At 37.2% G+C, this 116082-nt stretch overlaps 1 protein-coding gene across 1 annotated transcript; it reads right to left on the bottom strand.

Annotated features, from left to right (window-relative positions):
• Window positions 1-6544: 6544 nt before the first annotated feature.
• LOC107568293 (heparan sulfate glucosamine 3-O-sulfotransferase 4-like) lies at window positions 6545-102792 on the bottom strand. Its single transcript, XM_016254225.1, has 2 exons — window positions 101636-102792; window positions 6545-7428 (listed from the first exon to the last, which is right to left on the bottom strand). The coding sequence occupies exons 1-2, from the start codon at window positions 102280-102282 to the stop codon at window positions 6774-6776; spliced, it is 1302 nt and encodes a 433-aa protein (XP_016109711.1). The 5' UTR covers window positions 102283-102792; the 3' UTR covers window positions 6545-6773.
• Between the last annotated feature and the right edge of the window lie 13290 nt (window positions 102793-116082).

Raw genomic sequence — 116082 nt, forward strand, 5'->3', positions numbered from 1 at the left:
TGCCTCGGCAACAGCGGGACCGCTGCCAGCAGGATCGCGATCCTAGCCGCTCTCATCAAACGCAGCCAGGCGAGAGCGGAGCGTGCGCAGTGAGAGCTCACAGAGATGACAATCAGCTGCTCGAAAGCTGACCATGCATGCTCCGCTCCTAAACAAACGACACACAAATCGTGTGTATTCCCTGCCGTCAGATATCGTGGGCAGGGAGAAACACAGCGTTTGTAATGTCGTTCGCTCGCCATAGACTTTCTCATTGTTTTATATATATGAGTGCTTGTGCGGACAGACAACAGTAAATAGACAGACACATACACAGAGCGCTACTGAAGGGCAGAAGCTGGGTGCGCCCGGCCGGATGCGCTTTTAGTGACGTCTCGCTGCTCCATTGGACGGATTTGACACGTGCTTCAGAACGCGGTCACGCAAGGGCATTCCCAAAGCGAATCTCGACGCAGCTCGAGTTCCTGAAGGGGAACTTAGCATTACATCACTTGCTCATCAATGGATCCTCTACAGTGAATGGGTGCCATCAGATTGAGAGATCAAACAGCGGATAAAAACATCTGAATCAGGAGAGAAATATGCACAGATCAATCACCATTTACAAGCAAAAACAGTCCAAAAAACTTCTAAACTAATATGCTGCTAAATTTTGACTTGAGAGGACAACAGGAGATAGATTTTTTCACTGAAGGAAGTATGGATTATAGATTTGTATTTTGGCCATAATATATGGCAAAATATGTATAGTTGTAGATCCACATCCAGTGAAGCTGAGTTCCTCATTTTCACAAAAAAAAAAATAAAAAAAAATATATATATATATATAGCCAGCCTATATACATATTGTGAAAGGGTCTCCAAAGTCATGTTTATGGTTTTGTTAAGAGCTCTTCTATGGGATAAACCAGATAAGGATTTTAATGCTCATCATGTTATTACACTGCAAGGTAAATGCCACCAACCGGAAATTACCCAGTTGATTGTCCATGCTTTACCTGCCACAACAAATGATTTTTTCAGCTTGTGATAACAGGCCAACTGCAGTGGTTCTGATAGGAGTGAATGACTCCACCTGTAGTCTAGCAGAGATCAGTCTGTCTCAGAACCACACGCCATAAACCCCCCATAGGGACAGGCAATTGGAGGACAGCTTTGCATGTCTTTCATGCAACAGGTCTCTAGTAGGGTGTATCAAAGAGGTATTTCTCTGAAAACAGGCCCTGCGTACCTGAGGAGTTGAGCAGAAGAACCAGTTCAAATCAAAGGCTGAAATTAGGACTGGACATTTTCTAAAGTTTAATCCTTACAGAGTCTTTTTGGAAAGATGTTTGGGTTTAGGATGAAAGAAAGTACAATGTATTGTTAAATTATTTTCATTTGCTTATTATTTGTGTATATATTTTTTCCGAACCCCTAGCATCACATCTTCATAACTTGTAGTACTGTTAGAGACAGCACTGCCATCCATTCATGTGAATTAGCTTGATTGCTTATTTAAATTACGCCGATAGTGATTTTTAGAGAGTGTTCTATGCACATTTTTTTTTTTTCAAATTTCCTCACCTTTCCAACAAAAAAAAGACACTACTTGTAGTCAGGGCACTGATCAGGAAGTCTGTAATTTTAAGAGCTGTCTCAATTGCAAAATCCATCCAGTGCATTGGAAAGTTTGCTCCCTGAAAAATCCCACAATGAACTGATGCCCACTATGCTCCCTTATCGGAAATTAAGTCACAGTGCTAATACCTAAAATCACGCAGCTTGTTGAAAAGGTGTGCTCTTGATTTATTATTTTCACTTAAAGGGCTAAAAAAGAAGTGAAAGTCCTAATCCAAATCATATCTATAGACCATAATATCACTGGACTTGGGGTTACGCTCTATTGATTTGTGCCATTAAACAACCATGCAGAGCACATTAGCATTCTATTAAGTCTATATTAAATCTAATGTGAAAACATAAAAAAACATATATACAGTACATATGTAATGTAACATATATAATAAAACATATACAGTATAATAAAAACAATTAATAAATGAAAGCAATGCAAATGTATACTAGTGACTCATGTTATCAGAAGTTCACCTAGTGTTTTTGTTCACACAGTGGATATTTGACTCCTGCACTGGAGCTCTCCTGCTGTACGTTCATCAGAGACTGATTTAAATGTAAAACCTCAGGTTGAGCTCTGGATAACAGTGTCAAAAGAGGGTAGGATTTGTATTATCCCTCTTTTAAAATAGCAAAGGACACTAAAGAAACGTCTCTTGTGGAATGAAAGACTGTAACGTAATCGGAATTTAATTCCTTTCAAGTTTTGCCTCTTTTTTTCCCGCCTGGACTCTCAGAGGTTCTGGTTTCATTTCTCACTGCATTTCTGAGCCTTCAAAGCTCTTGTTTCTATCTTTTTGCTCACTGAGTCAGCAAAAGCATTGCCAGTACATAACAGCAGCACATCAGCTCTTTCACACACACACACACACAGGAGGCTGAGACCTCAGTGGCTCTCGTTCCACTTTTATTTTCCATTTGAAAAAGAATTCTTGCTGCATATGTACATTATACACTTCTGATATTTACATCATAGCAGATTTTTTTTCTAGATCAGTCTGCAAATACATCGAATATTCATGAAGCTGTACATTCCAAAATATTTGCAAGAAACGAACCGCTTCCGCAGCTTATTCAAACCTTGAATATTTTCGCACCAAATACTCAAATCTTAATTTTTATTTTCTTCACAGCGTCTTGATTGTAGTCTCATTCTGGTGAGTAATTATCCTTATGCAACTAAAGCAAAGGTTTATACCATATCCCAACCAGCAGATTTCCAGCAAAAAGCTAAATTGCTGTATGTTGCGACACAATTACCCAGTCATAATTTTTTTATGTTTAAAAGAGTGCTGCAGGAATTATGTATTTTTATAGGCCAGCCTGAAAGTCAGCACCACCCTGGAACCCTCAGCAAAAACCCAATAGGATTTTTCCATTGGCTTTTGGATTATTGCAGAAAATAAGCTCTGTGACCAACAAAGGTTTATGATTCTTACATGTTTTGTTCTTCATGATGTGTTAATTACAAAATATAAATACAATCATCAAAATTAACCATGTTGAAAAAAAAAATACTGGTTGGCTGGTCTTAGCTAGTTTAAGCTGGTCAAGCTATACACCACAGTCACATGATTCCAGTGCTACCACCATTAAACCTCAGACTCTTTCAGTCTTCATTGAAAAAAACATGTTCCCCGAAAAAACAAACAATGGAACTGTAAGTGAAAAATGCTAACTTGTTTCCAGGTTTTAGGACTCATTTTTGCAGCACTCAGTGTACAGTTTTGAGGAGCAGGAATTTGGACAAATTAAATGTCATTGTGGGCGGGGTTACTCAGCGTGACACCACAAAAAATAGAACTCATAACACCTACAAAATGTCTCTTGTTGTGAGAAAGCGAGCAGAAACCTTTAGCAGTTTATCGCATCATGCCTGGTTAGGACACAGTGTTTGGGAAACCATAATTTGACATTAGCGCTGCTTGGTTTGTGCAAATCTTAAAAAAAGAAAAAAATGAATGAAAGAGAAAGAAATTGCAACCAGTCGGTTCCCACCTCTCTTACTCCACAGATCCATTGTCGAGGGAAGAATGGAGATGTGTTACATGGAAAAGAGAAAGTTGAAATCAGAGCGCTTTTCAGCAAAGCACCAGGGAGATAGCTACACAGCTGAGGCTCAAAGCAGAACGGGTGACCTGGGTTATTGTGGTTCAGGCTTCAGTGTTCAGTCAGGGGGATATAAAAGGGCAGCACAGCCCTTACTCTGATTGAACCAATTGCTCTGTGTAACTATCTCTCAGGTCTGTCATTCCCCCTGGGCGAAAAACACACCAGCTCAGCACTGAGAACATACAACAAGCGCCGCACGGCCAGAGAGGTGTGCGGAGGGAGGGCCAGTACATGGCGAGGGATGTGTATTAAGACTGTGTTTATTGATTTATTGGCTGCATTGATTGTCGAAGTTGTTAAATAGCTCAGAGACACAGCAGACAGACTGGATGGAGGGGGAATTCGAAAACCATGTGAATGCGAAAGCAATGTTGAATGGGGCAATGACACCCTGTTAATTTCTTATCAAACAAGCCAGATTCATGTAAACCACATTTCTGTTTTTACAAAGAATACTGTGGAATACGTAAACTTGGAAAGTGACTCAAGTTCATTCTGGCCTGAATGTTTGTAATCAATTAACGACAGAAAAAAAATCAATTCTAAATGCGAGGCTAGTCAGATTTGATTTATCTCAGTTTTGTATCCTGAGGGTTTACTTTAAATGCCATAGCACAAATATAATTAATGTTTTCTTAAAATTATCCAATGGGCTGTTTCATTTTTAATCACTGCTTGCTATTCAAGTAATGCTCTTTTCAGCTGAGACTTGGAGTCATGTGGTTTAAATTATCAGAAAGCACAACACAGACTTAAATTGCCAAATAAATAAGTGGTATTATAGAGTAGTTTTAGGCATGAATAGGTCATGCAACTGTGCTTTGCGTAATATTTAAAAGACTTACACATTGCCAGATTAATACTGAAAAAAACATTTGGCGTGCACAATATATGCTCAGGATATAACAAAATCCACTATATTCTCAGCTAACAGAGTGTATTTATGAAATCAACATGGCTTTTTTTGGTAAAAAAAATAAAGCATTTAGCATCAAGATCAATGCAGTGATCCAGAAATATCATTTCCATTGGTTCTTTAACATGAACCTGAAATGTATCCATCAGGTGAGTTGCACATTGAAAAATCTCACTTCCTTTATGATTTTTACAGGCATCTCATTTATAATATCCCATTTTGACTATAAGGACAGAGGACTTTGTTACAGCAGATGTTTGGTAACTCCCTGCTGCTCCCTCTGTCAGCATTGCTGCTACACTCATTATCATGTTGCTGTATCACTATGCTAGCGACTGCTTAAAAAAAAAAACGTGGAGGGTTAACCCAGGAATGGAGCATATGTGCAACACTTTGGATTTTTCTGAAATAAGCTTTAAGTGTGATAATGACAGTTTTACTGGCTGTGATCAACTCACATAAGAGATGGGATCACTCTTGAGGTTGTGATTAACGATGTTGCACAGTGTCAGAAATTATATAACAAATACTAGATACTGCTAAATCACTCACATACCATATCCTTGAATCCACAATCGCACAATGAAAATAATTCTGCAGTTCCGGTACTGTGAAGTTATACATACTGTGTGTAACCTTGATACTGTAATGTATATACCATGATAATGAATGATTACCATATTAATAGTCCAAGATACCTCAAAGAAAACCATGGTAGTAGGTTGGTAGATGTCTAAAAGTCTGTTTTATTACCATGTATATATACTACACAACCATTCAAAAGTATGGGGTCAATGAGATCCCCCCCCCCCCCCCCCCCCCCAAGAAGTTAATGCTTTTTAATACTAATAAAAAATAACTTTTTTCCAACAATATGCATTAAATTGATTAAATGCAACAGTAAATGCTTTTATAAATTCACAAAAGGTTTATATTTCAAATAAATGCTTTTTTATTGATCAAAAAATCCTGAAAAAATGTATCATGGTTTATACACAAATATTAAGCAGCTCAACTTTTAACATTGATAATAATAAGAAATGTTTATTGAGCATCAAATCAGCATATTATAATGATTTCTGAAGGATCATGTGACACTGAAAACTGGAGTAATGATGCTGAAAATTTAGCTTTGTCATTAAAGGAATAAATTACCTTTTAAAATATACTCAAATATATTTGGAGTTATTTTAAACTATAATAATATTTCACGACATTACTGTTTTTACAAATAAATGCAGCCTCTGTGAAAATAAGAGACTTAATTCGAAAACATTAAAAAATCTTATCGACCCAAACTTTTGAACAGTAGTGTAAGTGCACATTTAATCAAAGTGAAGAATTTGAAAAAGTACTGCATGTAGTGCATTTCTTCAAGCTAATTTATTAAAGAGGTGAGGTCCAAAAGCCTGTTGCCTGAAAATAAATGCTTTACGATTTGAAAAATGTTAAATATATGTAGTACAACTGTCATTCTGATAATATATTGCATACTATAATATTAAATATATGATATAATAATTAAAAAATGCATATAGAAGTGTAAGCTTTTGGACCCAACTATCTGAATTTTTATTAGCCACAAAACAAAACTGTATGCATAAAATTAGGCAGAAATAACTGAAGCTTTCTCATGTTAGAGGATTACTGTATCGCTAACATCTGCATTTGACTGTAGTTGTTTCTAGTCTTCAGAATCCATAAATAACCTCGGTTATCAGACTCAATTGTACTGCACTCACTGCTGGTGTGTGAGAAATAGAGAGATAAATTCAAAAATAAAACCCTCAGGGTGACGGTGGGTAAGGACACTTAACTCATCGCATGCATCATCATAGAAGACATGATTCATATAGTGACTTTTTCTGAACAAAATGAATAAAATCCTCTTTTGACAAATATAAATATATTTATATTCGGGATAATATGTACAATGACATTTGCCATCATAAACACCATTGGTATTGGGGGTTGACAGAGCAGATTAGCACTCTTGCTATGGGTATACACACTTTCGCAAAGACAGCAACGATCGATTGGCGTGTTGAAGCACGGACCGAGAGAACGATGAGGGTTGAAGGGGGCGTTCGGCTATGAGAAGGCTGGTGGTGCAGAGAGCAGCAGCGGTTTAGTCCCGAGAGCCAGGCGAGTTGCCATCCTCCTCCAGTTCCCACTGAAAGTTTTGCCCTGTCATTTGGTAGAACATCATGTTAAAGGGCTTGTAGAATTTGTGCAGTCTGCGAATGACATCGGGGTCTATTTTGGGGTGAGTTCTGCCCTTGGACTTGCCAAGGCACCGTGGGGTACTGCTGTCCTCTGGCTTCTTCAAGCAAGGGAATCCCTTGGTTTTATTAAAATAGAAATGTTTGTCAGTAACAATACGCTTGAGTCCCAGGAAATCCTGCACCTTTGCCATCTCGCCGGCCGGATCAACAATAAGCCTCTCTCCGCTGACAAAGTGCATCTGTGAGAGCGGGAAATACTGCATCCAGCTCTCCAGGTGAAGCGCATAGATCCCTATTCGCAGGGCGCTCCACGACGCGTCGATCAGGCCCAGCGTTCGGTTCTTGAAGGCCAGCACTTCGAAAGTGGGAATCTCAGGCCTCTTGGAGAGCGTCTGAGTATAGTCCGAAATGGCTCTGGTCACTGGATTGCGGACGACTATGATTAGTTTAATGTCTCTCGCCATCGAGTGGATTCGCTTCGGAGCGCTGTTTGTCACGAAGTAGCTTGGCGTCTTCTCCATTGTGATCTGGCCCTCCAGAGTAGACGGCATCAGCTCCCTGCAAACACCAGAAGCAAGAGAAGCAAATTAGTGTGAAGCAGTTAACACGATGCACATGTCTTCATTATTAAACACAATACCTAAGGACATGGTACGTGCAAAATTGATTCAACTAGTAAGTGGTAAATTATTTGAAATCACACATGAAAATAACAGTTATTATCACTGGACATAATGTCGCAAGTAGAAGTGTTCAGCTAATTACAGCCACGGAGTAACATACAAGAGATAAAAGCCCAAAGATGAAACGTGTACGTGTATGAGTGCTTGTTGCTTAATTGACTCCATCTGTGTTACTCCTGGCACTGTTTTGGAACTTTAATAACGAGTTCACTGCATATCATTAATACTGCTGAGCCAGGGGTATTGTTTTATCATACATTACACTCTGTCCCAACAAGTACAAAGACTTTTTATAAAAATGTTTTAATGTGTTCATTTTGGTTGCAATTAGGTAACCTTGCAGTATAACATTCTAGATATCACACCTAAACAATAAATGTAAGAAAAAAAAAGAAAAAAGGGGAAAAAAAATAATTTTCTTTAACCTATTTTTTTAACAACAACAACAAACTGATAGCAAGCCAACATTTCTTGAGCATTTATTTAGGTATCATAATAACAATTTGGACATTTAAATGAAATGTTTAAAGAATGAATGATTCGAAAACAGTGAAAACATATTCTAGTTGATTATTATTGAATCTTAAAAATGTATATTAATAATAAATAAATTACAAACAGACTCAAATGCAAATCTCGTCCAGGTTTTGTGAGATAAAACACTTTTAACTTACAACAAATGATTTCAATAACTTCTAAAAAGTAATGTCATAACATTTAGATGCAAGGTTTTTTATTTGTGCTGGCATTATGCTAGTTATTCAGATTTAAAATAATCATATCAGAATCATATGTTATTGACGTGATTTTTGATATTTGATATTGCCCTTTGATTTGAACACATTTTTATGATATATGTACCAGGCTAGATGTGGTAATGATGTTTATAAAACATTGCTAATTAATGTGCTAACAACAACATATGTTGCTGTAGTATTGTTAAAATATGTATACATTACATTTAAAATCTGGACATCTGTCAAAGTACGTACAGAAAATAAAAACATTACCACAACTTTTTTACAGCTTAAAAAAGGCACCCTATGCCCTTTTTCCTCTTCTTGTTCTGATTTAACGTTCAGATGCCTCACTGAAAGAACAACATATTAATTATGGCATTTTCTGTGATGAGAGATGTATGTGCTTTGAGTGATATGTCTGAGTGATAACAGTCAACTGTTTGTCACCGTATGAAGTATTGCGTTCAACCTTTTATCACCAAGATTAAACTGGTAGATGAATCGGTGTGCTAGGCAAGAGTCATTCATAAATTAAGGAAATTAAATAAATATTTATCTCTGTTTTGGGCTTATATTGCAATCTGATCCATGCCTCAGGAGTGCAAAACCAATGAATATTTAGCAAGCTCTCTGCTCTATGATCTATTCATACTGATCTATTCAGTATGATCCCTCATTAAATCTCACAACAAGAATTTGACCTAAATTTATGATTACATAATTAATTTGCATTCAGTTCTACGTAATTGAGACACTATGGTACTCATCAGTACACACACAAAAAACTAAAAATCACAGACATCAAATTTAAATTCTATACATAACGTTCACTAAAATAGCCTATAAATTAAAAAATAAATAAATAATTACAAATATTACATTATAATATTGGCAGTGTTGGGGAAGCTACTTCTTTAAGAGGCTATTTAATAGGAAGATATTTATACATTTCTAAAACACAGAACTGATAATATAATCAGATAATATAGTTTATAATTTAATTAGACAATTTATAATTTAAAAGTATTTCCCTGGCTTAAAAATAATGAGTCTTTTTGAATTAATGAATCTAGATTAGGGTGACAGCATTACATTTCATCAGGTACTAACACTAAAAATGTTAATACATATTAGTTAAAAATATTTAATTATATAAAAAAAATCAAAGACTTGAACTTTGCACTAATGGCAATGTCAAGTTGTATCGCTACTTATTAAACTAAAAGCTACAGTAGTTTCACATTGTAAATTTAGTAGTCAACAACACTGGAAAAATAGTGGTAAAACTGCAAAAGACTTTGAAGAGAGACAAAGAAAATGCATGGTTTTAAACAAACACAGTTGGTGGAAATATAATCCTTTCTGTGGCTACATGGACTTAACCACCCAATGCCAAACATAAACTTTTATTAAAGGGGTCATATGATGCTATTTTAAATATCATTATTTTGTGTATTTGGTGTAACCGGATATGTTGACATGCTTTAATGTTCAAAAAACACAATAGCCTTTGTGCACAGCACAGCCAGGTTAAAAAAACTGTCGTCCATAAAATGCGTTGCACAAATTCGAACATCTGGGTTGTGCTGTTCTGTTGTAAATAAATCTTAACCAATGATTCCTAATTGCATCTACTTCCGGAAGGCCAAATAAAGTGCTTTTGCTTTCGCCTAGAAACACACAGCGTCTCACTGACATGGCTGCATCAACACAACTGCTGTTCCTGAAACCACGCCTTCTTTCTTTGCGTGAACATTTGGGCGGCATTATGCTAATATTTCCACATAGTGACGTAGACATGTGGGGGCGAGTTAGAACGAGGCATTTTAGGAGGGCGTGGTTGACTCTTAACTTTTATAAAGAATATCTCTTTGGATTTGAGACTTTAGTCTTTGCAACTTTACAGATCTTCTTTATGCACCAAGAGCTTGTAACACTCCAAAGAGAAAGGCAAACATTGAAATCGTATCATATGACCCCTTTAAACGATTTTGGTTGAATTAAAGTGTTACAGCATGAAGGTCTTACTTTAGGGCACAACAGTAAAAAAGCAGGTCTTTAGCTGAAGCCTGGCAAAATGTTCTGCACTATTTATAATGCAATTCTTGAAATGTTTGCTTTTTTGTTGTGTTTGACCTTTTCTAGCTTTTACCGGAGCAGACAATAAATAAATAAATCCTTGTTAACCTGCCAGAAACAAAAAAATCTGAGTTTAAATACCTGGTTGCACACACTTTCCCAGAACTACAGACACATTAAACAAATAATGGAAAAGTTCACCCAAAAATGAAAATTTGAAAAACTAAAATAAAACTGTACTCACCTTCAAGCCATCCAAGATGTAGAAAAGTTTGTTTCTTCATCGGATCAGATTTGGAGAAAATCTGTTCTGATGAAGAAACAAACTCGCCTACATCTCGGATGGCATGAGGGTGAGTACATTTTCAACAAATTTTCATTTATGGGTGAACTATTCCTTTAAAAACTTTACATACCTTCACATTGAACAACATCCCTTGTGCAATCACAAACATTTGTGTGAAGTCTAGGTAAATGAAGAACATGTGTTATTAAAAAGTAATTCATTCTTACTCTTTCTCGTTCCCTTGAAACTCTCTGTAACGACTCTTATTTCCGCTCAAATTGCCACCAACTGCTACTCATTATTATTACATTTACCATACTCAACAACAAGCAATGGGTAAGAACTCAAGTTATTCATGCTTATTTTGCTAACACCATATTATCTGATAGTTTAACAAGTAGGACACTGAAGAGGTCAGACCTCCAACCTCACGGCTGATGGGCTGGATTTACTGCTATGATATTACTCCAAAAATCATATTACTCTGGGGCATTACTGATAAAAACAGCAATAACCTTTGATAAAGGAGGTTCCACATTGTAAACATCATATGAAAGAAAATCAGCTGCTTTGTTACATTCATACAATTTACAATCTGTAATTCATCATCACCAGAATGACCTGGCTAAATCATATTTAACCAACAATATATTTCAAGGTTTTGAAAATTCTTTTATTTTCTACACAACAATCTGATCACCTATAATCATATATTATTGACTTCCTGGATAACCATCTGTCAGTGTGCTTGTAGGTGATGGGGAATTAAATTTGTTTTTGAAGGGACTGTAGATACTTATATCTGAAATGATATTTCAAAAGTGTGTTCTTTCATCCTGCATTCATGTTGCAAAACCTACTGGTATTAAAAAAAAGGTTGCCAACACAGCTGAAGGTTCAAAGTGCACAGTAATGTGCAGAGGCAGCACACATTCTCACAATAGATTGGATACTGTATGTTCTGTTTCATACACTATACTGCAGCACCTCGTACAAGCTTCATTTATTATATAGATGCTGTGGGACTGTGGAACTGAAATATAAGCATTGTCCATAAAATTGTATTCAATGGAACTGTACCTCAGTTCACAGGTGAAATGTTTTTTTTGTTTTGTTGTTGCTAAAATGACAGTGTGTGTTTGTGTGTGTGAGAGTTCTTTAAAGCTGAAGTGTGCTATATATTTCAAGCTTTAAAAATGCATTTTTTGTTAAAATCCATCATAATATTTGCACATTACTTGTTACATCAGAAATTGGTTGTTCATCATGTGTTTCAATGCATTATGTTATCTAAGTATTATTACGTATTTCTGTGTATTATAATTTATTATATACAATGTGGTTACAGTTATTCATGACATCATACAACGCATTATAAGGTACATTACAAGGCATAATTGACCCTTTGCAAAGTCCTGCCCCCCTTCGTTACTGTTGCTACATCCGAAAAGCCATGGCGCTCTCATGCATCATGTTCTCGTGCGGTAAAAATACATCAGGGAGCAAAGAGGAAACTGACAATGCACCAACAGACAAAACAGTGCAGGTTCCTTTTGGTATGAAACAGGTCTCAGCTTTCAAATTTTGTCATTTTGTAAGAAATTCAAACCATAAATTTGTGGCTCTTTAATGTCTCGTGACAGATCACTGTAGCACCTCAGGAAAAGCGGCACGTGAACCGATCATCCCTTTCTTTTTACTAGTTACAGTGCAAAATAAACATGAATGAACATCAGAATGTATCTTGTTTCAGCCGCAGAAAGTTCAAGTCCACCAAAGTCCATCTACTCTCCTATCTGGTTTGTTTGTTGGACAAAAATGGCAGATTTGGTGTTATGATTGGTCAGATCACCTGTCAATCAAACTCACTGTGAAGGGTCAATTAAAGGAGTATTTCACCCAAAAATTAAAATGTACTCAACCTCAGGCCATCCAAGATGTAGATGAGTTTCTTTCGGACTTGAGAGTGAGTACATCATTTTTTTTTATATAATTTAAATTTTTTGGTGAACTATTCCTTTAATTACTTCTATATAGATTATACAATACTTTTAAAATGCATTGTATATAAAGGATTCAAGTAAAGTGTTACCAACTTTTTCCATTCATAAATGCTAACAATTATAATAATGATTGTTTAAAGTTACTCTTATATGAAGTAATATTGCTGATTTTAGTGCTGTCCCTTTCAATATATACGTACAGAATGTCTTCAGACGTGACAGCTGTCGCTCTCGCACAAATATGGTGATTGCACAAGACAATCAATCATTGCATGCTGGACACATTTTAAATGAGCATCTCTCCGGGTCGCATTCGAATTCTCCTTGTGGAACACATCAAATAGAGTACATATATCCTCCATGCCCCTCAGCACACGCATGCATGCTCTCGCTCACAAGTGCCTCTGTAATTTCATTTCTATAACAGTATTGCACTTCTGATGGGTAATTTCCCAATGGATTATGCTTTGCTCAACATGCTATAGAGCTGTGGCCACTTCTAAAGCAGTAATGGGATATAAAGCACATCTGTAGATGTACAGTAAATAGAAAGAGTATTCGTTTTCATTACTTTCCATCAATGTTCTACACTTCCTCAGTGCGGTAATGAATGACTAACGATTTTTTGCCCTCTCAAGGTCTTCAGGAGTTGCTGTTTAAAGTTCACGACGAAGCACATAAGATGCCCAGGATGGGGGTTTGTTTGCTCACAAAAAAAATTTGCTGAGAATGACCAAAATGGGAAAAAACCCATAACGAATCACCTTGGATTCACCTATGTAAATCACATCTAAAGTACAAGTGCAACGGGCAGCAGGCCTCAATGTTTAATAACAACACGTCATACTTCTCTGGACGAAATGTTCCATCAACAGGACAGATGACTGATGCTCAAGGTAACCTTCTTCATTTAAGACGAGCACATAAACGGTCATTGTCCCCATCAAGCTCGATGCAACTCATTATATGTGTAATTGAAAAAATATGGAGATTACAGAGGCGCGATACCTTCATTTGTGATTGAGGTCGAACTCATTTTGATTGTGAGCAAATCAGTCATGGCTGATGTACATTTAAAATGTCAGAGGGAGGGAGAGGTGGAAAAGAAAACAGAATGCTGATAAACAAGCTAATTTTCCTACGCGCCGCGGATGACTCGGCTGGCCTTGCGCTCAGCTGGAACGGTGAAAAAACAGATACAAATGGTTAACAATTGCTTATGCCTGCATGAAGAGTGCAGCATGACACGGGTCATTCGGGTGGGCAGGTAAATACAGTGCAAGGGGCTGAAAAGGCTTCCCTCGCCATCTGCTGTTTACCTACTCACTCAAATCGCATAATATACCTGAGCTATTTGTCTATAGGCCTTGCCATGCTTGCATAAAGCTTGTATAAACATGCTTAGGACAACTAGAGTAAAACAAGATAAATTCCTTCGTAGCTCTGTGGATCATTATGTGGACTGAATTTTTCAGTTTGGTAAACAACAACAAAACAAAAAAATGCACGCACCGTGCAAATTGATGATTGTAAAATTCATTTTGTGTAACTTTTTATTTGATCTTTTATTTCTTGACTTTTTTACATTTACCAGGCAAATGGCAGATGAGCACAGTGAAGTAGAAAGAATTGCAGTTTAATGAACATCATTTTTGGGGGAATGTTGCTTTCAGAGCGCAAAACTATATTACCTCTTTGTGCTTTGAAGTTAAAAGCATTCTAATTGCCACTTGCTGTGATCTACAAGACAGAGAAAGATAATGCATGATCCAGAGGCATTATTTTACACCGGTATTTCTCAGGTTTGTCTCCAAATGCACCTTCTAAGCCAAGCCTCTGTTTCCAAGGCAGATATGAAAAACTCTGTGAACTTACAGTGGGCGCAGAGATGCCTCACCTTAAGGTTTAGACATTTTAAGGGCCATATTGTTCACATATTTAACTGAAGTTTGTTTATTGTTAGTCGAGTTTTGGAGCAGAGTGAGTTGATAAATTATGCATAACGTTATTATGTAAAAATATGCTAATTAAAACATTTAATTGCATTAACAAGACTTGCAATTAAAAAAAAGAAAAAAATCCAAAAGTTTTGTGATTGAACATCAGAATTACAATAATTCTGACTAATTATACCTATTTATCTTTTCAACACTTTTGAAGAAAAAAATTACATCAAAAACAATTAACATCATAATTAATCTTAATTTTGTCCACCATATTACTCTCTGATAACTTTATAGAAATAAATTAAATAAATTACAGCATTTCTGGACAGTAATTATGAACCATTTTCTACAGTGCTTTATAATTTATCAAATATAATGAAATATATAAAACAAAATAAAAAGGATATATATATATATATATATATATATATATATATATATATATATATATATATATATAATTTCAAGCATTAATTATTAATATCATTACTACAGTTTCTTGAAATGCGATCAAAATGTAACTCACAGGGTTAAAAAATGAATGCCATGATTTCAATATTCATACATAAATTATTTATGTTTTAGAGTCTGTCCATGTCAGTACTGTATGTTTCAGTGAAGACAATCGTAGGTAAATGTATGTGTGCTAGAACCTATGATGTGTCTATGATAGTAGAAGTAATTCATACAAAAATTACATTCACAGCAGCATGAGTTCCCTCCCTACAGTGAGATAACCCTGCATTGTGTGCGTCCTTTTATAACTCTGAATACTTCCACGCACAATGATTCCATCAACAGCTCTGCATGTACCTCAGTTGTTTATCAAGGGGATGTAAAGGCAGAAACACCTGATTGTTTCAGGAGAACAGAAAAAGGGAGAGGCTCATGCCAGAGATTCAAATAGAAGTCAATAACAAGAGCAAGACTTTCCCAAAAACAAGTCAATGAGTGCAACGCTGAACCGCTCAAAGACATAAAACTTTGCTGTAATTATAGAGAAGGCATTCAAGCAATATCAGGCAATAATAAACCAATCCAGCATATAGTGTAGCTTCATAATATATGTGTGAGTCAGTGAAGTGATGAAAAGATTATTGGTCAAATGTGAAAAATGAAAAAAGTAAATGATTTACCACTGGTAATGCAATCCGATAGCCCCGCCTCAAACTCATGTCATTGGTTGAGCCAGTGTTGCTGCATCTGCATGCTCAAATTAACAGAGCTATGTTTTGTTAACACCGAAGAGACACTTTACCCTTTTGGTGGAATCAACCTACGAATTGTTTATTTATAGTCATATTTGCATATTAGTCTGAGATAGCATATTATTTTAACATATTATTTTGTATATTAGTTGTTATATGAGTATTTTAAGACTGAAAAAGTACACACTTCAGCTTTAAAGGGTTAGTTCACCCCCAAATTCTGGCATCATGTTACCATCATGTTGTTTCTTTCTTTCTTCTATGGAACACAAAAGCAGATATTTTGAAAAACAAAAACAAATAAAAAAGTTGTTGTCAGTGTTGTTTTAGACCCAACTGACTATAGACAAAAACAGGTGATGTCTTATTTTGTGTTCAGCAGAGAGAAAGTAATCAGGTTTGGAAAGACAAGAGGGTGAATAAATGTCTTTAATTATCACTTTAAAAATATGTATTTTACCTAAAATGCGGTTCTACCACATTTGCGTTCTTTTGCATAGACAATAAAATGTATGATATTTATGTATTGGCGGAAAAAATAACAACCATTTACATATGAACAATGTTTATGAATCCTTATTTAATCTATAAATATTTAATATTGTTATTGACGTTTTTAAAATAAAGTATCAATATAATGTATACAAATTATTTCAGGACAAGGGTTAAGAGATCTAGTACAACAGTAAAAATTTAACTATATTAATATTATATAAAGGATTCAGAAATTCTTGACTTTTCTATACTGTAGCTGTACAACTAAATTTTTAGATCCTGTCCATACTGTACGTTTCAAAATCTACACAAACTGGAAAAAGTATGTTTTTGTACATATAAACATTGAGACCAGGCTGAACATCATAAACATTTAACAGACAACACTGAGAGAATATATATATATATATATATATATATATATATATATATATATATATATATATATATATATATACAGCATATATATTGATGGTGAAACAATTTTCACTCAGAAATGGCTAACACACTGAACACTAGTAACACATTGAATTAAACATGACATTTTGAAGTAGAAATAGTGTTTTCTTATAAAACATGCTCCATTAATCGAGTTGTTTTATTTACAAATCGAAGTAAAAAGTGCAAAAGCCAATGCTGCCTAACTTCAACACACAATCTCACTACAAGCACTCAAGCACATCTAGACTTTTGGTATGAAATGAAGAGGCCTAAAACACACAGGGAATTGTTTTCTTTTCTTATGGAGTGAATAGAAAGGCTTTCTGAGAACAAAGCCAAGAGACTTGACAGGATGAAACACCTATGACAGTTCCCCAGACAGTTGTGCCTCTGTTTCCTTTGCGCTCTCACCCGGCTGACTGATGCTGTGCTAAGAGAGCTGTAGAACAGTCAGTTTATAAGTTGCATGGAGAGAGGTGTGAGTAATTAAGACAACAACACATTCTCCCCGCTGCAAGTAAAACCCCATCCGCTTCCCCGAGAACTGTTCACTTCAATGAAACCGTTTAGGAGAGAACTGACAGCTGGTCTTGATAAAAAAAACGTTTCTGTTCTCCCCTCCTGCGATCCCCAGAAGGCCATTCTACGTCCAGCAGCGAGGCAGCACAGTGCATCGCTACCCATCCTGCCAGCCTACTGCACTTAGATCTGAAGCTATGTTTATGAGCCTCTTGGACATGCTGAGCGTGATGAAATGAACCGGAGGAGAAGCTTTATGGATCTTTGGAATATCACCATAAAGCTGATAATTGCTCCATGAAACCAGCCTTTATATCACCTTGTAAATTAGCTTGTTTTCCCTCGCAACATAATTTTACAGAGAAATTGCAGAGGAAAGCACCACACCTCTGAGCATCAGGCTTTATTTATGAATTCGGTCCTGAGGGGAGAGCAGAAGCGAATTTTCTTTTCACATTTTATCACTCACACGGCCTAGATGGCTTTAGAAACCTGCCATTCAGCGGAATATGTATGCAGGTACTTTCAGAACTGGCATTTGTTTACGTTGCTTTTGATGGGGTGAGAAGAGCGCTTCGGGCTACGCGCATACAATTTCCTCACAATAGCCCTCAATATTCTGTGATTGGTGAGGCAATTACAAAAAACAAGTAGATGCCACATTTGCTTCCTGCTATAGAGCGCCAGAGACTACACAAACACACTGATCAGTCATTTAGTATTTTACCAAGATGCAATTGAAAAATTATTGCCGTCTGAAAAAAGAAAAAAAGCGCAGTAGAAGTCACATCAGGGTACAATAAAGGCAAAGGCTAAAATTTATATCCAGAAAATCTAGCTGATATGGTTCAGTTGAGCAGAACTGATTAATATGACAGATTGGATGTGAACAGCGATGAGCACTCATCTAGGTACTGAGAGAGATTGCACTGCTGCCCATGAATGATAACACCACAGCTTTCCTACTCTGCATGAGTGACAGGAGTTACAGGCATCCATTAGTGATGGGATATCCGTGTAGACCCACACATTAAAAATCAGACTTTTCCATATGGCTCCCATCCATGATAACAGACTGACATCAGAGAAGAAATGTAGCATGAATCCACCGTGCCGTTTCTTCCATGTGCCCATAGACATGATGCATCATGATCCATTGTGTAGGAGACAATTAGAGCTGCCAATTGATTCAAGATTATAATCAAATTATTTTCATGATATGCCAATTAATTCATCAAACTGATCACAAGTTGTCTCATATATCAACATTTGCTAAGAAATGTTCCCAGATTTAGCTCATTTTAGCTCAACTGAGTCTGTCAGAAGTAAACGTTCACACATGTTGCTTTTTTATGTTTACAATATGAAGGTTTTATTAACAGATCAGGGACATGGATAATACTTTTTTTGCTTTATTTTTATTTAATTGTTCGGTTACACTTTACTTGAAGGGGTGTGCATAAGACTGACATGACACCTTCATAATCATGACATGACACCTACATAATCATGACATGACACATGTCATGAATATGAAGGTTTTTTATGCATGTTTATGACAACTGTCATTAAGTGTCATTCGCTCAGTTATGTAATTTTTAATGCAAAGATGACATTGTTTGAGATGTCTTTGTTGTCATATTTGCATTAAAATAAGGGTAGGGGTAGGGGTAGGTTAGGGTTAGGTCAAATAATGTCATATTTGCATTAAAAATGACATAACTGAGCGAATGACACTTAATGACAGTTGTCATAAACATGCATACAACCTCCTTCATATTCATGACATGTGTCATGTCATGATTATGAAGGTGTCATGACAGTCTTATGCACACCCCTTCAAGTAAAGTGTTACCAATTATTCTTCAAAGTCAGTAAGATTTTTTTTTTAAATAAATTATTAATTTTGTACAGCAAGGATGCATTAAATTGATCAACATTAAAAACATTTATAATGTTGCAAAATTTCTATTTTAAATATATGTGACCCTGGACCACAAAACCAGTCTTAAGTCACTGGGGTATATTTGTAGCAATAGACAAAAAAACATTGTCTGGGTCAAAATTATCTATTTTTTAAAGGTCCCATATTGTACACCTTTCTGGAGTTTTATTTTAGGTTTTGATGTCCTTAAGAATATATATTTGCGGTATAAGTACCAAAAACCATCTCAATATATTTTTACAGCTCCTCTCTCAGGAGCTCTCCTGAGAACAGGTCGATTTTGGCCTGTCTAATTAATATTCATGAGCCTCTCTTCTGATTGGACTGTTGTTTTCTGAGTGACGCACGGCCAGGCCAACCACAGGTAACTAGGGTCAGCCAACGTCACAGCGCTAGCTGGAGGAAGCAAAACAAAGGGGAAACTGGAGGCGGCCCATTCAAACCAGTGCAGATTCGGCTACATAAGGAGCTTAAAATATCATCTTGTGATGTTGGATGCCAGAATCGACGTAATACAGCCTCAAATTAAAAAATTTGATCGCATTTCTGCTGCCACTGCCAGACAAAAAAAACGACGACAGCTGTGGTTAAATGCGATAAAACGAGCAGACTGGACAGAAACGATCGTCAAAAATGCTCGCGTTTGCAGCACACACGTCTTATCAGAAAAGGTTCAATAAAGTATTGTCTGGTGCGTCTACAGATTTCTTGCCATATGTCTATGTTTCTTGCATCTCACGACTATGTAGTTTATGAAATAATGTCTGTGTGCATGTGTATAAAACAACAAACTGACCATTTATATATAATCATTTGTAATTGTATATACATTGTTGTGATTAATTGTGGCTGGAACAATAATGTAGCTGTAAAAATAGTTGCCTGCTGAAATTGAAATGTATAGACATCTTCATCATGACTAGACAGACACGGTGAGTTTGTCTTTACTATACAGGTAAGATGTGATCCACCTCATAGTAACAGTCCTGTCAGATCGTCCATCCTTTGAGTGAGAGTGTAACGTTACAGGTCGGCCGATCTGGTTTCGTGGTTAAAGTTAACCTTTTCGACATTTTTCCGCAATGTTGTCTGGGGGTTTGGCGAAAGGAGAGTGGGACTGTGGGCGGTGCTCGGGGTGGTGACTGAAGGAGGTGACTGTGTAGTTCTGACGTCAACTTTTTACGGAAGTCACAACGGTTCGTGAAAAATAGCTAGAACTTTAAGCAGGCTGTGTGCATTTTACTGTGGATTGACTGTTTTGAAACTTATATGGTAGTTAAATAGCACCTAGACCTCAGTAATCATGAAAAAAGCCAGGCAATTTCAGTTTTGACAATATGGGACCTTTAATGCCAAAAATCATTAGGATATTAAGTAAAGATCATGTTCCATGAAGATATTTTGTACATTTATTACCGTAAATATATCAAAACTTAATATTTGATTAGCAATATGCATTGCTAAGTACTTCATTTGAACAACTTTAAAGGCGATTTTCTCAGTATATTAATTTTTTTGTATCCTCAGATATTCAATAATATATATTCAATATACCCAAATATTCAAATAGATGTATCTCAGCCAAATATTGTCCAATCCTAACAAACCATAAGTCAGTGGAAAGCTTATTTATTCAGATTAATTTATTCTTTCAGATGATGTATAAATCTCAATTTCAAAAAATTGACCCTTATGACTGGGTTTGTGGTCCAGGGTCACATATAGTCTTATTTTGATCTTTTAAACTTTCTATCTATTAAAGAAAACAAAAAAAAAAGTTTTTTTTAAATTATAATTATTTCACAATATTATTGTTTTAACTTAATTTTAATCAAATACATGCAGCCTTGGTGAGCATAAGAGACTTCTTTCACAGACCGACAGACAGACAGAACTTACCAACCCCAAACCTTTGAATTGTAGTCTATTTTTTAATTGACTATTTTGTGTGTGTAATTTTGGTATTGCACTGAAAAAAAAATCATATTAAATGAATGCTTTAAAATGACGGATGGAAGGACGGAAGGAAGGAAGGAAGGAAGGAAGGAAGGAAGGAAGGAAGGAAGGAAGGAAAGAAGGAAGGAAGGAAGGATGGAAGGAAGGATGGAAGGAAGGATGGAAGGAAGGACATTGGAGCTCCCACTGGGGCACTGGTTCAAGTCTGACCTGCATCATGTCCTGCTCTCCTTTCCCCTTCTAGTTTCCAAATAAATTCCTTCTCTCTATACTGTATTATTTAATAAAAGGCAAAAAGCCCATAAATAAAAAAGGAGGAAGCAGTCTGCCTCCGTGAACAAAATAAGACCAAAGTATACTGTCTTATGCCGTTGTTTGTCTGATGTGCTGAAGTCCTCTGAAGCACAGCAGTACTTTTAGAGTGCTGTTAGTCTGCAGATACTCCATTGAGTCTGAAATTTGCTTGAGTCAGCATCACAGGACCCCATTTGTCCAGTTCACTTACTTATAATAGATTTGTGCAAAGCAGCATTTGGGAGCAGCTACGGCTCCGCTCATACCGCCAATGACACTCCAACGCTCTAACATCACATACTACGGAACATTTCTCTCTGATACAGTCAAACGTGATGTATTTTCTCAATTTCCCTGCTCGGACTCACTAGACTGGGAATTACTAGCCTTTGAGAAAATCTAGGTGCAGTGAATTCATGTATTCACTAACAATGCACAATGGGTGAGCCATTTAGAAATCACTGTAGCAGTCATTATTGAAATAATATCAAAGTATTCTGTGTCTTCTGCTCTTTGGTGATAGTGTGATTTGCAGCATGAAAGTGAACTCCTGACCGTATTTAAATTAAAATATCTCTCCCCTTCTCTCTCTCTCCTTCTATTTTTTGTGCCAGTTTTGCTAAACCCTTTAAATATATCTAAGATTCAATTTATTTCTCTATCTGTGCGAAAGGCTCAGGCTGGCAGTGGCCTCCTGAACGTGAAGCTGATCAGCTCTCTTTCACCCTCACAGGTATGGTTGAGTACTTTGAGATATGGAGAAGCTGAAAGTTTTTTTATTTATTTTTTATTTAAGAACAGATCAAGTAAAATATATCATAGCAATTTATATTCAGGTGGTTCTAAAGTCTTAGATGACTTTTCCTGCAGTGTGGTAGAAACGGTGTGTACTCCAGTTCATTGTTTTCTCTCATACAGAGTCAAAAATAATTACCCACAATGCACCCCACCTCTACAAACTTACCATTAACCAGCAAATAAGTAAATATTTTAGTTTCTCAAAGTTTGTTTTTACGCGGTAGTGTATATTGCACACTAGACGTATGAGTAGATTTATAGTAATATGCTATTTCTTGAAACTTTTGCAATGTATCAATCATATAGGGATCACCAGGGATAGTTGTCACATGGGAGCATTGAAAAAAAAAAGCTGTATCTCATTAGCTATAAGTTTTTGAGTCAAAAGTTCATTTACAAAAATGTTTTCCCTACCAGTGGTCTTGTATATTGATTTCAAACGTCTAATTCGAAAACCCTCATAAATGGAAAAAGTCTATAAATTCTGTCTAACTCAAATTCCAAGATCATCGCTGTTGGGTGAAACAGTGAACACAATAAAAACACACTCACAAACTGTACATTCAGGCAAGAGTCCACCATATAATGAAGGCAAATTTAAACGAAAACGTTATGTGCTCTCATTTCAAGTTGTCACATCAATTTTAAATGTTTTAAATTAATTCCTTACAATATTTGATGGCTAAAATAATATTTCTGCAGGCTACTTTTTACAGTTTTGCTTTTCCGTGAATTGTTTTAATGTTTACATTTTGCTGAAAAAAACAAACAAAACAATAATAATCTTTTTAATGACAGCTACCATTGTGGAAACTTATGGAAGCCTGTTTCCGTCACTGAATAAAAAAAAAAAAAGTTATTGCAACTTTTTATCCCACAATTCTGACTTTTTTTCACAGAATTGTGAGATATAAACTCGCAATTGCGAGTTCTAAAGTCAGAATTGCGAGACATAAACTCACAATTCTGACTTTTTTTCTCAGAATTGCGTGATATAAACTCACAATTGCGAGTTATAAAGTCAGATTTGCGAGATAAAAACTTGCAATTCAGACTTTTTTTTTTTGCAATTGCGAGTTATAAAGTAAGAAATGCATGATATAAACTCGATTGCGAGTTAAAGTCCAGTTTTTTTGTGGGGGGGGGGACTGATATGTTCTCAGAATTGTGAGTTTATATCTCACAATTCGGACTTTATTTCTCAGAATTGCGACTTTAAGTCTCGCAATTGCGAGTTTATATCACGCAATTCTGACTTTATTTCTCAGTATTGCGCGTTTATATCTCACAATTATTACTTTTAACTCACAATTGCGAGTTTATATCACGTAATTCTGAGAAAAAAGTCAGAATTGTGAGATAAAAAGTCGCAATTACCTTTTTTATTTTTTATTCAGTGGCGGAAGCAGGCTTCCAAAGAAACTTACCCCTATAGTATGACGACATAAATGTCAATGTGCGTTCAGTGAACTGTATCTTTCAATAACGGTGGACATATTCAATAGCTTTTTTTGTAGCCAAGATTTTAAAGTATGTGCCTATACAGAAAATGACGTTCAAAGATAAAACTGAGAAACATTCAACTCAATAAAAAGCATGAGAACCTTCTTCTTCTTTTTTTTTCAACTTCCTTTATATAGACACATTCAATATTCTACCTTGCCTTGTTTCCATACTCACCACACATGAGATTTGAGTCCCAATCCAAAACGGGTTAATTGCTAATTATATTTGAAAAGAGCTTTTCTCTTTCAAAAACAAGAGTAGAGTGAAGTGTTAATATAAACCTTACACCAGCCTAAGAGAGCGACACAAAAGAGAAATGGAACTAAGACAGAAAAAAAGGTTTTGGACTTCACTAATCCATCAATGCTCTGTGTGGTTTTCCAGGCTCTGGTACTCAATGCGTTGTTGACCTTTGATATGCTTTAAGGGTGAAAAATATTAAAGCGTTGAGCTAATGTGCATGCACTGTTGTCATTCAACTTTTAAATGTCACCGTCTCGTTTTATCTTGCGTGTACTCCAGCTTCAAGAGGACATCTTCACTGTATAGTTTAACCAAGACAGTCACAATCACAAATCACAGATGTTTTTCCTTTCTTTTACCTTCTAGGGGTTTCTAAAGGTTGTCAGCTACTTGCGCTTTCTTTATAAACACTAAAGTGAACAAGAAGTACACTTTGGCATACTTTAAAAATAGAGTACTTATTACGAAACAATATACTTAATGAAAAGTATATACTTAAGTGTGAACTTAATGTAATGTTTTTGGACACTTAATAGCATGTTATCTGCAATTAATTGAAAATGTTTTGCAGTTTACATTCATATTAAATGCAATTAGCTGAACTTTAGAGTGTTTCTGACCCACTTAAGTATGTATATGTATGAAAGTATAGTCAAGATAGTATCTTTAAGTACACTTTTATTCATATTATCTGCAAGTACAGTTTATTAAAATTATTCTTTATTACTTTATATAATATAGTGTATTTAAAGTACACTTCCAATAATCTTTAAATATAGCTAAGCACACTTCTTTTTCACAAGGGCAGCTGTGAGGAGTGAGTTTTGACTTTTTCTCATTTCGACAGCAGAGCAGGTTTAGATCAACCTTTCCCAATTAAAAAGCTCCTTACCATTGTAAACGTCTTAATTTTAGAATCAAAATAAAGGGGTCACTAAATGCAGGCTAGAACCGCATAAGCTTTCACAGAGACATGATCATCCGGTGGTGTTTATTCGTGAACATCTGGCTTCATGGGAAATAGCCTGCTAAGAATGTTATAATCACGTACTGAAGGACTAAGCTGCTCCATTAAAGGCTAAGCTGAACTATTACTGGAACATTTGGTGATCCAAATTGTGCTTTTACTGCCACAAATAACGCTGTCAAACAATAAACTGCTTAAAAAATATATACATTTTAAGGACTCCACAAGCAGGTTTTCTGTCACCTGATGATGAAAACGCTTCTCTTCAAGAGTTGCAGGTGCGATCGTGAGGGATTTCTGGGTAATTAAAGCTGTAGCGGTTGTCTCGCAGACAAGGCACTTGTAAGTGTAAAACGAACATGATGGAAATTCAAGCAACACATTTGTCATGTGGTCTGCCACAGCATATGGAGAGGAATGCCTGTTTGCTTCCTTTTGCCAAATGTCCATCATTTATCTCTACCTACACATGCAATATATAGAGCACTCTGGCTTACAGAACTCTGGATGATGCAGCATTCTCAGGCGAAATTACAGTAAACACTAAACCAAGTTCCTGCCAAAGGTTCTTGTTGACATAAAACATGCCAATGTATTCGATCAATGAAAAATCAATGCAAAGGAATGAGAGCAGTTTGTTCTTTCAAAGAGCATCACAACACAAGACCTAGATTACAATGTTATCCAGGCATCAGTAATAATTGGACAGCTTCATTCTCCATTTTAACTGTCTTTCTATACCATACTCTGAGCTAGACTAATGCTGTTTTAGCCCTCTTTTTAGAATTGGTTTTCATGTATATTTGATGATGCTGTGGATCAAAGCATGAGATGTACAATTCAATTTCACTACGTCACTTGCAACCCTGTTATGTGCAATGTTGCACCGCTGTTGCTATATGGTTTCAAGCGGTGTACTCTCCTGTCAAATTCCTGCATAATATCTCCTAGCAGCATGCTGTGTCGGCTCAATAAACGAGAAAAATCATTCTTTATTTTCAGATGGAGCGACATAGAATATGCCGACTGTGAAATGACTGTCCCAAGTCATTGAGCACTTCACTGGCTTGCGATTCGAGAGATGTGTCTAGATATATGTGTAATCCTGGAATGGATCTCGGCACCGCATTCAGAAAGCCTTGGGCAAATGAATAGCTTGTTTAAGCACTTCCAATAAACCACTGTACATATCTGTAATCTCTTCATCAGAGGTGGTTTGATATTAGGGGAGGATCGCACATTGCGAAGGCAAGGATAATGTTTTACAGATACACAGATTAACTTGTGTAATCTGCATGGCCGAAAGGAAGATCTTAAATGTGACGTGCCCACATTTATGGATTATTTAAAACCTGAGTATTAAATCCTTGTCTCGGGTTTCTGTCATCACGATAATCTCAAAGATTGTTCTTTTCTTAGAGAAGCTAATCATAAACATTTACATTCATTACGCACTTTTACACAATATCTCAAAGTGTCCAATCACATTCCTTGTTTTCAATCAACCAATCAATAAATTAATAAATACAAATTAATGAATAATACATTTAAATAAATAAATACACACACCATTGATAGAAGCGAGCAGCAACCTCATTTGGAAATCAAAATATGCCTTTGGCTACTTACTTACAAATAAATAAATACACCATTGCTAGAAGCGAGCTGTAACCTCACTTGGTAATCAATCCCTTCAGCTTCGAATGAATGAATGAATATAGGCCTACTTATGAAAAATGAACATGAACTCATAATTGAGTATAAATGAAGCACTTCAAACTGAACCAAGATAAAAGAAGAGAGTAAGTTCAAAGCTCTAGAGCTTGTCCGCATAGCATTTCACAAACAATTAATAATAAATGCAGCAATGAACACCCATCAAATTATAATTTTCAGTATTTAACAGCCGTTTGAAGTGACTGTGAATCATTGATTAGAGAATGTGAGCAGCCCGTGTGGATTGTGGGACAGTCGGTGGGCTTAAACCATAGCTCAGAGTCAAGAGGGAGTCGGATGAGGCAGAGCTCCAGTAGCACTGAATATTCTGTAACCGGAAACAAGATCCTCTAAGCGCTGATGGAAGATCCTGTCCTTCGATCCCCAGCTGTACATCCAACCTTGAAAAAGCTTAATTTAGGCAGCAGGCAGAGGGGGATGAAAAATTATACTTTCAAGCAACTTTGCCATTATCACCTCGCACATGTAAACAGGGGCCAATACACTCAGAGTGAGAAAAAGATTGAACAAAACCATACAAATTGTTTAGCCTTTAGTCCAAATTCTGTAATGTATGTATATATATATTGCTTACTGTATATGTTTGTGTGTGTGTGATTGTGTGTATATATATATATATATATATATATATATATATGACGGATCGGCTGCCTTATCATCATCACCCCGTCCCTTAATCGCCGCCCTTCTCCAGGTTCCTGACAGAAATGGGTGTGTGAGAGAGGAGGGGAGCAAAAAACAACCAGGTCTGTCGTGATGAGGCACACCTGAAGGGAATGGAACATCGTCACCGCCGCTGTTAAAAGTCGAGCGCGCCTCTCCTCGGGAGACGCGAGACTCCTCTTCCTCCTGTGCACGCACGCTGGTGACCAGTGTTGGGCAGTAACTAGTTACTAGTAACTTAGTTACTGTAATAATATTACTTTTTGCAGTAACTAGTAGTGTAACTAATTATTAATAAGATTTCAGTAATAATATTACAGTTACCATCCATAAAACAGCTTAGTTACTTTTGATGCCTCGACCCCGCTGATTTAAAATTCAACAATCAAATAATTCCTAGATTTTTTTTTCATAATTTTCACGACTCACACATACATGTGATGTCCTCAGCGCAGCAGGCAAGCTTGGAATATGGAAAAGCTTACATTCAGCAGATAGAAACATTGCATTCTATTGATTTTGTCAGGAAAAAAGATGATCTGAACACTGTTGTGTAAGTTGTGGCTTTACTTTACTCTGGCATTACACCCTCTGATCAGGATGTGGTACATTATATTACTATAATTAAAAATCTTTTTGGAAAATTAAACCGTTTCTTACAAACTTATGTGATTTGATAAAATACATAATGAAATATAATCGTATATGGGCAATGGAGAAATTACAATTAGCTTCAAGCTACACCTGACAATTAATGAGATTAATACAACACTTCTACTTGAATGTCTCTATCAATCACAATTGAGTGTTTGTAATAACTTCTGACTGCGATCCACTGTGGATTTTGGTCAAATGATGAGGCAGAAATATGTTGTTAGTAATATTCTAGAAGCATTTTATGTGGAAGATACACGGTTACAACTTCCATGGGAGTGAAGAAAAAGTAAGGTAACTAGTAGTGAAACTAATTACTTTTGCCAGAAAGTAATAAGTAAAGTAACAGTGACCTTGTGAATCTAGGAAGGGAGCGCGGAAGGATCCCTGCCCCGCCAGAGGCGTGAGCTGCCGGACCCACGGTCTGGAATGGAGACGCACCCGTGACACTGGCGACAGACTAGGATGCCGGGCCGTTAATCCTCTGACGCGCCGTGGGCCAGGGAAGATGAGTTGCTGTGAAGAAGCCAACGCCCTTCACGCCCCGGACCACAGAGAGGAGCACGTGTGACCGCCAGACTCCACCCCTTACCTGTACCCCTCCTTTCTGAACATTACCCTTCTTCACGATTCCCCAGCACAACAAGATCCCCTGTTTATTTTGGACACTAATTCCCCTTTGGACACTTTATTTATCGTTTTGGACATTTTATGTTTATTTTCTGCTAAATAAAAGCCTCTCCGAGGCCTGGCGACACACTCACTGTGTCTGCAATTTGCTCCTTCTGTCACAATATATATATATATATATATATATATATATATATACACAAACAAAGGTTAGCATGTCATTTGCAAATGTTAGAAGTGTTAAAAGTGCTGGAATTCTGCAACATTTGCATTCAGCTATCCTCAGTTTCATTCACGAAACAGTTCCCATGTGTGTATTTGCTGTCAAATATTTGAAATAATACAGAAAATATGAGAACAAATCATTGCTAGAAGCAAGCAGTAATCTCACTCTGCAATCAAAATATGCCTTTGGCTTTGTTTTATTTGGGAGTGATTCTCCTCTCTCAGTACATGCATTATATCCAGTGTTATGGAAAAGTGCCCTCAAATATTTTCATCATGACCCACTTTACGTGACTTTAGCTGCTTGCTTTGTTTAGGGCTTTCTAATAGAGCACAATGAAATTAGCCTGAATGTCAACATGAGTGCAAACTCAAGAGCCCTGTATTATTATTGTGGCAAAAATTGTTGCCTTATTTAAAGTAAAGTATTATTTTAGTATCAAATTATACCTTTATTTTCACAATTTTCCATTTATAAAAATAATTTCAGCCTTTACAGGGGTAAGTATATTCATAGAATAGCAGGCAGATAGTATTCTGTGGCTGTTGGTTAGAGATAAACAATTTTTTAAGAGTGCTTTGAACTTATTAGATTACGGTTGGGTCAATAGTACTTCTTTGTAGCGAATCAGCTCATGGGGAAATATTAATAATTAATCATAACTAGTTATAATTAATTATAAATATTTAGATCCGCTGTAGATATTTAGCTGACCTCTAGTGGGGCAAACTGTCTGTCAATTCTAAGAACGTTAATTACCTGGTTAAGGGAAATAACTTAAGTGTGGGGCTTTTATTGTCTCGGAAGATTCCCGCCTCTCAGGCTGACGTCCCAAGTGGGAGTTTTGAGATACTGGGGAGTTTTTATGACCCTTTGTGTGAGGGCATGGTACTTTGCAAATGGAACTTGAATCGAAATTACTAAAGATTCTTAGGACACTAATATATTGCCTATGTACCAACATATAATATACACGCTCGTTTAGATCATCAGAAGGCGAATTCATAGATACTAAACATGGTAGGATTACATATGGCAAGATGACAGGAATGGGTTCCATCATAAGCATGCATAGAATAGTCTAAAAATATCAAAGACAACATACACCATGACCTGAAGGATATGTGTGTTCATTCAAAGAAAGATTTTCCTATGAATTCATTAGTAGAAAAGTCAATTTCTACTCTGCATTGTGGATTTCCTATGGAACATGCAGTGATTTTCCCTGCTTCGCATTCCATTAGGTCGTAAATGTATCTGGTGTCAGGGTTGCCATGGTAACCAGGGTCCTGGGCCCTGTTCACAGACAACTTGGCACCCAGTATGTTTATTGGGTGAGGGGTCTGTGAACGTTTTGTTAATCTAATGAATAACTGATTTGTTAAATCAAATGAAAAATTGTGTGTTTGATTGGTCCAGACGCTACATCTTATACCCTATGTGAAAAGTGCAAATACACTGTGGCGTCGGCCCACATGAGCTTCTCTGCAGGCTGTTATAATCAGTGCTGTAAAGCGAGTTACAAGACACCAGTGAATAAACCCCCACTGCTGCTTCTGAATGAGCCTGTGGACTCAAACAGATCCTTAAACTTCCTTATTTAAGGGCAAATGTTATTACTCAGCTCATCACCAGACACAGGCTGTAGAAACTATGGAGTGTTATATATTACATTTTTATGGCCAGACTGATAAAAATACTCTGTAAGAGATACCACAATCTCAGCTGACGCTCATGCCTACAGAGCTGTAAGATGAACTCCAGGTCGGGAAATCCGACCTCATAATGCACTCATGAATGATGAAGCCCTTCATTACTTTTAAAAGACCTTAAGTTTAAAAGGGACTGTTTTAGTTTAGAACAAAATCAGATTAGCTTCCCTCATTCCCTCAAGTCTTTAGGCACAGCAGTGAGTTTCAAAATAGCTAGCTGTTTGGCAACGATTTTCTAATTTTGCTGAAAAGGCCAGCTTACACCTGCGTGCATCTCCATGCGGGTCCAGTACAGATTTGGCACTGGTCTAGCTGGTACACCAGCTTGTTTTAGAAGAGTAAAGGTTAGATAGTCAAGCTGGATGATTTCCAGCATCCAAAACACAACAAGTAACTCTGGCATTTTGCTTAGCTAATAATATAATGAACACAAAAGAAACACACTCAAATACTGCAAATACGGAATTGTGCAATTGTTCACGTTCAAAAGTTTGTGGTCAGTAATATATTATTGTAAATATATATCCGAAGGAGCAATGGCTGCTGAAAATTCAGCTTCATTGCATTACAGGAATAAATTATATTTTAAAACATATTAAAGTCTTATCGACCCCAAACGTTTGAATGGAAGTGTATAAACATCTTAAACTAGCTTGTCTGCTCATCTTAGCTTGTCTGGTTAGGCTGGTTTTAGAGAAGTTTTGGGCATTTTTTTGAGCAAGTTTTGACAGGCAGTGAGACCAGCTAAACCATCTAAGACCAGAAAAAAAGTTATTTCTTTCTGAAACGCGTCAATTTTTACAAAGCTCATCGGTCTGAAAAGCGAGGTGTGCTGTGATTGGCCATCTATCCAGTGCGCTGTGATTGACCAAATACCTCAAGCGTGTGACAGGAATGTTACACCCCTATGGTAAGTAGGTCACATTCATCACATTCCAACTGTGATGCTGTGTCCCGGCCGGAGCGACGAGACAAAATCATTAAAACCCATTATAAATGAGGCATTTGTTGCATCCAGTGGAGACATACTTACGGATTATAATGACTTATACTGTCTTTTTACGCGTTGCGTTGCATCGCGTCGCGTCAACATAAAACCATGTCTGCATTTGTGATTGGAGAAATGACAAACAACAAGCGCTACTCTACACTGCTCAAAACTCGCGTTTGAATCGTCAGTGGCAAATCCTTTAAATGAAAACGTACTTACAGACTGTGAGTCAGAACAGCCGGCATTGTAGTCTACTCTCACAGGATCAGGAAACAGTCCTCCATAAAATGCGCTGCACACATCTGAATATTTATTTAGAACTGTTCTGGAACAGTGTTGTAAATACAACTTAACCACTGATTTCTAGTCGTGTCCTCTTTTGGAAGACCAAACAAAGTAATTTTGCTTTCACAACGAAACACACCACGGCCTAGAGTGAGGAACGGCCGGCGGGCTTGAGAACGGATCAGCTCTAGGCATGACGAAGCTAATATCGTCCTCTTTTGGAAGGCCAAACTAAGTAGTTTCGCTTTCACAACGAAACACACAGCGTCTCGACATGGCGGAAGGAACAATACTACAGCGAGAATAAAAGTTATGCCTTCTTTCTTTGCGTGAACATTTGGGCTGCGTTATGCAAATCTTCCCACATCGTGACGTAGACGTGGGGGGCGTGTTAGAACGAGATGTTTTAGGTAGGCGTGGTTGATTCTTAACTTTTATAAAGAATATCGCTTTGGATTTGAGACTTTAGTCTTTGCAACTTTACAGATCTTCTTTATGCACCAAGAGCTTGTAACACTCCAAAGAGAAAGGACAAATTGAAATCGCATCATATGACCCCTTTAACATCTTAGATTACAGTCGTCACAATGTATTCTGTTAATTCTATCATAGACACATGTATAATGCTTTAAATTGTGTCAAAATGAGGGAATTTTTCTGCCCGCTAAAATGCCTGAAAATGCTGTCCTGGTAGGCCGCTGATCAGATTTTGGAAGCGAGCTAATGATCTAAATAGAGTCCTTTGCTGTCTGCTATTTTACCAACATTCAGTTAAACCTTGGGATCTGACGATTTGACACAGAAAACTGCAATGCGGCTTCTTCTATGTTTACCTACCACGAGGAACAGATGTTATTTCAAAGCCAAGAATTTTAATGCCAGGGAAGAAGAAGGAATGGGATTTAACCCAGATTATAGACACATAAAGGACACCACTGAGTGGAAGCTTGCAAACTGCAAATTCACAAATACGAACATCACACATCGTTAGACATGCAAAATTGCCTCTAAATGTTGGCAGCGTTTACGTGTGTCAAGGGGGAGGGCTGAATCCATTCTTGACTGATTGATTTTACATTGATTAGACTTACTGTGACTCATGTGCATCTTAAAACGCACAAACAACAGTCAACATGGTGCCTTGTGATGCTCTGCAGAAGCCCCACCACTACAGTCTCAGGAGTGGAGGAGTCATGCTGACCGGTCCTTGAACCCAAAAGTGCTTGGAACAGGTAGAGCTGTATCAAGACAAGCTTTTAGAAGGAAAGTTCTCCTCTAATAAGTTTTACAATGCCACATCTGCACCAGTAAACCGATCTGTTTGAATTAATGAGAAATTAACCTTAAGAATTGAGTTTAGAAATAAGCTTCTTTTCGTGCAATCCTCTTAGATTAACACAGTCAAAGCTAACTGAGAAAGTTCTCAGAATGTTCTGGTAAGGTTCTCTCCAAGTTATGAACAAACATTCTCTTCCAGTAACATTAATAGATAAATGTTATCTAGTGTTAATAATATTCTAAAACAGTTAGCACAATAAATGTGATTTATACATCATTCATGGAATATTTTTCTGAAAAATTGTAGTTGGACATTTTTTAATGTTACTACTTGTTTTCAGAACATCCAGAGAACATTCAAAAGTAACATTCCCACAATATTTGCAAATTATAAAATGGTATGTTCACTTAATGTTTCTATATAACCATAAAGAACATTTTTAAACCAAACAAACAAACAAACAAATAAATAAATGAATGGACATTTTGAACATTCAGAAATAATGTTTCCATAACTCTGTTGGAACACTGTCAGAACATTCTTAGAACATATTTTTGTTTGCTGGGACTCTTGCTCTATGCTACTTTTGTACAAAGTTATTCTGATAATAAAATAATCTGACAATAGCATTAGACTTTTGATATATATATATATATATATATATATATATATATATATATATATATATATATATATAGGATATATAAATACATTCATTATATATATATATATATATATATATATATACCTATATATAGGCTATATAAGTACATTCAGACCTTTATACAGTATGTATTTAACAAATACTGTTAAAAATTACTTTAAAATATAATGTAGAATGCAAAATGGTTAGTGTTTATGACAATTTCTCCTATATAAAATAATTAGTCTTAAGCCTATGTGCTATATTTATATGTGTGACACATAATCAAATAATTTACATGACTGTGCCATTCTTTAATCTGATTTTTTCTCAGTCCATTAAAATGTGTTGAAAGGAAGCAAAAAATAATACCCACAAGCTGAAGGTGTCTGAAATGACAAGTCAAAATTGATTCATCTTGAGCTATTTTGGATATTCTCACTGATTAATTAATAGCTATTTATATGCAATGATGCAATTACGTATGAATCTAAAAAACATTTCCATGACAGTACACACATTCACTGGTGGGCCGCATTGATAAATGCTGTTAGATTCCTTTTAGTTATTCTAGATAATCATCATCTTTAGAGTCCTTGGAGGATACAAACAGATCTGTTCAGTAAATCTGCCTTTCATGTTTCCCACAAACATAAATGTGTGGTGATGATGTGCCATCTTTGTTTGTTTGTTTACATGTGGTTGTTTACATGTAGAGTAAGGTGAAGCATATGAGCCGTGCAGAGCCTTGGCCGCTTGCTGAGCGCATGTTGACTGCAGCGAGAGAAGAGCTCTCGACTATGAATAAAGAAAAACCTCGCTGATGACGGCCACATTATTAATGGATTTTCTGTTGGCATGGAGCTAATCTTTAGTGATTATTGCCCTTAAAAGGTTCATTATTTTTGTAAGCAATTGATGCAAGCAACTCATAAAAATTCCCTCTGAGAGTCCACTAGGTCCTTCCTTTCCTTACAGCTGGTTTACACCACTATAAACCAGACAAGCTCACTAAGCTCATTATAAAAATCATTTCCACCTCAAAACTCAGTGGCTCTACCCAGAGGAAAATTTTATTGCTCAGAGGTTGCTCTTTCATAGCTCACAAGACCTTATGGTGACCTAATTATTTTTTATTTAAGTTTCAACTTAAATGTCTTTTAAAATTTGGATACATAAAAATAGAGCCAAATGAAGCCACTGTTGACACAGTAAGAGTGTAGTTAAAAAAATAATGTGGAAAACACAGCTGAGATCATTTGGTTTAAAGAATTTGATGAGAAATGTTCATATGGAAATCTTTAAATTCTCTAAAATGCACATTTGTTCATGATAATTTAAGTTTATTTTTCTTAACACTGGCAAACATTTTATTTTATCTTATCTTATCTTATCTTATCTTATTCTATTTTATTTTATTCTTTATGGAAAACCATTTGATAGACAAATAAATGTATAACTAAATAAATGTTCACTGGGTCAGTGTTATTTTAATATTATTTATAAACTATTAGAGTATTTTGAATTTCAGTTTTTACTATAATTGTAGTTTAAGTTGTAGTAATTTTGTGATGTGCTTTTGTCATTTTACATTTTTTATTTTTCTATATAGCTTTCATTTCTATTTTAGTTTTAGTAATTTTAGTACTTCAACATATTTGCTCTGTTATTTTAGTACTTTATTTTTCAGTGTTATTTTGATACTACAAAGAATATTTTTTTAAGTTTAAGTAATCAGTTTAAGTTGTTATTTTATGTGTATTTCTATTAGTATTTTTTCATATTTCTATATAGCTTCAATTAATTTTATTTCAGTTGTAGAAATTTTAGTACTTCAACATGTTTGATGTTTCTGTTCTGTTGATCAATGTTATTGTAACATTATTTATTAACTATTATGTATAGTGTTTCGTGTTATTTTGTTGTTGTTATATTTCTGTATAGCTTAAATTTTTATTTCAGTTTTCAATTTTAGTACTTCACTTTAAACTTATTTAAATTACTTGTCAAGGCAATACTTCTAATTTGTGTTTGTTTTTTAGGTTTTTCATTTAACATATTTGTTTTATTTTAGCTTAATTTAAACTATTAAATCAAATTTTAAAGTGTTGGTTTTAGTTAGCAAAAACAACTGTCACTGTGCTGCATGTGTGAACTTTTAACTGGTCACTTCTCACCCACTCCTATCAAACGTCTTTATACTGAGCCTTAAAATAACAGCCGTTTCAGAGATACATAAGCCACGGCTGCTCTGGCTGTTGTTCTTGAAGATATTATGAGGCCAGTGAGATTCAGCCGTAGTGGGGGGCCTGCATATGTCTTTCATTATTAATAAAGATGTGACTACAGTCCCTGTCTGACAGCCCTCAAGTCCCACACTACCTTAATGTGCAGCCGGTGACAAGCCGAGAGAAGGAGCACCCACGCACACTCAAGCCTGGTTGTTGTCACACCATCCCACCATAACCTGTAATTATTCATGCTGCCTAAGTGCTCCCTACCAGATATTGGGATCATTTGTTAGGTGAGTCTAGTTTCAGAGCGAGAGAAAGAAGGAGAGCAATTAAAAAGAGTTGGAGAGTGAAAGGGTGTAATCCAGGCTACTGTACTGAAAGTGCCTCTCCCCGCCTTTCAGCACCGGCCCTTGATTGATTTGAAATTACTACTTGAGATGTATATATATATATATATATATTATAGGGAGAAATTTTGAGTAAGTATATTTAATAAGTGACTGAGTAAATGTATTTAATTCCTGTTTAAATTGAATTAGATTTGGCAAATTCAGTTTCACTGATTAAAGTGTAGCATCCGACACATTTAAACTAAAATTAATCACAATTTCTTAAAAGGTAAATAAATAAATAAATAAATACAATTTCTTCATCAAATACGGCAAGTTCAAATAAGTTGGGCCTTGTACAGATCGTTTGGTTCAAACTCAATTCTGTCATCATCTACCCACCCAAACTCATTTTCCCCCCATAAAACAAAATGTCAAAGTTGCTTATTTAAAAAAACAAACAAAAAAAACACACATGGTGATCAATGGTCATCCAGTTCAGCTTCCATTTTTGCCTTGTTTATAAAAATTAAAAAATTGGGGGGAAAAATGAAAATGGACTTCTGTTTTAGGCTTATATACAAGTGTCATTCAAAAGTGTATTTTTCTTTCATCATGTCTGATCTCAAATAGAGCACCAAGTGTGACACTAATGCCAACTAAAAATATCGGTGCATGACACCCCTATTTTTCGGTCCAAATAAACGTACCAGGTTCACCCTATGCACTTCAATTAATGTCTCAACAAGTCAGAATCGAATCCCCTGTGTGAAATAACAGATTTGAAGGGGGATTCTGTGTGTCGGTGTGATGGCCTCTCTCTGTGAGCTGAGTCAGAGAAAATCAGCTGCTGTCAGTCTGTCAGACCCACTGATGATGACGGAGTGGCACGGCTGCAGGTCTCTCATAACACACAATCTTCCTCCATGTGCATTAAAGGAATAGTGCACCCCAAAATGATTTCATCATTTACTCCCCCTCATGTCTTTCTAAACCTGTATGTGGCTTTCAAACATCAAAAAGGACACGAAGGCACTGTAAAAGTATCATAAATGTGGCCCATACAACTTATTTATTGCAATATTTCAAATTATTTAAAGTCATATGACAGCTTTGAGTAAATACTGAAATTGGGTAACCACAGAAATCTCTAAATTCTAGTGATTTTGTAGTGACATTTGATTAGTGAAAAGTTAATATTGCTTTTGTGCCGGTGTTGAAGTTTGAAAGGCTCATGAAAAATCTTGTGCTCCATGAGGAACGATAACAGAAGATGACAGAATTTACATTTTTGAGTGAACTGTCACTTTCAGGACGAGGAGGAGCAGCAGGCAGGCATCCATTTCAGCAGTTAACAGTGAGACACTTCCTCTCAGATGGGATGAGCAAAGTCTGAAAGCCCCGAGACTTCCTCATGGCTGTCTCAAATGGATAACGTCACCACCAGACCAGCATACTGGAGAGCGGTTTGACAATTTAGTGTAGAGGTTAAAAGAAGACACTTAAAAACACAAGTTAAAACAAACCCTGTTCTATGTATTTATCAGTTATCAAAGAATCCTGACAAAACATGCATTACAGTTTCCACAGGACAAATGTTTTCAACACTGATAATAATAAAAAAATGTTTCTTGAGAAGCAAATCATCATATTAGAATAATTTCTGAAGAATCATGTGACACTGAAGACTGTAATGATGCTTAAAATTCAGTTTTGCATCACCGGAATAAATTAAAAACAATTACAAACAGTTATTATAAACATTTAGATATAATAAATTATAAGCAGTTATTTTAAATTGCAATAATATTTCACAATATTACCGTTTTACTGTATTTTTGATCAAATAAATACAGCCTTGGTGAGAGACTTCTTTAAAAAAAACAAAAAAAAAACATCTTACTTACCCCAAACTTTTAAATATGATGAATAGTCATTATTCACTGAAAATCTGTGCCTCTCAAATCAAATATTTCAGTGAAGTATGGTTTAAATATCATCCCGTTCCTCTATCATATGGCTTTAGGATAGAATATAGTGCAAAAATGATCATTTTATGGAGTTTTTATCATTTGTGGTGTTTTAAAGACTCAGTCCACTCTCATTTTCATTGTATAGAAAAAAATGTGTCCAGGATATTTTAAGAAAAAAATCATACAGGTTTGGAATGACACAAGGGTGAGAAAATGATGACACAAATTTAATATTTGGGTGAACGATCCCTTCAAGTGTCATTCCAATCTTTGTTAGCTGAAAAATTGCCTGAAGCGCAGTAACAGACTGGTATGAGTTACTTCCAGTGTGTGTGGCCTAGTGTCTGAAGGCATGATTGAAGGACTGCAGAGGCTAAACATAATATGAATGACGGTGAGCACTACCGGCAGGAAGAGGAGGGTGCTGGGATTCGACTGACAAAATCAGCCCAATGAGAAGAGCACAGCGTTAATGAGCCTTTTCATACCAAACCATGAGCAAGAACCCTGGGGAAACGGGGTAATTAACAGGCGTGCTGACAAAAAAAAATCTGATACTTTTCAGAAGCACTTGCTGTTTTCATTATCCATCTCAAAACATGTTTTGCTGTTTTTGGTTTGATAATTCTCCGGTGTCGGGACAATAAGAGGCCTCGGAGGTCCTTGAAATGTGCTGGATGTCATTATGAACTGTTATTTCACCAGATACGACATAAAGGTCAAATGTTCAGAGGGCAATTACGCTGAGCGCGACCGATCTGTGTCTATCATTGGTAATTATGGAGGGACATTAAACGATGACTTGATGGTGGAAGTGAAGAAAACGTGTGTTCTTTCCTTTTGAATCACAAGAGCAGACATTGTGGCTCCGACTAGTGATGACTTCCTGGCTTGAAAAGAAACGTATTGGTTTGCTTTTATAATTTCAGTACCATGTTATCTTTGCCTAATGTCTGCTGAAAATGACCGTCATTCAATCAAAAGTGCTGGCATTTCAAAAGATTGCACAGAAAAGGGGAACGTCGGAAAGAAGTCTATTACCCACATAGGCGGATGAGTTCTGATGGGCATGTTGATATGGTGAACTAGCGGAATTTGTGTGCGAAGAAAGTGTATAAAATGCCAGTCAAGCCAGCAAATGTCATCTGGAAAAATGGGATAGATCAGAGCTATAAAAACCTTTGCAAGACCAATTAAAGATAAATATGACAAAGATTGATAGGGGAAGCATCGGGTTATCAGGGTACTTTCATTTTGGAGCAATCAGCGGCTGGGCCGACGAGGCAGCCTCACGACCACAGAGGAGTGAGAGAAGACCAGAAATGAGAAACATGACATAATTTTGCTGGAATCAATGAGCATGACCTTTGCAGCCTGAAAGATCGCTGGGTTTTTCGCTCGAGTACTTGATAGAATTACAGTGAACACGAGTCATGGACAGGGGGATGAACCGCTGGCCTTCTGGCCAGATGCCCGTCACGACCCGCCATGCTCTTGTCCGCGGTTCATGCCCTGTGACATGCGGCCTTTCTGAATTTGCAGACATAACTCAATGCCACGGGTGAATTTCTGAACCCTCGCTGGAGAAATTGACCTGTAGATGCCGTTGATCAGTTTTCCTTTCTCTCGTGTTCATAAGATTCCAGCGTGATTGTTTTCTAGGAAAGGATGTGTCCAGGGGGAGCGGTGGTAGAAGGCAGGATTCACTTCCATGAAGAGAATCTCACAGATTGCCTCATGAAAAATGCACTTAACGTTGGAACTGATGCCAGTTCAATGCTGGTTGAGTGGGGATGGGACTCAGGAGAACAAAGGATGAGACAAACAAACAATATCATCAAATATGGATGACTGTCTTTCCCTCCCAAAACGACGCATTTCACCATGTAAATGGTTGCTTTTTTATTGTAATCCGGTGAGACTCTTAGAATATGCAGTTAAAAACAATGCAATAAAGAGTCAGATATAACCCACAAAGATCCAAAGCTACTGTTGACTGAACACACAACAGTGTACTGAATGAGAAAGATTTTTATATAAATAGAATAGAATAAACATTTACCGAACATACATCTCCATTAGAAATAATACTATGGAACACACAAAATAAAAGTGTGCCATTTTATTTACCCATTTTTAGTATTTTTTACGGGGCTCCAGTGGCAGCCCAGGCTCTGTAGGCGAGATGTGACATGACCAAAAGAAGACAAACATTTTTCAACAACTTATTTTATTTAAGCGCAATGTGTTGGTCTAATTGCAAAGTTTTTGTTTAGCATGGGGATTCAGGTCTAAATCTCAATATAATGTGTAATTATTTTTAATAAACCCAGCAAAATTGCATTTGCACTTGACAGCCAGTGATCTGCATGCATTTTCATTGAAAGGAAAAAGCAGCTCTGACATGTAAAACATAATAACGTGATTCTGTATGCTAACCCTTTTCAAGTTTTGAATGACATGAGGGTGGGTAGGTATTCAAATTTAGACATGCTAATGGCAGATTTCTGTCACAGAAAACATGTCTTTTCTTACATTAATCATGTACTTAAGATGACTTATAAATAAAAAAATTTAAAGATTTATGAGATGTGTAAATTATACATCTATAAACACACTATAATTTAAAACACTGGAGTTGGAAAGACATTTTAATGTTTTTTAAAGATGTACCTTATGCTCGCCAAGGCGCTTTTATTTGTTAAAAACAGTAATAGTGTGAAATATTATTACAATTTAAAATGCCAGTTTTATAATTAAATGTGCTTTAAAATGTAAATTATTCCTGTGATTGCAAAATTCTCAGCAATTTTCAGCATCCATTATTCCAGTCTTCAGTGTCACATGATCATTCGGAAATCATTCTAATATGCTGATTTGCTGTTCAACACACATTTCCTATTATTAATGTTGAAAACATACTATTTTTTGCAGAAACTGTTTTTTTTTTGTTGATAAATATAAAGTTCATTCATTCATTTAAAATAGAAATCTTTGTTGAACATTTTGCTGAATAAAAGTATTGATTAAAAGAAAAAGTATTTATTTAAAATAGTCTACGTTTTAAACACTAGTGCATTGGAAGTTTGATCACTTCTTCTTTAAATTATGATGGTATGTGTTTCTTTTAATGGCCATTCTGGATATATACATGAATAATATAATCAATATACACATAATGTATAGTACTACTACACAATTTTATGTTAATAAATATACAGCTGCAAAAAGGTATAAAATGGTCAAATCTAGACCTTAAACATTCTGAGCACACCACATACACAAAACCCCCTCACCCCAACCAACCACATACTCAGTAGATTCAAAATCTATTATATTAGCTCGGCTATTTGAAGAGCCACATTATGGAGGTCGGAAATTCAATTTTCCTGCTTTGCGCAAGTAAATGCATGAACGGTTAATCAATTACAGTTGCTTAAAATCTGATTTACTCTGCATAATGCCCAAACAGCCATTCTCACACTACCGGCCTTGGCAATGCCAACTCTTCACTTTTAGTCATTGAAATGGAGTGTTTATGCTGCAGTTTAAACGTGGCCTGTACCTGCTCCAATTATACAACAAAATAAATAGACTTAGATCAGTGTTTCTCAATCTTGCTCCTGGGAGCCCCCCAGCTCTGCACATTATAGGTGTCTCGCTAATCTGACACCCAATTCAGGTCTTAGAGCTTCTACTAATGAGCTGGTGAGTTGAATCTGGTGGTTAGATGAGGGAAACATTCCTATAGTGCAGTGCTGGGAGGCTGCTGAGAGCAGGATTCAGAAATATGAAATTTTACACCACTGATGGATCAAAACAATCTTCTAAATCAAACTTTCTTTCGATTTCTCCCTTTTTAAATCCATTTCTTGGAAAGTGTGATATGTTCTCCCATTCTCTCTAAAGTAAACAACATGTTTCTATCATTTTTACCCACTAATTTCGCGGCTCACACTGCATATTTTCATATGACACCACACAATAACTCCCAGGTGGAATCCAGTCTCGTTCTTTTCATCTCCGGAAGGAGCTTCCACCCCACCGCAATCTGGTGTTTAGACGCCGTCTATAGTATGCACAGCCATAGTGCTTATTTACTTCTCGCAGCCATCATCTTCATGTCAAAACCACTTTTAAACTCTTATCACTTAATCTGCGGGAAGAGGAATGAAACGGCAAGGTAAAATGAAAAATGTGCTTCATAATGACAGTGGCACGGCGAGTGATGAAAGGCGAAGCGGCACAATGACACTTCCTCTGACAAGTGCAGGCCGGCATCAACAAATATCTGAAAAGCACAATATAGGCATGTTATTTTTTAATTCCATGTCTTATTTTGAGCCCAAACGACAGACCTATGTGGGAGATATGTTTGCAGCAAACTTTTATCGTCTCGCAGCGGTTTCCACGGTAACGATGGAGGCAGGCAGATATCAGAGGATCCTCGGTACTGGCACAAATCGCGGCTGCTATATTGGAGTAACTTAATAAAGGGGAGTGACATACGACCAGGAAATCCATGAGAAAACACAATGAAGTCTTCAGACGATCAATAGTCACAATTTGTCAAAACGGGGAAGCATTGTCAAACACACCAAGTGTCAATCAGGCGACTTAATTTCTGCATTCGTATCCCCAGAACAACTGATTACAGTGGCTTTGCTCTCCAATTTCAGTGTGGCAATTTAGAGGCTGTGGCAATGAATGCTGACAAAAGCTTCTCATTAGAAACCTTTGACGCAGACGGGAACAGGATAAAGTGAATTATCTGGGCTTCTAACCTAATCAAAAAAATCACCAAAACCCAAACCAGGCAAATCAAATTGCCTGGGGGCCAAAACATATTTGGACTCTGCTATAAAACAGCAACAACAACATCAACAGCAAGACAGATACTGCAAACATCGGCACACTGCACACAAAACAGCTGCAGATTTCAGATGCCTTCACCTGTACGGAAAGAATGAAGGTAAATTAATTTCACCGTAATATTATTTTGACAAACTGCAGCGCAAGCTACATCCACACTGTTGTTTTCAAACGCATCTCCTCAACCTTGAATATTAATGAGATTTTATATGTGAATTTTTACTTGTTAATTGTTGATGTCTCATAAATAGAGCATCTGGCTGTTTATGCTTTAAGGAGAGCAACAAATGTAAATGAGATTATTTATCTCCTCTGCCTCGTTTGGATGCTTTATCTGGGTTACACAAACCAAATGACTAATGTGTCAAAAGGTGAAACGCTTACAGGAATTGAGGAGCACTTTCTTTGACAAGCACTCCTCTGTTTTCACACATGGCTGATAGCAGGCTGGGAGCAGAGGGCGTGTTGAAGACGCTGTCCCCGTCGGCTCTGCTCCGATTGGCCACAAAGGGTTGGCACCAGGGGAGTGTACTGTCTGTCTGAGCTTTGTAAATAAATAACACAAGTTGGGGCCTAATTAGCCCAGCATGTAATATGGGTTTGTTTTGCTTATTTTGCCAAGCTGATGCTGGCTGAGAGATAACTGATTATTTGTGGTTCCCTTTTTCCTCATTGTACTGCACGTTCACAACAACAACAGGAAAGAGATGTCAACAGCTTCTGGATTGTTTGCGAAAAATGAAGGATGCAGATTGCGTGGCTGTTTTTGAGTTCAAATCATTTTACTCCGGTAAATATCTTGACTCAAGTTGCCATGACAAAAACTGCCATAATTTTAACAAATGTCTAGTTAAATAAAATAAAATCAAGAAGAGTTCTGGAGTTGTATCACTTTAAACAGGGGAAATTGATCTTAAGCCAGCCTAAGATTGCTGTTTTTTTGACTGGTTTTAGCACTTTTTAGCTGGTCAGGCTCGGAGGCCATCATTAAAGGTCCAGCTAATTTTAAGGGCAAAATCCAGGAATTTGAATCCACGCGATCTAGAGTTTCATGTAAAGGCAGATTTTCCCACGGGTTCACACGGATTCCCCACACTCAAACACTTCTGTGACAATAGAAGTAAGAACAATGAAAATTAAACTAGCAAACAGTCACTGTTAATTAAAGCTTAATAAAGCAAAAAAAATGTATTCATCAATTTCATCTGAATTTAAACACTTGTGATATTTAGTCAGTCAGTTTTGAGGTTAACTGATTTAATTTTGTGTCTCTGGAATGATCTGTGGCATTGCATTATGTTGAATATTACATTTTTGTGTCTGTTTGTTAATGAGAATTGGCATAGAAGGCCCCAAGTAGCATGTTGCTATTTAATACTTATTGTAATTCATTGAGTTATGATTCAATAATTCCATAAGCTGGATTTCAGAAATCTTTGAGATAACTAAAACCCAACTAACTGAGTGAAATCATTCAACTTCAGTTCACAGTGTTGCAACAACATATGGAGGATTAAATATGTACCTGTAAATACCTGTAAATGAGTCAGAATAAACAAAGAATGATACAAATAATTTCAATATTCTGTAAAAGTTTAGCGGGGATCAGGTAGGGGCAAGAATAATTTTAAATAATTTACATTTTATGAAAAATGTACAAAAGTTCTTATTTATTTCCATTAATAACACATTGACTGAAGAATCAGGATGAAGGATCATCATCCTGCACATGCTAAACTTATACACTATCTAAATATGTTACAATTTAAAAGTAAATGCACATTTTTCTTAAGGAGGACATCATCCCAAGATGCTTTTCTTGTGTTCCTCAAAGTTAAGAGTAAACCAAAGAACTGCGATAAGCAAGTAAACTATTTACTTGAGCTAAGCATAATTTGTTTTACAGTGCCCTGTACCCGAATTGGTCTTCTTAGGAAGCTGAGATTTAGTCTCTGCAACAATAATGATTGTCAATGAATGATTGAGAAACGAAGAATGAGTAAGAAGAAAGTAATTTACTAAAATAGAAAAGTAATTTGTACGGGATGTGTGTAAGGGTCAAATAGACATTTCTTCTTTTCATCTTGTGTCTTAACAGTAGGACCTCTATGTTTATTTCTTCCTTTGATTTTAGCAAATTGAATGCAAGGATTACTTATGGGTAATCTTTTATCAGCAGTGTGGTCAAGGATTATAGCAAGTTCAGCATTCAGTAGAGCTGGTTATTGCTCGTCTTTTTGCTTCAGAACCCAACTGGAACAGCTGTAATCCTCTTTAGAAACCATGTATGCAAGGTTTAAAAGCGTGGATCCATGATAGTTTGGCAGCCATATTAAATAATAGAACACTCTCCTGTCATGAAAATTGTGGTCTGGTCAGGATTTTTTCAGGTGGATTTGAAGCCCTCCTCTCATTGTGTTGCTATCATGTCTACACTGACTGCTTTTTGAATTCAGCTCACATAGCGTTGTGTAGATCTGCCTGCACTGCACTTTCTATTGGAGCGCTTCGCTCTAATTGCAAAGCAAAAAAACTAAAGAATCACACAACTTTTATGTTATAAGCGGTTATGTCAATGATATACAAGGAAACGATAGCTGTCAAATAGCATTCAGCTTGCCGTGATAGATCTTCCTCACAGATAAAGTGAAATTAAAAATAAAAACCACCCACTGACAAGGAGGCAGTAAACATCAATCACAGCAGCAGCAACATCTGGAGTTGGCAGGCCTCTACAGAGTTCTGCATGTCCCATTAATCCCTTCAAATTCCCCCAAATTCTGGGTATTTGGGAGAATAATGGAGTTTCAAGAGCACTTTGATATTTTAGAGCGTATTTGTACAGCTATAACAGGGAGTTATGGCCAACAAAAGATTGCAACTGTCTTTGCATGCCTGTTCAAGAGATTTGGTTTTGGATAGGGACATGTTCCTATTAAATTTAAGAGACTATAAAATAATCCCTAGCAATACTTATCATGATCATAGTTGTAAATGCAATAGAGTGTCATGTTTTCTTTAGTTAAAAGAAAATATTTCCTTTCATTAATAAAATCACTTCTAAGAGACATGGTCTAGCATGCAAGTGTTTGCTTGTAATAAGCCATTTATTATTATTATTATTATTATTATTATTATTATTATTATTATGGAGCAAACAGGCCCAGATGGTGTGAAAATCAGTACTTTACATGCTCTGTGTTGCATCGGAAAACACAGACAACAAAATATCAGATGAATCAGCAAAAAGAAACAGGGAGGTGAAAAAAATTGAAATTTCCATTTACCTACACATGTAAACCATTAATTGTTCACATAATTGTTCACTACTGTGTCACACAAAAAAAAAGAAAGAAAGAAAGGGAAGGAAAGAAAAAAGAAGTATATAAATAAATAAATAAATAAATAAATGAGAAAAAAAAACATATTTTGAAGTCAGAAATATTGGGTGTCACGAATGAAATGTGAATTACTGTTTTAAAATATTGTAACATGGCAACTATGTATTCAAATAAAAATGTTAGAACACCAAAATTCCCTCAAATGTTGCTCCAACTGTCCAACACAAAGCTGTCAGAACAGTTTCATACCGATCTGTTGATGATTTAAAATGTTTGAGTTCCCAGCATGCATTGCAATGTATAAATTAGTAATACAATTTGAGTTTTCTACTCAGATAACTTCTGCAGAATGTGTGTTTTGTGTTGTCAGTACTGGCATATGTCTGGGCTACAGCAGTATATGAATTGTATACATTTATATTTATATATACTTTATTGGCTGAAAAATACATTTTGCATTTAGTCAATGAACAAAATAACAAATGAGAAAAAAAATCTGAACTATACTTAATACAGTGCAAATGTAAGCTGTTTTTACAGTCATTATACAGTTAATTATAAAATTAATTTGCATTCAAACATGTTAAAAATGCATTGTATTCTGTACAAAATAAAGAAAAGCTGCACAAGAACAATTAAATCAGCAAATCAAAACAGCTTATTAGAAGTGCATGCATGGTTACTCAATAGGGGCTATTCAGTTTTCAGCAAAATTCAGATACATCTACATTGCAGTTCTCAGCCATTAGATACAGTTACAACCCCCTTATATGATGGCCAAGAAAACCTTGAATGCATAGACTACAATTATTCATGTATGCCTGTGTATCTGTAAAAACTGCCAACAATCAAACCAAATCAACAGTCCTGCCCTCAACAGAGTAAAAGCAGATGTCTTTACAGACAACACGCACATTCCACAGTAATTATTTGATTTGAGCATAAAACCCTATAATTATTATTAAAAGGTATGACAAGAGAAACAGAGTACCTAATCGAGCGTGTTGAGTATGCTCAGTCTAAATGAGGTATGACTAATCGTCTCCTTGGATATATAAAAGCGGCATTTGCCGAACCTTGCAGAAGATAAAAAGCATGACGTTGTGCGGTACATTTCTGGAGGATGCAGGGCCGTGCTGCAGCGTGCCAGTTACATAAACACAGTAATCAGTAAAAAAGTGGGTGCCAAAATAAAATCTATATGATGCTTTGACATAATGTGACTAAAATGGATATCTTAAATGAGGTGAGTGTTTCACAAGCTCATCCTCTTCATCACCGCAAATAAAGGCTGATGTTTGATTTCAGCAAGTTAATGCCAAATCACACGGGATCAATCAAGACTAACGGGCAAATGAGAACCCATTTGTAAGTCATTCAAAGCTCCTCGCCATCTGAATTTCTTGAGAAATAATGGACGTATACCTGCACCTGAGAGCTCAGATGTAGCTAAACCGCCTTCACTGTGCTCTCTCTTTCATGGCAACAAAAGAAAGCAAAAATAGACACGGTGATAAAAACCACATCTGGAATTGGCACCAGGAGAAAGAAATCAGCATTATAAGATAAAGAAAGAAGGAAAAAAGACAGTCATTTTGTTGTTTGTAAAAGCACAGCGCACTCTCGAACACGTTTCATGTATCACGTAGATGCTCTACATCACCCGGGGTCACTTACGCTCCTTCCGCATGAGCTTCACGGCAGGTTCCATCAAAGTTTAAAGGGGTCATATGATGCGATTTCAATTTTTCCTTTCTCTTTGGAGTGTTACAAGCTCTTGGTCCATAAAGAAGATCTGTAAAGTTGCAAAGACTAAAGTCTCAAATCCAAAGAGATATTCTTTATAAAAGTTAAGAGTCAACCACGCCTACCTAAAACGGTTCGTTCTAACACACCCCCACGTCTACGTCACTATGTGGGAAGATTTGCATAACGCCGCCCAAATGTTCACGCAAAGAAATAAGGCGTGACTTTTATTCTCGCTGTAGTTTTGTTGTTGCCACCGCCATGTCATAAAGACGCTGTGTGCTTCGTTGTGAAAGCGAAACTACTTTGTTTGGTCTTCCAAAAGAGAACGATATCTGTTTTGTCATGCCTGGAGCTGATCCGTGCTGGTTGCTGAGGATATACTACAACTTTGCTCTGTGGATAGCCGGATCAGCTTTCACCGTGGACGAAGCGGAGTCCAGCCCGTGGTCATCACATGTCCTTCCGGACGCTCCTTCGTCGAAATCGCCGGCCGTGCCATTCTCAAGCCCACCGCCTCTGCTCATTCTAACCCTCTGGCCTTTCCTCACGCTAGCCCCCGGCCTCTGCTCCCTGTAGGCCGCGGTGTGTGACGCTCTTTCATTGTGAAAGCGAAACTACTTTGTTTGGCCTTCCAAAAATGGACACGACTAGAAATCAGTGGTTAAGTTGTATTTACAACACTGTTCCAGAACACTTCAACCCAAATATTCAGATGTGTGCAGCACATTTTATGGAGGACTGTTTCCTGATCCTGTGAGAGGAGACTACAATACCGGCTGTTCTGACTCACAGACTGTAAGTACGTTTTTTATATTTAAAGAGTTTTTATATTTTATATATTTAAAGCGAGTTTTTTGGGCAGTGTACAACAAGTAGGACTTGTTTGTCATTTCTCCGATCACAAATGCAGACATGGTTTTATGTTTATGCAGCGCGATGCAACGCAACGCATAAAAAGACAGTATAAGTCATTATAATCCATAATTATGTCCCCACTGGATGCAACAAATGCCTATTTCATTAGACCAAATACACAAAATAATGTTATTTTTAGCAGCATCATTTGACCCCTTTAAAAACCCACATAGTTTGTAGGTGGCTTGGAAGAGAGGGAGAGACAGGTGGATGGTGATTTTTTTGACATTGCAGGAGAGAGATGGTGAGAAAGTGGAATTCAGACAGAGAAGGTGGTCAAACGGAGTCCATCCCTCCGCCCATCCACTTTTCGAGCTTTAAAGTAGGTCACACGTTTCGCCACACTTTGTGCTGAGAAATCTAACAAAATCAGCATGCAACGTCCCCTCTGCCATTAAAAGCAGAGTATGACGACGGTTTTAAAAATGAATGGAAATGCAGAGTCCTCTGAATGCCAATTAAACCTCCAGAGGTTTGTACTCAGAGACCCTCAAAACAATGAAATGCACAAAATTATTCTGTATAAAACAGATATGCATGATATCCAAACACTTAGATGTGTTGCATTAGTCACCTCGAGCTTCAATGCATAGCAAATCTGGTTATATTATAGTTCTTGAATCAGTTTTTTATTTATTTTCCCCTAAGGTCCACTTATAATGTTTTTGCATACTCTGTCCACCCCCTCTCTGACCCTTACAAATTAAACGGCAGGTTTTTTTTGCTGATGTGCCTTTAAGACTTTGATGTAAACACTCTCTTTGCATGTGAAATGAGAAGTGCTTTGCTGAACTTACTAACACACTGCAGGGTTTCTGTGAAGTCCAATGTAATATTTGACTGCTCCATCCTTCAATAACAGGTCAGAATGACACTGTGACAAATTCACAAAATAATCTGCACTAAAATGAACCACACAAACCGTTCAGATCAGACTGAAATAGGGTGACCAGACGTCCCGTTTTCCCCAGGATAGTCCCGTATTTCAGCTCTATTTTTAGTGTCCTGACTTATTAAGGAAAAACATGTTTTGTCCTATATTTCAAAATTTCTTTATGGCTGGGAGATCAGAGCGAGTAGTATTAGTAGTAGTAGTGTTCTGTCACGCGACAACAGCCTAATCAAAGGTAGCCAAGTTCATCATAGAACAAAATTACCATCCAATCACAGTTCGTTATCAGTTAAGTTGCAGTTAGTGAAGGCGGCATAGGTGGAATCACGCTGAATGACACACAAGAAGCACTCTCTCGCACAGAATTGTCAAATAGACACACAGTTGTCAAAATGTCCATTGTGTGGAGTATGTCATGTAAATGCAGTTGGTTATGCCTTAAGTGAACTTAAACAGCTGGGTAAAACTGGATGTGTGTTGGTATATTACGTCCAAGCATTCGGTCTTAAAGGGACAGCAGCCTAATTAAATACCTGTCTGTATCATTAATGTTAATCAAACAACAAAAGATGTTAAATAAACCTACTGTATTTGAAAAACGAGTTTATTTAATTTGTATCTCTATTGTATTTGTCTTATGGTTAGTAAAATTCTTCTTTCTTATATAAAATATATATATATGAATATCATATAAATATCATGAAATAAAACCCACCCTCCCATATTCCACCATGGGAAATTTGGTCACCCAAAACTGAAATGATCAGAGAGCTTGTCAAAAATAAATTTTAGACTCTTGCTTCTAACATTCAGCAGTGCAGTATGCAGAGAAGTAGATGCCACACAACCAGGAATTTAGACATATTTTACTCAGACTTGTTAGCTCTTCTAGTGTTTTGGACTAATAGCATGTACCTTTGGGGATTAAAAGCCATGACCTTAGTATTTCCAGCGCTATGCTTTAGTCTTTGAACTACAGAAATGTTGTACGCATTACCTCACGTGACTAAACAGGTTTCTGATCACTGACATTAATTTTTTCATGTCATTAATAAATTTGCTTTAATCGAACTTTTTTACATTTTTAGTCCATACCAGTGTGACACAGAAGTTCATCCATTTGCCAGTCTCACAGAGAAACTGGGTTTAAGCTGTAATTGAGAGCCAGAGCCCTGTTGTGTTTGTCATGCCAATCACAGCCATCTGCTGGGAGCTGGCTGGGAGGGACACCCATTACTGCAGACACTTGTGCAAATCACAAAGTGCTCTGCAATCCAGCTGAGCACCACCGGAGAATGAACAGAGCATGGCAAGTGTTTAGCTGGGTAGTGCAACACAAAATCACAGCAATACAACACACAGGTGTCAAAGAACATTTTCCAAATGCTCATGAACAAGTTCTGAAAGCGTTTGTTGAATGTCTCTGAAAATATTTTTTCCTAAAACATTTGCAGAAAAATGGAGAAACTGTATGTATATTTTTGTATTTACAGCAGATGCAGGTAGGAATATGAGAGATTTGAATCTATGTGTGTATGGCCTGCCTAGATATTGCTATTGGAGCGATGGCATCTCATCAAACCTGGTCTCATTACTCACAGCATCATTATCTGAGCACTCACACCCTAACTATTAGCTTTATGTCAACTCAACCAGATATGTGACTCTGTGTAATGACAAATTTGCATCATAAAACACTATGCCATTTCTAGGGATGTACTGATGGTCGATGGTCTTGAGGTTGACTAGTTTATCTATTTTTTTATTTAACATTTTAATTAGTATGGCTTGCTGTGCTTTCAACATTAGACAGTTGCACAGTAAAAACCTCTCGGGAGAAAGTGCATCTTTAAATTAAAGTTAAAGTCACGTGACGTTTAGCCAAGTATGGTGTCCCATACTCGGAATTTGTGCTCTGCATTTAACCCATCCAAGTGCACACACATAAAGTGAGTAGTGGACACACACCGTGAACACACACCCGGAGCAGAGGGCAGCCATTTTTGTTGCGATGTTGGGGGTTCGGTGCCTTGCTTAAGGGTCTCACCTCAGTCATGGTATTGAAGGGGGAAGAGGGTGCTGTTCATTCACTCCCCCCACCTACAGTCCCTGCCAGTACCGAGACTCAAACCCGTGACCTTTGGGTTACAAGTTTGACTCTCTAACCATTAAGCCACGACTGCCCCCTTTTCAGATGTATGCCCTGCTGCTACAGCCATACACATTCAGACAGATGCCCTTGTGTTTTTTAATCATCTCACCACTGTTTTGTTTAAGACACAAATGTTGTGATTAGGATGCAGTGTCAAGTTAGAAATAATGTGGCGTTTAAAATTAATGCACTCTATCACCTGTTTTTGAATGCAAGAATATGTTCGATGTAAAGTGCAGGTGAATCCGAAACCATCTTAGTTTTACATACTACAGGTCAAAAGATTAGAATAATTATGATTTGTTTTTTAAATGTTTTTGTCTTTTATGCTCATCAAGACTGCATTTATTTGATAAAAAATACAGTAAAAACACTAATATTGTGAAATATTATTACAATTTAAAATAACCATTTTCTATTTGAATACATTTAAAATGTAATTTATTAATGTGATGCAAAGCTGAATTTACTCCAGTCTTCAATATTACATGGTCCTTCAAAAATCATTCTAATCTGCTGATTTGCTGCTCAAAAAACATTTCTTATTATAGTGGTATGTAACAAGTTTATACTTATGTAAGTGAACACATTTATTTGTAAGGAAAACTTCTTTAACAAAGGGGAGAAAATGCTGAACGGAACTTTAAGACTGATTAGTCGACTTTGATGTTATGTTGTTTTGCATGCCCCTTTCTAAACCTCAGTACTGGAAGTAGCCTGAACACCCACGTCAACACTTTGTCCTCCTGACTGAAGTACCACCGCTGTGCCGTAAACGAGATGTGACGAGGCCTGGTGAGAGGTGTCTGCACAATCTGTCTTACCATATTGTCTTGCTCACCTTGTACTGATGAAGTTTTGACGGAGCACAATCTCTCCTTCAAATAACAGAGCCTCCGCCTGGAAATGCAACTCCAGTGAAACTCATCAAATTACAGACACAGGTGAACAGTTTTAGAGGTGAGGAGTAATTCCATTTTCATCTCAGAAAAGCTGATAATGAAATCTTACAGATGTCAAGGGTTTCCTCCACATCACGTCATAATTATTTGAGGAAACTGCAAGCCACACAGTATTCACATGGCTTCGAGATGCCACATGGCTTCTGCTCTAATTTTTTTTTACAGTGCTGCCATTTTAATGTGTTAATTTACTGGGGTTAATTATAAAATAATAATAAAAATAATAACAACAATAACAATGTGATAAATTAACACAATTAGTCAGGCACCCAGACCTATGCATTCATTCTTTAACATGTTTTTCCTACCATGTGAGATATTCAAGCTTGAAGTGTGAATCCCTGAAACAAATTTAAATGTTGAATGATTTTTAATTTAGTGTGGCATTTTAAAACCACTTAAAAAGTAAACCATGAGCCAAAACAAAACAAAACAAAAAAACTGTGCAGACAATGTGATACAGAAAACATCTTGGTTATGTATGGTAACACTCGTTCACTGATGAAGGGAATGGAGACATTGTGTTGAAGTTTCGGACACTAGGGGTCGCTCTTGGGAGCCCAGATACCTCAGACTTAATTGAGAAAAGGACAATGAAATGAAGTGACCAGGAGGGCACAGATGTTGACAAGCCAGCGTGTCACAACCAAATGCACCTCTCCTCCTTGTAACCTTCCAACGCCCAAGACTTATGACCTCGCTTTCCAACATCCAGGAGAGCCGCCAAGAAGGTGGAGGTCACCTCAGCCGGAGCCTTTTCTCATTTTGTTAGGAAAACAGAATAAGTAACGGCTGAAAGTCCTGGTAGTTAACGCCAGGAAAGCGTCGGGAAAGGATACTACGGAGGTTACATCCTACCCAAAGGAGATGGAGTTGTGACATGTGATGGAAGCGAACACCGCCCTGGTGGTTGATGTGCACAGTCATCTTTGTGTTGTCCATCTGGACTAATACATACTTGCCTTGGATCAGCAGTCGAAACCTCCTCAAGGCCAAAAGCACCGTCAACAACTCCAAGCAGTTGATATGCCAATGCAGCCAGGGGCCTGTCTGCATACTGCCATTGCATACTACACCTCAGTCGGTGTTGGAAGCATCTGTTGTAACAACAATGCATCTGGAAACCTGTTCTAAGGGCACTCCTGCCCATAGAAACGAGATGTCCTTCCAAGGGCTAAAAGTGCGGCGACACTCTGGTGTGATGTTCACAAGATGTGTGCTTTGGCGCCATGCCAGACTTGGGTATGAAGCCGGTGATGAAGTGGTCTCATATGCATCAGTCCCAGTGGTGTGACTGCGGCTGAGGATGCCATATGCCATATGCCATATGCCCCCAGGAGCCCCTGCCCCTTTAATCGCCACTGCTAAAGTGCCCTTTTATAATGCCACTTCTCCCCTGCCCCTCCAGAGGTCTGTGCACACCACTGCTTGAAAGGATCGACACAAGAAAGTATGCAAAACCAATCTTGGTTTCTGACACGATATCAAACATTCCGAATGGGAGCTTGTTAAGTGTCTTGTTCAATACCCTCAGGTCCATAATTGGTCTGAGCCCACCACCCTTCTTGGGTTGTAAAACCCTTTCTTCATCTCAGGTTGGGGGACAAGCCCTTCGCCAGAAGGGAAGTGACTTCCACTCAAAGAACAGCAGCATTCTCGCCTTGCATTAGGGGAACAGATTGCCACTGAACTTCGACAGACGCCTGGCGAACTGAATTGCATAGCCGAGCCAAAAGGTTCTGGACAGGACCTGGACAGGAGTCTCAGCTGGCCCTGCCAAGTGGCAGCGTTTTGCGGGCAAAGATGCACCGGAATCGTCCTCTCCACCTAGGGCACCTCCGTATACCTCCTCGCTGGACCCCCATCGAGGGCAGTGAGGATGGAGCCAGGAATCGGAATCAAAATTGAATGGCCCTGAGACAAGCTCTCAAACACATCCAGAAGCTCAACTGGAGGACATGAAGAGTGGGAGGAATGAGAAGCCTGAGGGGATTCCCTCGGCAGAACCATTCTCACTTCACTGGGCTCTTCCCCGGCGCACATCATTGCAGCCTCATACTCGGAAGTAGAAGGACCGGAAAGGGAAGCGGCTGGGGTGACTGGGTGTCCTTCGGCAAAGAACCCGAACCACGAGTGCAACATACCTATGGACAGGTCCTAGCAAGCGGGGCATGAACCATCCACGAACGCTGCTTCAGCCTGAGCATGGCCCAAACACTGAATGCAGAAATCATGCCGGTCATAAGGAGAGACATGGTAACTGGAACCAGAAGAACACGGGTGGAAAGGCATGATGTAAACACACAATTCCGCCCGTGAAGCTCTTTCAGAGAATTTGCTCTTTTAGGATGAAAATCACCATTGAAGCACCCAGGTCTCTCCTCATACTCTGTGTATGAGAAGGGAGAGACCGCTGCCTGTTCCGTAGATCCAACGACAAGGAAATCAAGAGGTGAGCAAATGCTATGCTGGCCTATTTATACCGGGGTGTGGCCAGCTATGCAAATTTTGCTTGCCAATTTCAATGGCCTTTTCTCAATGATGTCAGAGATGTCTGGGCTCCCAAGAGCGACCCCTAGTGTCAGAAACTTTGACACAATGTCGAAGTGACCGACTGAAAGGGAACTAAATAAACAATATAACTGGTTATTGTAACGCTTACTTAATAATTTAGTGATCTTTGTAAGGTCAACGAAATTGGCCCAACGAAGGTATCTAGTGGCTGAAGGTTTCCTGCACGTTCTGTCTTTTTGGTGCACAAAGTAATTACATTTCAATTCAACTCTAATCTGACTCATACTCGCCATTATTGGTTAGTAGACAGAGGTAATTGACTAATACTTTAGATGCCATTCTTGCTCGTTCTAAAAGTACTTTTAAGTAGTCCCCATAGATCAGTACACACTTGAATAAAGCAACATTATCTCTAGTCAGAGGTCACGACCACTACGAAGATATAAGCCGACCAACATTACTTTCTCTGATAGAAGCTTTGGTTTGGTTGTGCCATGAATTCCCATGTACACAAATCAGAATAAAATCAAATGTAACAATTTATTATCAGTCAAGTAAATATGTATTATTAGATAGCCAATTCAGAGATATCAAATCAAATCAATACAAAACATCAAATTCTCAAAGATAAATCTAAGAGTAAAGGATGCATACCTGACTTGAGAAAAATATATATTATAGAGTATGTGTCACGCCCCTGGACTCTATCTGTGTCTTTTTCCCTCTCCATGTGCCTGCCCTGATCTAGTTTTCCTATGTTGATTGTTCATTAGTTCCAGGTGGTTCTCGTTATTCCCGTTATTAGTCTCATAATTTAAGCCCTGTGTGTTTCCTAGTTTCTTCGTCTGGTATTGAATGTTCATCTTTCCCCGCTACGTGTGAGTTCCTGGTTCCACTGATGTTAATTAAAGTCTGTTTGTTTGAAGTCTACTCCTCGTTCCTCGCTTTGTGCTCCACACAGTAGCAAATTGTGACAGTGTGTGGACACACTCCACACTATGGGCTCATCTGACTACAAAATCGCCTTGATCTTCTTGCAACATTCACTTAATTACTCAGACCAAGACAAACATCCTCCAAATGGAGACATTAACAAACAATTGGAATTTGTATTGATCAAGTATAGTTTACACCTTTTGGGGACAGATGGTAATTTGCATGAAAGACACTGGGAAAGGACACACCCTCTACAGTGAGCAAAAATATCTCTAAACTCTTAGGACCTGAATTACCTTTTAGTCTACTTCTTGTAAGATTGAGACCATTGTACCAGTCATATGGAGACAATTCAAATGATACAAAACAGGACTGTGAACATCACTTGCATTCATGTAGAACATTATATTTTGCTATTGACCATTCTGAGTGAGCTACGTGAAGGGAGATAGGTGAGGGGAAGGAAGTGGATGGAAAAAGATAGGTGAGAAAGAGTTTTTCCCGCATCCTCTCTCAGTGAGATGTCGAAACGGATGTCTGTATGTTAATACACTTTGTGTGTTGTCTGTATCTCAGAAGATCAAAGTGTCTGAGGTTCTTTAAATCTTACATCTGCCACAATATTGTCTTTGAATTATCTTAACTTGGGGGCTTTTTTCCAAAAACATTTATGTACTGTGTGCAATTAGTTTGATGAATAGCCATATTACATATAATTATTTTGATTTAAATTCTTAGTCGAATTGACAACACATTTTTTTCAAGTATATTTCAAACTCAGTAATGGTTTCACATAGTTAACCATTTTCTAAACTGCCATATGAATTAATAGCTAATCCTGCTGGACAAAGTGTGCCAGGATCTTAACAAGCCATTACTGTAAGGATTTCAGGAGCGTCTCAAAGCAAACATCTCTCTCAGAGACAAGACATGAATTTACGCAAGACCTCACCCAGCACTTCCACTTATAATTTCTGTGCAGAGCAAAGGTAAACCATGCATGGAGCTTTTTACTTTCATTAAGCTGTTTCAGCTGGTGAAGGACATGGACCATCTACATAGAGGGCATCCTGACATAACTGAACACATCTGTGAATGAACCCAGCTGCGTCTTTATGGATACATTGTGTTCCATCATGTAAGCAATACGCCCCAGGTGAAAAGGCACTAAGAGGAGAGCTCCTACACAAAGGTAATGTCTGTCCAAGAACAGATGTAATGGAATGGAAACATGGCAATCCGAGGTGTATGTTTTAACGGTTTGTCAAGGGAACCAGGATTATATCATACATGCACATACACACATTTGGGTTTCCATGTTTTATGGGGACATTCCATAGACGTAATGGATTTTATACTGTACAAACTGTATTTTATATCCCTTTATCCGAACCCTACTCCTACACACCCGAACCTACCCCTCACACAAAGCTTTCTGTTATTTTAGATTTGCAAAAAAGATAATTCTGTATGATTTATTCAGCTTTACTCATGGGGACCAAAAAAAAAAACATACAAATCCCCACAAAGTTAAAATTTACTGATATTTACTGAGGACATTTGGTCCCCATAATGTAGGGAATACCAGGTACAAACACACACGCACGCACACATGTTGTGCTTCCATGTTTTACGGGGACATTAGAAGTAATAAGATGTAAGAAAATGATAAAATATTTTTTTTTTATTCAATTAACAATTAACATCATTAATTTTCTTTGCTGTAAATGTCGTTTAACTTCCTGTTTATTTACAGAAATACACAACACAGCAGGCAAAGGCATCTGTCTGAATGTGTAAAAAAGAACATCTGAATTTTTCATTTTGAATAGTAAGGTAGAAAAATAAAAAGTAATGACTTTTCATTCTATAATTTTTTTTCTGTTTCTTCATGCAATCCCAGAGCAACTCTTTGCACTAAGAATTTTCATGAATACGGGCCCTGGTTATTGCAGAATCAATCAATCAATCAATCAATCAATCAATCAATCAATCAATCAATCAATCAATCAATCAATCAATCAATCAATCCCAGACATTCAATGTGATCTCAGATTTCTGGACACCACTCCACTATACATTGTATGTGTTTAATGAAAACTCCAGGTTGTCTACAACTTAATATGCATGAATAACATCTGTGACATTTTCCTTGCCCTCAATGTGTATGAATGAACTGGAAACATTAAAACATTTAAATAAACGTTTGGGAGGGACAGCGCAATGCATAAACATTTAAATGTCACACTGTTTTGAAATCATAACCATAACACTAACACATGTTATCCTGGGACTGATGTGACAGAATCACTTTCCAATCCTGTCTGAGCAAACTTATATCCAATATTTCAAGTAAGGTCATGCCATTTGGTGTCAGAGCACATATTTAAAATAATATTTATATATACTAATATCATTAACAACTAACGTGAGTTACGTAATCACATTACGTTTTTCAAGTAACTAGTAAAGTAACGCATTACTTTTAAATGTAAAATAAAATGGCTGAGTTACTTTTTCAAATAAGCAATGCAAGTTACTTTGTTTTCCCATTTATTCACTGACACCTCTCCTGTCCCCGTGTTGGGAGAAATTGGAAATAAGGTTCAGAGGCAGAGGTACTTCCTCCAGTCTGAGGCTTATTAATGTAACTTTTGGTGTGAAAGGGCCAAAACATAACTTTGGAATTTTTTGTTTTTTTTTTGTTAAAAATTAATAAGCAAGCCAGGCTCAGGTGACACAAAGTAAAGCAAAAGTAACCCAGTGCATTACTTTCCATAAAACTTAACACAATTAGATACTTTTTATGGAGACATGCAATGTTGTAATGCATTACTTTTGAAAGTAACTTTCCCCAATAATATTTATATGTAATATACATTTATTTATTTTGCTTAAGAATTTATTTCAAAACAAAATATTAGCCTTATATTTCTGCTTTTAAGTCCTCCAGCCCCACTTGCTTTGTGGTTTCCACTGTAAGTATGTAAGTGGCTACAAAGTGACATTTAAAAATGTATGAGTGTTGAATTAGATAAAATATCAAACCAGCTGGCATTTATTTGAAAGAATGGTAGCCAAGCACACTTTTAAAGTAAAACTTCTCATAAAAAATAAGTTTGCTAGGTTTTAAATGATAACAATATGTAAAAACTCAGCCGAAAGGACGAGTCTACATTATTTCCTGCATGCCACAAATGCTGCCCACATCTATTAAGTAGTTCTCGGTCTGTACTAGCACAAGGCCTCACTATTGTTGAGTGCTAATGATGAATAGCTCACTTGCAGGGTCCGTGTTGTCTCCTTGTTCAATGTTATCTGCAATTTTTCTGAAATGTTCATTGCGCACCCCACACTCGTCCACTCTCATTGTGTCTCACTTGAGATAATGTCACTGGAAGGGCACGAGGAGCACTTTCATCCCTCTCCACTCTATGGCCGCGCTCCACTTTTCATCAAGCACACAAGCAGACATGGAGAAGCATGCTGAAAGGTTATCGCTGGCCTTCAAAGATCAGTATCAAAGACAACACCTTAAGGATACAACCAGCCGAGAAAAAAAATACAAATGTGACAAGGAACTATACTTGACAAAAAGACAAGATGTGGCGAAGTAAAGCACAGCTGCAGTGAGAAAAATCAAGAAACTAAACAACACCAACAAAAAAGCCTATTGTACCATAAGTTATCAGAAGTATTTCTGAGGACTGCTGTGAAGGCAGTAAACAATGCCCTCAAACCCTGACTAAACTGTGCTATTTCTCTGAACCTTGAAACAAAATGTCTCTCAGGAGATGTGCAGACGAAAGAAAACAGAGCTCATTTGATTTAGAGCACAGTGGTGCAGAGGAAAGACTTGAAAGACATATGTTTACCAGAGTGAGGCAGGGCTTCCCCCGGCACACTGTAAATAATCTGACACTGACAGGAGCTACAGCAAGGGCAGTCACAGATAAACCTCTTTAGAGGCCAAAAGGACAAAAAGGACTGAGACAGGGATATATGAGACAACTGGGGGTGTAAAGTACTTGAGGAACTGTACCTCATTACTATAACATATACAGAGTTAATCTTGCCAATGAAAGTACAGACAAAAATGTTCATCAAACATACTTTTTCCCCACAGACAAAAAAAAGAGTATACTGCATTATTAATTTACTTACTATGCTATTTTCTTCAGGAAAAATATGATTTTCAAATGTACACGAAAAAAAATACAGTAATATATATATACATAATGAGTAAGTCATGGCAACATATTACTTTAACTCATCTCAATTAATTACAACAATTTTTTTTAAGGATTCAACTCTTTTTTTTTGTCAGTTTAAAATAATTTATGTTAAAATGACTTGTACAGGCAATTTAATTATACATAATTTAAGGTACCAACTGAAAGTAGGTGGATTTCTTTATTTATTTTTTTTTCATTTTTACAGTGGATTTTTCAATGTTGTCAAATATGTTAATGCCTGTTGGACTTAATACATGATTATATATATATATATATTATTATTATTATTTTTTTTTTTTCAGTATGTATGAATATTAGGTTTTAGCTGTTGCATTTTTTTCACATTGTGCATTATCATCAATTAAAATCATGTGAAATTTCAATTATATTTCATCTTTAAATTTAAAGCATATATTGATCAAAAGACAATAAAAAAGTGTTAATTCTGAATAGGTAATGTTACTTACAGTAAGTGTTATTTTGAGGATTTTTTCTATATGAATACTAGTAAACCTGGAAACTTTTTCCTTAAAAAAATTATTAAAAAATCTACTTACATTTATATTTGCAATGTAATTCACAACAAATTAATAGTGACTATAAAACAGGCTACATTTGTAACATAATATAGAATTGTAACTATAGCCACTGTATCTTTAGTGACTTTCAAAAGTTTTATTTTCTGCTTTTACCTACAGTAGTTAATGTGTAAATCTTTCACTTAAGAACATTGTGGCTTACTACTAAGATTTGAACACCCACACTTAAAGTATACTTACACACAAAGTATACTTAAACTATACTTAAAGTATAATTTCTTAATTTTTTTTGGAATCCAAACTGTGGGATTTAATTCTGAAAACTTGTTTTACAGGGAGCATTATCAGATTTTCCTCTATTTCATTTTTCCTTTCTCTTCCGAAACATCCAACATTCTCAAGCAAATGTTCTCAAAAATCATTATAGCTGTTAAACAAACGTGTCAAACACAGTCAAAGCCAAGACTAGTCTATGCAGGAAAAAAATGTTTTAGGAAGTAAGCAAAATGTGAAGAGAATAGAAAGCAGAGGCATGTTGATTTATATTGTTACTTAGTTTATAGAATTAACCAAACCACATTGCAAAATGCACAAAGATTTAGATAATAATATCTTTGCCAATAAATAAAATGTGTACTAAATGTCTTAAAGTGCACTCATAACTAACTGTGCTAAATGAAATGCCCTAAAGAGTAAATCATACTAACAATATGTTATTCCACTATAATACTATATAACACAAATACATGCTTTTGTACATCCATTAAATATAACAGTAAAAATGGACCAAATATGGATGTTTACAGAGCTAGCCGGACAGCCCACATAACTATGGGTTTGACTGATGTGATGTCAGGCTGTGTTATGACATCTCACATAACACTGATCAAAGGTCAGCTGTATGACAGCACTATTATTACCATCACAAATTGTTATTATCTCTCATGACTATTGACAACATCTGTTACAGCCAGCATAAAACAGCCTCATGACTCTAAGGATTCGAGTACATGTAAAAGCCAAACGCTTGACAGCTATAATATAATGATTAAGTTGTCACAGATGGTTTGTGCTCCAAATATTGTATTATTTATTCATTTTTTAAGGAATACTCGAGCTGTCAGTATGTTGCTTACAAATTACTGACCACATCCTTAATTTTCTCAAATGTTATCAAGTGTTATATTAAACATTTCCGGCGGGGCCAATCCAATACCTGTTCTTGTAAGGGTACGAATCAATTTTAGTGCCCTGACTGCAAGCTGTCATGGATAAAATAAAGGACTCGAGTCAGCTCAAGGTAACATACCATAAATCTTTGACAGCTATAATAGAAACATAGACTGTTGTGGAAACACATACTGTACATTGTATGAGGGGAGAAAAAAAAAGAAAAAAGCTTTCCTGCAATAAAATTAAGCTTGCCTTTCTGGTTCCTGACATGCTCAGACATGCTCCAAGTTCCCTGCATTTAACGGTTTACACGCACTGTGGATTTCAATATGTTCGCTAAAGTAAAAAGGAGGAGGATAGAGGCAGCCAAGCATTTTATAAGCTGAGCAAATGGCTCTGCCACATTTAGAGCGCTGGAAAAGTTAGTAAGAGCACTATGAAGTGGGCAGCAGTACTTAAACCTACCAATGTCTTTGTTTTTTTATATTTCAGTCACCGGCTAAATCGATGTAGCCTGACATGTGATGTACTTGTGCCAAACCTTGTAAGAATGGTCTTCGTACACTCAGTGAATAATAGAGGCGCTGGTATTTTTTAAACCGAGTGAGCGTTTCCTCGCCTGATTTTCGAGGGAGTTTGGGCCCATGTGACAAATTTAGAACTGAACTTGAAATGTCCGTGTCACAAGCACTGACATATTTAAGCATAAATCAAGCTATAAATATGGCACATGTTTCCTGTGTCAGTGCGAACGCATTCATTTGTGTTGCTGGTGTCAATCTGAGACCCGAATGACTGACACGGTGACAGAATACACTTTATTAAACGATTAAATCTCTGGCTGCCGGTATATGACTCTGAACGATCATTCAACAATTCAGTAAATCACAAACATCTGCTCTTTGCACGTGCCACATGAGATAAAGAGATTAAGAGGCTGAGAGAGTTGGAGACAATATTTACACATGCAGGCGTGCTGAAAGTGCTGCAATGTAATTATGAAAATGACTGAATCGCACATAAAAAGACATTTTTATGGGACAAATCTAAAGGTATTGAGAGCGCTTCTAATTTGTGCTTCAGTTATGCCTTATGCTTCACATTATTTAATGAGTGCCATGTGCATATAATTACCATAATTGGTAACATCTTCAGACAGGATTTTAACTGTATTAACATTCATTATACATATTCAGCGTATGCAAAATACCAGTCATGGCAAATTATGGTTATTTGCATGTTGTGCTATAAAACATGCAGAAAGCTGGAACAAAAAGCAAGGTAAAATAAAAAAGAAATGCAAGGAAAAGAAAAGGAGACAGAATTTGAAATTCATATAATCCAATTGTTATATTCTGTTGGTGTAGAAGGATTATATATGCATAGTGAAGTACATCCGAGTCAAATGTACTATCGAGAAAAAAAAAACTTAGAAACAATTCATTCAGTCACAAACAATTCAATAGAAACAGCAAGTAACACTTTGAATTAAACATGTAATTTTGAAGTAGACAAACTTTGAAACAACTGAAATTTTTTTTTTAAATCATATTTACAGTGAGGTTCTATCCAGCCGTTGTTGGTAGAATTTTGAGATTTGGATGTTTCATTTTAGAGTTAGATTCACACTCAAATTAAGTGTTCAGGAGTGGGGTTTAAAGGTCCCCTGAAACGCTTAGAAACACGTAGCATTACTCTGTGTTGACGTCATTTTAACTGAAACAGGAAGACAGGGCGGGACATATCAAGCAGCCCCACCCCTTTTTAAAATAGCCAATAGCGTTCGTTTATATCACAGCTTGGGCTAGAGCCATTCAGAGCCGTTGAGCTCTGAAAAGTCACATTTGACAGGGTAGCCAGCCACAATCTCATCCATATTGCTATAAAATATAGCATTCTGTGTAGAATTCAAATAGCTCCGATACATTTTGTGGTCTGCGCTGACTCGTGCATGTGATCCGCTCCGTGCTATCGTGTCTCTGGACCGGAGAGTATGTGTGCGGTGCGGTGGTTAGTGTGACACAGCGCAAAACCAGACTTCTTTTTTTCCTCAATGGAAAGCATATTTACACTGTTTGAATCGTTCCCTGTCCCCTATATAGTGCACTATGTGCCATTCACTGTACAGAAAATACTAATTCTGTCGACAAGTGACCGATTTCAGCCGCGGCTTCAGCGTCTATTTTATAGTGTAGGGGGTGGGCGCTTCGGATTCTAGAGAGAATTTGATTGGACAGAAAGTTTGATGAGAAGCTGAAGTGAGCCATTTTGGTGGAAGTGACGCTTAGCAAGCTTTGTCACTGTTTTGGAGCACACTGCCTTATAGATAACCTTAAGACTAACATATTGATACTAAAAACTTTAATTTTGATTTCATGGGGACTTTAAGTGGACTAAATGACTGGACAAGTTCAGTATACATAACCAGAGAAAAGTTTGATGTTTCACTGGAAGAGTTTTAGCATAAAAAAGAAGCATATGCATGGCTCAATAACAACAACATGCATTTATAAAATAGAGTGAATTTTTATTTCATGCTGACTTGAGGTATGATCCTATACACAAACTTGACTTTTTAAAAAAATTTATATATTTACTGAAGTTAAAGCATGACAGGTAATCCCATTAATATCTATTAATATCTGTTACCTACGTAATAAAGAGTCAGTTAAATCCAACATATGACTGACCATCTGTCACAGATTCTAATTAACACTGGAGAGAAAACTAAGAGAAAGTGTGAGCTGCAAACTATTTGACTTCACAGTTAACATCAATGCTGTATCCCATGAGCTTCTCTTTTGGAAACAAGGCTGACCTACGGTTCAGACACCATCTTTACAAATAATAGCAACACATTTTTTATTTATTTTTTTGCTGTGATTACACTAAGCCAGTTTAATTTTTAACAGGTCATTCTCTGTCAGCAACAAAAATCCTTAGTGATTATGAAAAACAATGAACAGAAAAGAAAAAAGAAATCTAAAAACAAAATGACAGGAAAGAGAATCATAAAGCTACGCTGCAAACAACCCAAGTCTCCTTTCAACAGTCTCTGGCAACCACCTCTGAAATTACAGCCTGTGCCACTGTAGTCATGGGACTTAAGCCTGAATGCTGGCAAACGGGTGAGTATAAGGATTTTTCTTGATTAGCACATAAAGACACTGGGCACAAGCTGTGATGGAAGCGAGAGAGAACGCCTAAAAATTTCTACAGAAAGGAAGCGAGCGAATCAAATTCAACAAATCTTCTTGTGATGCTATGTGGAAACATATGAAATGCCCTATTGTCAGAGACTTAATTAATTGTCTTAGAACTCTTGACTCGTCTGGCTTCCACACAGGACCTCAGAACAAAAGACAAAGAGATGAAATAAAAAAGTGCCCAATATTGAATATTATTTGCACAACGCCTCGGGAATCTGAAATGAACACCATCCAATTTCATTTGAACGGTTATCGGAGCCTTCCATCGCTTTTGTGTGATTATTGGTTTTTCGAAGAAAGGTCAAAAAAACAGGAGCTAATTAGTATTCCAGGGCACTCCAAACTGTGCTTTTATTAATCTGACCAAACAAGGAGGAAATCTTCACCTTGCATGCTGAATAAAGAACCAGCTTGTGTTTCTGGCCAGACTGCCTTCATATTTCTCATATTATAGTAAATGGAGATGGGCACAAGTAGAGATTGGATAACACTGACCTTTTGCAGCTTGGTGAAAAACTGACAGAATATTCGAAGCCAGTCATATATTAGGAACGGAGAAAACTACGGTGTCTGATGACACATTTATAACCGAATTCTCCTAGGAGAATCCGAGAGGCTTATGTTTGCTTCGTGTTGTCGATGAAACCGAATGGAGGGGAAGGGACTGGCGCAGAGACGCCGCTATCGAGTGGAAAGGGGTTGAGATGAGCTTGTGAATAGGCTGCCATCAGCCCTCCTCGTGGCAGCGGTGGCGTCACTACGAGCACAGTGGGGATCAGGACAGCTTGCTCACTGTTTACTCAAGCTAATAACTGCTTTCTACATACTCACAAACACTGATTACTGCAGCCACAGCGGGCTGCCTGCGGAGCATGCACTTTATGGAGCGCCACATTAATTCACTATTATGACACGCGCATGGCACTGGCGCATTGGTGATGTCACTCCAAGCCCAGTCTAGAGAGAGTTAATGGTAATTGGTTTGGCGCAAGGTAGTGGGTTTTGGTTGGCGTGCTGGTGCAATTTCATTCAACTTTCTGCTGTTGAAAAAGTCCCTGTGATAAGACGAATGGTTCCAACTCGAACGTTTGATAGAATGAGCTGTTTTTGAAGCTGTTGTAAAATGGAAATGAATGCACACCTGTGACTGCACATTCTATATGCATATAGCAAATGCCAGATTGTTTATCAACTATAAACAGCTCACAGATAAACCCCTAAATATGGTGATTCCTACCGAGAGATCCTCTAATATAAATATGAGGGAATATATAAGAAATAGCTTTTTCAAGTTGCTAATGAGTATTCATTTATATTAATATTATATGACATTGTGTTGTCATTGTTTTTTGTGTTTCTGTTTTACCTTGTGAACTTTTGACTATTGTTTGGAACTGTTATGCTTGTTTTAAGAATAGACGAATAAAAAAAGATTATTTTATTATTAGGAAAAATATTAAGTGTGATATTGTAAAGACCACAACATTTGCAGTTTCTATTAAGTTTTAATTTTCTATGATCTGTAATACACTACAAGAAATTCATATTTTTATTTAGAAAGTATGCATTAAATCGATCAAAAGTCACAGTAAAGACATTTATATTGTTACAAAAATTTTGTATATCAAATATATTATGCTCTTTTGAACTTTCTATTCATCTAAGAACCCTGAAAAAACAATCCTCCTGATTTCCACAAAAACTTCAATAAAAATAATCAGCATCACTTGTTTTCAACATTAATAATAATAAGAAATGGTTCTGTAGCATCAACCTTTTTGAAGAAACATGTGTCACTGAAGATTGGAGTAATGATGCTGAAAATTCAGCTTTGCATCACAGGAATAAATTGCATTTTAAAACACTTATTTTAAATTGTAATAACATTTAGTTGTATTTTTGATCAAATAAATGCATCTTTGGTGAATGTAAGAGATTAAAAAAATATATTCAAATATAAAAAATATAAATAAAAAATGAAATAAAATATTAAAATAAAATGAATCCCAAACCTTTGAAACTTCATGAGTTAATAAGTTTATTGAACCTACATTTGTATTATATTGCTCTTGCAAAAATCAGTTAGAAATTCTTAGCCCAAGGTTGGGTTTTTAGGCAATTAGCTTCATGCTGTGCTAAAATCACTATTATTCAGCACTTCTCTTGGCTATATTGAACATCTGCTGAGGAGTTTGTTTCAAAACAACGAACTCACAGCGCGATGATGATCCCGCTTCCACATGTTACAGGAATGAATGCTGTATGGCCAGGTAGGTTGGAAAGCGCTCCTGGTGTACGTGTGAGGTTGTGCCGGTCATTAGCAACAGGGGGAGTCAGTGAGGGAGCACGACTGACTCATATGAAAGCGGATCTGCTGCTAGTAATGGTGCTGTGCTGCTGTTTGGGAATGCTTACTACAAATGTCACCTCAGCATGCTGCCTGGCGCTCTGCCCTCTCTCCGGCACGTCAACAAAGACGCAGCGAGCTGTTCTGTGCCATGCTTCACGCCGCAACCGCGCTTCCTCTCAATGGTTCTTGGAGAGAGGCGTGACTCAGTTATCTCTACATGCACCAACAGTGGCCCTACATGGAGAATCAGCACAGGGTGACTAATGCTGGGCTTCTTTAACATTTCAGACTTCACCTTCTGCAAACTCTCTTTTTCTTCACGCTCTGCTTATCTCCCGACACATGCTGTGACTATCTCCAGCTGCTCTCGGCCTAGATGCTTAGTGATTCTTGCATTCTTAAACTCAGTGGGTAAGTGAACAACCTGTCCTCTGAATAGAGTCTCACACACAAACATCGTCTGTAAAAAAATTAATGTTCAGAAAAATAAGCGCTGACACCGTATTACGTGTGAAAATAGTTCCCACAATAGGAAAAATGGGCTTCATTAATATTTATTTAACTTTTGCAACTTAACTAATCAAGTTTTATTCAATTCATTAGAATGTTGTGCTGATTTAATCTCTTAAATTCAGTTCAAAAATATATTTTTGCCAGGCAACAGTGGGCATCTAATAATAAGCAGACGCAAGAGGAAAGAAAGGGTGCAAAACTCTTTACAGAGTCATTCTTTAGCTGAAAGAACTGAGGGTCTGTTAAAAAAACGCTCTGAAAAGCTGACATTACAGTGTGACAGTGTTCTTGTTACTCAACTGGTAAAGAATAGTGCTAGCAACCTTAAAGTTATGGGTTTGATTCCCACCCTTGTGAAAAAGTACACTTCACTGTACTTTTAAAAAGAGTACTTATTATGGAAATAATATATTTCAAAATAATTTTCTTAAAGGCATAGTTCACCCAAAAATGAAAATTCTGCCACTTAACCTCAAGTTGTTCCAATGAGTTTCTTACTTCTGTTGAAAATAAAAGAAGACATTTTGAAAAAGGCTGGTAACCAAACAGTTGCTGGTAGCCAATATCTTCAATTCTGAAGAAGAAAACAACTCCTACAGGTTAGAAACTAATAGAAGTTGAATAAATGATGACATCATTTTCATTTTTGGGTGAACTATAACTTGAAGTGCAAACTGAACTTATGTTTTTGGACACTTAAAGTGCATGTTAATTGAAATAAAATTTATATTAAATGCAATTTGCTCAACTTTAGAGTCATTTTAAAGTTCACCCTCTTAAGTAGACCTCAGTACATACGTATATGTAATTTCATAATTAATTCTATTGTCTTTGAAATATGGTTAAAGTATTTTGAAAAATGTTCCGGCAAGCATTTATGGTAAACTAAAATATACTTTAATGTCATTTATATTGAAAATGTAATACAATGTATTTAAAAATATTTGTAATGATCAAGTTGCACTTTAGTACATTTAAAATTATATATTAAAATGACATACTAAAATATACTACAATTATATTATATTATAAAATATACTATAAAATAATATACTTTATGTACTAAAATTATAATCAAGTACATACTTTACATTTAGTGTGTGCTTAAGTATGTTAATCAACACATCAGAATAAGTGTAGTTCTACAAAGCACAACAAAAGATTATTAAAACGCGTACTGTACAAAATTTAATTTGACATTATTACAAAGTGCACTTTTTTAAAAGTTTAATTAAGTGTGTTAAGAAACATTGCAATGAAGGTGTGCTCTCATTAGTGGCCTTTTATTTAATTAATATTGTATTATCTGCAGGTAATTTTTTTTTAAATTAAGATATACTTTTATGATGATGACATGACATGATATATGAAGTGACGTGACATGACATAATATGATTTCAAGTGCGAATTCAATACAACTGAGTGCACTTTTTCACAATGGCAGATAACATGAACATGAACAATGAATAAAATGTAAACACTGTTTACCTTCAAAATCTTTAAAGAATATCTTAAAAGAGATATATATATATATATATATATATATATATATATATATATATATAAAAATAAAAAAAAAACCTTCTAACCCCAAATTTGTGACTGGTAGTATACTTTACACTTTATCTATTCATCCAGCCATTCTCCTGCTATGAACCGCAACATTACATTTTAATTTGACACTAAACTTTTTTAAAACCTTCTTAACTTTAGCTCAGGGTAAGTTAATATTAGTTTGTGGTTTTTTTTATTTTTTAGTTTGAGCTCAAACAGGAATTGGCGGACTCCCTGCAGAACCTTTGTCTAAACAGCTGATCTGAACAATTGTTCAGACAACTAGGAAAAAAGTACATTGGATTTATGCTCTTTTCATCTTATATGTATGTATATACAGTATGTATATATATATATATATATATGTATCTGTATATGTATATGTATTAATATATAAATATATTTGAAGCATACTGCACACAGTGTCACCTGTTAAAAATACAATTTTTCCAACTCCTGAAGTGTATAAATGATCTGCACGATCTGTAAGTATAATCCTGGCTTATGAATTGTAATTATGCACTGTCATGCAATTAATATTTATTAGGCCCTAGCTGATTAATTAAAAAAAAGAACTGCCTCTTGTGTACTGCCACAAAAAAATTTAACTATACAAATGTTATAGTTAATGTTATAGTTTTTTTCTAAAAAAATGTTAGTCGTTGTTAGCATGCTGGGGGCTATTTTAATATTTCAAAGATGCTAGCTATACTTTTAATTCCTCAGACAGACGATAACGGAGTCTGCCTTTGATTGAGCAGACAATGCATTATTTAAGTATCTCTTAATGGCACTTAGGGAGGAAAAATAATTGAATAAACTTCAGAGGAGGAACAACTAATTAAAACAACCTTTTTATTTATGCACATCCTCTGTAGTGTGTGCAATGCAGGATGATCCAGGTGGACCCGAGGCCTGCTGGAGCGCTGATGGATGGCCCGCCTCTGGGCTCAGCTGTCTCCCACTGACGTGGGATGGTCGTATTGATTACACCTGCTGCCAGTCTTCCTGAGAGCTGCCAATACCGCTATCAGTCTCCTGACAAGGAGAGCCCAGCCAAAATAAAGGCATCAAGAGTTGCATCTTGAATGAGAAAGATGTCGCATTCCTCGTTCCCACACCCCTGAGAGGCAAACAGATGGAAGTGTTGCCGTCTGCCTGGTAGAGAACAAACCTCGGTTGCCTGAAACCCATACGCCGCGGGCTCCGACCACTCGCTTAAATATGCACTTCATTTCAGCTAGAGATTAAAGTCTTGAATATGCTTTCAGGTGAGCTAAAAAGAAGGCGATAAGCCTCTACACTGACCAAGTGATAAGATGCTATCTGTGGAAGCGGGAACGTAGAACTGTTTTCAGGTTCGGTGTAATTATTCATCGCTATTTTGTCTCCTGTTGTGTTTCATGTCATCTGGGACAGTGTAGTCGAGGCGAATGACACTGTACATCACAGGACAAGAGTTAGAGGTCACTCACTAATGTCTTTCACACAAAGGAAACATCCGGTTGATATGTAAAAGACGAAAGCGAGTGAAATCCTTTGTGCTGTGGTTCACAAGGCAACGTGAAACTGAAAATCTCAGAATAAAAAATAAATACATCCCAGCCGGCACACATGCCACTATGATTAATCCTGCCAAATAACTCCTACCATAGAATTTAAGATTATTACAGCGTGCAAATGGCAGTGTAATTACACGATAAAAGTTAGACAGTTACAGCCATGCTCTTTCACTGTACAAAACCAGTGGCATAATAACATGCAAATTACCTAGGAGCCTGTAATCAGGTACTTGAATGGCATTGTGAAATCATCTGGGAGCAATATCTGTCTAACATCACTTATTCTACTGTCAGAAATCGCAAAAGAGCGGGGAGAAATGGGAAATGGGAAAAATCATTATTGCACTGAAAACTATGTACAGCACATTTAATCTCTTTAACAAGCAATAAGAAATTATTTGTTTTGCAGTAAACTGATTACTGAGAATGAAGGTACATCTTCTACATCTTCTTTCTTGCTTGCTTGTGACTGTTACACATGTGGTCAAGCTGTCCCACAGAATTAACCTTAAAATGCATGAATGCATACAGAGAGAATCGTCACCTGCGTCATTGAACTTGCGACACGAGACACAAGACTCGCTAGATTAATCAGCACAGTTTCTAATGAGTGCACCTTTTTTTAAACAACAAAATAATGGCTGTTGCGTGGACTGTTGAGGAAGTACAAACGTTCCTCTCGTTGATAGCCGAGGAGCGGATTCAGCGAGAGCTTGATGGGACGACGTGGAATAAAAAAGTTTTTCAGGAGGTCAAGGCAGTAGAGGCGGCACAACTATAACGACATGTCTATAATCCCGCCCACTCTAAAGCGGTACTAAACTGCAGCGGAAACGCAAACCGAGCTGAGCCATACCATGCAGTGGAAAAGCGCCATATATGCATGTCTGGGCTGTTCTACCTGAAAGAAACTTGCACTGAAATCTCTTAAAATATGTCAGTGCCATTGTTTTGTCTCAAGATGCACACGAGTAATGTTATTTTCTATTTTCTAAGTTATTCCAACTAATTTGGAGTGGTGGCCCTGGAACCTTCTAATTTAAATCAACAGCTAGCATTACACATGCTATAGCCTATGTTCATTAAATTAACATGCTAAATAAGTTACAAGCATGATATTACAGTGCAGTCATTACTCATATTTGTAAACGCCATGTAGCCACCCAAACATAACCACGAGTACTAAAGTTGAGCACAATAATAACCACAAAAACTTATAACAGAAACCCTTTTAAATGTCAAACATAACAGCATTAAACACTAACATACGGAGCCCCTTAAGGGACATGGTGGTGGAAAGAATTTGGGGTGGGAGGAAAAAATAATTTTCAAATGTTTTGAGTTTTTCTCAAATGTTTTGATGTTTTGAGAAAACATTTTTCAAATGTTTTCAAGTGTTTTGCATTCCCTCGCAAAACTTTTGCATTCTCTCGCAAATATATTAGTGTTATTGTCACGAATTCGGTTCATGGACTTCCGTTTATTCACCACCAGATGTCACCCTTTCCATTACATTGACTCTCGCACTACACAAACTATTGCATAGCATCCCGGACTACATTTCCCATCATTCTTTGCACAATTTGCACACTGCCCTGATTGCACTCATTGCACACAGCTGTTTCTAATCACCTCACTCACTATATAACACCCACTCTAACCACATTTCTCGGCTGAGAATTGTTTAGCCTGTACCCCTTTCCAAGTCTCCGTGTTTTCCTTGTTTTGCCTTGCCTTGCATGCTTTTGCGGTTTTTGATCTTTGCCTGTTTTCTTGGATTTCTCCCTCTCATCTCGCCCCTGTGATTCTGTCTGCTTATCGGTGACCTACGCTAGCCCTGTGACTATTCTTGTGTTTTGCCCGCCATATACCTGTTTGCCAGTGTTTTGACCCTGCCTGTTTACCACGTCTCTTAAATAAAGCCTGCACATGGATCCACATGTCTCACGTCTTGTCAGCCCCGTTACAGTTATCTAACAAAACCAGTTGAGTTCGGACAGCTTGCAGTGGTTCATACAGCTCCGTTTGTTCACAATGGAGCGGTTCATAGAGTTTCATTTTCAAATATAAAGAAATACAATCAGTGCTTAGTTCAAAGCACGGTTTTGGGACATTCTAAAACGCTTAATGTGTCTTAATGTACTATAACAGTGACATTGGAGGCCCAATTCGGTATTAGGCCCAATAAATACTATTAATACTAATAACAATTGTAATATTAATAACCTTATTAATAGCATTACTATCAGTAATGCAGATAGCCGTAATGCAACGTTTCTCCCCCATAGAAAACCGTTAGGCTATAGAAAACGCTTAAGAGAGGCTAATGGACGAAGACAGTATAGGCTAAAACCAAAATATGGTACACAGTTTATTCATAAAATATAGCCTATTGCACAGGAAAGCAGACAAGCCCAGAATAGCTATAAACAAAACCTAATTTAAAGCGAAACTGAAAGTATGCGCTCACGTAGCTATACCGTTCTCATTCAGCACAAATCCAAATGTTTCTATATTCGCAGTGTATTTGAAGCTAAACCATAATTTATTAAATTATGGGCTTTGTACGTTTAATATCGACGGAAAAAAAATCATAATGAACAAAAATGTGCCAAAAAAGTTTGCAATGAAATGTGCGCATGAGACGTCGGCGCGATCAAATCGCTGAAACATAAAATACTCCGTCACTTACAGTAGGGCGTAATTCGATTTTATAAATTTTATAAAGCGAACACTGTTACGTTCTTATTTCGCTCCGGAACCTATAATGCAATCTTCCCTGAATATCCAAAAGTCTGTGACATTGATTTTATATAACAGTTCAACAAAAAAGGCAATATTAAGTGTACATTTTACATTTTAATATAGCCTACATTTTAAACATAGAAAAACTTGAAAAAACTAGAAAAACTACGAGGGAACGCAAATATCTTTGCGAGAGAATGCAAATGTTTTGCGAGGGAACACAAATATCTCTGCAAGAGAACGCAAATGTTTTGTGAGGGAATGCAAAGTTTCTCGGGGGAACGCAACAAATCTGAATTATTTTTTTCCTCCCACCCCAAATTTTTTCACTCACTCTGATTTTTTTCCACCACCATATCCCTTTAGGGGCTCCGTACTAACAGGTCTTTCCCTACTAAAAAACTTTATAACACCTGATTTGAACATTTATTATCTTTACCCAGTTCTATGCAAAGCATTTAGGAATCCACAACCAAAAAAAAAAATGATTAGTGCAAAATTGTTAGTTTAAATTACCCAGAATATTAAATTGATGTAATGATCAACATTATGTCAACATATCTCAAACATTATTATATCAAATCTTTTTTGCAACTTAATAAATCAATAAATTGAATTTACAACTTGCAACCATGCATTTATTTAAGTTGTAGTAATAGGTTTTTCTCAAAATTATTTTTAGAGTTTGACCTGTTTATGCATTCTAGGGTTAATACCTAAACTTGTTAGCAGCAGTGCACGTTAAGGCCACCCGTCCTCGCCAAGGTTGCGACCAAGTTTCAACTCTGTGAGCTCATAGATTGTACACTTTAGCACAGTGGAGCTAATCTAATCCTAGACAGTTGTACAATCCCTCTCCAAGGCTCCGTCATCGCTTATCAGTAGGCAAATCAGCTCAGTCACAGTGACCCTGCGGCCTCTAGCTCTCATTAGTTCTGACTGTGACATTGATGGAGGGCTGGGTCTCTCCTGCAGTCAAAGCACACAGGTCAGCGCTGGTGGGTGGGGAGATTAGCGAGCATCGAGAGCTCTCTCATGTTATCCTGCCTGAGGCCAGCACTCGCTCACTGGATGAGAGCATCGGCGGGACAGCGAGCGGGGAGAGCATCCCACCACCACCACCACCGCCACCTCCTCCCCCCAGTCCATTTTCCTCTTATTTTTTGTCCTCCCTCCACCATTTGTTAAAGGCAGGATGACATGGATGTAGAGAGAGGCATCTGAAAAGCCTCGGTTGACATGTGGTTTATGTGAGCACTCAAGGCATTATGGGTCCTGTGTGGTGAGTGCTCTAAAATGAGAGCGAATCAACTGCAGTTTTACAGCCGAGGGAAGCAGAAAGCAGAAAGCAGCTGTGAGAGACAGTGTGTTAGTGCGCTGTTAGTTGTCACTCTATTAATGTTCATAGAGTCATTCACACATGAAGACAAGAACTGTTCAAAGAAAAGACGCAACAGGAACTCTTACCGGTGGTTTCGGAAGGGAAACACTGCTGAAGTGATCTTTCTCTGATCAATAGCAGTGATATTCTAATAACAGGTCAGAAGATTCCAACAAATCCAGAGAAATGTCACAGTGTCATCACATTTGAATGCACATTTTTATGTTTTAGTATTTTTATTGTACAAATAATTGTATTATATGGTAAAACATACTTCAAAAGTTTAAGGTCGGTAAGATTTTGTAATGTTTTTGAAAGAAGTCTCTTATGCTCACCAAAGTTGGATTTATTTGATCAATAACAGTTTAAACAATAATGTAAAATATTATTACTATTTAAAGTAACTGTTTGCTATTTGAATCATTTTAAAAATGTACAGTCATTTATTGCTGTGATGAATTTTCAGCATCATCGCTCCAGTCTTCAGTGTCACATGATCCTTTCGGAAATCATTCTTTGCTGAATAAAGTATTCATCTCTTTCAAAAAATGACTTCACATAAAAATGTTCATACTCATAGTGCATCTCTCTCTCTCTCTCTCTCTTAGTCTTTATTTAATGTAATTTAATGCATTGTTCATAGAGTAGATCTTTTTCAGATACTTTATTAATAGGAAGTCTTCGGTTTACTAATGATTGCAGTCTTCTGATGATAAGAGATACACATATGAACCCTTTTTAAAGACTGTAATGATGCACGCACACACACACACACACACACACACACGCTATATATAAAGCTATAGGAATGTAAATAGATACATCGTAATATTTGAAGGTTTGTTTAGTCTGTGTTCCTATAAAACACAGGTTTCACCATGTATGCATTTGATTTACAGTGTTACTAGTCATCTGCTATCAAAATCAGTCCATTCACAATGATGTATATGAAAATTGATTCCTGTTTATGGAAAAGAAGCTTGTAATACATTCAGTTCCAATGTATTTATTTGTGTTCTTTTTGTTGCATTATTCTTTTTTCCTTTGTATTTGCAGGTTGTGTACTTGAATGCAGCAAATAACAACCGCCCAGTTCAGGAAAGTAAAAGCATTTGAATTTTATTTCTGGAACTTTTCTTGTTCATGTTTTCTTCAGAAGGCACTGACCAAGGAAGTTTCATATGCGGTAAAAGTGTCCATAATTAAAGGTAAAGTACAGTTGTCTGAAATTTCATTTAGGCCTAAATTTAGTCACTTAAGTAATCTGTAGGTAGCTTTTCAATGTCACTTTTAAGTTAAAAATATCTTTGTTTATTAATAAATAACTGATCTGTTTTTAAACATAAATTTATTTCAATTTTTACTGTTTCTATAGGATTGAATGCATTTGGTGTGATGTCAGAATCATGGTGACCAACAAGTAGACATGCTGCACTCGCTGGAAGCATAACGATTGCTTGACATATCAGTGGTCGAGATCCTTTTCAGTGTGCACTTCACTTTTCTCCCAAGAGTTCAGGCAGACTTGGACACATTTGCAGAAGCCTGGAATCATCCACTCTCCTTAGAAGGCAATCGAAGTTCAGAGCATCTGTGGAGCATTGGACTGATACACACAAAATGTATCAATCCGAGAGATATGAGATTTATGTTTTTATACAATTTATTATTATTTAAAAAAATTAAAAAATAAGAAGAAAGAAAATTAAGGGACTTTTCTGCTCATTGCAAAAAACTCTCAAAGTAATTTTGCTTAGAATACTTTCTTTACTGCAGTAGAAAACTTTCCAAAAAAACAACCAATAGAACACACACACACACACACACACACAATTCAATAAATCAGCCCTTATGAGCTGACCCCCAATGTTCATGTGTGCATACATTACAACATTTACAACAAAGTAACACGGCGTGCTTCTAAACATTATGAAGGTATTAGCTCATCAGCTTGAAAATAAAAGAGTAGGTCACCTGAATAAAGCAGCACAACGGTTTTCAACATTGAAAATAATAAAAAATTATTATTATATTAATTATTGGTATAATTATAATAATATTATTATAATATGGAAATATTTCTGTTTTTGCTTAATTTTTTATCATAAATGCAGCCTTTGTGTGCATAAGAAACAATTATACCCTAAGAATAAAACATTTTACCGACCCCAGACTCTTGACCAGTAGTGCACTGTATATCAATATTTGCTTAAAAAAAGCAACAGCACTGAATATTTTTTTAGAGCATTAATTATTATTTTTATATTCACACATGATTAACACATTCAATTTGCAGACCTATCTACTAACAATAACTCCACAGTGCTTGATGTATGGTTAGTGATATGTGGTTGGAACTGTCAGAATAAAATTTCAGCTGAGACCAGAACAGCTAAACGACCTGAGACTGTGCTAAACTTTAAATGAAGTCACTGATATAAGTGTTATATTTGGGAATATAACACTGGAGATCAGAGGAGCACGGCTAAGTGAGCTGAGACGGACTCTGAGGCAGGTGTGACTCAAGATGTGTGAAAAAGTCCAAGGGTGAGATGGAGAGGGACCTGTGTGGCCACACGGAGTCCCTGTACCATTCCACTAATGCAGCTGTTCAACTACCGCAGTACTGCTTGTAACGCTATGACTGCTGACACTAAAAGGCTGTAAAACCCAAACACACATGAATAGCATCTGTACAGGGCAGTTCATTTTACCAGTACAAAGAGGTTATTACGAAGAGGCAGTTGGATATGAGAAATCTGAATTATCATAGTCAATGAAGTCATAACAATATAAATGTCACATCGTAACCTTTAGGCCACAGTGCATTTAATCAGCACTAGCAAGCGACTCTAGCAGATGCAGGGCAGTTAGGCCCCATTATCACGTAAGTTTCTTGTTAGGAAAGAACATGGAGGCATATTAATTAATGCTTTTGCTTTTTGAAGCAGTTCAGCACAGTCTCTGACATCCAATTAGTCAAAGTCACTGTGCAGGTTAGTTAGGTCAAATAAACTTCTAGAGCGGCATTTTTATTTTGTGATGTGACCTCATCTGAGCCTCCGTTCTGATTAAGAACATGCAGACCGTGTGAGGCAAATAAAAAAAATAAACTGTACAAACAAGTCTATGTCTGTCAAAAAGTTGTTTTCTTAAAGAAAGGAAAAAACAAAACAAAACAAACATTGGTGTAACATTTTGTAAGCTGCAGTGATACCTTTGCCAGCTTTCTCACAAGTATTTCCCTACAAAACATTCCTCATGAAGGTACAACCTATCTGTGGAAAATACATAAAGATTACATAAGGATCTTCTATATTCAGCACAATGTAGGTCAGCTGCCCCCGGGCAAGGGTCAGGCACCAGAGCGTATTGTACGACCAACTCTGAAACAAATCAAGAGAGCTGCACCAGACCCAGAGGACCAGCTTTGTGTGTTTAATGTAGTGTGAAAAAAAGAGAAAACACTGGAGGGGAAGAGAGAGAAACAGAACCCCGCATATATAATGAGCAATGCACAATTAAATCATAATTAAATCATCACATTATGTGAAGGAGAATTTCACAGTTATGGCAGAAGTTCAAAATTGAATAATAGTATAACGTGAGCCATTTTACATGTGGCAGTTCATAAATAATTTGTCCATGAATACAATTTATATGAATAGACAAATAAGAGAAAGTGTATATCATACATCCTGTAAGTGGTCACTTGGTTTTCAGTCATTTACATATATTGGCCTCACTAGTTATTGTTAATTACAGTAATGCTATTGTTAAAATTATTACATGCCATTTTTGTTAATTGAGATAAAGTTGAAATAAAAACAAATTGGCAGCACGGGAGTCCCTCTACGCACCCCTCCTGGACCCACGAGGATACCAGCGTGCATGCACGGGGAAGAGACCGGTCTCCCGAGGAGAGGCGCTCGGCATTTGAACAGCGGCGGTGATGAGGCTCCATTCGGTTCAGGTGTGCCCCATCACATGCCACCGGCCCTGGCTATTTCAGCACCCCTCCTCTCTCACACACCTACTCATGTCGGGGGCCTGGTGAAGGGCGGCGATTAAGGGACGGGGTGATGCTGAACAATCCGGAAAAGTGCAAGTAAGTACCATTTGATTAGCCGTCTTACAATGTTTGTGCACTGTGTAAACAAGGAGTGACGTATACGCGCGAGAGATCACTTCCGGCGCTTGCGTAAACTACGCCAGAGCGCGTACACACCTCACGCACCGGAAGCCGTGCGCGCGCTCAAAGCAGTTGGACATAGTGTTGTATTAGAGGTAAAAAATTATATAAATACTGTTCGGTTTCAGGCACAAACCGATCGTTTCGTGTCTTAGAACATCAATGTGCTGTCAGGAGCTGCAGGGTTTAATTTGGATTTCTCTGTGCATGTTTTTTTTACACTCATAGATTTTGTTACCATTGCCATGCATTATAAGACTGATGGACTCCAACGGTTGGACTTAAAAATATTTGTTTGTGTTCTACTGAAGAAACAAAGTCACCTACATCTTGGATGCCCTGTGGGGAAGCAGATAAACATAAAATTGTCATTTTTGGGTGAACTATCCCTTTAACCAACGAATTAGAAATGCTGCCATGGCAAACTGAAAGAAAATAAGTTTAAGTTGAAGTACTAAAATTACTAAAGCTAAAATTGAAATTAATATAAATTAAAGCTAAATAGATACATCTGTCAAAATCAGTATTGTCATATCAGTAAAATAATTGATAATAACATTAATGTAATTAATGTATGGCAATTTATAATAATACAATGAATATTCATAATAGATTTGTCAGTCAATTAACATATATATTGAATTAATGGTATTTGCAATTAATCAAATTAAGTGAATTAATTAAACATAAAAATGACAAAAACAGAAATGTAAAACTAATTTAAAATATTACATATGCATTTTACAACAAGTATATACATAATATTAAACAGCAATATGATATTTCCATACAGATCCATGTTCTTTTTATTAATGTTATATTATATTTAATTTAATTTATTATATGTGAGTTATATTGGTATACATACCAATAGTGCATTTATGGCATATAAAATAATAATAATAATAATAATAATAATAATAGTAATAGTAATAGTAACATTTTACATTAGTTATTGTTACTTAATGAATTACCTTAACTAACAAGAAGCAAAACGTGTGTTACAGTATTTATTCATCTTTGTTAATGCTAGTTGAAAAAATACAACTGGTCATTGTTAGTTCATGTTGGCTCAGATTGATTAAATAATAATATTAACAGATATAACTTTTGATTTTATTAATGCATTAATAAAGTTGAAATTATCATTAAATATGATTAAGTATTTTTCAATGTAAGTTCTTGCTAACTGATGTACAGTAATTATGCTAACAAATGAAACCTTATTGTAAAGTGTTACAACAACAACAACAACAATAATAATAATAATAATAATAATAATTTATCCATCATGATCAGTTTATGTAATTGGATGACAACATTTAAGAGTACATTAGATATTTATACATAACTACATAAAATAGTTAATAGTTAATATCAGATTTGGATGGTTGCATTCTACTTTTTATTTTTATTTTCATTTTATGGACATTTCAGTTTTAGTTATCATGGCACAGGAATCTACCAAGGAAGCAACAGAACATTGCCAGATTTAGATTTACAAGAAGATTCGCCTGCATTTAGACAGGAATCACAGTCGCAGTAAGCAATGTGTCTGCCACTTGTTTATTCCTGTGCAGAGCCGACAGAAGACAAGACACGCGCCGATGGTCATGACAACGGCAAACTTTAAGATGACTCTCATGCGGCATTTCAAATACAGAACCGAAGCTGATGCAAAACCAAGCAAAATTGGGTTTAGTTCAATATGCCTCACAGCAGCACAAATGTGTTTAAGACACAGCGAGTAGCTGGAACAGGCCGTAAAGTCTTAGCGACTGTCCTTGGCTCCTCTGTTAAGAATGAGTAATTTTACACGTTCTGGCTGCTTATACAGTGTGCAAGTCTGTATAGTTTTGATGTCAAAACAGGAAAGTTGTTTGTTTGTTTTTGCATTTTCAGGGTTTTATAATGAGTTGAATTTTGTTAGTTATCAGCCTTTTGCTATACATGTAAACTCAAAGTCAACATAATTAAAGCACATAATGAGTTTGCACAGCTGCCTTGGTTTCTTGCAGTGTACATGAGCATGTCTGTGTGCTCTTAAAGGTGCTCAGCTGTGCTGAGTAAGCGTTCTCCCCTCTTCTATTCCTGTCCCCTTGATCTGAACGTAGAGAGAGGGAGAAGGAGAGAGAGAGTGCTCCAACAGGCCCCAATTATCTCACCGTCATTCAGCATTCCTCATTCAAGTCCCCTAGCGACACCCACCACTGCTTTCATTTCTGTGAGGAGATTCCAGCCTGAGCCTTGGGGATCTGGGGGTGGAGAGGTTAAACACTGCACAGCTCAACTGAATTCGGCATTAGAATCGCAGGGATGAAAGTTGAAAGAAAGCTGGCTCGGCCGATCCCGTACGTTTTTTCGCATCTTGGGCTGAGAAGAGAAGAGTGCCGGTTTGCTGGATCTCCATGTAGCTGTTGCCAATTAAGTCTGAGGTTCTTTCAGACCAGGATTTTGGAAAGCAGCCTAGTTTGACGCATCAACAATTTGCAGGCGCATAATTTAGTTGAGGTGTGTAAGTGACAAAACAACACAAAATGAGGCTGCAAAATTCAGCTTCCGCCGCATAGCAAACAAACCATTTTAAACAGGTGCTCTTGTAGAACGATGCAGTTCTGCCATCTGAGTTTGTATAATTCAACATAGTGTTGTAGCAGACAGTATACCTCAAGCTATAAGCAAAACATTTCCAGATGCGCACTTTAATATTCGGATAATTGGGGATCTGGGGGTGGAGAGGTTAAACACTGCACAGCTCAACTGAATTCGGCATTAGAATCGCAGGGATGAAAGTTGAAAGAAAGCTGGCTTGGCCGATCCCGTACGTTTTTTCACATCTTGGGCTGAGAAGAGAAGAGTGCCGGTTTGCTGGATCTCCATATAGCTGTTGCCAATTAAGTCTGAGGTTCTTTCAGACCAGGATTTTGGAAAGCAGCCTAGTTTGACGCATCAACAATTTGCAGGCGCATAATTTAGTTGAGGTGTGTAAGTGACAAAACAACACAAAATGAGGCTGCAAAATTCAGCTTCCGCCGCATAGCAAACAAACCATTTTAAATAGGTGCTCTTGTAGAACGATGCAGTTCTGCCATCTGAGTTTGTATAATTCAACATAGTGTTGTAGCAGACAGTATACCTCAAGCTATAAGCAAAACATTTCCAGATGCGCACTTTAATATTCGGATATGAGACATGTATGACATGCTATACTCTAAAAAATCTATACAGCACACTGTTTAAAAAAAATAAATGCATGCAGCTTTTATGACCTCAGAATATATATATATATATATATATATATATATATATATATATATATATATATATATATATATACGTATATAATAAAAATACAAATGCATGAAGTAATAGAATTTTTGCAAATATTTTTAAAGGAAAAAATGCCCTTATGAGGTCTTTTGAAACCACTGGGGCTTTTATAGTTTAAACTTCAAAAGGTAAACACAAATGGAAAATTCCAAATATATTTTAAATAAATTCTAAATAAATCATTATGCAGATACCCATATTTTTTTCTGTTCTGTTCAGAGACATGTATTGCATACAATGATAACAGGTTTTTATATCTATTAAAGCATATTTATACATGCTAATAAATATTGGAACAGCTGGTTTCTGCATATTTTATACATCTTAACATCTGAGAGAATGCCTGGCCCTGCAAAGTGTTTCGATTGGTCCCTGAAAATCAAGGCAAGCCCTTGCTACAGAGCTGTGCTTCTCACACAGGCTGTTCATTTTCAATATTGGGGGGATACAGAATTACTACCGATGTTGATTATTCAGCGGGACAGACCAACATGTTGCTTTTTTCCTTGGGCAAACCGTGACTCTTTCAAGAATAACAGATTGAGCTGAATATATTCTGCCAATTCTTGAGCACGCAGACACAAACAAAGAGAAGGACGTGCACACTTACACACAGAGACACACACACTCACAATTGATTATTCTCTGAGGATCCCTTTTGAGTCCTCCATTAGCTTTGATGTTGATAGCCCTTAAAAAGAGTTCTTACTTGATGTGTGTAATTAACGTTCTCTCTTTGTTCTCACTTCAGTCTTAAAAGAGGAAGGACATCCATAATTGTAAACTCAAGTGAATATTCATAGCGTAATCTGATCTCTTTTCGCTTCTTATTTCACTGATTGTGCCTAAATCATTTTCAGCTTCACGACAGCCGCACTTTTCTTTTTAAAGGCAAAATCAGTGGTGGCGTCCTGTGGCTAAAGTGAATGTTTTCTCTGCTTCGCTCTTCTATGGACCGCGTGATGCATTGTTTGCTGCATGAGAGCAGCCCGAGGCATTTTCTGCTTTCATAGGTGAAGTGAGGGAAGAGGCATTGCGAGACTAATGGTGTATAAACAATATGGAGACCAGGATAAGCTAAAGACTCGAGTTATGTGTACTTCATGTCATCAGCAGTGCCGCAAATATTATATTCTGGTGATAAATGCTTGCCTGTAGCTCAAACAGAATACAATGGTGCTAGCGACAAAACTGATAACGTGTACCTTGAATGCAGTGTTGCTTTGGATAAAATTGTCTACCAAATGATAAATGTAAATGCAGAGCTGCTAACTTGATTGAAAGCATTATGTCTCTATATATATATATATATATATATATATATAAAAATAATTTACATCAACTTTTGTTGACTGGAGACTGGAGATTTTCAAACATTTGTAATATACTGGTACATTTCTACAAGTCGCAGTACAAAATAGAGTCCCATCCCAGCATTGGCTGTGACACAGCATTATCTCTCCTCTTCCCATAAAAATCCACTCAGAAGTAATATACAGCTGAGGCATTTATTTAGGATGAAAGTCACACCCCGGTGAATCTGAATCATATTTGAGAGCTCAGGGATAAGCTTTGGATGTGCCGGTCGAGTGGCGAGTCTTTTGGGGATATGTGGCGGTAATTCACCTTTACGTGTCCTGTCAGATGTGGTGAGACGATCCGCAACAGATTCTGATTTTTCTAAACACACAAGTCATTACAGCGTCTGGAGATGAATGACTGAGATCATTTCTTCATTAATAGACTGACAGAAACATTGTGTACCAGAAATACACAGACCTTGAGCCAAATGAATACAATGATAGGGTGATTCATTAGAAACTATTCTATTAAGCAGTCTTGTAGTCATGGAAACACTCTAAGAAGATTGTCTCTAATGCCAGAAATTATGAACTAATGAACTCCTTAAGAACTACCTTTTTCACACTTTATTTTCATATATACTGCATAAATATGACCATATATGTGGATTTCAGTAGAATTGGACATTGCTATATCTCATTAGCTTTAGTTCAGTTGGACATTAATGAATTCAGCCGCAGGCCTTGAATGCTTAATTACTTCAATACAACAGCTGAATGCAACAGAAACCAAAATGAACTGAAGATCATGAACTGCTGCTGCAAATGAATCACATACATATGATTTGCTTTAGTTCATTGTAAATGCAAAATTTAAAGCATTATTTAATCATTGCTATCAGGATTGATCAAATATATTCTCGAACACTGGAGCTATTACACAAACAGGAAAGAGTGTGAAATGGAAAAAATGTCTTCAGGTATTATGGGAGTTTGAAAGGGAAGTGAGAGATAAGAGCAGTTCTAGATGTCATGGTACCTGCTGTCAGCCTGTAACACTGAGAAACCAGCTGGAAACCAGCAACCTGCAGATACTAAAACCTTTTTCCATCAATATTCCTTTCAATCCCATGAGCTCATTAACACTGTCAGTAATGTTAACCGTAGAGTTTAAAACAAAAGTAGCTTCATCTGATTCATCTGAAAAGTAGCTTCATCTGATCATCTGATTTAGTAGATGATACATGCATATACATTAAAGGGGTCATATGATGTTGCTAAAAATAACATTATTTTGTGTATTTGGTGTAATGAAATGTGTTTATGCGGTTTAAGGTTAAAAAAACACATGATTTTCCACATACTGTACATTATTGTTTCTCCTCTATGAGATTTTTACAAAGCTCATCGGTCTGAAAAGCGAGGTGTGCTCTGATTGGCCAGCTATCCAGTGCGTTATGATTGGCCGAATACCTCAAGCATGTGACGGAAATGTTACGCCTCTACCATACTGTGATGATGCCCTGTAAGGCCAGAGCGATGATTCAAAAACATGAAAACCCATTATAAACGAGGCATTCGTTGCATCCAGTGGGGACATAATTACAGATTATAATGACTTAATAATTAATAATGACATAATTAAAGACTATAATGTCTTTTTACGCGTTGCATTTTTGAAAGGCCAAACAAAGTAGTTTTGCTTTCACAACGAAACACTGCGTCACACACGGCAGCCTAGAGTGAGCAGAGGCCGGGGACAAGAGTGAGCGGAGGCCGGTGGGCTTGAGAACGGCTCGGCCGGCAGATTCGATGAAGGAGCGTCCGGAGGGCTTGCGGCAACCACATGTGATGACACCGGTCTGGACTCCGCTTCGTCCACGGTGAAAGCCGATCCGGCGATCCACAGCGCAAAGTTGTTGTATTTCCTCAGCAACCAGCACGGATCAGCTCCAGGCATGACAAAGCGATATCGTCCTCTTTTGGAAGGCCAAACAAAGTAGTTTCACTTTCACAACGAATCACACAGCGCCTTCACGACATGGCGGCGGCGGCAACAATACTACAGCGAGAATAAAAGTTACGCCTTCTTTCTTTGCGTGAACATTTGGGCGGCGTTACGCAAATCTTCCCACATCGTGACGTAGATATGTGGGAGTGTGTTAGAACGAGCCGTTTTAGGTAGGCATGGCTGACTCTTAACTTTTATAAAGAATATCTATTTGGATTTGAGACTTTAGTCTTTGCAACTTTACAGAACTTCTTTATGCACCAAAAGCTTGTAACACTCCAAAGAGAAAGGAAAAATTTATATCGCATCATACGACCCCTTTAATTCACATGTGGCTGCTTTCTTCACTGCTGTGACAACACTTGCATCCCTCCACCACTACAACGAACTGAAGACTGGAGTTATGATGCTGAAAATTCAGTTTTGCCATCAAAGGAATAAATTACATTTTAAAATATATTCAAAATAAATTACAATTTTTTTTTAATTGTAATAATATTTCACAATATACTGTAACTGTTTTACTGTATTTTTAATCAAATAAATGCAGCCTTGGTGAGTATCACTTGGTGAGGCTTTTAAATGGTAAGTAGTCTCTGAACTATATACGTAGCAGTCTCGTAGCTTTGTCTCTATATTTTTTTCTGATTTTCATATTGTGCTACAAAATCAATATTTATAATGTTGTGATTCATCTTGTACCTAGTTGGTTTGGTTTATGTCTTAGAAATCTTTATTGAAGAATTTTAGGGAATCCCTCTTGAGACGATGAATAAGAAAAATGCCTACAGGACCAAGTTGAAGGTCCCTGTTACATCATAATATTTAAATGTACTCATTTGCCAGACACTGTTATCTAAAGTGACTTACAGTGCATTCAAGGTGTACAGCTTGCCAGTATGTGTGTTTCCTGGGAATCTGACCCAGCGCTTTGCTGTTGCTAGCACCATGCTCTACCAGTGGAACTATAGGAACTACTTGGACCCATATAGCCATAGTGTCATTTTCTGGAATGACTTGAGACGTGTGACCTGAACTACTTTTCACTCTTAAAAATAGAGGTTCTTCAACAGTTCTTTGCAGTACTTTAGGTTCAGCAAAGAAACCTCTTATCATCAACCATTTTTGCAGTATAGGACCCTTGAGTGGATACATGGGTCTTTGGAGAGTCACTGATGTGACATTAGGTTCTTCAGACCAGTGCATTGGTTTCTGGGTCATTTAAAGTGCCAGTACATATATAGTTATTTTTATAGTTTTTATATAGTTCTTTTATTTAATTTTTGATCTTTTGTCTTTTAATTACAGTCAGCACGTCCACAGCCAATTCAATAGGTTGAACATCATGAAATATAAACTAGACTCAAAGTCACGTTGACCAACTCTAACTGCTAGACCATGGCTCCAGATATGATTAGCTAAAGAATTGGAGAATAAAGTTTGTTTTTGGATCTTAATAAGGCTTTCCTATGGTCCTTTGGGACTCTAATTGGATACTTTATTCTTAAGAAGCATGTCCACTTACAGTACATCAAAAAACACATAGTATGAATCTAAGATGACTTGCATATGGATTCGTTCTGGTCATAGGGGAATACTGTAAGTAATTTCAGATGAAACGGAGCATATGCAAATGACATGTGAGAGCGAGAGATAAAGAAACACACACATAACCACTTGCACCCACTGGCTGGAGCTGCACAGGAGTAATGCTCTCATCTCATAATACACATGTCCACATCTCACATCCAAGTTGCTCTAATATTCCAGCGAGAAAATGTATGGCACATCCCTGATTTGTTTGCTGTTATTAATGGGGCAGGGAGGAAGGAAGTGTTCTGTGGCTGCCAGCGCAATATCTGACCTCTGAGAGTGCATTAAATCAAGGCATTAGGGCATGTGTTAATAAAAAGGATAGCAGAGGTGGAGCACCTCGGCCAAAACAAATACACCCCAGACACAACAAGCAAACAGCACAGGCTTCCAGCAGCACAGGAAGGAGAATTAATATTGGGTTTTAATCTGCCATATTAGGGCAGTGACTTACCGCAGTTGACTGAGATGTGAAGAAGATCTCTGCAGAGCCTCTGGATGAGCTCTGTTTAGAGCTGTTTCGAAGCGCATGTCCATCAAACTGAGAGACCCAGGTTAATGCCCAGAATGCAGATCACAGAGGTTAATGCTGTGACTCTAAGTGGTCGCTCTTAAAAATAAAGGTTCCAGTTAGTGTGCAAAATGGGTTTTACAGCGGGACACCACTGCAGAACCTTTTAATTTCCATAGTTCTTTACAAAACCAGCTATATACCTTTCAGAGGTGTCATGCCTTTTTTTTTTAGCCAAGTGGATTATAAAAGCAACTGACAAAAAATAATTTTAAACAAATTTAAATCTTTAAACATTTCTGGGGTTGAATAGTGGTCCAAATTTGCACTAAACAAAAACTGTACACTATGACTTGTATCTTAAAATTAAAGGTCTAATATATCCACTACCAGTGTTATGTTGGCATCCCTGATGTGCTATTACAGTTTTTGTTAGTATTTTGAACTATATCTTATTTTATATATTCTGATTTCACTTTAATATTAAAGTTTCTGTAATATTGCTGTTTTGTCATTTTTATTTATTTTTAACATATCAAAGTAGTATGTTTTATTATTATTATTATTATTATTATTATTATTATTAATGACTAATATACTATAATAATAGTGAATTATTATTATGATGATGATGATGATGATGATGATGATGATTATGATTATTATTTGGTTGTAGATTATTTCATTAAGCAACTGAGAAATATTGCCTTGACAAATATTTGTTTTAGTTTTTTTACATATAGTTTCAGTTTTAGTTTTAGTTTTAGTTAACAAAACAATAAAGAGTATTCAACTCCTGTATATACTGGTGCTTTAAGAATTAATAAGGTCTTTGTAGTTCAACCAAAAATAGTTTACTCCAAAACCTATATGACTCTGTGGAAAACATTAGAAGAAAGAATTTTCAAATTACTTATTTGCATACAACAAAAATATATAGTGAACAGAGATTGCCAAGCTCCAAAGAAGAACATAAGCATGTGCAAGTGCAGGGATAATCCTCCACCTCTCATGTAGCTCTTAAATCTCATTCATGCTACCTCATATTCATTGCGTTTGACTACAAGAGAAGTGACAACCATTTGGCATCACTTGATGTGACAGGTTTGTATATGCTTGCAGCTTGGAACGACATGAGGGTGAGTAAATGATGACCGATTTCCTTATTTGGGTGAACTAATCTGTTAAGTGATGATAGCTAGAACAACACGCTAATCTGACCAACCTATAATGCAGCATCAATAACATTTTCAACCTCCAATCTCAGCCAACACTGTAAAGCAAAATTAATGAAAAGATAAAATGAAATGTACAACAAGAGCCATTAAAGATTTGAAGATCTACACAGATTGCACAGCAAGTGTCTCTAATAATGAAGCCTTGCATTCACAGAGATTTTGTGACAGATGTCTGTTTTCATTTTGACAGACATTGAGTAAGAGTATGTGGGTGGAAATCATAAAAGCTCGCCTGGACTGCGTTTGATTGGCCCTGAGAATTTGAGCATTTCCTAAGCCAGAATCAATGTGTAAAATAAAGTGGCTCTGTCTGAAAAATGTCTATCATAAGCACACTGCGTCTGAACTGTGGTCACTTTTAGTGTAACTTACAATGCTAAGCAGCACATGGACTGACGAAAATTTCTGTTATTGTGCTTGTGCCACGGGAGGCTTGATTACATTCATTATCACAACAGGACTGCTTCACTGAGTTTCCATAATTGACAGAACATGTGGTGGACTTTGTTGTGTCTTTCATTTGAGAATAATGCAAAAGGTAAAAAGAAATGTGCACAGTGTCAGGGACAGGATGAATAAGAGCTAAAAAAGCAAAAGGGACATTTAAAGCACAGTGGGGCTTCTTTTGCTTTAGGTAGGTGGCATGTCGTTTCATTCCCGTATCACTCTCTGGTGTATACTTCAATTAACATAAATGTAATGCTGTCCAAACTTTTGAGTTCACTTCAGCAACTTTTATGCACCCATATGCATGTGACCTTTCTTTTTAAGCCATCTATTCTATCACTACTTTCAAACATCACTGTGAATCTATGATATGTACCACTTCCCTTAGTCTTTAAGATATATTGGTGGCACATTTTACAGCAGACTAATGTGTAGCATCACATGTGGGATGTTAAGTTCCCTAAACAACAACTGCTTTTAATCTCTGTGCATTTTATTCTGCAGTGACTTAATTCCCTCAGTCCACAGACTAAAGTTATCCAGGCAAATGCAGTATTAAAGTACATCATGGGCATATGTACATAACATATCAAGCATAACATTTCTCAAGAACAAAATTTTAAGGGGACACAAAGATGTTTTGCTTTAATTAAGACCAAATTGCCTTAATACGGGGTACTGTTGTCCGTCTGTTGTTTTTGTTCTTTTCTCTGTCATTTTATCTGGCCAACAACGCAAAGTGAAAGTTTATTCTGCAGTGACTTAATTCCCTCAGTCCACAGACTAAAGTTATCCAGGTAAATGCAGTATTAAAGTACATCATGGGCATACATTTCAACATCTATTAAGCATAACATTTCTCAAGAACAAAATTTTAAGGGGACACAAAGATGTTTTGCTTTAATTAAGACCAAATTGCCTTAATACGGGGTACTGTTGTCCGTCTGTTGTTTTTGTTCTTTTCTCTGTCATTTTATCTGGCCAACAACGCAAAGTGAAAGTTGTTTAAATGTGTGTAAGGTTAATAAGTTCACTACGCATTCATATTATAATTATTAAATTAAAAAATTTGAAGAACTTTGTTCTCTCCCACAGGACTTGTGTGTGTAGGTGAGGTAAAGTGGGAAAGCAGGCAGTGGGGTAGGTAGGTAGGTAGTACATGAATGAAAAGTAGAGCATGGATGAACCAATAACTTTGCCACTACAATATCTATTTCTTGCATCTTACATGTTATTGTAACAGAGATATCTAAAGATGAGACAAAACAATGCAGCGTGAACCAATTCTGTGTCCACAGTGAGTCCTGACCACAGATCTGTATTAACAACAGATCCACTAAGAAGGCACAAAACTCTGTATAGCACCGTTTTAACCTCAAAACCTGAGAGACTTAATGCTAAGCATGCTACAACTTACTTGATCAAATTCATTAAAAAAATAAAGGAGGTGGCAACATTTTAGCCCATTGACTCTTCTATTATTGAGTCAATAATATCATACTTTACAACATCAAATCTAATATATGAAAATGCTTAAACATACAGTATATAACATACAAATGGCTATTTAACTCTCTGGGGTCTGAGGTGATTCTGGGGCCCTTGAGATGTTTTGACATGCCTTGACATTTGTGCTTATTTCAGCTACTTATAACATACTATTGGCCAATATGTATTATTTTTTTTGTATTCAGCACAAACTGTGCTACAATAATATGTATTATTATATATGTAAATTGAATGCATCAGGGTTTTATTATAGTTAACAAAAACTATAGAAAACTAAAACCATTAAAATCAAGTATTTTACTTGAAATGCAATAAATGCTAACTGAAATAAAAATAAAATAAACTTTTAAGTTTATTGCCAAGGCAATATTTCTCATTTTTTGTTTAAATTGGTGTTCTAAATTAAATAAAAGTTAATAAAAACTATATAGACTATATATTAACTACACACACATACACATTTGCACCAACACATTATTTTGTTAGGATGTATTTATAATGTTGCTGATACAATTTGGCACGCTACTGTCTGGCTGTTTTATTCATGCGATTAATCGTTGCTCAACTAGAAATGACAAACTGACCTTGAATTTCCCATTTGTCAATCAAATCAAAACACAACTCTGCATGTTGTCTGTGCACAAATACCACTTGCCGTAACTGACTGTATGCATCCCATCCTCAACGTTCACAGCAGCCCAGTGGTACTTGATGTCAGATTATTCTGTCAAACGTCACCATTCATAGCTACAAAGGTGGCGCGAATGCATGGGATGATAGTCAAATCCCAGAAACCCTGTGTGTATCCACCCCGCATGATAATCTTAGCATGACACAGTCAGCCAAAGGCAAATTCTAAGAGAACTAAGCAAACAGAAATTCACTGTCTCAGTGTGCCTCAGCCCTAGGCATCTATCAGCATTGAGAATGTTTTACAACACTTTGACACCTCAAACCAAAAACGTCAAGAGGAGAACATCAGATATGTTTGCGAGGAGGTAAAGAACAGAAGGAACTGTCAAAAAACCGCCAACGCTTTATGACGAAATGGGCAAATTAAACTGTTATTAAACACTAGGTATAACATTCCCTCCTCTGGCAACACTGTTGGTTAACTAATTTTCATGCCACATTCATTGTCTGTGCCCCAAAGTGTTTGTTGGAATTACCCAAGGTGGAGCACGCATGTGTTCAGCCGGTTTATTCCAAAACACAGCTCTGTGTGAGCGATTCAGCAGGAACTGTGCTATGCAAACCCACGGGCTTCTGGGATTGCTTCATTTACATTCCACAGATTGCATCAGTAATTCTGAGACATGAGTCACAGGAACAGGTTCTAACCACCAGAACGCAGTATGTTGAAACTGTTGCAGTCGGTTTACACTTCCAAAATACTATCCCTACATTGCTTCACACTATGCTAAAATTATTCTAGCTGAATACCTCATGGTGATTTCAGGCAAAGAAAAGCACATGAATAAATAAACAAAAGAAAGCAATGAGAAACTTCAAAGGTGATGGGACAATCACAGCAAAAAAGCTTCTGGAAGCCAATGAATGTGTTTGTCTTTGTTTGTGACGGTGACTCAGGGGTGTTAACAGAAGAATTAGCTCACACCTACGGAGTGTAAGCACATCTCACCGCCATAATTGAATTAAGCCTGTCACAATCTTCTAATCTGCATATATTATTGAAGAAACGGGTGGTGTGAGCTATGTCACAGATCATTCACAAAGCAGCATTGCTAAATAGCTGTGTTTCTCATTTGTTTGTTCACATTCGGTTGGTCGCAAAATGGGGAAAACCTTCATTTGCGATTTATCATTCCCCTGGCAAACTATTAAAAGAATAGTTCAGCCAAAAATTTAAATTTTGTCACTATTTATTGTGACATAAATATTGGCTGGTCCAAAGCAATATGATGTTATTTCCATGGGACACAAAAAATGTATAGGAGTTCGTTTTTAAAGCATCGCTGCAGAGAACAAGTTCACAGTGAACCAGTGCTGCCAAGACCAAAAAAGATACAAAAAAGCACCACAAAGGATTGTAAGAGTAGCCAGTGTAACTTATTTCAAGTCTTTTGAAGCCAAATAATAAGCTTTTCTGAGAATCAGACTTGGAAATATGCAGTATGTAACACATTTATGCCGCTTTTATATTTTTAAAAGGGATAATTCAGCCTACACTCTTAAAAATAAAGGTGCTTCAAAAGGTTCTTCAAGCGATGCCATAGAAGAACCCTTTTTGGTTCCACAAAGAACCATTCAGTCAAAGGTTCTTTAAAGAACCATCTCTTTCTTACCTTTTTATAATCTGAAGAACCTTATTTCGCCACAAAGAACCTTTTGTCAAACAGAAAGGTTCTTCAGATGTTAAAGGTTCTTTATGGAACCATTTAGACAAAAAGGTTCTTCTATGGCATCGTGAAGCACCTTTATTTTTAAGAGTGTAAAATGAAAATTTTGTCAACATTTACTCACCCTCATGTCATTCCAAACCCATAAGACTTGTGTACAAAACATGTGATCGAAACACAAATGAAGAAATTTTTATGAAACCTGGGAAATTTCTGTCCTGTCCACCAAAACTTTCATGGTTAAAAGGGTCATAAAGTAATATAATATAAATCAAGCTGTTCAATACAAGTTTTCTGAAGAGACACAATTGCTTTATACGATGAGCAGATTTTATGTATGCTTTTATTCAGATTTAAACATTGATCAACGCACATACATATACAGCTTATCAAATATGGTCAATAGAAGGACAAAGCTTGAGCTTTTGTTGACTGTATTTGTTGTGCTCTATGTGCATTGATCATATATATATATATATATATACATATATATATATATATATATGAACAAAACTCAAACAGGTTTGGAATGCCATAAGGGTGTTTCATTTCTGGGTGAACAAACCATTTAAGCTTGACAGACGTGGTCACTATAAATCTGTTATTGTGTGGCAAGAGCTGCATAGCAATTCTTCAAAACTCCTGCACAAAAAATAACAGCATACAAATATAGAACAACATGAAGGTGAGTAAACGATGACAGAAATGTCACTTTGGGGGGAACTATTCCTTTAACTAGAATCCTCTATCTGTCAGAGCCATATGGTGTATTAGGATTTCTGTGTACTGTGTCAGATGTCACAGAGAGATGCAGGTGAAGCCATGTGTCACATTCCTAGCAGAGAATCAGATTTTTTTCATCCCTACAGCTCCTCTGAGGAACAGTAAAGCCCTGCTATGATAAATGTCAGGTCAGAGGAGCAGCCGTGAGACACACTGGAAGCTGCATGTTTGCCCTCACTGCGTGGCTTCAATGTGTCAAAGTTCCTGTCTGAACTGCATTAGCTTGTTTTTGGGTCTGTCTTGTATCACTCACCCACTACGCAAAAAGGGAGGAGGTGCTGCAGGAAACGCAGTGGGAAAATTGGAATCTTGTCAAGTATGATTGACATGCCTATTTGTCCCAGGGAATTCTTATTCAGAGAGATTTTAAGATGGCTGTAAACCAGCTCTTTGTCGAATGAAATCATTGTTCCTTCTGACTGGAAACACATCATGGCAAATCCGTGGAAAGTAAATAATCCCTGGGAGAATTCTTTTAAGCTCAAAATGACTTAAGTTTACTCTTTATTTTTGGCTCAAAATAAATAATTTAATACGTGAGGCAGTGGCTGACAATGTGGGGCTAAAAAAAAAGAAAAAAGAAATGTGTAACCAGCCTCCATATTTGCTTTGCAATGAGGACAAGGTTTAGGTTCTCATCCACAGACACAAAGCGGGCAGTAGCTGTGTGTTAATGGCAGTTTGTGCGATGATGCCAATATTTTAATAGCTGCAAATTAAATTGACAAATTAGATTCTTAGCATAAGTGAATTAAACTTGTGGAATTGGATGAAGATCATCACTTCAGAAACTTTCTAGCAGGATTCAGCCCAGCAGGCAGCAAAGGATGTCTGTCAGAAAGAGCGAGGCGTTGAGGGTTGAGTAAGAAAAGATGTACTGCAGAATCTTGACGGCGGGTGGATTTTCCTCTCTCAGCCTTCAAAGATAAAATGCCGTGATTCCATGGTGCCGCACAAGAAATGGACTCGAATAACCCGGAAGGCCGACCTCTGAGTAAATACCGCAATATGAGCTCACTTTTCACCTTGATTCTTTAGGTCATGGAGAACCTTTATCATAGACTGCGGTGCCGTGTGAATGCTTACGCCTTAATGCTCTTTGACTTTAAATCCCAGATGTAATTGAACTGTCATGACTGCTGTCTGGAATTGTTTCCGGAGGGCCAAACAATATGCGCATGCCTCTCCATGCAACCCTGAAAGCTGGATCCCAGAAGATGCCTACATATCATCAATATGTCAAAACAAAGTAAAAGTAAATTCGCAATTTTCAACCATCAACAGTGCAGGAATTTCGGCGGCTGGATCTCAGCATTAGAATGGCACAATGTTCGCACCTAGCCAAAAGATGACTTGAAGGGCAATAAACGTGAAGTGCCAGGACAGAAGCTCCTGTACACTCTTAAAAATAAAGGTGCTTCAAAAGGTTCTTCAAGCAATGCCACAGAAGAACCATTTTTGGTTCCACAAAGAACCATTCAGTCAAAGGTTCTTTAAAGAACCATCTCTTTCTTAACTTTTTATAATCTGAAGAACCTTCTTTTGCCACAAATAACCTTTTGTGAAACAGAAAGGTTCTTCAGATGTTAAAGGTTCTTTATGGAACCATTTAGACAAAAGTTTTCTTCTATGGCATCGTGAAGCACCTTTATTTTAGTCACTGGGCTCACTTGTGCTGGTGAATTTAATTAAGTGGAAATAGGGGGATGAGACAGACCTGACTGCAGCAGTCCACTCGCTCGCGACAGGCACAGGGGCATGCTGCTAATTAAAAAGTTTAATTCCACGACTGCCGCGTTGGCATCCGAGTGCCCAGAGGTGCGTCCTTGCACGCCTTGGCAGAAGCTTATCAGGAGCATGCAGATTGGGGCATCCCAGGGAGGTGCAGGGGCTAGGCTGTATGGAGAGAGATGGCATCCAGCTTGAGCTGGGAGGCGGCCCACCTCGTCTCACAGCTTCGAGCCAGCAGTCAGGAGGCAAGAGTCGGGTTGAACTGCAGCGTGGTGTGCTGAGGCATGGTAAACAAGGGATAAACGGAGGATTTGGGTTCTGTCCTGCTTTGCTCAGCAGTGGATCTGCGTCTGCGACTCGCTCCTTCTGTCAGAGGCTCGTGTCTCGGCTTCTGACAGGAAAGAATCAATGCTGCATGCTGTTCATACTCCTCAGAAACGTGCAGATGATTTGCTTCACCCAGTGACCCTTAAAGTATTAGGACACTTAAGCCACACTGAAAAGCGTCTGAATTTCATTGCATTAAATATCAAAGTAAGTGACATCTGCAATGAAATGGCGCTGGAGCTTTTCTCACAAATAACTTTTTGGAGCTATTTTGAAAGGTGTCAGGTGTCAGGGAACCTGTCAATTCTTAACAGCTTCACACGGATGTTCTATCAGAGTAACCACACTGATGAGCTACATTATGTATGGACATGATCAACTAACATCTGAACCCGCGTGTCCAAATACTTAATTCTGAACAGTATATCTGTTGTTTTATAACTAGAATTTTCACATTTTCATTGTGCTATAATTCTTTTTAAACAAATTCATTTTCAATTAGTTTAACTGTATTAAAAAAAAATTAATAATAATAATAATAAAAACTATATAAACATCTTAAAATAACCAATATAATTGACAAGAACACAAAGCTAAATTTCTAAAACTTAAACTAAAATTAAAATGAAAACAGACAACATTAAGATAAAAAACAAATTTAAAATATTAATAAAAATAATACTCTTGACGATATCTCATTGATACTAAAATAACATTGGTTTGGAACAACACGAGGATGAATAAATAATGAGTTTTCATCTTCAGGTGAACAATGCCTTTAAAGGAATATTTCAACATAAGGAAATATCTACCAATAGTATGTTTTGGCATGTTAGTGATGACCACAGAAAATAATGTCTATCCATCTCTCAGTTTGTATAAGCAAACAGCTTTGCACATACAATGGAAGTCTATAGGGAAAACACGCAAGATGCTGCTGATAGAGCTTAACTTGCCTTTAACTCTCAATATTCCTTTAAACTACCAAAAGTTGTAAGGAATGAGGAATTTCTGAAGTTCTATCAGGAAACAAGGGTCACTGGGGAATAAATAGGTGCTGGAATTAGAGCGCTTCATTGTGTAGACTTGTACAGGGCAAGAACAATGCGTGGGCTTCAGCAGTGTATAGCTCTCACCGATCAGAATGTATTTTATCTCCAACAAAAAGGAAGAGACCTTGGTGTAGGCAATGCTGATTCTTTGCTATCTCTTGAAAGGCCACCTCTTTTACAGGCTCACGACTGGACAAAAAGATGGAAAAACTCAAATAGCCAAAGGATCTCCAGCTCTGAATATTGTGTGGGGGCTATTGAAGAGAATGAATAAATAACAGATCAGAGAAGCCTGTAAAATGCTGCAAATGTCCTATTAGATTTTTTTTTTTTTTTAGCAATACAAAATAACCACATACTGTAACATTATATAGCATATCTGATTCTTGTATCATTGCAAAATGTAAACGATATTATCGCCCAGCGCTAATTGGGAGCTGGGATGCTCAAAAAGAGCAATGTTTTGCCCTACAAATGGCTTACTTAAAAGTTGTCTCTGCATATTAAGCAGGGATATGAGTCTTTTAACACTGCAAAAATTACACACTTCAGCTTTAACACTCTCATTTTACCTTCCTGCACTCCTTTAATCTAAAAGTGAACCCCAACAGTGGCGCGATTTGTCTAATGATGCCAAGCGATTATTATTTGACAGAGGGAACGCATTACCCACTCAGTGAAAGTGAGGCTTCTTTTAAAAGCAGACAGGAGTTTAACAGAGCATCCAGTCCTCTCTGACAAGCCTTTTAAACATAGCATCAGGCTGTAAAGGAGGAGCGCCATCATATTTCAAGACTGAAATGACTACCTAACTTCTCCTGATATATATGCCCAGGAAATGAAGTCCAAAAAGCCTTTACCGCTGGATATTTATTCACGAAGGCTTTAAAATGTAAAACCGGCTTGTCTCTGCGTCTTTGCATACAGAATATTTGTAAACCGAGTTGCCTTCTTATGCATATTAAAGGGAACAGACCTCCTAAAAATCACAACTGACTCACTGTCATGTTGTTCCTAACCTGTATGACTTTCTTTCTTCTGTGGAACATAAAAGAAGATATTTTTTTCCCTAGTGTATAGGCAAAAACAAAACACTTTCACGTTTTCAAAATATCTTCTCTTGTGTTCCACAGAATAAAGAAAGTCATACAGTTTTGCAAATGACAGGAGGGTGAATAAATTGCATAATTAACTTTAATAATTCTTTACATTAATGAACTACACGTTTCACATGTTTAAGCTTTACAGCCTTAAGTGTGAAATGAGCCACTTCTGAAAATGCAAATCAGTTTGCAAGCATTTGGTGAGATTGTGGTCTCAAAAGCCAATATTAAAACACAAATGTTGGGTGCATGTTGTGATGTTTCATGTCATCAAATGCAAGGTCCATCTTTTCATGTAATTTCAAATAACATTTTGTTTTAAATACAGTTTAATTGCAGTTTGTTATTTTTGTTTAGCTACATTTAACCCCTCAGTTGGCGATTTGGCATATTGTACATCTAGCCAGACAGTTATTGCACATGTAATGTTGTTTCCTTCAGTGAGTATGGTAGGCCATTACATATTTGATATTCCTCCAAGCTACATGTCATGTTCCAAGCGCATGTGAAAACAAATTTAAGGCCGCTTAAGGGATTTTCCAAAACACACAAGCACTCTTAGGTGTTACTTATATAAGCGTGTCATCCCCAGGTCTAATGAGTCCCACACAATAACTGTAATGAAACAGCTCCCATTAACACCCAGGCAAATGAACGAACGTTACGAGTTCTGCTCGCTCTGAAGTGAATTGCGGCAGATGCTGCCTGGCCTGAAAGCTCTGAGTCACAGCCCAAGGCTAGCAGATCCAGCACACGCCGCAGCATGGCTTAATGCTCATTCACTCTCTACCCCTCAGATGTTATTTGCACAGCTTCTCCTCACCATAGGCAACTGTTCGGCTGAACGATGTTAGGTCTATGTAGAATAGCACTCCAAAGAAAAACAGCCTGACTGTAATAACCTGCTCTGGTTCTGATTGTAAATATAGTGGAGAGATGTAAATTAGGAAATATCGCAGGCTGACGAGTCAAAGCATGTTGAGGATGTGTATGTGAAAGCACATACCCGAGTAAGCACCTCATGATTTGAGCACACCTGTGAGTCTGGAGCCCAGGCGTGTTGAAAGTGCTCAACGGAGCATTCACTGCACCTGGCTCTACTGAGCAGTGATTGCGAACATGAATTTGGCGTGAAATGAAACAGTCATGCTGCTGTAGTAATTATGTTAAAGCTGGACAAAAGCATCCACTGCAGCCTGGAGCTTGGTTGCTTTTGAATCATCACATATGTATTAGTCTACTGACTAATTGACTGACTAAAGCATCTCTCAACTACGAAATGGGAAACAAAAGCAGATGACCTCTGCTATATTGTCTATATTAAGTGTAGACATACTCAAATGCAATACGTAGCCCAATAGAAGTAGCATTTACTTCTGATCAGCCCTGATCAAAAGATGCTTTGTCAAATAAAGAAATACAGTATTTTACGACTGTACTCAACTTGGATGTATATACCCATCATTTAGCTGTAGATTCATTTTATGTCTTCAAAAGCTTTGATGATCGGTGTAAATAATAAGACATTTGTACTAAACTAGTGTTTTTTTCCTGAATTACTAGACCATTTTGAAAGAATACAATAATGGTAAATATTTTCTGCAATCTCTGAACGCAAGCAAAGTATGTAAGCAAGGAAAGAGAACTCAACCAAGATGCTCATTGACCATATGCTTTGCCCAGATCTATCAAATGACTCAAAAACTGCTTTTTTAATTTCAGATTAAATTATTAATTGTTTGCATCTGTAGTTTGGCATGATCTTTCACTATTATTTACAAATAAATTAACAACTAAAAATAATAATATAATAAAAGTATTAAAATAAATTGTCCCATAAATCAAAGCCAGTCATGAAGGAAGCCATTTTGTTGTCATGTGACAAGAAAACCATAAAATAGAGAGGACTCCTGCATTCTCAATACTATTTACATAGGTATATATATATATATGTGTGTGTGTGTGTGTGTGTGTGTGTGGACTAAATGTTTGCAAATTAATAATAATAATAATAATAATTACGATAAGCATTTTGCTTGAGATTGAATCAACTTTTTTGTAAAAATCTGTATAAAACTTTTTCAAAAGCATATTAAACTAAAATCAAGAAAGAAATGACATTTCCAAGAACTTTAAACTAGATTGTTGTCTTGATCTCAGACATCCCTATCTGGCATTGACCCATAAACAACACAACAGAGAAACGTGAAGGGCGCACCTGTACCAATCCAGCCCCCTCTCGTAGTTCCTGTCAAAGAAGTGAGGCTCATTCCCTACGGCTCGAACATCGGGATGAACCCGCAAAGCTTCCAGCAGAGCCCTTGTCCCCCCTTTCTTCACTCCGATTATAATGGCTTGGGGCAATGTTTTAACCCCGTAATCCGAGGTGCAGTTCACCACTCTCCGAAGCTCGCTGTCCGTGGTGCTGAATTCCGGGTGCTCTTGCTCTCCAGCAGCAGCAGCAGCGCCAGCGCCAGCGGCGGCGCGCGACATCATGCTGCTGCTGCTGCTGCTGGTCGTAGCCGCCTGAGCTCGCGCCCATCCCGACGTCCTCTCGTCGATCCCCACGCTATTTCTAACGCTCGAGACGGCGATAGTTTGCTCTGTCGCCGTTCTCTCGATGAACTCCTCGTCGAAGTAGACCTGGGAAGAGGTCGAGTAAAGTTTTTCCCTCAGCGTAACAAAAGTTGTTTCCTCTGTCGCGAGCCTCCCCTGATAAACGTAGTTCTCCTGGAACTGAAAGGAGTTGTAACAGCTCATCAAGCTATAGAACAGATAGGTGACAGAAAGGGAGAGGGTGAACATGAATAAGATCTTCCGGGGCACTTTAGAAGTAAAAACCGAAGTGCTGGACCAAAATGCCATCTCTGATAGCAGCGACCCTCTCAGAGAAGTGGCCAGACATGTTTCCACCCCAAGTCTCGCATGGACACTCAACAACAATAACCTGTCACCATCAACACCGCAAACATCTGAAAGTGCGAGGAGGACCCCGCGCTCTCCACGCGCGCTTCACTTGAGGAAAACGGATCGTTAAAAATTCCAGAAGAACGTCTTGAGTATCGATTTCTTATTCCGACGCTGACAGCCTTTGTCACAACTGATCGGATTGAATTTGCAGATGAGAACGGCTGCGGTCGGGTGTCCTTCCAAACGAGCAGCCCGCTTGGACTGAGGGTGATGCTGCTGCTGATGGAAGTCTTGTCATCTTAGACGAAAAGGGGCAAAGATATAGCAAAGTCTCTGAAGTGATGTGCAGGGCACGTCTTCACCCGATACCGCTTCTGGAGTGCAGTTTTGACACCGCTGATTTCAAGTGGCAGTTGGCGCAAAGGCTGGATCTTAATCCAAACGAGGTGCTGATGTTGTATCACCCAGTCATCCTCCCACTGCTAATCCACTAACTTTGAGCGCTGGAGAGTGAGCAGCCTCGCCATAAATATTCATTGACTGCTCTCAGTGGCCGAGAGTGCAGCGCGCAGTCTTAACGCCTCGTGTTGATTGGTAGACGTGATGCGCGCATCAGCCGTGGGCTCTTCCAAAAACCCGAATAATCCTACATACAGTAAGAAACTGGTGCTACGTCTACCGCTTTCTACAAGACGACCGAGCAGGAAAGCATTAGACACGCTTGTAATTCTATCAGCCGAAACAAAAATACATTTATATAGTCCTATTAGAACACAATAGAATGTACTTTATTTAATAATAAAATATTTGATACTAACATATTAATATGTATACTGATTTATACTATTGGTATTTGATTTATTATATCATTCAACTATTCTAGTAATATTACAAAAGAACCTAATACAAAATAAATTCATTGCACAAACTAATATATTTATAGTATACAGTATACATATGTCTTGTATTTATAGAATTAATAACCCTTTATGGCTTGAATTATTGATTGCTTTTTCAAATGCACTAAACCTATTTAATTTTATGTCAAATAAAAATTTCTGATTAAGAAAAGATTTTCTGATCAAGAAAATAGAGTTGAAAGTATCAAATGCAGAAATGTGGGGGTGCACTGAAAAAAAAATGGTTTAAGAAAAAAAAAAGCTCAAACAGTTGCAAAAGAATGGCAAGTGACACATTGAATTAAACGTGATTTTATTGCAAAACATACACCAATAATCTTTATTTTATTTACTGCTTACATTTACAACAGAATCGTTTTTTTACAGTGTGGTGTTGTGTTTGTCACACTCATATAACCTGCAAATCCTGCAGTACCAGCACCAGTGAAAGCAGTACTGATAAGAGGAATATTACAGCAGCTCATTATATGAATATAGTTCTTCCTTTTATTGTATCTGATCTCACATTTATATTGATATGACTCCATTTTTATGACAGAAGCACTAGATTTGGTCTATACAGAGCAGCTCATGCCTGCTCCCTACTGGCCTGAGAGATGCAGGACTAATCCATGCAGCAACAGCACTGGGTAAAGAGTGGTGATTCTTCATGACAGGTACCTTAATGCACATTACATCACATTAATGCGCGGATTTCAGGAGTGACTGTATAGATGAAGAATGACCGAAGAGGTGGATGCACGCATTTCTGGAATTCAGCAATGTTTATCTTCATTTTATAAATTTTGTATCACAGGTTATGGACCTTTTTCTCTGAATATGATACAAGGATTAGACATATGTCTTTTAGGGAAATAAACAGATGACTTGTGAGCTGAACGATGTGCCCCCTTCCTTTAGATCACTCCATTCATCATGTCCCTCATGTTCTACAGCTTCCAGCTCAGAGCATCCGTTAAAAGTAAGCATTCCGTTTTCCTGATAAATCTGAGTTACTGCAGCAAGCTTCTTGTAGTTGTTTTTTTGGAGGTTGTTTGAAATCAAGAAAGATGTTTGAGCCCCGGTAAACCTGCACGTTTGAATAGGTAGGAAAAAATACACTATATACAGTGGGTACGGAAAGTATTCAGACCCCCTTAAAATTTTCACTCTTAACAATATTGCAGCCATTTGCTAAAATCATTCAAGTTAAGTTTTTTTCCTCATTAATGTACACACAGCACCCCATATTGACAGAAAAACATTTAAAAAATTTTAAATTTACTGGTTGTTCTGTAACATTTTTTGATATATTTTTTTACAGAAGTATTCTGGCAACCACAGCTGCCATTTCTTTATGTAAAAACAACAGGTTTTTTGTGTGTGTAAGAACACTGAACCAGCTTTCTGTACATTCAGTAGGTTAGTCAAAAAAACTGTATGGTATGCGGAAAAAAATTAGCAAACACAACAGATTAAGCATTTCAACGTCAAGTTTGTTTATAACTGACACATGCCAGCACTGGATCTCCTCAAATATGCTAAACTTCACATTCATTACAGCACCTACACTGTAAGAAAACATCATGTTGTGCTGGCTTTTGCTGCATCTAGCTCCTCTTTCCACATATAGGGCACCCACCTATCTAGATGTGGCAGTGTTGCTGTTCTCACTCTCCAATGTTGAAATGACCTCTCAAACTTAGGTACAAATGCTCACTGGATATATAGCACCACACACTGTAGGATACACACTTATTTGATCAAAAATTCGGATGCATATCTTTTTTAAGTTGCTTTTAAAGATAGCACCTGCCTAGAAGCTATAAGAAAATGCAATGTAGAGTTCACAGTACAGGAAAACTCATTTTTAAATATCCATGGATATTTAAAAGATCGGCTGGCGGTTGGACCCTAAGCTTCTGGCATGCAGTTCAATGGGAAATCCTGTGAAATTTGCCAAAAATGCTTGAAACAGACGTATAATTGTCTGAGCTGTGAGTAGCAAGTGAGGAAAATGGTAGTTTGGTCTATTAAAAAAAAAAAAAAAAAAAAAAAAAATTAAAATATAAAAAAAATTATTTATATATATATATATATATATATATATATGCTTAAAACATATCATGCTTAAAACATTTTAACCCAGCTACATTTCCACCCAGCCCTGCTTTTATTGTTCTCCTAGATAATAAATTGAGCAGACAATATGGCTAAATATAAATATGCAGACAGATGTGCTAACAATAGGTAGTAATATCAAATGTTAACATATGGTTAATCTATTTAAATATTTTTATGCCATGCAGCTCGGCAGAAATGTCTGTACTATGATATTTCTTCTCTATCCATTGCCTTCTGTTTTGGACATTCTTACTACTTGATCATACATGAACGTGTCTTTCCCCTCCAATGAAAACCAAGCAAAAAACTGAAAAATGACATGCTCACCAAGCTGTGAACTCAAGGCAAAAGCAGAGATGCTTCCACTGTCTGAGTGAGAGAGAAAACGGCAACCTCTGACAGCCTCCGAGGCACAAAAAAAAAATAAAAAAATAAAAATAATAAAATTCCACACACATGGAAATATGTGGAGAGGGCTGAGCAAGCCAGAAGATCTATAAGGCCTACGGCATAAATTGACGATCAGCCGATAGCACCAATCAATTTCACTGCACCTATGGCGACAGAACAAAATAATTTCACCCTCCACTTTTATTTTGGTCTTGGGATGACAGTAGAGACAAATTAAGATGATAATACAGTAGAGTACAGTTTAAGGGGGGGGGGGAATATTGTCAACAGTAAAACTGGCACATGCAGTCATTCAAATACAACCCTTAAATTTAGAAATGCCAGCAATGTAACACAGTTTCCGCATCCCTTCTATGAATATGCCAAATTGCTGGATATGAAATTATGCTCTTTGGTTGCTTTTAGTTTTGTGTACACCCAAGATGAATCAGGGCGATACAAATGTGCTGGGTTACAACTGATGCCGTGGCCCCACAGTAGCACTGCAATGGATTGCTGCCACTTGCTGAAATCATTAGAGTTGGCTCGGCTGCCACAGCAAAACGGGGCTTTGCTCAGTGAAAAGTGAGATCTGCAGCTTTGCATACTAAATGAATAGTCCATCATCGCCTAATTAAGAGATTATTGGAGACTCTTGTGTCCAGTCTCCTGGACAGTAAACCATAACTGAAGGGCAAAAGAGATAGATCAGCTCCACCTGCTTCATGGCAAAATATAACAGTGAAAATCCTGACAAAAGATAAAAAATGGGCAGCTTCGAACACACAGTGCATAAAGGGATAGTTCAGCCAAATTCTATCATCATAAACTCAACCTCATGCCGTTTAGTTTTGCAGAACACAAAAGAAGATATTTGTAAGAATGCATGTACAAAAAACCCCCAAACAAACATCTAAAACACTAGCCATAATTGGATTGGGACTAGTTTTCTAAACTACATTTGTGTTATTATCACCCAATGCCTGTTATTTTATATACCAGTTTGGATGGGGCATGTTTATTAAAGAGTTGGGAGTGTGTGTTTTCTAAATGTGGGCATTACAGAAGGCTGTGTGCTGTGCTTGCATGCAACATACATCATTTTAATGATTTTCATTTAATTATAAAAACCTTATAAATAAACTTAACATGAGTTTAAAGCAGCGGCTACTTATAATAAACTCACAAAACTGAACAGAGAAATCTAGACATGTATATACTTGACACAGACAATCCATTTAAATGGCCAGTCTAAGAAATTTGGCTCTCTTAAAGGTATAGTAGGAGATCTTGGAAAATGCTAACTTTAGCCTGATAGCACTGAAAGCCAACGTCCCACCCTCCCTGCAATCACCGTCCAAAGCCACGACCCCTGAACGCATATATACGCTCACAGATCAGAATACCAGAGACAACATTACTACAATAGCATGTAAAATATGCAGAGCGGGGGGGTGCGAGGACTGGAATTGTGAACCGCTGGGCTACATCATGTGTCATTCATGGTGAGAAAACTTTAAAAGTACTACAATACCAGGAAGGAAGATCGGGTTGTTAATGTTCGCTCTGTCTGCACAGCATGCTTGAACGCACTGATGATCTATCCTGTCTGCACGAACCCGGTGCGCAGATGTATGCTAATACATACGTTGACAGGCAGGTAGGAAAGCTAATTAAAACGCACAGACCGAATGTTTTGATTGGACGAACAATTCTTGGTCCTACACCTTCCACAGAATATACAGTATAAATACAGATAAATACATTTAGACCACGTAACTTAATGATTGCTATCGGAATGTGAAGAGACTTTCAACCAGCATAACAAAAAAAATTTCTGAAGACAATCACCTGTTGCACCTTTGAATAAATTTTATTATATTAGCCTATTTTTACTCAGATGCCATTCAAATTTTGATAAGTGCAGCATATTTAATTTTAGTGTGCGAATGGTAGCTCAGGTTAGCAGGAGAAGCAATGGGATAATACAATTTCAACAATCACAGACATTCGCATTCGGACAGGATTAGATTTCTCAGAGAAGCACTGAATTTGCCAAAAAATTGTTGGTAATTTACTCTGGAATTTTGACAGAGGTTGTGGGAGTAAAAAACACAGACTTGGCAGATTCAGGTGAGATTAAAGCTCAAATTTCATTTACGTCCTACAGGAAAACTATAGCCTCAGCAGAGCTCAATTAAGTCAACTTGGACCCCATTGACTTTCATTGTATGCACACATTCTGTGTCATGCAGAAGACAGGAAATCATACAGATTTGGAATGACATGAGAGTGAGTTAATGATGACAGAATTTCCATTTTTGACTGAACTATCCCTTTAAATCTCCGGAGAACACCAATTAATATTTAAAAGCACAGGTTCAGCTTGGCCAATCAGAAAGCTTGCAGACAGAGCCAGCACTTACAATTCCAAACTCGAAACTTGGTAAGCTTTGCATCATCTTTGTAAGTCCCAGCATTGTTGTAAAGACCATCCGAGAGGGCTGAGGCACTGAAGCACTTGAGGTAAGAGGGCTTATTAACATTCATGACCGTGAACAGACCACAGTTTCCCTGATAAAATCTCAGAGGTGTTAAGTAGTGAAGATTTGCTACATTCATTAACAAAAAAAGAGACGGAGCATTTTAAAACCCCCAGCTTTCTTCCAAATGATAAGAGATCACCGAAGCCATTAAGAAAATCAAGAAAGACAGTCCACTTGTTGTGTAGGAATCCTGACATGGCTGAACACTCAGAGATGGAGCAGAAAGACTAGCTCCACTGGCTGAAAGCCTCCCAGTGTATAAGACTTGTTTTTCATCGACTGTGTCAGGAATCTAGAGGGCTAATCCCTAGGAGACTTCAGATGAAAGTTTCAAAAGAAATAATGAAAGGCACATTGCCTCGGGGTGCATATCGGGGCGAACATATAGTGAGTTGGGGAGAGCTGGAGCAGCAGCGCACGACAAGCATGCAGTGGAGAAGAATGCAACCATATTTCTTGCCTGCCTCCACCCCCTCCAGTCCAGCTAAAAATACATAATAAAGATAAAAAAAAAACACAATCTCAAGCCAAGACGTGCCGACCAAAATGAAAAGAGTGCAGCTGTATCAAACATTTCTTGTAACGTTTGAAATATCAAAATAATTATTCTTAAATTAAAGAAATTAACTTTCGTGCTGCCAGTTAAATACTAGATTAGATACAATTGGTTAAGAGATCCCTCAAGGGATGGATGCACAATAGACTTGGGTATATGAGCTATATGCAAAAATTTACAAAATTAATATAAATTAACCAAATTTGGACATTAGGCAGGGTTGATACCATATTTAACTGGATGGATATTTAACAAAGCTGTAAAAGAACAGAAGTCTGTTCAAAGGGTTGTACTGTTGTTTACCTTGCTGTTGATATTTCAACCAACAAAATATTGCAAATGCATCCTTCCAAAACATTTACAGAGGACACAAAACCCACCTAACATTAAAAAAATGATGTTAATTAAGACATAAAAACTGATTTTTCAAAGTTTTTAAAACAAAGTAAATAAATCAAAGTAAATAAAACTAAGATCATTGGAGTGTTTTACATGAAAATTCTATTTCAGATTTTCTTCAAAATGTTACTTTTCATTTCTTTGTAATTAGTTGGTCATATATATAGTACTATAGGGTGACCATACATCCTCTTTTTTTTTCCAGACATGTCATGGCCTGCATTTCTAAATTGCCTAAAATGTCCGGGTTTTGACTTTGTTTTCCTTTTATGGTTGAATATGGTAATTGAATGGTAATGGTTATAAAGTAGTTTGATCAATAACGTGCAGACATTGTACATAATCCACCAATCATGACATTTACAGAGAAACATCAAAGCAATGCAAATACATGTACATGTACTGTATGAGGACTGTAGAGAGAACGTCAACAGGCACACAAAGAAAAAAAACAGATATTTTAGGCAATTTAGAAATTCCAGCTAGGACATGTCTGGGAAAAGAGGATGTATGGTCACCCTAAGTTTTTTTTTTTCTTTCTTTTTCTTTTTCAGTTTTCACTGTACAATCTACTAAATGGACTGTACATCTGTTCCTTACAGCATCATTTTTGTCCATGTCAAATTAAATATGCAATCTACCTTGAGTAATTTTGCGTTAATACTTTGCAGGCGCTTTCATGTAAAGCGACTTACAAATGAAGACAATACTAGAATCAATAAATCCAAGGGATGATTAGTGCTGCTGCAGATGTGTAGAATGTATTTATTTATTTTATTTTTTTGTTTGTTTCTTGTGCAAAAAAGACAAAGACACAATTAGTTAGTAAAGTGCTCCTGGAAGAGAATCTGTTTCTTTGAAGATGGATCAATGGATCTCCAGGTGAAAGTTGGTAATTTGTTCCAGACAGCGAGTGTGAAGGATTTAGAAAGTGACCTTACTGTGATGACACTGACCGCAGAGGGCAGGGTCCATGTTTGGTTAAAAATCAATATCCTTTGTAATGTCAACATTATTACCAATGGTCTAAAGGGAATTCACAGTAAGCAGGTTGGCTGCATCTTAATAACGCCAATATTTTATTATTTAGTAAACCTCTAACATAGACCTTGTATATATTCAGCGACCTACATTATGGGCTCCAGCTCTGTATTGAGTCTTTTCCACAGGCATTACCCACAAGTCCCTTAGCAGTATTTCATGAAACCACTTCAATATCTAATAGTGGTCCAGAGCCTTTCTGACTTTTATTTTCTTTGAAGTCCAACACTTCATCAGGAAGAGACTGCTATGGCATATCAGTGCTTTTTCTCTCCTCACATTGCAAAAGGACCCTTATCTGCCCCTTTGTGTTGTCAGTGGACACACAGATGTCCAGTCTTCCAGCAAAAAAGTCCTTTGGGAGAAATATGTCTAAACTTTGAAGGTGTCTGTGTTTGTAAGTACTTTTTTTTTGTGGAAATAATTAAACAACTAAACATTTTAAAAGGAATCCTGCAAACTGACAGTGAATAAACGTCATCAAAGGCTATTGTTGAACAGCACAGTCTAATTTGTTCTGTTTAAACACTGAATTATTTCTGTAAATGATCCTGAGAGAGACGCTTGCATCACATTCATATATCATTCATAAAAAAATGTTAGGTCAACCTACAAAACAGTGCTGTGATAAGCTAAGAAAGATGTTATTGTTAAAACATTTAAGCATTAATTAGAGGTTTTGCATAAAGACAAACTATTAAAGTATTAAATCAGTGATTCTATGATGATGATAATAAATCAACCAAAATGTTAAATGAACAGAATATGTATTTTTGCTTTGCTTTACTTACTTATTTTATCCTACAAGCAAAAGCCTTCAATAACAATGAATTGTGTCCACTTATTTATACAAATGAGACAATAGTGTAAACTATTGAACAGAATTTACAAAATGACCAAATTTTGACTTTTTACCAGATTTGTGTCCCGATTTACAGTATGGTGAGTGACAATGAATAAAAGTCTCCCTGCAGTCACTAATTTTATCCCTTAAAACTCATCTTTATTAATCAAAACAACATATTTAAAGACAGATACGTGCGTCACATTAATAACAACCTACAAAACAGTATAGGTTGCAAGTGGTTAGTGAATAAGATGCTTTAATAGCCTATCTTATATGGTCATTTAGATTGTAGAGCAAAAGGTTAGAAAAAGTGCTGAAAAAAATAATTATAAAATGAATGTTATAAGTGGTTTTACACATGCAGTGTTGAAGATAAATGAATGAAGCGGACAAAAAAAATTCCTTTTTCCCAACCGCTTGTTAAGTGCTAATCTTTCCGTTTGATATAAAGTGCTGTGGGAATCCGGAGATGCTCTGCTAAATCGATCACGTTCCCCTGACTGTGTTTAACAAAGAGCGTAGTGTCACAGCTCATGGCTTACTCTCTCAGTCCACTGCGTTTGCTCTGCACTGCAGCTCACACAATAAACCACTGATTCCACACACCTACCCGATGTACCAACGGTCAACAGACACGATACAACACAAGCCACTGGCTCCTGACTTCAATTCATCCAGCAAGGTTTAGTTTTGATGTTTATCTCCTTGCTGGGATAAAAGCTTGAGGAAATAATACATCTTTTTAGTGGGTGGAAACAGGGGTGTTTGTTAACGTAAGCTTGAGGTGTCTTGGAGTGTGAACGTGCAGCATCGTAAATAAAACAACATGTGCAGGCCTATTGTGCCAAATGCAGAATATTTCCTTGCAATAAGAGAAAACCTGCAGTACAAAAGATGGTTATTGCCATGGCAAAGAAGTCTTGTAGGCTCTGCCGGTTTACTTTGTTTAGAGGTAAGTAGGAACAAAGCTTTTCACGATCATTCTATGCTCACTGATCTGTTGTTGAGAGCCTCTGTGAAGGGCTAGATTTGATCATTTAATGTGAGTCATAATACGAATGTTTCCATGAACTGAGAGGGTCAGCTCACACATTCTGTTTGCATGTCATAATGCAGTGCATTTCAAGCCCCATTTCAGACTGTTAAGAGGGTATATAAAGAGATGTTGTATTTGGACCAATCAGACACAATTTTTTTTTGTTATATTTAACAAATACTCTGTAACACCCCTCAATCAACAAACCAACTATGAGGGTCTATGGACCCTTCCCCCGAAATGCATCTATCACCTCGGAAAGGCAGAACAGGCCTTTGGTTCTATGGTAACCAATGCTGATATCACTGGTTTTATTGCCCAAAGGAATGCGAGCAGAGCAACTCTCACTCATTTTTCTCATAGAAAAGACACATAATGCCCGAGAAATTAATTCATAGAAAAACCTTTCTTTAAATGAACTCGCATATCCTCAGGTCCTTTTTGTTTATTATTACTGTTCTTGTATATTGTCTTTTGTATTGTATACTGTTTTATGCATGCTTATGATAGAACCACTCGTTCATGTAATCTTACCTATACCATGTTTATTATCTATGAATTTGTCTTCTGATGATCTAAACGAGAGTGTAAATTATATGTTGGTACATAGGCAATATATTAGTGTTCTAAGAATCTTTAGTAGTTTTTGCATCAACACCCAATCAAATTACATATGCAAAATACCATGCACTGAGACAAAGAGTCGTAAGCTTTCCCTCCAAAAGTTCAAGACACCATTGGCTCTTTAAAATCCCAGAGGAGTGACCTCGATAGAAGATAAAGGCCTCACATCAATGACCCGCCTTCAGTCGGCGGTTCTGTTAGATTCTGAGAAGATGATGATGTGAGCTAGAACGCTTCTGCAACCCTAAAGTCTGCACCAGGCTTCGGCCTTGTCTTTACATTCACCAACGATCCTTGGATCTCAGCTGACGTCACTCTTAGCTCTTTATCATCTTCATCTGGGAGAAAACTCTCCCGACGACCACAGAGTCAGAATAACATCTTTTTGGAGTTCATCACTCTTCAAACCTGGAAGAAGGTGATCGCGACTCCTACACCACCGAACCTCCAAACCATCAAGATTTTCATCTGAGACTGCATCTGGACGCTCGTTCCAGGCCAAGGCAATGCAAGTACCATACATTTAACTAAACGAAACAGAGGTTTAGTAAAAGCTATAGTCCCCGTTATAAACGGCGCTGATGGTTTTACTCAGGTGGTTAACTGACTCTTTTCATAGCTTCATGAAAGTTTATTTTTGATGGTTTCATCCATCAAGTCTCATTTGCCCTTTCCCCATGCATGAGTGATTGTATGTTTGTATTTTTAGACTAGTTTGTGTTAGTGTTTAGTTAATAAAATTCTTGGGCAGAAATGACACGAGTTTCTGATTCTGCCTTGCAAATTAATGTCCCTTTACGATTCCGTTCTAGTCACATGCTCTGATGCATTAGTAGGCTACTGTAAGAAGGTTGTTTTCTGTGGCCACGAAAATATCCTTTCTTAGAGTTGATATGAAATTACATTAAATGTTCGCTGGATGAACAGATTGGTTGATGGCAATTTAATTCTGCTACAGTTACTACTGGCAGCCAGTATAAATAATTGTAATTAATCATAATTAATTGTAATTATTTATAGACATCCCTTTTGAGCTAATTTGATACAGAGGGAAAGAAGAAAAAAGACACCAAGGTCACTGTGCAGACTCAGGAAACCCAAAAGGGATGTTTCAAACACATTAATGCGGGCCATGTTGTAAAACGAGAGCAACACAAGCAATATCATCAATTCACGGGTCTTTCAACTGTCCAATTAGCCTTATCTCCTCTTTGCAAACACAAAACAGAGTCATTTAAAAAATATGGTGATAGAAAAGCAGAAATATAACTGTCCCTTGAGTAAAGCACAGAAAGCACACTTAATTATGTAATGATTTCAATACAGTGCATGTGTCGCGGTTTTGCGGCACAACAGATAGCTCTTGCAGTGATAAATTGAGATTTCAATTAAAGATGGGATTTATTAATACAAATGATCCTGTCACGTCAAAGCGATTCACTTCAAAATAGTTCAGAGGAATGTCTTGAAATTTCACCTTGATTAAACTTTACAAAGGGATTAAATATCTTTTCTCTCAAATCCACTCATGGGTCGAAACATCCTGTGGAATATTACAGTCCACCTTGAAGACTTCCTCTGTAAAAACAGGAGACACGTTCAGAAATTGTGTGTCCCCTCTGCCAGCTTTTGAAGAAAGATCTCGCATTCAAGGACACATAAAAGATAATTCTGTTATATCAATAAGACACCCATCTCCCCTGAGTGAGTGCAGGGTGCTGGTGGAACAGCGTAAATCATGAAGCCGACAGCACTGACTATAAACTCTGCTGACCGCAGACTGTAGTTTACTATTTCTTCATCGGCAGGAAATACCTATGATGGTCAACTTGAGACATGGCCAAAAGATGAAATTCACAATACAATAGCTTACGAATAAAAATTAACTATTTATATGTGCACTACTAACACACTTTTATCATTTCAAGTTGCATAAAATAATCATTAGTTCACGTATTATGAACAAACATGAATTTAACAATTAACAACAGTGTAATTATATCAATATTAATCTAAGTAATTTTACTGGATGATGCAACTGACCAGTCTAAATCAGTTACTCCAAAGAGGTGAGTAATAACATTAATTAATGTGTGACACTGTCACACAAAGACACATGTTTTTACCACTCAATATAAAATAAGATGGTTTTATCTTATATACTTGCGTTTTAATGGTTTTACATGTTGTCTTAGCCATTTTAATCCTCTTAATCATTTTAAATGTGTGTATGTCTTTAAATGATTATGGGTCTTCATGTCATGTCATCAATCACATGAGGAATAAGGAAGTGAACCAGTATAAAGCAAGCAGCATGTCAAACAATCAGGGTCATTGACCAATCCACTGCACTCGCTAGATTGCAGAGTTATTTCAGGATTTACCATTCTAGAATTTCACACATCTTAGATTATCACTTTCTTTGGACTGTATATGCAAGGGGACATAATAAAAGGGGACTGTATATAAAAGGACACGTTTACCTTGGGACTTCGACACACTAGGATTCTTAAGGACTGTTTTAGGGTACGATTCAAATGGACAATCTGCTTTTAACAGCCTAAATTATTCTAGTTGTATTGTGGTGTTTTACGTTCCTTGTGCATTATGTAAATTAGGGTGACCATACGTGCCATTTTCCCAGGACGCGTCCTGGCCAGGATTTCTATATTGCCTAAAATATGTGTGCAGACCGATCGGTGTATGACATCAAAATACCATACAGGTGGTTCCTTACGCTTTCAAAATGCTCTCAAGGTACCTGGGTCAGACGATGTCCACATTGGTGGTCCAGGAGCGCCACCTATGGCTGACCTTGGCGGATATGAGGGAGACCGACAAGCATCGCTTCCTGGACTCCCCGATCTCCCAGGCCGGCCTATTCGGCGAAGCGGTGGAGGGCTCTGCCCAACAGTTCTCCGCCACACGGAAGCAGACGGAGGCGTCTCGACGCATCCAGCCCCGGCGGTCGGCTGCTGTAGCCACCCCACCGCCGGCTGAGCGTCCTCCTGTGGTCTCCATCTCCGCTCCAGCTCAGCCGCAGCAGCAGCCTTCACAACGGCCACAGCATGGAGCTGGCCGCCTCCATCCCCGCTCCAGCTCAGCCGCAGCAGCAGCCTTCACAACGGCCACAGCATGGAGCGGGCCGCAGGAAAGTGGCGCAGCCCGTCTCCGCCCCTGCCAAGCCCGTGAAGCGCCAGGGCGGGCGGCGTCCATGGGACGGGCGACCCGGGGGTCTTGGATCCGGCCAGTGGTGCCCAAAACCTCAACAGAAGAGCAGTTTCCTTTGCCTC

This window comes from Sinocyclocheilus grahami, unplaced genomic scaffold (assembly GCF_001515645.1).
Source record: "Sinocyclocheilus grahami isolate Dianchi unplaced genomic scaffold, SAMN03320097.WGS_v1.1 scaffold1232.1, whole genome shotgun sequence".
NCBI lineage: Eukaryota > Metazoa > Chordata > Actinopteri > Cypriniformes > Cyprinidae > Sinocyclocheilus > Sinocyclocheilus grahami.

Bases quoted from the DNA above. Each gene is read 5' to 3' on its own strand.
- LOC107568293 (XM_016254225.1), bottom strand. From the start codon at position 102,282: ATGGCATTTTGGTCCAGCACTTCGGTTTTTACTTCTAAAGTGCCCCGG. The intron at 7,429-101,635 runs GTGCGCCCTTCA...TGGTGTTTGCAG, and splicing joins AGGGGGCTGGATTGGTACAG to GGAGCTGATGCCGTCTACTC.